General features: G+C 44.2%; 2 protein-coding genes and 1 non-coding gene across 11 annotated transcripts; all 3 read left to right on the forward strand.

Annotated features, from left to right (window-relative positions):
• The first annotated feature begins 19175 nt into the window (after positions 1-19175).
• On the forward strand, positions 19176-85430 carry Suco (SUN domain containing ossification factor). 9 transcript variants are annotated; one of them, XR_006146825.1, is made up of 25 exons: positions 19191-19315; positions 31806-31917; positions 34120-34227; positions 35970-36118; positions 37555-37692; positions 38200-38350; positions 41293-41416; positions 42027-42163; positions 43384-43451; positions 51704-51811; positions 53823-53928; positions 55740-55760; positions 55950-56005; positions 57337-57428; positions 58177-58242; positions 64121-64189; positions 64893-64983; positions 68695-69855; positions 71059-71146; positions 73361-73465; positions 74739-74893; positions 75295-75386; positions 75673-75763; positions 82576-82631; positions 83482-83563. XR_006146825.1 is itself a non-coding variant. In XM_042674311.1 (24 exons), the coding sequence occupies exons 1-24, from the start codon at positions 19254-19256 to the stop codon at positions 83923-83925; spliced, it is 3759 nt and encodes a 1252-aa protein (XP_042530245.1). In that variant the 5' UTR covers positions 19176-19253; the 3' UTR covers positions 83926-85430. The 9 variants fall into 9 exon arrangements, 8 of the variants coding, with proteins under 8 accessions (XP_042530245.1, XP_042530238.1, XP_042530239.1 ...); XM_042674311.1 differs by lacking the exon at positions 75673-75763 and having other exon boundaries at positions 19176-19315; positions 83482-85430; XM_042674304.1 differs by lacking the exon at positions 75673-75763 and having other exon boundaries at positions 82579-82631; positions 83482-85430.
• LOC122104029 lies at positions 28194-28324 on the forward strand. Its single transcript, XR_006146862.1, has one exon. It is a non-coding gene; the product is annotated as a small nucleolar RNA SNORA38 (small nucleolar RNA).
• A 16266-nt stretch (positions 85431-101696) lies between the features above and the next one.
• Faslg (Fas ligand) lies at positions 101697-109914 on the forward strand. The gene is made up of 4 exons (XM_042674468.1): positions 101697-102194; positions 102669-102714; positions 107232-107288; positions 108714-109914. The coding sequence occupies exons 1-4, from the start codon at positions 101850-101852 to the stop codon at positions 109106-109108; spliced, it is 843 nt and encodes a 280-aa protein (XP_042530402.1). The 5' UTR covers positions 101697-101849; the 3' UTR covers positions 109109-109914.
• The last annotated feature ends 34265 nt before the right edge of the window (positions 109915-144179 follow it).

Raw genomic sequence — 144179 nt, forward strand, 5'->3', positions numbered from 1 at the left:
AAAATTTAAGGAAAAATTTAAGACAGAGACTGAGATGTAGACTGAATACATCAGATACGTGCATGCATTCATTTCCCAGGAAGATGGCATCCTGAGGAGTTCAGTTGGCAGTGTTGGAATCTTAATGACTTATTCCTATATTGAAATCTATCTATCTATCTAGAAACGTGGATCGATACATGGATCTACTGGAGAGTAAAACTAAAACTCTATGGGAGAGGCAATTTAAGTGACCGGATGTGGGCCTCAGGCAGTCATGAGCATCCACAAGCGGGAACAGGACCTCTCTGCTCTGGAGTACCTTACAGCACGCTTTTCTGCTTCTGCCAGAACATTAAACATTTATCAACTGTCTATCTCATGAAGGGCAACGGGCTTCAAAGATGAAAAAGGCGTAGTTCCTGTTTATGAGGAAAATTTCAGAAGATGGACGACTACCCTCTTAGGAGATGTTTCAGAAAGAAAGAGTTCACAACTCAGATGGGAGGGGAAGAAAGAGCTCTTTGCTCATTCGTTCCATCAGGATAAAAATTAATCCAGGAGCCTGAAAGACATGTTTGAACAAAGGATGAATAATGTTTGGAGTCCCGGGCAAGATGCACGGGGCCAGGTTTCCTAAAGATAAACAACAGACCACCCAGCATCGCGGGGAACCTTGCCTGCTTTGGAGACATTTTGGATTTCATGCTCTGAATCCATGGGGTTGAGAACGTTAAAAAAAAAATAATCTAGGTTACCCTGAGATTTTTAAGAGAAATAAAGATTTAAAGAGACCTCTGGGGAAAGGGAGATGGACAGGCAGCGACAGAGCAACTTGTACTGGAAGAGCCGGGGACCATGGGAAGACAGAGTGAAATAAATATAAAATGAGCTGCGCACTCTCTGCAGCAATGTCTACCAATCACGGTGGTGAGTCTACACAGAAGACCGTAAAGTGTAGCTGTAGCTCAGTTGTGACCAGCACTACCAAACTTGAGTCTTCTTTCTAGCATCTTCCATGGCTCAAGTCTAAGCCTGATAATAGTGACTACTTGGGGTAATCATGATCGAGAGGCATTGCATAATCCAGATGAACTCAGGAAGTAGTAAAGAAATAGATATTCATACCAGCTGTGGGAAAGGGGTTCATTGTGCAAACCGCAGTTTATCTCTGTGAGTCTTTGGTTTCAGTTAATCTTTGTGCAATGTATAAATAAAATGGGTAAAACTTCTGGAAAACAAGGTGCATTGTACTCAAACTGATATGTTTGAGGAACAGAACCTGTGAACCTAGAACCGGCTGCTTTCAAGAAAATAGAGCTAGACAAGAGACAGAGAAAAATGGAGAGAATGCAGAAGAGAATCATCTAAGTCAAGGAACGAGAAGATGGTGAGTTATGAGGATGAACAATGAAGACAGGGTTGGGACCACCGAGAAGGACTGGGTTTAGTGGTTACAAATGGTGATCTGGGAAGAATGGGACGAGGAAAGGCTTGCAGAATGCTAAGCATAAATGCGGACAGTCAGGACATGGAGACGGGGTTATAATAGTGATAGCTAATATTTATCGGGGACAGGATGTGTTTCAACACTTCCCATGCATTATCTCCTTAAAGGTAGCCTGTGAAGTAGGGATATTATTTCATTTGACAGTTGAGCAAATTGCAACACAGACTGGAGAGTAATTTATGTAAGATGATTTACTGCATTGCATTACTAGCTTACAACTCAGGTCTGTTCAACTCTTAATTACTGGGCTATTTTGCCTCTAAATCTTGTAAAAGAGGTTTGAGGAAGAGGAAAGAAATGGATTTCGTTTTTATTTTAGAGGAAGTATGAGGCTAGAAGGACTTTTTTCCCCTAATAAGACAGGGCAGATAGACTATAGGTGAGCAGATGGGGAAGACAGTTGTGGAAAATGAAAGTTAAGGTTAAAGACACACACACACACACACGTACACACGCACACACGCACGCACACACACCACACACACACGCACGCACACACACCACACACGCACGCACACACACCACACACGCACGCACACGCACACACACGCACGCACGCACACACACGCACACACGCACACACACACACACCACACACACACACGCACACACACGCACACACACACGCACACGCACGCACACACACGCACACACGCACACACACGCACACACACACACAAACGCACACACACATGCACACACACACGCACACACACACACACACCACACACACGCGCACACACACACGCACACACATACGCACACGCACACACACCACACACGCACGCACGCACACACACGCACACACACGCGCGCACACACGCACACACACATACACACGCACACGCACGCATGCACACGCACGCACGCACGCACACACACACGCGCGCGCTAAGTGATGGAAACTTGCAATTCATGGGTTAAAATTTCCTAAGAAACAAAGGGCTCTGTTTAAAAATATAGTGAGGGTAAGTTAACTTGCAATATTAAAAAAAGAGAAAACAATGGGCACTGGGTTTAATGATTAGGATATAATTTTGTTTGAAATAGTCTTAAAGCAGATTTCACACAGGAAGCAGTTAACAAATATTAAGTTATTCTTCTCATGAGTTTCATGCCCTGTCAAGTAGAGTTAACAACAGCATCATTTGTCATTTCTAATTATTTTATAGAAAATGATTAAGCAATACAACAATATTTGTCTCTGTTCTGTAAAATATTTATACTGCTCCTTTCATGGGAGGAATTAGTCATCTCTGAATGGTTAGGTCACATACCCTGGAATCTTTCCATGTCAAGGATCAGAAACACAGCCAGGCCTAGGAAGGACTGGTAACGGTAGAAACCAGTAATACAGATCTACCCGTGGAAGTGTGATGGATTCTTTTGCAAACAGAGAATGTGAAACACAGAGACATGAGAAATTTTACTCGCATCAACTCACAACTAGTAATAGGAAGAGACCCTTTCACTCATTTCAGGCTGAAATGTTCTGGCTATGGTGTTAAATAGTGAACTTGTTTGAATTTGTAATTATTTCTGTTTCCTCATTTCCTTCTTGGTAAACAAATACAAGTATGTGATTAGTTTATAGTTCTGGGTATATCCTTAAGAGATCCTCTGGATATTTCTGGGTATATATTTTAAGATTACACTTGCCTCTTCCTTAAATAAAATAGGAGGAAAGCATTCCTAACAGGTTTGTTTAGGCCAGCAAGGCTCTGCTTGCTCAGGACTCGCCTTCCTGCAGAGTATTCGGGAAGAGCTCGGCGGGAGTCCCACCTGCAGCAGCTCCTGGAAGGCCGAGGAGAAGGAAACCAGAGTTCCACCTGGCCCGCTGACACAACGCTTTGCATTATCGTTTCTCCTTCCACTGCTGGTGTAAAGGAAGGCTTTGCTTCCTCTCTAGCCCGGGGAAGAATGGTGACATTTAGACTCTCCAAAAATACAGCCATCATATGTTCAACTTGCATCTCTTACTTAGTTCATGTGAGTTAAAGGGCTTCGCATACTCCCCACAACTGAAGCCCTAGCTGGAACACTTAGGGGTAGACTGTAAGAGTTATCAGCATAGGGAAGGTGTCTTGGAACCAGGGAAACATGGAATGGAAGAAATCTAGACTTAAAGAATAATACTAATGTCTAATTCATTACATGTGCAGAGCTCAGCCTGAAATGTTGAAAATAAAAAAGAGCTTTCTCTTCGCCTCCACCAATAGGTACCAGACACCAGACACAGTTCTAGAGCAGGAGAACTGCTTCTGGGACTAAAACTAGTCCTAGTAGATAGTTTTCAAGTGTTTTTGTTGTTGTTTTCCTCCCCACTAATTCTCATCTCAGCTCCAGAGAAGACGAACCATTCTCATTTTGTGGGCCTGCGGCCAGCAGGGAGCCAATGTCTGACAGTCTAGTCCACACCTTCGCTGATACCACGTTCCACCTTTCTTTCTCTGATCCTCCTGTTTTCTCTCCCTCCCCCTATCTCTCCCCCCCTCCTGTCTCCCCTCCATCCCCCACACATACTCCTCCTCCTCCTTTCTCTCCCTTTCCTCCTCCCTCCCTGCCTCTTTCTCTCCTTTCTTATTCCTCAGTCCTGGGGCTTGAACTTAGGGTCTGGGTGGTGCCCTTAGTTTTTTTTTTCTTTTCTCAAAGCTAGTGCTCTACCACTTGCACTACACCACCACTTCCAGCTTTTAGGTGGTTGATTGGAGGTCAGACTTTCTGAGTAGCTAGGATTACAGGCTTGAGCCATCCACGCCCAGCTTGATCCTCCGGCCTTGATTTCATCAAGGAGTAGCCCAACATTTTGATAGTAAATGGTAATGAATTGGGTTGAGAGTGGGAAGGAAAATATCCCTTCCTTGTTAATTTTATGAACAGAAAAAGAAAAAAACAACAACACATGCTGTGCCTAGAAACAGAATAATCAAGAATTTGAACAGTTAGGAGGCATATGTAAAAACCTGCTGTTTGTTCTGCTGTGTGTGTGTGTGTGTGTGTGTGGAAACAAGCTCACTGGTTCAGAGAAGTGCGAAATGTGAAACACAGCAGCTCTGAGCTGCAAGATCTAAGTTCAGTGTAGCTCCCTGCCCCTGGAATTGTGTTTACTCATCACCAGTGGCCTGCATCTGGAGGCAGATGTGTCTTTGAAGAAGCGTTGTCACACAGTGGTATCAAAGGGTCATGTCGCCATGTGGGGCCTGACGATGTGTGCTCCTTCTGCACTAATCAATGCTATTTGCTAGTGGCACAGGCGGTATCTTTTGGCACATATTAAGGTTCTTCAAGGGAAACATAGACTAGAAACTTCCTGCTATGTTTAACCTAAAATTAAAATAGAAATAGCGAGTGAATTATTAAAGAGCAAAAATCCATTGCCCCTAAACACATGGCTCTAAGAATAAAACTAATTTCTCTTTATGTATTCCCTTCCCAGGACCATCACTGTCTTTAGAGCACATCAGCGAGATCTCTGTGCACAACTACTTATTGATAATAATAATAATAATAATGACGACTGTGGTCCATCATGATTCCATTACTTCTCCTTTTATGCTCGCTCTGATCATGTCTATGTGGTTAAACAAACCAAGAACAGGGCAACTGTGCTAAGGAAGAATCATGTCGGCTAGCCCTGACCCTCCCCAGTCATCTCTGGTGCAAACAGAATAAGCCAGGGTCTGCTTCTTAATTATGCATTCTCAGCTTCTTAAGCAACTGCAACAGCAAGGTGTGGGACCAGGCTTTGTTTCCGCTGATGTTTTGCTTGTATCAGCTATTGCTCCTGTCACAATTCTGCTTCTAGCTTTTACATTTTATATGATTTCCTCTATTCTTTACAACAAGAAAAAAAGCCATAAAACCCATCCACCCACTGCTGCCTGTAAAAATCAATAAAACGGAACAAAGCATCTGTAGCTCTTCCGTTGGTCATAAAGCCTCCTTGTCCCCTGGGTCAATTCTTCATAGATTGCTTTTCTTAGAATATGCAAGAAGACAGAAAGATGGCTTCATGTTCCCTGATGAACCCTAGCCTTTGCCACATCCCTTGTGCACTTCCTTTCCTGTATTTCTCATCTCTCTCCATCTCTTTTCTGTTTGTCCCCCCCTCCCCCACGGCTTATTTGCATTCTCCTACTTCCGTATCTCCCACATCTTTTCACCTGGTTTCTAATGCTTCGCATCTAGCCTCTCACAGGTTTCTCATGTGGTCAGAATATTCATATTAAAGGAATAACGTCTAAGGCCTCTGAGGAGCTTGGAGTGGGGTTTCTTTGGGTTTTCTGGTTCTCTGATGACTAATTTCTTCTGCAAGGAAAACTGCTCATCTGTCAAGCAAATTAGCTCTTCTCTAGCACAGTAATCATCTGTCAGCTTCAAGAGGTGAGAGACTCATTAGATGTATTTTGCAAGATTAAACTGAGAATCCAGATTGGCTTCTTGCTGGGGCATAGAGTCACTCCAGGCCGAGGAGGAGGGTGGTAATGCTGGGGTAGAGTGGGGGAGGGGAGGGGGGAGGGGGACATTGGACAAGGGTTCTCAAGGACTTCAGGAAATGTGCCCCAGATTAATTTTTAAGCTTTGTGTACTACATCCCTCTAAAATCTGTGTAGCCATTTCTCCAGATAAATTGACTCCTTCCTTTCCCCACAGTAAATAAGGCTATCCTCTGTTTTAGATGGCATACCTTCCCTACTCTGCTGAACTCAGTATGCTACGGCTGCCAAGGGAACATGCACCTGCCTGTCAAGGCTCAGGCCCACGCCTCCTCTTCCCTGATTTCCTTTAGCAGCTCCTTTGCTTCATCCCTCCTTTGTCCTCTGAACGCGTGCGGCACTTACCCTGCGTCAAGCAACCGTTCAACCCTCATCATGAAAACACTGGGCACGGAACTGTGACCGATGGTCTTGGTAACATTTAGTGAGCTCTGAAAAGGCTGGGTGTGTCCTGGTAAAGTTGAAGCCAGATGGTCGGCATGGCTAAGAGCATCTGGAAGAGGTAAGAAATGGAGAGAATAGTAGAGGTAAGTGATAGAAGTAAGATGTCCCCTTCCCGTACTGCTTGTGCACATTAGAAAAGGCCATTTTCCTCATTTTCCTCAGATTCTCTCCCATGCTGATCATGTCTCTGAGTTTTATAAGCAACTGTTAGTCTTGCTGATGCTAGAAACTCACCAAGACCACTCAAAGTCCAATTTAGCATTATAAACACTTCCTTTTTTATTTAGAAAGACAAACCTACAGATAGAAAGAGAGACCAACAGACAAAGATGAGACAGAGAGACAGACAGAGATTGTACATCTCAAATGCCCAAATATCCAAAGTATTGGTCAGTTTTCCATTACTGTAACAAAATATCTCAGATAATTTACTCAAGCAGTGGAAAGGTTCATTCTGACTCCTGAGTTCCCAGGTTTCTGTCCAGTCGGTAGCGCCTTTGGTTTGGGGCCGGTGGCAGGCAGCCCGTCCTGGTGAGTGCGTTGGGAGTCCACTGAGCATCTCGTGGTGACTTGGAGGCAGAGAGGAGAAAGAGGAGGGTCCAGGGTTCCAAAGCCCCTTCACTGACCAGAGAGTCTCTGATTGGCCCCATCTCTGAAAGGATTTTACCGTTTTCCAACAACACTAAGGACCCAGCCTCTAATTCATGGGTCTTAGAAGGATTTTTGATCCACACAATAGCCACCCACTAGATTGCATTTAACTTCACGAGTGCTGCTACTTTTGGCTCAGTGTATAACTGAGTAGCTTGCACTCTTCCACTTTTCCCTCTCTAGCCTTTTCCTGAAAGGAGAACATTTCCTAAACTCCACCTCAATGACTGAGTCTAACTTCATACTGCAGTCTGTAATATACCAAAGCCTTCAAAAAGCAAACAAAACCCCTAGTATGTTAACTTATTTACTAGGCTTTACTTTCTTATGATGTTCATGCACGTGTTTATAGTCTCGTAATAGATTCTATTAATAAACTGTGACTACGAGAAAGATTTGGAATTTCTAATTTTGCTTCTTAATAAAGACGTATCTGTCATCATAGAAAAAAACGTAGGCTTTGCGATATCCATTCCAGACAGAAACCTTAAAAAGTACTGATAGAATCCTTGTCATTCACATGTCAAACTTAGGACAATTGATAACTTGGGAATTTGAGATGAAAGAACTCTGAGATAAACATCTCTCCCCTCTCTTCCCCCTCGCTCACCTTTCTCCTTTCCTTCCTTCTTTCCACATTTAACTATCAATTAATAATTATCATCTGCTATATATGTATTTGATGCTGTAGGCCCAATAGGCCATGCATGTTCAGATCCAGGGCTATTTTAGGCTGTATAGAAAGGCTCCTTGATTCATTGCTACCAAGTATCTGTTGTAAATTACTTTCCACTAGAGAAAGGTCCCACTTTTATTTTGCAATGGCTCCATTTATAGCTTGGAGTGCACTGTTTATTTTATTAATGTTCTGAGCAGTACCAGAACACTGCTGAGAGTTTCTGACACGCTGAAGTTTACAGTGTAGGTTATATATTATAAATACAGATACAAAACCATTACTTTAGGAATGGAAGGACAAAACAGAGTCAACAGAGGGAACCTGGAAAAAAGCCAAGAAAGAAGAAAAGTGAATACCTAAAGGAGAGAGGATTGGAGGAAAGAGATCTGGTTTTTTCCATTTACTTTGCTATGCGAAAGTCTTTCATGAAGTCAGATCTTCATAGACTGAAGAAAGAATGCTGTCCAAGCAATAGCACAGTGAAAGAACCGGGTAATACAATTATCATTAGCTTCTTGTCAAAAATATACAGCTTGATTTATCTCATCTCAAAAAATGTGTATTTAATACATAGTATGCACCTGTTTGGGTCTTCGAACATATGTATGAAATAGAAAATGAGACTCTGGCCTCAGAATTTACTTGGTAGAGGAAAGAGTCGTGGAAGAATAACTAGGAGTTATCATTGTTATGATAGAAATACAGTACAATGATGACATAACTATTTGGCATATATCCCATGATACATAGTTATTATGTCAGATGTTATAGTTCCCAGAATGATATACATGATGTATTTTGCTTAGTAAAGTAGAAATGCAAATTGTCAAACAGAACCTGAGCATTAAATGAAATTATAAACATAATGTTGAACAAGTTTCTATGCAGCCACATTTTTAAGATGGTACCATGAAAATGTTTTCTCTCTTGTAAAAATAATGGCTCAGAACTCTCTATGCATGCATGACATTATGACACTGAATTCCATTAATAAGTATGATTAAAAAACATTAATAAATATGTGAATAGTGCTTCAAAATAGTAGCTCAAGACTCTGGGAAAGAATGGTTTAGAATAGTTTCCAACCTATTCCAACCATGAAAACCACCATTAAGCGCAGATCTCAGAGCTCTTCTGGAGATGTTGGTTCTATGGTAATAGGGTAGTCCTATGAAACTGTACTTTTTCAGGAGATTCTATTTTACGGAAGATTTGGTGACATACTTCTTAGGAGAGACTGCAATTGACCAAGGAGTGAGATTGTAAAGAACTGCATTTACAAGTGAGAAAATAATAGGCAAACAGTTAATTAGATGTTTTATGTCCTTCAGACTGAATCTACATGAACAACGTTGAAGTTAAATAAAGTAATTCAAAAATATTCTACCACTTATTTCCCTCAAATACATCTGAAAAGTGCATGTAGTTACTTACAATTATATAGGAATATATATGGAAATCAAAATTTCAACCTACAAGTAGACCCTAGGAAAATTTAAACCACTTTTTTAAGCCAAAATTTTTTACTTATTTTTTCAGCGTCCATAGTCCTAGGGGTAAAGCAAACTTGAAGCTTTATCTGAATGCTTGCAGCCACTGCAGAACTCTTAAGAGTCAAACTGTTCAGCAGTTCAACCTGAGTTGCTTTGCCCAAATTCAAGCTAGTATGTGTAAGCCTGTGGTTCTCAGAAGCAGTTATTTACACGGGCGAGGGGGAGGGAAAAGAAAAGGAAATCCTAAAAGAAAAACCTTAAGCATTTAGAAGCAGGTGTTTCCAATCAACGTCAATAGTCCTATAGGGCAAAGCTAACCCGGGTCTGAAGTTTTGCAGCCAGTCGAGAGCTTGTACATTCAAATTGCTCAGCACCTCAAACTGAGGTGCTCTGCCAAAATTCAAGCGGGTAGAAGAAATCATGGAGTATTCAGCAGCAGCATCCATTCAGCAGGAGCATCCATGGGCATACAGGGTCCAAGGATCTGGAATTTTTCCTAAGCAGCATTGAAACCAATGAAATACTGTTGTGTTCCATGGCTCAGAACCTCATTCCCAGTGTGTGTGGAAGAGGTCATTTGGCTTACAACAGCTGTTCAGTATTTAGAGGCTGATATTTCCAAGCAGCATCCATAAACATGTGCGGCCACGGACACCTGCAGCCTTCTTCTCAAATCTTCAACACAGTGCGGTAAGCCCAGGTTCAACTTCCACAGCACGTCAAACCGAATGAATGTGTAAAAGCTCTGCTCACCAACCCCACGAAGCCAAAATTACTTAAAAAGCAATTTAGTACAAAATTTAAATTCTGTTTAACAGTATCAAAGGTCTCCTCTGCATCCCTATTCTTTAATAGTAAGCATTTTATTTTTCTTTCTAACTTCTTAGAATGGAATATGTCTTCCAATTTTATCTTGGAATATTGAACTCTAAATTACCAATAATCCTAATATAGGCCAAATATTTCCAAAAAGTCATTTTTTAAACGTTGTATTTCATAGGTCCTATACAGGAGATTATATTGCTTATAGTTTCTTTTTACTTTTGGTTTTAAATGAAAAACTATACCTAAAGCCCTAACTCTATATACAGAAGAAGCCTAAGAAATTAAAACATACCACTCCTTAACCATTGGCATCTGCATCCTCCTCCTCCTCCTCCTTACGTGGGCTTGATCAAATGCTCGTTGGTGCCAGGGATCATGCTAAGTGCTGGGGAGAAGGGTAGAATCACTGTATCACTATAGTGATGACCCATCCATGTGCTAACACATTTCACAAGGTGGAGGGATCTAGAAGAAAGGCTCTGCCAGAGGAAAAGACCTTACAGAGTCACTTTGGAACAGGCCTGCAGAAACTTTCTATAGAAACGCTTTATTCTGAATAGCCAAAAACCTCCAAGGAGAACACATAGTAAGACTTCTTTAATTATGTAGAATGTGAGAAGATTAGTGTTTAACGCTTGCCTCTGGAATGGACTTTCACAATGAGCTCAGTAGAATGGTTGCACGAAGGGAGGTCTTCGTATCAGTTGACCTCGGCTATCATTTCTCAGAGCTCTTCCAAGGATTTACAGATCAGTTCACTGTCATGGCACGTCATCTCCCTGCACAAAATGAAGAGGAGAAGTGACTGGAACCATGAAACCATGGCCACAACTCAGGCCTCAAGCCAGGACAGCTACTAAACTACGGAGGCAGAGAAAGATGGCCCAATCTTCCTCAATTATCCAGGGAGATGCCCAACTTGACAGACCAGTAGAAAGGGAGTTCTAAAGAGCTATATAAATATCAGGGAAGGGGCGAAGAAATACCTTTTAAACATTATACGTGAGGCTCTGAAAGAGCGCGGGGAGTCCTTAGAACACTTTTATGTTATTCATGAAGGAAACAGTCCTTAAGAAAGGATGCTCTTTTGTTTTCCCTTCTGAAATGGCAGCTAAGCTGACAACTGGACTCATTTCCTCAAGGCTGGTAGGCAGGCCCTCCGGTTGAGCAACACTTCTGGCTCCTTTTTGTGTTGCTCTTTTTCCGGGTAGGTGCTTGCTTTCTATGCTCAGGCTGGCCTCAACCATGACACATCTGTGATTGTTAGTTGGGATCACAGGTGCATGACACTATACACAACTATGTTGCTTCCCATGTGGCCAGGGTAGTAGGTGTATGTCATCATGCACAGCAATTGGTTGAGATGGAGTCTCTTGAACGATGATGCCCAGGGTGGCCTCCTCAGCCCTTTGATCCTCAGCCCTCCCTGTTCTAAGTAGTTAGGATTACAAGCTCGACACACTTCACTCAGCAAGAAAAGAATTCAGTTGTTTCATGCCTCTAATGCTCTCTCAAAGTGTTGTGCATTATCTGAACGAATTCTCTTTCAGATTCTGAGTAGTGACTGAATGGAAGAACTACAAGATAAATATACCATCACTGATGATTTCTTTTGCACCATATAAAAAAGCATAAAATGAGATGGGAAGAAAAAGCAATTGAAGATATGAATCTATTTTACCACAACTCATAAACATCTTCATAACTATGACATTTTAAACTCTCAAGCATTCAGTGTTACAGGTACACGTAAGAAGCAAATAATAGAACTGGAGATGTGGCTCAAGTAGTAGAGTGCTATGAATGGAGAGCTTGAGGTTCTGAGTTCAAGTCTCAGTACCAACACATAAAGAAGAAATAGTTCTAACAAGGTTATGAAACCTAGTAGTTTCCTGTTAGCTCATTCTCTTTTTCCCTGTTCAAAATACTCACCTCTCATACCCAGTTTTTTTGACATTTACCTCAGTGTCCTAAGTAATATTCATGATTATTTCTTTGTATTTTTTAAATTGTAGGCATTTTTTTATTTCTTACAATGCAAGCTGATTTTCTAGTTTTCTTTCTTGCTGACTGACAAGCCCCACAGGAAACCTATAAACATTTTTCATTTTCCTGATGTAGTTAGGTCAAGATTCTGCTTAAACACTTGAGTGTTTATGTTACAAGATTATGTAAACGCTACTCCCAGATGAAACTTTCCTGTTCTTTAAATTGTTTGTAAAGTCCTTTCTGCTGTAGTGTGAATGTTTCTCCCCATCCCACACCACACCAAGTATATACACTGAAATCCTACTTTCAAAATGGTATTTGGAGGTGGACCACTGGGAAGTGGTTAAGTCATGAACAGAGCCCTCTTAGCTGGAATTCATGTTTTATAAAGGAAGCCAAAGAGCAATGCCTTCCTCCACTTGTGAAGTCCCAGCAAGGAGAAGCAGGCCTTCACCACTGTGCCATGGCTGCCGGCATATTCTCTATCTGGATTAAAAGTTAATTTCCCACATCTAGTTCTCTATTTCTGCACCCTTTTAAAGATGTCTTCAAATGTTTCACCATATATTGCCACAAATTAAGGTCACTAACCACATATGGTATTATTACATCTAAGGAAATAGCAATAATGATCCGCATGTTCCCAATTGCCACACAAAAACAGCTTAGTTTGGGAGGGCATTCCTGTCTTGAACTATGCTTGGTATCCAAGTCCAGGCCTTACCTTCCATTTTCTCTGGTAATAACTCGAACGTTTTTTGGGTTCTTTGCTGGGTGAGAGACAGTCACTAGCAATGCAAAATGGAGTAAGATATCAATTTAATTTTCATTTTCATTCTCCTCATCACTAACAGCACCACACGCGTGTATGTTTAATCTCACTGCCACTTTGGAGTTGGTGCTAGAATTTCCTGAATAAGATTTCTGAGAACTTTATGTTATGCTTTGGTCAACTTTTGTCTTTGCCATTGCTAAATTGTGATTGTTTTCCATCATATCTACCATTGAGGATGGCCATATTACTTACGTACAAACCAGAATGCATGTAGAAGCAAGGCGGTACTGTTATTATTAACACTATTAATAGAGCAAACCAGGAATGCCATCCCAGACTCTGGTCATTTTGGGAAGCCATTTTCTAGATGCTTTCAAGACTTTGTTCTTATGTATCCCAATGTAATTATCTGTAACTCTGCATTGTGCTGCATTTCGGTATTGTGATGTTCATGAGTGCTTTGTTTCATGGATGGTGGCGTTTTGAGATTACTGAAGTTAGTAAATCTGGAACTAGATTTCATTATTCATTCACTAATAAAAAGCACAATTACTATATCACAATATGACATCATATTTATGGCTATATGTCAGCATATGTGGTTTCCTGTATCATCTATGCATTTTACTTAACAAAAATTCTAAGCTAGACCTCTTCAAGTTCACTAGACTACCAAAAGGATATAGCCTAGTAAAAGGTTAAACATCCCTGCTAGAATACTAAGTTTCTAGGAGGCAAATATCTGTCTCAATGTTATCAAACTCCTTATTTCTCCAGGTTGTGCAGTGGTAACTGGAACACAGAAACAATTAGTCAACTGCAAATCGAAAGAAACACTATGCAAAAATGCTAATGTGAGTAAGATACAGCTGGTTATCCAGGCTCCAGTGAATCATCTAAAACTTCCCCATCCTAAGGACTTGGCATTTTGAGGAATTTAAATTATTGACCAGATTATAATTCAGTATGATTACACAAAATCAAATACATAAAGACAAATAAATAAAGAAAAAACATTGAGTCTCTGTAAGTAAAAAATCATTTCATTAATACATGACACCCCTCAGAAGGAATTTATACACTGCTTGGAGATAGACATAACTAAATTAAAATTAAATGAAACTAGTATCTCAAGGGCACAGGGAACGCGGCACTCAGTGTATTCTGGTGAGAAGGTTGAATCATGAAAGAAATAGTGGCTTAAGCTTAAAACCTCGACTAGATTATAGAAGTCTGAGTGGAAGGCTAAGGATTCAGGATTAAAGCCTTAAGACCAATAGGAGCTTTTCGCACCAAAGCAAGGATACCATGAAGGTTTGGAAAGGTTGATCTGAGAGTATGGTTTTGAAGGCATGGAGGGCACAGCAATTAGAACCCCTAACTTCACTTGCCACTTTGGATTTTCAACCTTACACTTTTAAAGTTTTATTAGATGCTTGCTTCTACCAGAACTTGAACTCAATGTGTTTCTGGCATCAAGGTGATCTTCCTTGCAGCCTGCTCTTGTGGTTTGACCATGTTCCCAAAGTTATGTGGGGAAACTTAATCTTCAATGAAACAGTGTTGACATGTGGGACTTCAGCATAAACTGACCGAACAAAAGGGTTTCATTGTGATATTTCTGCAATAATATTTAATCATATGTACTTAAGATTTTAAGTACTGATTTTTTTGCCCGTTAATTTCTTTTCATTTCCCTCAAACATCTTTCAATGGCTTCCAGGGAATTTGTTTTTTGATTTCTTCACTCCAATGTAAAATACATCTCAAATTTTGAAGACTTAGGTAAAAGAAGCATGTAAAGTAGCTCATTTAAAAACTTTTGGATACATGTTGAAATGATAGTATTGTATGTGTGTGTGCACGCACACACTCGTGCCCACGCCAGGCCTGGGGCTTGAATTCAGCGCCTGGGTGCTAGCCCTAGGCTTTCCTGATCAAGGTTGGGCACTCTACAATGAGAGCCACAGCTACACTTTGGGCTTTTTTGGTGGTTAATTGGATAAGAGTCACAAACAAGTTCCTTCCTAGGCTAGCTTTTGTTAAATTAGACTGCCAGAAAACTGTGTAGACATCCGGGCACAAAGATCAAAGAAAAGGCTTACTGACAATAAAGGGACGGGCAAGACCCCTTGTCACAAGAGAGAAGCGGTGACAGCTGTTGTGTCTGGTGACCTTTTATAACCAAGAGGTTAGGAGGCGGAGACCCCGTGTGGATGTGAGGACCATGGCCTTCATCCACGGCAGGCTAGGATTGATGGTTGCTGTCCAAGTAGTAGATAAGGGTCCTGCAGCCGCCCAGACCTGATAGTCATTCTAAGGGGCTCTTGCTGCCTTCTATAGTAGTAGCTGCCCCAGAGGAGTGCCATTCCAAGGTAGAGGGGGTTGATTATATTTACTGCCTTTACTACATGGGCCTAGTGTTGCCTAGGAAAGGAGCATGCTAAGCTGTGGAAAGGGGAAGATGCATGCTAAGCTATGGGAAGGGAGCTCATTCCACTAACATAACCAGATTTTATTTTGGAAGCATTTAATGTCATTGAGAAACAGCTGTTCTAAGATCATTCTTAGATATCTACTGTTACGTTTTCAATATGATAGAGTATAGCAGGAGAAAGCAAGTCACTTAGGACAGGTCTGCTCTTTTGTTTTGTGGCCACCACTACATAAACTACAACGCTTTGCCACTCTGTCCATAGGGATGGACATATCTATAACTGAGTCAAAATAAATAATTCCTTCCATTAGATTGTTTCTGTTAGGCATCTGATCACAGTGACAAGAAAAAGGAATACATATACCTATCAGTATATTATAATACTGAATGGAGCAGAGTTTTTCTAATATATCAAAATATGTCAGCCAGGCGCTGGTGGCTCACTCCTGTAATCCTAGCTACTCAGGAGGCTGAGATCTGAGGACTGCGATTCAAAGCCAGCAGGGGCAGGAAAGACCGTGAAACTCTTATCTCCAGTAAACCACCACAAAACTGGAAGTGGCGCTGCAGCTCAAGTGTTAAGAGCGCTAGCCTTGAGCTGAAGAGCTGAGGGACAGTGCTCAGGCCAGCGTTCAAGGCCCATGACCGACTTAAAAAAAAAACCGTCAAATATTGCTCATCAAATACTACCTACCACATTACACCGGACAGTTTTTACCTTGTGCTTTTATTTGATCAGTTCTGGGGTTTGAATTCAAGGAATTTTGCTCCTGGCTATTGTTGCTCAAAGCTAGCATGAAACTATTATAGACATAGATCTACATCTAGTTTTTTGTTTTTGGTTGTTTTTTGTTTTTCTTCTTTTTTTTTTTTTTTTTACTGGTTGATTGGAGATAAGAGTTTCATGGATTTTATTTTATTCATAAGCTGGCTTCAAACCATGCTCCTCAGATCTCAGCCTCCAGAGTAGCTAGGCTTGTAGGCTTGGCCCATCCGTGCCGGGTTTCACCTGTTCCTTTTAAGTGTGATTTATATATGAGATAAAGGACAATGGAGATGGCCCGAAGCCCGTTGGTTGGTTTTCTAAGATCTGCTTGTTCTTTTTTTAAACCATCAGCAATCAAGAGTTCCTGATGTGTATCAGGGCAGGAACTTAAGCTGCCCACAGTTTATGTTTAATGTTCCCTACACAAAGGAATATTTGGTCATGATTATGCCAATTCTCTAAATCTGATCACTACATTACATAGTATCAGTGTAGACATTGAAATGACATACTTAGCAGGTACCAATTATGGTAGGAGAGGGAAGAGGCAAATGTCCTAGGTTTGAATTTATGTGAACTGTAACACAGGTTCTTGGGGAGTGGCCTACTGAGGATTAGCTAAAACAAACCATTAGGACTAGAATGGGTCCTGGAGTAAGGAAGGTGCCCCACAGGGTAGAGAATGCCAAATAATCTCCTTTCCCTTACTCCTTCCTTGTTTCCTTGCATGTTCCTCACTTGATACTGCCCTCGAAGTAGGTAAGTACCTGACTCGTGCTGGGGGATAGAGACGAATGGACTTTACTGCCATCTACTAGAAAAATAACTCAGTTCAGTTACTGTGGACCTGAGATTTACTTGCAGCGACCTGTCCTCACAGCGCATTCTACTTAGTTCTACGCTCAGAGCCAGGCTCAGGGGCGCCGGGCTCAGAGCCGGGCTCAGGGGCGCCGGGCTCAGGGGCGCCGGGCTCAGGGGCGCCGGGCTCAGGGGCGCCGGGCTCAGAGCTGGGCTCAGGGGCGCCGGGCTCAGAGCTGGGCTCAGGGGCGCCGGGCTCAGAGCTGGGCTCAGGGGCGCCGGGCTCAGGGGCTCCGGGCTCAGAGCTGGGCTCAGGGGCGCCGGGCTCAGAGCTGGGCTCAGGGGCGCCGGGCTCAGGGGCGCCGGGCTCAGGGGCGCCGGGCTCTCGGTGCAGAGCCTCTCCGCGTCCCAGTAAGCAGCACTCACCTTAAACGCGTTTTCCCACCAAAACGAACGCCACGGTTCAGGGCACGTCCCCCCGACAAACCCCCGACCCCCAAGGTCAAGGCACGGAGGCAGCTCCGTCTCCCAGTGGGGGTGAAAAAGGAAACGCCATCCCTGGGCTAGTCCTGCCCCGAACGCCAGCCCGGGGTCAGGTCCGAGGCGGCGCCGGGCCCCGCACGGCCCCCCGCGGCACGGAGCGGCCCCCGCACGGCCCCCCCGCGGCACGGAGCGGCCCCCGCGGCACGGAGCGGCCCCCGCACGGCCCCCGCGGCACGGAGCGGCCCCCGCACGGCCCCCCGCGGCACGGAGCGGCCCCCCGCGGCACGGAGCGGCCCCCGCGGCACGGAGCGGCCCCCGCACGGCCCCCCGCGGCACGGAGCGGCCCCCGCACGGCCCCCGCGGCACGGAGCGGCCCCCGCGGCACGGAGCGGCCCCCCGCACGGCCCCCCGCGGCACGGAGCGGCCCCCGCACGGCCCCCCGCGGCACGGAGCGGCCCCCGCACGGCCCCCCGCGGCACGGAGCGGCCCCCCGCACGGCCCCCCGCGGCACGGAGCGGCCCCCGCGGCACGGAGCGGCCCCCCGCACGGCCCCCCGCGGCACGGAGCGGCCCCCGCACGGCCCCCCGCGGCACGGAGCGGCCCCCGCACGGCCCCCCGCGGCACGGAGCGGCCCCCGCACGGCCCCCGCGGCACGGAGCGGCCCCCGCACGGCCCCCCGCGGCACGGAGCGGCCCCCGCACGGCCCCCGGCCGCACAGCTGGGCCGGACGAGGCCTCGGCCGCGTACTCGAGGCCCGAGGCCCCTGATCGGGTAGAGATTCGGGACGAGGTCCCGGGAACCTTGTGCCCGCACCCGGTGGGATTTCAGTCTGGAAGGTTCTCGGTGAGGCTCCTCCAGGAGCAACTTTGGGGGTGCTCAGCCTCTGTCCCCCCCAGCCGCCTCCGGGCTCTTGGGATTCCGCGGGAGCACGGATCCCAGCTACACGCCGAAGCTCCCCTCCGGGAGCCAATCCGGAGCTGCGGAATCCGGCGGGCGGCGCGGCCCTCGCCGCGGAGAAGCGCGAGACGCAGCGCTAGCCAATCACAGGTGAGGAAGCGTGGACACGCCCCCTCGAATCTCCCAATCAGCGCCTCGCTCCGTGGGCTGGCCCGACGGGAAAGTGCCTTTTAAATTTCACTAGTTCTCCTTTCTCCTTCTTGGCCGCCCGATTTCATTCCGTTCGCCACGGGGAGGCCCGGGCGTGACACCTCCAGAGCTAAGCCGCACTCGCAGCGGGAAGCACCACGCCACGCGCCCCGCCTGTAAATTCTAGGAATCTACGAGAAGCGGGGATTGTGAAGGGCGGGGGCGGGACTCCGAGGAGGTAAACTACAACTCCCACGGGGCTGTGCGCGGACCAGGTGCGCGCGCAGGGTGACGGGCCGGGTCTTCCGCCTTCGGAAGGCCCGAGAGTCACGGGACTTCCTGAAAGGGCTCCAGTAAGTAGGCGGGACCTGCGGGGGTGGGCGGGGCGGGGAGCGCGGCGGCCGCGGCGCGGCCCGAGCTTTGTGCGTCCGACCCCGCCCCCCACCCTCAGCTTCCCGGCCGCGGACGGCGAGGGGGCGTGGCCCGGGCGGCGGGGGGGCGTGGCGCGCGGCGCCGCGGGACGTGGGTGACGCGTCCGCTTCCAGCTGCGCGGCGTGTGTGAGGTGTCGCGGCCCCGCCGGCGATTGGCTGCGGCGCGGCGGGTACCGGGCGGCCGTTGGTGGTCCGCGGCACGGGACGGGAGCCGGGGGCCGGCGGGGCGCGATGGGGCGGCCGCGGCCGGAGGCGGTCCCCGGAGCCCGCCAGTGAGGCGCCCGCGCCCGCTCCGCCGAGCGGCGGCCCCGCGGCCCGGCCCCGACCTCGCGCGCCCGCCGCGGCTCCTCCATCTTGGCGGCCGCCGGGAGGATGAGCCGCCGTGCGGCCGGCGGAGGAAGGCGGAGACGATGAGGAGGTACCGGCGGGCCGCGGCCCTGCTCTCCTGCCTGTCGCTGTGCTCCCTGGTCTGGTGAGTGCCGCCGCGCCCCGGGCTGCGGGGGGGGACGGGAGGGGGGACGGGGCGGAGGGAGGACGGGCGGGGGGGGACGGGAGGGGGGACGGGGCGGAGGGAGGACGGGCGGGGGGGACGGGAGGGGGGGACGGGGCGGGGGGGACGGGAGGGGACGGGAGGGGGGACGGGGCGGGGTGGGGGGAGCGGGGGGGGGAGGGAGGACGGGGCGGAGGGAGGACGGGCGGGGGGGGGACGGGAGGGGACGGGAGGGGGGGACGGGAGGGGACGAGAGGGGGGGACGGGGCGGGAGGGGACGGGGAGGGGGGGACGGAGCGGGGAGGACGGGAGGGGGGGACGGGAGGGGGGACGGGGCGGGGGGGGGGATCGGAGGGGGGGACGGGAGGGGACGGGAGGGGGGACGGGGCGGAGGGGACGGGAGGGGGGACGGGGAGGGGGGGACGGGGGCGGAGGGGACGGGAGGGGGGGACGGGGCGGGGGGGACTGGAGGGGACGGGAGGGAGGACGGGGCGGAGGGGGGACGGGCGGGGGGGGGACGGGGCGGGAGGGGGACGGGCGGGGGGCGCTCGGACCCAACCCGCCCGCGCCGCGCCTCCCTTCGGCAGGGCCGCCGTTCCGGCGGGGCTCGGCGGGCCGGACGCCCCGTCGGGGATGGTGGGCTCCGACCGACGGGGGGTGAGGCCGCAGCCGCGCGAACGGCCCTCCCCCGGTCCTCCCGCCCCGCCCCCGTCCTCCCCCCGCCCTCGGCCCCCCCCCCCCCCCGTCCTCCCCCGGTCCTCCCGCCCCGTCCTCCCCCCCCCCCCCCCGTCCCCCCCCTCCCGTCCCCCCCCCGTCCTCCCGGTCCTCGCCCCCGTCCTCCACCCCCCCCCCCCGTCCTCCACCCCCCCCCCCGTCCTCCCCGGTCGTCCCCCCCCCCCCCCCCCCCCCCCCCCCCCCCCCCCCCCCCCCCCCCCCGCTGGTGGAGGTGAACATGAAGTCAAGTCCTTGGCTCTGGGGTGAGTCGTTAGCTCTCCCTTCATCTTCTGCGCACGGCATGTTGTGTGTCCGTCCAACAGTGTTTTGAGTTCTCAAGTTCCCCCTGCAGTCTTCTAGCATTCAGAATTTACCATTTCGTACTGTGGTAACTGTATGGATCTTGATTTTCTTCTGCCTTTTTCCTTCCAGCCTAGAATACTAACCTTCGGTTGCCTCCACAGAAAGTCCTTCCTCTCAGTCTCATTCATTCTGGTTGCTGTAGTGTTGTGGGGGTTTTTGGTTAAGTGATTTTTAAATAGCCCAGGGCATTCTAGATAAAATGCAGTGCAGAGGCAGATAGGAGTCAATATGTAACGTCATCTATGCAGTGTCACACATACGGTGTGTACTTTATACTTTTGAAGACCTTTAATTGTTACAGCAACTTTAGAAGATATTACGAACTTCATTTTGCATTCAACAGATGAGTAAATAGAGAAGTTAAGCAACTTGACTTCAGTTAATCAGCTATTAGTTTTGGAACTGAGATGAACACCTAGTCAGTCTGACTCATAAGACAGACTTCTGACTACAGTCATCTTTTCACTGTAGACTACAAGGCTGTATTATAGACAAGATACCATCACTAACTAGATAGGTCTCCTTATAACTCTTTGGAACTTTAGTTCTTAGGACCTTAGATTGCTAAAACTGATCTGTCTATTCTCTACAGAGTTGTTAAGGGAAGGAAGTGATAATACATGAGAGTTTTGTAAGACAGTAAGCGTACAGTATCTGTGTTTCATTGTAAAATCATCACATTTGTATCATTCTTAATTTGTTTCAGATGAGCATTGAAAACCCAGTGATGGGGCACCAGCTCATCTTCCTTTTACACTGAAACTGTCCTTTTTCAAGAAGCTCTGTGTTTTCTATGGTTGCTGTAACAAATTACTGTAAATTAAATGGTTTACAATACACTTTTATTGTATTACAAGTTTTAGGATCAGAAGTCCAAAACCAGCCTCATGGATCCAAAATTAAGATGTCAATGTGACTGATTTTCTGGAGGCCTTGCAGAGGAGAATTCCATTTCTACTTTTTCAATTTCTAAAGGTTTTCTGATCCTGTATCTCTTTCCTTACATAACTTGAGTCTCTTGCTTCAGTCCTCATTTTCATCAGTGACCGATCTTGTCTGGGTTTCCTTCCCTAAGTACTCTGGTGATTATATGGGGTTCACTCAGACAATTCAAGGTAACCTCCCTGTCTCAGCCTTAACTGAGATCCACAGTTTCTTTTACTGCGTAAAGTACAGTATTGAAATGATGGTGAGGTAGTCAGGCAGCTCTTGTTCAGCCTCCGGTGAACTCGGAAGGTTGCTCATCGCCCTAAAGAGAAAAAAGACTTGATCCATGTCTTAAACAGTGGATGTTCTGAGGGTGGCCCCTAATAAATAACAGTTTTACTCATGCACTTGATTTGCATAATTGTTGATGACTATATACATGTGCCAACACGATGTTAGTATATTAGAATATATAATAAATTATGAGTATGATGTCTAAGAAAGAGAACTTTTTTTTGTTAATAGTACCTTTTGTTTAATAATAATTTTTAGTGGGATGTGTGTGAGTTGACCTCTTAGATTATTGTGTATCATAATGTGGATGAGGACTACTTTGTACTAACAAGTAGTGGAATTTCTTTTAATTCTCCATGGGTGTCAGTTAAGTTACAGATAATTAATCCCTAAATCTATTTAACTGAGTTATTACTGCTCGGGGAGCTTCCACTTTTCTCTTTGATTTTTTTTTTTTTGGTGGTTTGTTCGTGGGTCCTGAACTCTGGGCCTGGGCGCTGTCCCTCAGCTCTTCAGTTTAAGGCTAGTGCTCTACCTCTGGAGCCACAGAGCCATTTCAGCTTTTTCTGCTTATGTGGTGCTGGGGAATCGAACCCAGGGCCTCATGCATGCAAGGCAAGCATTCTACTACTGAGCCACCTTCCCAGCCCCTTTTTCTTAGGTTTTTATCTCTATAGTTACTGCAATTCATGTGTGCACAGCTGACTTTCTAGTAAGTTATATTAATCTTTGTAAAGCTTTACTTATTTTTTAGACTAAACAAATATTTTCACTTTGCACCCCAAAGGAACATCTTGGATAATAATTAATAAATATTAATTTAGACTCATGGGAAGCATTTGACATTAACCAATTCTGACTAATTTGGCACATGTGATAAACATAAAAGAAAACCAAAGAAAGAATTTATGTTTCAGAATATTCTATCCAGTACAGTACCTATTACTCATTGCATGACCTGGGATAATTTATTCTCATCTGTAAATGGTTTTTTATCATGGATAGTTCAAGATGGGAAAATTGTATTTTTGGCAGAGTATAGAATAATGGAGAGGGAGATGATGGCTAGAGCTACAGTTTTAAGGGTTTTTCTAATCAACTGTGATTTTTATAAGCTGGATGAGAATGAACAAGAGATATAGGTTAACTAAAAGAACAAGAGAGTCCATTCAGAATGCTATGTAGAATAAAATTCCTGGAGGGGACAGACTTTGGAGACAGGGCATTGTAGGTGGTCACAGGGGGAGAGAGTTGACAGGTGTTTAAATCAAAGTGTTGGCATTTATTTTTATCTTTGAAATATCTCAGCTCAGTTTTCATTAACCAAAGAGGTTTATTTTCTCGTTTTGTCATTACATCTCTGTACTCTTTTTTTTGCCTTTTCTCTAATAATTTTTCTGGATTCTAGTGTTTTCTTAATTTGCATAAAGAGCCAGAACCTTTGTTACTTTTTTGAGGTAATGAATAGAAAAATTGAAAATTTATATTCTGTCATCCTGAAAGAAATTTTTTTGTCTGCTTAACTTGTTAAAGTCTTTAAACGTATTTTCTGAATAAAGCAGTAAGTAATCAAAGGAAGAAAAGTAATAAATTAAGCCTTGTCCAAATCACTTAACTTTTTTTTCTAATGATTTTTTTGGTGGAACTTGATATGAAAGACATTAGGAAGATGTTTTATCCTTGCAGTTCATTCCGAATGAAGCAGTGGGTCTTTCTAAAGAGTGTCAGATGAAGCCACAGTTGCCTGCCTGGGAAAAAGGGCTGTGGGATGACTGTGACATCTTTGGGTAAAGGTTGAGACCCTGTGTCCCCAAAGAGTGACAAAGAAATGCTTGGTTATCTATAATTGTTGGATGTGCTTCAACACAACCTGCTTAGGTCATTAAGCATTTGAATATATCAGAATGGAACGGGTATTTGGCAGAAAATGAGAAAGGACAAAAGAGTATCAGCACTTAACTTACCCTTGAGTGTTCTTTTTGTTTTTTTTGATTGGTCATATTTTGTAAGTTATTCTGTTACTTCTGAGTGAAGAAGTATTTCAGGTCTAATGATAATAGATTTACTTGTCATCACCCTGAAGTAATTTCAAAATGAATATTCCACATGTCACAAAGAAGTGGGAAATTGTTTATAAGAATTTTCAGTGTGTAAGTAAGCTAATCTTTTGGGATATATTTGTTACATAAATATGAAAGAGGTTTTAAAAGAAGTCTTTTTAATGGCTGATTTCTTCCTTTTCTTCCCCCCTTCCTCTCTTTCTCCCTTTTCCTTTCTTTTTTGTATTTGGAGATTGAACCCAGACCCTGCACATGCTAAGCAAGTGCTCTACAACTAATCTATGCCTTATAGTCCCAGGACCTGATTATTTTAATGAATTTCTAGTTAAAATGGTTTACATTTTACATAAAAGTAACATCTAATTTTATTAGAAAGTATACTACTGATATGGCTCATTGTACTAATTATTATACAGTATTTGTAATCTGTTGGGAAAATACATAACCTGCATAGAGTGATGTCTTGGTAGGTTTTATCATTCACAGTAATTTCTTTAGTAGTTCGTTGAATAGGAGAAGATTCCTGGTTTGTCAGAGTGTAGAAATAAGAATTTATAAATTCATTTGAAATATTGTTTGGCTACTCACATGTATTTGGTATAGTGAAAGGCATAGAAGAATTATGAGACTTAAGCATTGTATTGTTATATTATAGATGCCTGTGCTGTAGTAGTAGAAAGAGTATAAAACTTAAGTAGTCTTTTCTTTGCCCTAATAATGAACATATATTTACTTTGTATTTCTTACTTGTATTTTTAATTTTTTTTTTTTACCAGTTCTGGGGTTTGAATTCTGGGCCTGAGCGCCGTCCCTCAGCTTCTTGAAGTGAACGTTCATTGAATGCTAATCTCTCAGTTCCCCATTTTGTTCTCACTGTGTCTCTTGTGGGACAGACATAAACACTTCTGACATAAACACTTTCTTGGAGTGGTAAAGAGAGATGCGCAGAAGTTAACTAAGTTGTCCAAGTTCTCACAGCTTGTCAGGAACAGAGCCAGCACCTAAAGAAGCCTTGACTTGTGAGCTGTGGTAACCAATATTCTGCCTGTACTGTACTGCCTAGATGGCTTGTGGCTAGTGTCTTTTTCTCTTAGCATGGATTGAGCTAGAGAGAATAGATACTAAAATTATATTCATGAAGACCTTAAAAGAAGCATACATGCCTAGGATTCTTTTTTTGTTTGCCAGTCCTGAGGCTTGAACTCAGGGACTGGGCACTGTCCCTGAGCTTCTTTTTGCACAAGGCTAGCGCTCCACCACTTGAGGTACAGTGCCACTTCTGGCTTTTTCTGTGTATGTGGTACTGAGGAATTGAACCCAGGGCTTCCTGCATGCTAGGTAAGCACTCTGCCACTGGGCCACCTTCCCACTTCAGGACTCTTGACTTGAATTTACATTATGATTTAGTAAGATGGTGGGGTTTTTTTTGTTTCAATTTAAATATTACTGGATTAAATGAATCAACTTTTTATGCCTAATGTTTTATGAGGTTTGATTAGAATGCCTGGTGAGTTACAGTTTTAAAGATTAGTACAGTAAGGGGAAATGAGGGGTAGATTCGCCATGAAAGCTTTAATTTGGCTTAGGAAAATTGCCTGTATGTATGCTTCACGAGAAGAAATAAGAGTGTAGATGCGTCTAATATGAATAATGGCTGTGTGTGTGTGTGTGCGCGCGCACGCGCGCGCATGTGCAGGCATGCATGTGTGCCTACAGTGGGCAGGTGGCAGTTGTTAAAGGAAGGAGTGCCTCTGGGTAAGAGAGGCACTGTTCTTGAAGTGGGCGAATGGTAGCCAGTAGACAGGACTGGGGAAGAAGCAGGAGACATGTTTTGGAGAGCCAGCAAGAGAAGTGGCACTTTGGGAATATGTCATCATTGTGCCAGATAAATTTCACTTACAGGGACAAATATGTAAAAGAAATTGGAATAATTATGGTTTGTCATAAGACAGACTTGATCATAGAAGAGGAGGGCACATTAACAGAACAGTTTTTGTGGAAGTAAATCATCTGGTTTGGTGATAGGTGGGCAAATTGGCAATGTAGTGCAATAGCATTGGGGTAAAATTCAAGAGCTGTTTTAGTTTGCCTTGAACTAGCTCTTGTGAAATACCTGCTTTTTGCTATCCATTTCAATATCAAGAGTTTTACTGAGACTTCCATGTCCTGCATCTTTGCAGGATTCTAGCAGACAAAATAGAGATTTCTTAGCCAGGCCCTGTGGCTAGCTACTCAGGAGGCTGAGATTTGAGGATGAAGCTTCAAAGCCAGCCTGGGCAGGAAAGTCCATGAGACTCTTATCTCCAATTATCCACCAGAAAACTGTAAGTGGCGCTATGGCTCAAGTGGTAGAGAGCTCGCCTTGTGCTGAAGAGCTCAGGGATGATAGCACCCAGGCCCAGAGTTCAAACCCCACGGCTGATAGACACCCCCTACCCTCCCCAAAAATGTAGTGATTTCTTGGAGTATCCTATAGTTGAGAGAATACATTTTAAGGTTTACAATGGTCAGTTTGTGAAATAAGGTCAGAGAGAGAAGTGTGTGTGTGTGTGTGTGTGTGTGTGTGTGTGTGTGTGTGTGTATACAAGAGAGAGAGATTTGCCCAGTAAGAAGAATGATAGTATTCAAAAAAGAAATGGAAGAGTTGGCGGAGCATTGTTATGGACCTGTTAGTTGGAGAAGAATAGAATATCCAAGCCCGATGCATTGTACGGGCACTTAAGTGCAGACGTGAATGCAGACAAGATTTGGGCGAAGTTGTCATACGTGCAATCAGTTTTTAAGCAGAGTATTTGTCGTTTGAAAGGTATTGATATTCTGCAGATAAATAGAATAAAGAAAGGTACTCAGTAAAGGAAAGCTTTGAAAGAAGGAAGAAACTGGAAACAGATAGAAAGAGCATTAAGGAGGTCATTTAAGCGGTCAGTGGTGTAAATAGCTTAGATAAGGCTGAATTGAAGAGCTTGAAAACTGAGAGAAGACATTGTTTTTAAAAGAGAGGTGATTCATAAACTTTGAAAGTAGAAATAACATTTGGAGAGCTGGTAACTGAATTCTCACACATTTGTTTGATAGCTAGAAGAGATTTAAAAAAGTTTTTACTAAAGAGAGTTAATGGTTAGTGGCCTCATACTCAGTTTTTTGATACACTTCCTTTAAAAGCTTTTTTTCCCACTAAAAGATCAAAGGTTACAGTGTTGAAGTCTACCCCAAACCTACTTTTTGTAGCTTTACTTTCCATTGTTATGTATATAAACTTTTCCTTTTAGCTTGGCTAGTCTGTTAACTTGGTCCTAATTTATTTGGGGACTGTCTTTCTAGTTTTGAACTGAAAGTACATGTATCAAAAGTGTGTTACAACTTGAGTTTTTTATACTGAACACAGTTCAGACTACTTCTTAAACTAGTATTCAAGTAAGTGTAGACTGTTATTTCCAGCATCTGTTAGCGTTGTGGACTGTTCATTTCCAGCATCTGTTAAGGTCACTTGTATAGACCATATATTTCTTTAATGTCCGTTGGATTTTTATTATTTTTTAACCATAATTTTAATTGTAGGTTAAGATATAAAAACAGAACAAACATAAATTGGTCAATAAATACTTTCCCATATTGGATTATTGAAATTATATGCCAATTTAATGATTAGTATTCTAATAGAATTTGATATGTGGGATAGTTCAGCAAGGCTGAAACCAGTCCTACAGAAACTCGAAGCCAAGATCAATTTTACACCAAAGTAAATATAAAAGACCATAACTAGTAAAATGAGAGGTTTCATTGGAAGCAAGCACTAGAACATAGGGCCTTCAGCTAAGCTAACAGTTTTATGTGATTCAACTTAGAACTGAGGAGGTAACCAAATAGAATAGAAAGAGAAAGGAAAAAGGGTGGCAATGTGCAGGCTGGGAAGGTGGCTCAGTGGTAGAGTGCTTGCCTTGCATGCCTGAGTCCCTGGGTTCGATTCCTCAGCACCACATAAGCAAAAAGAAAAAAGCCGGAAGTGGTGCTGTGGCTTAAGTGGTAGAGCGCTAGTCTTGATCTGAAGAGCCCTGGGACAGTGCCAGGCCCAGAGTTAAGGCCCCACGACCGACAAAAAAAAAAAAAAAAAAGGTGGCAATGTGCTGTTGCATAGTAATAGACAGCCAAAGCAGGTAAAAAATCAACTTAAAAAATGTCAGTGATGGGCTGGGAAGATGGCTCAGTGGTAGAGCACTTGCCCTGCATGCCTGAGGCCCTGGGTTCGATTCCTCAGCACCACATAAGCAAAATGAAAAAAGCCGGAAGTGGTGCTGTGGCTCAAGTGGTAGAGCGCTAGCCTTGAGCTGAAGAGCTGAGGGACAGCGCCCAGGCCCGGAGTTCAGGCCCCACAACCAGACCCCCCCCCCAAAAAAAAAAATGTCAGTGGCTCATGATTGTAATCTTATGTACTCAAGAGGCTGGGAACCGGAGGATGGTGGTTCAGGGTCAGCCTGAGCAGAAAGTCTGTAAGTAGAGCTGGAACCCTCTACAAAGGCATGTCTTTTGTTCCCTGCCATTGGACCTGTAAGAATTAAAGGCAAAGAAATGTGAACTTGGAGAAATCTAGGGCCAGCTTGCTCTCCATGGGCTCAAGATCAACCATATTACATAGAAAAAAAAAGAGCTGGAGGTTTGGCCCAAGTGTAAACTGCCAGCTGAGCAAACATGAGCTCAGAGTTTGTATCTGCGTACTTTTTTTTTTAAAGCCCCAAACTGATCCTAGATTAAGAAAAATACCTTTCTTTAGTATAACATTATGATGCAAAAAAAAAGTAGTATACCATTGAGCAAATGTATTGGAAGTGCAATGATTATTTGGTTTCATTTGCTTGCCATTTTTGTTCAAATTGGCTTTGACATCCATATTATTCACCTGTTTCTCACAAGTCTGTCAATACTTAGTGGAACTTCTATGTGTGGTTTTTTTTTGGGGGGGGGGGGGCGTTCCAGTCGTGGGGCCTGAACTCTGGGCCTGGGCACTGCCCCTCAGCTCTTCAGCTCAAGACTAGCGCTCTACCACTTGAGCCACAGCACCACTTCCAGCTTTTTTTTTTTTGCTTATGTGGTGCTGAGGAATTGAACCCAGGGCCTCAGGCATGTAAGGCAAGCACTCTACCACTGAGCCACCTTCCCAGCCCAACTTCTGTATTTTTGTCAAATGTCTGGGCATTTAAAAAACTTGGTGGCACTATATTTCTGTAGTAGGAATAAGATCTGAGTTTAGTTTTAAGAAGCAAACTGCATTGCCCAGTTCAATTCTTTGACCACGAAGTCTTCTTTCTCACTGAGCTCTCACTTACCAAAAGCTGTTTCAGACCGTAGTCACAGGAAAAGTACTCAGTGTGTCACATGCTAGTGACAGGGCAGTTAGTTTTTTACCCTGGAGATGCTCACTGTTTTGTGAGAAACAAAAGTAAGCAGTTAATTTCAGTGTATAGTAAGTATTCAGATAGAGATTCCTAAATGGCTATGAGAATTTAGAGACAGACCACCAACCTCTAGCATGTAGAAATGAACAGAGTCTCAATTCTCAACTAGAGAAAAGAATGATAACAATTTAGGGACATTTTGGATAAAAAGAAATGGGAGCAGAAAAAGAACATTGTTGGAAGGGGGTACAAGACTACAGAGTTTGCTAAAGAACTGGGGGTAGAAATCTGTATCACTGAAGCATGAAGTGAGATAAAATGGCAAGAAATACAAAACTGAAGACTTACTAGCAGAATGTGAGTGGGTTTTAAGTATATGGAGATAAGCTTGAGTTTTGTCAAAGAAGTGAGGGTCTGTTAATTTGGTGTTAGATTTTTGGCCGTATTGTGAAGGATTGGTTTACAGAGGTAACAAGATAGGAATTAGGGAGGACTGTTGGTTGCTCACAGGTAATGGTTTTCCCTAAGTCATAGTGGGATTTCAAAAATGGGTTGAAGGAATTTTAAGTAAAATAAACACCAAATAGTGAAGGGAGGGCGAAGGCAAAGGAGTAGGCACAGATTTTTCAGGTTTCTAAGTTGAGGATTGCATAGAGAACAGTAGTACACAGTGGGGACAAGGATATAGGGGAAGAGATTTGGAAAAAGACGGTTCCGTTCTGGATTTAATTTTGGAGATGTCTTGGAAGATGAAGGAAGAGAAATCCAGCTTTTATAAGGGAAACCTCTAAATAAGATTTATTCATTGAAAACACTAACAGTTTCATTCAGGTGTATGAAGGAATGGACCAGTCAGGAGAAAACAGAACTAAAAAACAAAAACTATGAGAAATGAAGTCTCCCACTTAGATCATAAAGGCAAGACTCAGAACAGAACATGAGCACCAGGATTTAAATAGTGAGCAGAAATGAGCATGTCTTAAAGAGACTTGGAGGGGAGCCCTAGGAGGAGCCACATAATGTGCAAACCAAAGAAGGAGGCGGCCCTCAGGAGGAAGCCATGCTCAGAGGCCGCGCACTCTGTGGGAGCCAGGGGTGCTCAATGTTGGGACAGAGGTGCAATGTGTGCAGAAAGTAGATTGTAGAGGGTGAATACTAAGTAGAAAATGAGAAAGTTGAAAAGCTTTGGGCTGAGACATAGTAAGTGCATGCATTTATTCCATTTCCCCATAATTTCTTTTTCCAATGTTAGTGTTGAGGCATACAAGTTTTAAAATTTGTTCAATGGGAGAACTGTGACTAAAATGTAAGTGGTTTTCTTTTTGCTTTTTGTTATGCTTTGATTAGTGTTTCATCTTTTACCCAGATATCTTGCTTTTTGGCCTGATCATCCTATTTACACTTCATGATTACTCATAATCCTCCTTTTTACACTGTACATGTAGTTGGGGTGACTGGTACACACCATTGTCTGTCCCCAACTTTTTATTTGTTGAGATAGGGTCTCGTGAACTTTTTGCTAGGGCTTGCCCTAAACGGTGATCCTTGGGGCTGAGAAGGTGGCTCAGTGGTAGAGCGCTTGCCTTGCATGCATGAGGCCCTGGGTTCGATTCCTTAGCACCACATAAGCAAAGCCGGAAGTGGCGCTGTAGCTCAAGTGGTAGAGCGCTAGCCATGAGCTGAAGAGCTGAGGGGCAGCACCCAGGCCCAGAATTCAGGCCCCACTACTAGACCCCTGCCCCCTTCCCCCCCCCAAAAAAAAATAAAACCCTGTGATCCTCTTGATCTCAGCCTCCAGAATAGCTGATAATTGCTTACGTGGTTCGTATGTGTGCCTACTTAATTGTAGTGCTAGTGCTGGAGCTCGGGCTCGAGGCCTCTTGCTCCTCATGGCAGGCACTCTATTGCTTGAGCCAAATTATCTGTTCCACTTTTTTTTTTTTTTCTGATTAATTGGAGATAACAATGCTTGAGATTTGTCTTCCCAGGCTGGCTTTGGACTCCAGTCCTCAAATCTGAACCTTCTGAGTATCTAGGATCATAGACATGAGCCATTGGTACTTGGCTGAAATATAATTGTATGAACATCAGTTTTAACTATTACTGTACTGCAGTTGATTGGATTCTGATTCTTTTTATTGTGTACTGCTAATATAGTTCTGTTGTAATTTGTATAGATTTTGAAAGCTTTCTGTGTTCTATATTTGGTAATAATGATAATTATCAGATACTGCAGCTGTGGTTTTTCCTGTTATACTTTCTTAGAATTCATAATGTTATACTTGGAATAGTAATAAGACTTTATATTTTCTTAGAATATTACATTTCTTTTTCTTTCTTATTTTATTTTTTGTGGGTTGTGGGACTTGAACTCAGGGCCTGGATGCTATCCCTGAGCTTTTTCACTCAAGGCTAGCACTCTACCACTTGGAGCCACAATGTGACTTCTGGTTTTCTGGTGGTTAATTGGAAATAAGGGTCTTTTCTGCCTGAGCTGATTTTGAACTTCAGTCATCAGATCTCAGCCTCCTGAGTAGCTAGGATTACAGGTTTGAGCCACCAGCACCCAGTTTACATTTCTTACTATGTTTCTTATAAGTATGGTAGGATGGGAATGTATTTTTTTATGGTCTGAAGTTCTTGCTCATAATTGGGACTATGCTGACTAAACAGCTTATTCTTTTCTCTTGTTTTGTTGACATTGCTGGTGGTGTGTGTTCATAGGCTTCCCAGTTGGCACGTGTGTTGTAAAGAGAGTTCTTCAGCTTCAGCATCATATTACTCTCAAGATGATAATTGTGCATTAGAAAATGAAGATGTACAATTCCTGACAAAGGTACCTAATGTAGACATTGTAATTTGTGTGTCAGCTTTTTAAAAACTGTCTTAAAACATTTAGAATGAAAGTAATATACTATGCTACAACTTTTGGCAGATGTTTATATTTTTCCTTGCTATACTACAAGGCTTGTATAAGTAAGATAGTTTAGAAATACATACTTGTTGCTTATATGTAGAATTTTGCAAACATCTTTAGTCTGCAGCAAAGAGAAAATAATGCATGTTCAAAGAAATAAGAAATACTGCTCTTTTTAATATTCTAAATACTTAAAATATGGCTAAAAAAAAGCTCCTCTTATAAGTTAAACACTTAGAACTGATTGATTACTATAAGTAGAATTTGCAGCTGGTGGCTTTGTAGTTTGTTCTGTATAATTCAGTACAGTGAATACATAGAACCCCCCCCCCAAAACTTAATAATCTCAACATCATTATTTTACCATTTTAAATGATGAAAGGTGAAAATTGGCTAAATTTAGCTGCTGTCTGACTTCAGTGTATTTATTTTAAAACATAAAAGTAATACGTATGACTACAAAAATATTCATATTTTTATGTTATTCATCCCTAAAAGAACCTTAGTGTATTTTGGGGAAAATATTCAGATATTTTTCTGTGGAAAGATACACATTTATGTTTACAAACAATAATTTCATTTCCATTAAAATGTCACAAAACTTATGATCTCACTCTTCTAGTGATATTTCTAATATCTCCTTTTCATGTTGATATGTTCATACTGGCTTCATTTTTGTTCCATTATATAGATACACTATGATTTATTATTTCCTTATCAATGGACTTTTTTCAGTCTTTTCTATTGAAGTGTGCGTATATGTGCAGTGCACAGGTGTATAAACATTTACATGCTTGGTATGTTTTGGCATGGTATTTGGAGTGGATTTTTTTTTGGGGGGGGAGGTAGGGGGGTTGTCATAGGGCCTGAACTCTGGTCCTGGGCGCTGTCCCTCAGCTCTTCAGCTCAAGGCTAGCGCCCTACCACTTTAGCCACAGCACCACTTCTGGCTGTTTTTTTTTTTTGCTAATGTGGTGTTGAGGAATCGAACCCAGTGCCTCATGCATGCAAGACAAGTGCTCTACCACTGAGCTACCTTCCCAGCCCCCTGGACTGGATTATTATTATTATGTTTCGTCTGGTCCTGACACTTAAACTAAGGATCTTGTTTTCACACTCAGCTTTTTCTGCTCAACATTGGCATGAGCCATTCCACTACTTCTTCTTTTTTGCAGGTTGGTTGATGATAAGAATCTCGGGGAATTGTCTGTCCAGGATAGCTTTGAGCTGCAGTGCTCAGATCTCAGCTTTCTGAGTAACTAGGTGTTAGGTACTGGTGCTGGTTGGATTACATTTTTTATTTACATTGAATATAATTTGTAAAACTTTAAAGGATTGCTAAATTTTTCTCAAAAGTATTGTAATTTTTGTACAACTTAAAAATCTATTCACTTCTTTGGAAGTGTTTGAAGACAAAATGTAGAAATGAATTTAAACAAAAGTATTACATGGGGAAAACTGTCTTCAACAAACATTTGAATACCTTCTATGTGCTACATAGCTTTAGATAAATATGAACTTTACTTTCGTGAACCTTACATTCTAGAAGACATTTAAAAAGACATAAAGAAATCTAACTTAAGTGTGAATTAGTGTCAAAACAGAAATTTTGTTCATCTGTTAAATATGTATTAAAGGACTTTTTTTTTTTTTTAGTTTTAGTGATAATAGGTTTGAAGAGGCCTTGCACCTGCCAGGCAGACACTGCCACGGGAGCCAGGTGTCAATCCTTTCTTCTTTTGTTATTTTTATGCGTAGGCCAGCCTATTTGTATTTCCTGTGTAACTGGGATGACAAACATGCATTATTGTGCCCAGCTTTTATTGGTTGAGATGTGGGTTGCTGAGGTTTTTGTCCCTTTTGGAGCCTCACCTTTTGAGTAGTTAGCATTACTGGCGTGAGCCACTAAACCCAGCTGAAGTTACTCAGAAGACCCATAGTGCTCCATGGCAGGACTAACGTGCTTATTACCAATCAAATGAAGGTCTTCAACTCTCTGTATTACACATTTTAATACATATCACACGTGTTTGATTTTTACATATAGAAAGATATGGGCTTTAATATTTTTTAAGACTTTTGTAAAACAATTTCATGTTTTTTTCCTTTGTTGCAATATAGGATGAAAGTGAGGGACTTAGTAATGCTGAATTATCGGGAAAATCGGGTTCACATTTACCTACTCTTCAAGAAAATAAATTAAGAGATGACTACATTGTGGATGTACAAGTAAGCTATGTTGCTTTGCTTTTTAGTAACAGACCATTCCAAAGTCCTTCACAAGTTAATAGAATGCCCCTGGGACTTAAAAGTATTTACTTGGCAATAATATTGCTTTTGACAAAATATAAAGCTACAGATTTAGTAATAAATGAGATAATTCTCTTTGAAGTAAATTCTTAGGTATGAGGTCAAATTTATTCTTATGTTCCCTTTTGGTTCATTGTAATAGCTCTTCAGATTTTCAGATAGCTCAGGTTTGTTAACCGCATTTCATTTTGTTGGATTTTGAAAGATACTAGTCAAATATCTCATACATAGAGGTAAGAAAAAGTGATGTCTATAGCCCTTAAAATCATATAAATATCCTGAAGAGTCCTGCCATTACTCATTTTCTAGACTTGTATCTTGGTCGAGGCTTACTCAGGACTTTGAAACATTCATTGTGTCTTCTGTAGCTGTGCTGGCTCCTAGAGTAGCCAAGACCCACATGTGGATATTGAGTACTTGCCTCACAGCCCAGTCTATATTGAGACTTACTGTTGAGTATAAAATACATGCCAAATTTTGTGTACTGCACTTGATGCTGGGAATACGAAGGTCCAAAGCTCATGGTCCTTACTTAAGTATTGGTAGTATAAAGATGAGAAGACAGATACTAGTAATTGAGAAGTTACAGTGCTGTGATTAAAAGCCCGTTTGTACAGTGAGCAGTGGAAGGATAGAGCTAGGGAAATGACTGACTATATTAGAGTGGGTATAGGAAAGATCTGTTGATAGAGGCTTCCCGTGCGAATAGGTGGTCAGAGATTTCTGTTTTAGGGCAGGGCAGGCCTGGATGGACCCCAGGGTATTAAGACACTGAGGGAGCACCAAGAATTGTGTGTTTTGTTAGCATACTACTTGTATATATTTTGTATTGTTTATTGATACATGATATTTTCTAAACTTTCTTTTTTGGGAGGGGGGTCTGGTCATGGGGCCTGAACTCTGGGCCTGGGTGCTGTCCCTCAGCTCTTCAGCTCAAGTGCTCTACCACTTGAGCCACAGCACCACTTCCGGCTTTTTTTCTTTTTGCTTATTGGTGCTGAGGAATTGAACCCAGGGCCTCAGGCATGCAAGGCAAGCGCTCTACCACTGAGCCACCTTCCCAGCCCATTTTCTAAACTCTTTAGGGTTGATGACTGGGTTGTATTTTTACATTTGTATAGGATTTCTTAGTTGCTACTAATGTTTATTAATTGTAGTCACCGAAATATCTAAAGTTCTCATATAAAGTAGCAACTAGGGAAGGAGACAGGGACAAGCTCTGTTAAGTGTTGAATGAAATGTACAGAGCTTGTATTTTAATATGAAATGTATTTTAAAATTTATTTTAATTTATTTTTTTGTTGTGGGGCTTGAACTCTGGGCCTGGGTGCTGTCCCTGAGCTCTTCAGTTCAAGGCGAGCACTCTACCACCTGAGCCACAGCACCATGAAATGTATTTGTTAAGATGGTAATGCCGGAAGAAAGGATTCTTTTTAATACATGTTTTATATTGACCATTCTTTTTTTTTGTTTCCCTGTGATATTGGGGATCAAACCAAGGGCCGGTCTGTGCATGGTAGGCGAGTACTTTGTTACTGAGTTAAACCCACAGCAGTTAAACATTCTTTTTATGGTCACTTTTTAGCTTTCTAGAAACTTTTGTTCAGTTGAGATAATTGATTAATCTTAACACGTAATGTAACTGGAGTTTTTTAATACAGCATACAGAGTCAGAAAAGTTAAGCCCGTCTGTGGTTGAGACACTCCATACAGTTGATTTACATGAAGATTCTTCCAATACAGTTATGAGCAACGAAAATACTGAAAATAGCTCATCTACCTCAGAAACCACTCAGATCTCAAAGCTTGAGTAAGTTGCTGAAAAGTGTACGAGGGGGAGGGGAGAACGTTTTTACGTTTTTTTTTTTAATTAAATTTAATTGTCTCTAAGTGGCGGTGCATGGCGTTTCAGTTCAGCATGTCATGTCAGCCCTCCCATCTTTTCCTCTCCCATCTATCCCACACCATTCCCTCAAGTTACCTCGTTCTCTCTTCATGTATGTACAATATTATGACTGCATTACTACCCATTCCTCTCTGCAAAGCAGTTTAATACTCAAATTTGATTAGCCTACATAGCATAAACTAAACTAGGTAATTTAATGCCTGTATATTGTGTATATATGTGTTAGGTTTTGGATATAATTAACTTAAAATGAATTTATTTACTTGGTTGCTTAATGTAGTTGGTTAGATCTCAGCCATGAAATCTTTTTTTGTTGGTCATAGGGCTTGAACTTAGGGCCTGGGTGCTGTCCCTTAGCTCTTTGGCTCAAGGCAAGTGCTCTACCACTTGGAGCTACAGCACCACTTCCAGTTTTTGAGTGGTTAATTGGAGATCAGAATCTCACAGGGACTTTTCTGCCCAGGTTGGCTTCAATCCTCAAATCGCAGCCTCCTGAGTAGCTAGGATTACACTTTTTATATAGTATAAGCAACATGAGATTGTACTTAGGGAAACAGTCTATAGTTATCTAAAATACAAATTCCAAGTTATGTATTTCCAATAAGAATTACTGGTATTCCCTTCATAGTGTGTCTTTGTCTTCTTGAAACATACTGAGTGCTCAAAATGAAGCTTAAGTTATTTTGCTTTAGAAAATGAGTTATGTATTCTATCAGTATTCCATAAAACAAAGCAAAATGCCATGTCTTAATTTAAAGTTGAATTCTAAAAATGCGTTAGAACTTCAGTGAGATGTATTGAGATAATAGATGGTTTTTGCTGCTGTATATTGGAAGAATTAATGTATTAGCTGACAGAAATTTAATATTGGGAATGGTACATTTAGAATAGCTTTAAAGAATTCTAAAAATTTTATTATCATAAATTGTTCAAGCAGTGGTTAAAATCCCAGCGTCATCCTTCACAGAATAGAAAAATGAATCTTAAAACTCAAATAGAAACATAAAAGACACCACCTTTGAATAGCCAAAGCAATCCTCCACTAAATTTAGTTTTCTAAAAAAACAAAAACAAAAACTTAACCAAATAACATGTTTTAAAATTTTGGAAATTTTTTAGAAGACAAGTGTATAGTCTGGGCAAGGTCTTGAACTTTCAAACTTTCTTGCTCCAGCCTCATGAGTGCTAGGATTACAGACAGGGACCACCATGAAAACATTTTGTAGAACTATTTTTTCTTAGGCTTAGATTGTTTCTGAAATCATGAGTAACATCTTCAACTTACATTATGTTCTCTAAATGACCACATGGCCTTTTTTGTTTGCTTGTTTCATCTTTAGTGAAATGGAGAAATCTGGTACTCTATCACTAGATAAGCCAAGTGAATCTGAACCATCTGAAACGGCTTGTGATGTGGGTGAGGCCCTTGATGCAGATGCTTCAGTCGGGCCGCCTTCATTTGTAAGTCCACCGGAAAGGTGAGTTTTCATTGATTTATGTATGTGTGTGGGGCACTTGTTTATATTTTCAAGACAGATTTGTCTGTGTTGCCCAGGCTGACCTTCAGCTTGAAATTCTCCTGCCTTAGCTCTTCCACCATTAGAATTGCGTGTGGTGTAATTCTGTAATAACTGAAGTGCATAGAGATAAAGTGCATACTTTCTACTTTATGACTGAAAGTAATTGATCCGTTTTTTTGTACATGGTAGTTGCCATAGTTTTGAGTGTTTAAAATTTGTTATCTGTAATGTCAGCTACTTGGGAAGCAGCGATAGGAGGATGACAGTTCTAGGCCAGCCCAAGCCAAAACATAGCAAGACTCTTATCTAAAGAAAGCAAACTAGAGCAGAAAGGGTTGGGTCATGACTCAAGTGATAGAGTGAGTACTTGTCTAGCAAGCTTGAGGTCCTGAGGGGTAAAACAAAACTTGGTATCTAGCTAAAGTTGTATTTTGTATTTTAATATGTATTTTGGGTTTTGAATAGCCTTGTTGGCCAGCATATAGAGAATGTGTCATCTTCACATGGCAAAGGAAAGATAACAAAATCAGAATTTGAATCAAAAGTTTCGGCAAGTAAACAAGATGGAGATGATCCAAAATCTGCGGTGAATGCTTCAGATAATTTAAAAAATGAGGTTAGTATACAACTTGCACTATACTCTACTTCATATGTAATATACTTTTGTTATTAGTGTCTTTACTAACCATATTTGTCATAAAATTTGGAAGTTGAAGTAGTAAACAAACATTACATATACTTTTACCTACGTGCAAAATATAGGTAGATCAGCTTGTTTCGGAATGTTATTCTTGCAGTACAGACAGGATTATTACCACAGTGGATCAATTTTATTTTCTTTTTTCCTTATGAATTCTACTTAAACTTCACATAGAGGTCAGGACTTCACGTGGAGGCCAGTATAAAATTTCCCAAAGGAATGTTGAACACAGCAGTTCTTAGGGTACTCTCAGGCAAGAAGTAGAACTAAGTAGAAGAGATGAAGATCTTTTCATGAAGTTAAAAACAAATAAATGGGTTAAAGCATAGCTCAATATTCTGGGCATCACATCCATATTTGTGTATGTGTATAGTCTGTGTCTGTGCGCATGTGCTGGTCCTGGGGCTTGAATTTAGGGTGCTGTCTCTGAGTTTGCTTTGCTCAAGGCTACCACTCTACCATTTGAGCCAGAGCTCCACTTCCAGCCTTTTCTGTGATTTAATTGTTGGAGATAAGAATCTTACCTGGCCAGATGTGGTGGCTCAGGCCTGTAATCCTAGTTACTCAGGAGATCTGAGGATTGCGGTTCAAAGCCCGCCTAGGCAGGAAAGTCTGTGAGACTCACATCTCCAATAAACCACTCAGAAAGTGGTGCTGTGGCTCAAGTGGTTGTGTGCTAGCCTTCAGCTGAAGAGCTGAGAGACAGTGCCCAGAGTTCAAGCCCCACGACTGACCAAAAAAAAAGAATCTTAACTGACTCTCCTGCCAGTGCTGGCTTCTGAACTGTGATCCTCAGAAAATAAATTTTATGATTTAGATACTGAGGAATATACATTTCTCTCCCTTCCTCCCTCCCTCCCTCACTTCCTTCTTTCCTTTCTTTCTTTCTTCCTGAGGCTTGACCTCAGGGGCCTGGGCACTGTCCCTGAGCTCCTTTTGCCTCAAGTCTAGCATTCTACCACTTGAGCCACAGCACTACTTTGGCTTTTTCTGTTTATGTGGTACTGAGGAATCAAACTTGGGGCTTCATGCATGCAAGGCAGGCACTCTACCACTAAGCCACATTCTCAGCCCCCAAATGGTGCTTTTAAATAAAGTGGAACTTTTCAAAGTACTATCAATTGATTATAAAATTGTACTTAAATGGGGCTGGAAATCTGGACTACATACATAGAAAAAGCCGGAAGTGGCGCTGTGGCTCAAGTGGAGTGCTAGCCTTGAGCTGAAGGGCTCAGGGACAGCGCCCAGGCCTCAAATTCAAGCCTCATGACACACACAGACACACACATACACACACACACACACACACACACACACACACACACGCCCCAAATTCAAGACTCATCACACACACACACACACACACACACACACACACACACACACACGCCCCAAATTCAAGCCTCATCACACACACACACACACACACCAGGCCCCAAATTCAAGCCTCATGACACACACACACATACACACACCAGGCCCCAAATTCAAGCCTCATGACACACACACACACACCCCAGGCCCCAAATTCAAGCCTCATGACACACACACACACATACACACACACCAGGCCCCAAATTCAAGCCTCATGACACACACACATATACACACACCAGGCCCCAAATTCAAGCCTCATGACACACACACACACACACACACACCCCAGGCCCCAAATTCAAGCCTCATGACACACACACATACACACACACCAGGCCCCAAATTCAAGCCTCAAGACACACACACATATACACACACACCAGGCCCCAAATTCAAGCCTCATGACACACACACACACACACACACACACACACACACACACACACACACACACACACACACACCAGGCCCCAAATTCAAGCCTCATGACACACACACACACACACACACACACACACACACACACACACACACACACACACACACACACACACACACACACACACACACACACACACACACACACACACACACACACACACACACACACACACACACACACACACACACACACACACACACACACCCTCCTTAAATATTTCCAGTTGCGGGTAGCTTGTGCCCATAACAAATCCTAGCTACTCACAAGGCTGAGATCTGAGGATCACTTTTAGAAGCCAGTCTGGTCAGGAAAGTATGTGAAATTCTTTTTTGTTTTTGGGTCCGGTCGTGGGGCCTGAACTCTGGGCCTGGGCACTGTCCCTCAGCTCTTCAGCTCAAGGCTAGTGCTCTACCACTTGAGCCACAGTGCCACTTCCGGCTTTTTTCTTTTTGCTTATGTGGTGCTGAGGAATCAAACCCAGGGCCTCATGCATGCAAGGCAAGTGCTCTACCACTGAGCCACCTTCCCAGCCCCTGTGAAATTCTTATATCTAATAGACTACTTAGAACCAGAAGTGGTGCTGTGGCTCAAGTGGTAGAGCAGTAGCCTTGAGTACAAAGAGGCTCAGAGCCAGTGCCCAGGCCTTGAGTTCAAGCCCCAGGACCAGCAATAAGTATGTAAATAAATAAACAATAAAACTTTTCAAAGTAGTATCAATTGATTATGCAATTTGACTTTCATTTAACTTGGCAGTCTTGTTGTGGGGCTTGAATGCTGGGCCTGGGCGCTGTCCCTCAGCTTTTCAGCTCAAGGCTAGCACTCTCCCACTTGAGCCATTGAGCCACTTCTGGCTTTTTTTTCTTTTTGCTTATGTGGTGCTGAGGAATCAAACCGAAAGCCTAGGCATGCAAGGCAAGCACTCTACCACTGAGCCCCTTCCCAGCCCCTTGGCAGAAATATTTATATTTACTATTAATCTATATTCTTTAAAGTTTGAAGGTTTGGTTGTTTTTTTTTTTTTTTTTTGCATTTCATTCAGAGTTCTGATTATACAAAACAAGGAGAAACTGACCCTTCATCTGTAGCGGGTCCCAAAGATCCAGAAGATATCCCAACATTTGATGAGTGGAAAAAGAAGGTTATGGAAGTAGAAAAAGAAAAAAGTAAGGAGGCATTAGGAGTCTGTTTTTTTAAAAATATTTAAGGGGGTAGTTTAGATATCCGTATGTCTTTTTAATTGGTAAAATAAAAAAAAATTTGAAAGCTTTTCAAAAGAAGTTTATGAACTTGCTGCTGATTACTCATATTATCTGCTGTTGTGTCATTACGTGCAGCTTTAATTGTAGTAAAAACTATTCTTGCATATCATTAACAAGCTAAAGAAAGATGAAGCAGAGGTGATTTTTGTTAAAAATTTATAGGAAGAAAATTGAAGCATGCAGAGTTCTGAGTCAGAAAGCTTTGACTGTAGATACAGTTAGATCCAAGTATTACGTTTTCTTTTTACTTCTGTAGAATAAATCTGAATTAAGAATTCTTTGTGTTAGAAGTAGAACAGCCTGTTAGCCTGCTAGCCATGTTCTATTTCAGTCTATTTGTAGAATTTTGAAGTGCATTTATTTGTTGGGGTTACTTTTGAAGCAAACCATTTTGAATGTCTTAAGTACTTTTAAACTATTTTCTTAGGCATCTTTAGAAGGCATCTTGTTTTGAGATCATTGTATTACTGGGGGTATTTTCAATCATAATCATCATCTGTATGTTTATAATAAGGTTTGTCTGCAGGTCAGTCATTGCACCCTTCTTCTAATGGAGGTCCACATGCCACCAAAAAGGTCCAGAAAAATCGGAATAATTACGCCTCAGTAGAATGTGGTGCCAAAATATTGGCCGCTAATCCAGAAGCCAAGGTACTTAAATATAAAATACTTAAATTTAGAAGACATATATGTATATCTGTGTATAATATACATATAATAAGCATACATGTAATATATAATATAATAATACATGCCTAAAATGCTATATATAATATATATGTAGGTTTTGTACTATAGACGTTAATTTACCTAGGAATTATACTTTAATATTATTATTCTAATTCACTAATAAATGCTGGAGTATGCCTTTCCATACATTTTATTGTATGACGTTTTAGTTGATACTTGATATTTTGTATTCTAGTTAGCTTTTAAAACCCGTATGAAATTTTAAAAATAATTATTAATGAAAAATTATTTTTCCTTTATGGTTATAGACATTTAAACAGTGAGTTTTGTTTTTTTTGTTCATTTTTGGGATTGAACCTACCTCATATTTGCTGCTTTACTCTTTGAGCTATGTCTCAGCCCTTTGTGTTTTGTGATAGGTCTTTGCTAACTTTTCCCAGGCTGGTCTTGAACTTGTGATCGTTCTGCCTCTGTCTCTTGAGTAGTTAGAATTATAGGTGCCCAGCTTCAGACATTGAAGTTTGAGGGTTTTTTGTCTTTTTTCTTTTTCTGGATCTCACTGTAGGGCTTTGAGTCTGATAAGCTGGCCCTGTGTCATTTGAGCCATGTCTCTGACACAGCTCTCTGGCTGTGATTATTTTTTAAAGCAGGTCTTGTTTTTTTACCAAGGCTGGCCTAGACCAGCCTATCTGCGCATTACACCGTAAGTCATATACCTAGCTTTTTTTTATTTTCTAATTTTTTTTCCTGTTGAAAGGGTCTTGTGTAGGTTTTGTCCAGGCTGGTCTGGAACTTTGATCCTCCTCATCTCAGCCTCCTGTGGAGCTGGGTTGTTAGTTCTATTATACTCAACTCTTGAGTCCAGGGGTCTTGGGAAGTTTTTGCCCAAACTAGCTTCCCAATTTATATATACTGAGAAGCTAGGATTATAGGCATGAGCCACAGCACCTGTCCAAGCTTTGAGTTTTAAATGGGTTATTATAAGGATAGTGGAAAGCTGTAGGCTTACTAGCAAATTTAGCCACTTATATACTCCCCTCCACCCCAAACGGGTATTCATTCAGTCCTTGATATATTCTAAGATCTAAAACTAGAAATCCCAGAAGACATTAGGGTTTAAATAAGTATTTTCTCATTATTTTTCCTTCAGTAATAAACTCCTTTTGCCTTTTAAAAAATAGAGTACATCTGCTATTCTTATAGAAAATATGGACCTTTATATGTTGAATCCTTGCAGCACTAAAATTTGGTAAGTAATATAAAATTTTGCAAAAGTACATTCTATATATGTACATAGGGTTAGATTGATTTGTTCCTGTGGTCATTTAAGAAGCATTTATGATTAGTGTTGTTACTGCACAAAACTGAGGACAAAAAAATGCCTTTCCTTTAAGAAGGTGTCAGAAACACTAACCTAAACAATTATGTAATGGAATTAAAAAGTACTGCTGAAAGTGTTTTATAGACAGAAGATGCATAATTGTAAGAGGACTTCTGGAAGAGGTAATTCTTGAGTGGATGGGATCTTAAAAGATCATAGGAAATGGCAGACGAGGGAAGCACAGCATTTTAAAAGGAACATGTTTCTTCTCTATGACTATCAACAGAAGCAGCCTAAAAAGGTTCTTTGAGGTGTGATGAGGATAAAGAAACACTTAAGAGTAGTGGCAGATGATGTAGTCAGAGCATTTAGCTATAAACTGACCACCCATTCAGTACTACGTACATCCAGTTTAATTATGTTAGATCTTGATCTGAAACACGCGTAGGATAGCATTTGTTTTAATTTGTGACATCAACCTGCTGTTTAAAGCTTTGTCATCATTGTGGACTACTTGAAACTAGTCTGGAGACTGTTGTCACAGCCTAGGTGAGAAGTCGGGACTTACGAGTCCACAGGCTCAGGCCTGGAAGAGAAGAATGTGTATGAAAGACACGTAGAAACTCAGCGTTTCATTACTTGATTTCATTGTTCAGAAGCAGCTCTCTCAAAGGTATTTGGGGAGAATCACCACTATCACGTTAATTTGCTGTAATGATTGTATACACACACATGCACACACACATTTAAGAAAACCCTCCTTCACCTTAGAGATAATATTTTTTTTCCACTATCAGTTTTACTTCTTTTGAAAGTATGCACTGTAGGTTCAACTTGAAAATGAACTCAACTATTGAAGGGTACTATAGTCATTAGTCAGTTTATTATCAGTTAAACCACACTTTAAAAACTTCAATTTTTCTGTAGGCCCTTGGTTCTGTAAGTGAATTTTAAGGAAGTAGTTACCTGAGATAAATTTCTAATTTATAAAAGCCTTTGTAGTCAGTGACAGTGTAAATTTTTATGTTAGCGTGTGTGTGTGTGTGTGTGTGTGTGTGTGTGTGTGTGTGTGTGTGTGTGTGTGTGTGTGTGTGTGTGTGTGTGTGTGTGTGTGTGTGTGTGTGTGTGTGTGTGTGTGTATGCTAGTAGTCGGCTTGAATTTAGGGCCTTGTGGTCTTACTTAGATTTTTGGCTTATGATTGAGGCTCTACCTCTTTGAATCATAACTCCAGTGTTTGTTTTTTTTTTTATTTACTAGTCGTGGGGCCTGAACTTTGGGCCTGGGCGCTGTGCCTCAGCTCTTCAGCTCAAGGCTAGCGCTCTACCACTTGAGCCAGAGCGCCACTTCGGCTTTTTTCTTTTTTTGCTTATGTGGTGCTGAGGAATCGAACCCAGGGCTTCGAGCATGCAAGGCATAGTGTTCTACCACTGAGCCACCTTCCCAGCCCTTGTTGTCTTTTTTCTACCTATATGTTTATTTGGATTTTTTCTGTGGTTTCATAGATGTTTAACTTCTACACGACAACTTGAGTCTGTATTTTAGAAGACATTTTAAGTTATATGTATTGTACCTAATTTTGCCGTTCTATAGGTTATCCTTTCAATATCCTTATAGTGACTTTTGATGAAGGAACTTTAAAAAATATAGTTGAATTTATCTCTTATAATATTAATTTTTTTTAATATCATCTCTCTCCCTTGCTTTGAAGTTAAGTTTTGCACTTTATATTTAACATTTAAATATATATTTAACATTTTGCACTTTATATTTAGGTTTTTATCTCATCTAGAATTGTTTCTTATATTGTGTATAGGAGGGATTCATTCTCCCTCCTGAGTTTTCCATATAGATAATTATTTATTCAGTAATTCACACTTTTCCCTATCACTTATAATGTCATAAAATTCCCTTATGTGCACAAGTTTCTCTGTTCTGTCCTCTTGGTCAATTTATCATTACCTGCCTTAACCCCCACAGTTTGGTTTGCCTTTATAAATCTTAATATCTAGTAGTGTGATTTTTTTTTTTTTTTTTCGGTCATGGGGCTTGAACTCTGGGCCTGGGCACTGTCCCTCAGCTCTTCAGCTCAAGGTGAGTGCTCTACCACTTGAGCTACAGCGCCACTTTGGTTTATTGAAGATAGGAGTCTCACGGTCTTTCCTGCCCAGGCTGGCTTTGAACCGCGATTCTCAGATCTGAGCCACCGGCGCCCGGCTTTTGTGATTTTTTTTGTACTCAGGACTGACTTTGCTATTTTTCTGCCTCTGCTCTTATACACTTATACTTTTCCTTAATTTTTCAAATTTTATATGAGGATTTTGTTTGAAATTATATTGAGTCTTCAAATGACTTTTGGACATTTTCATTTCTTTTTCAGTGTTTTCATCTTTCTGTAAATTGTTATTATAAAGGTGATGTACAGAGGGTTACAGTTACATAAGTCAGGTAATAAGTGTATTTCTTTTTGGACAGTGCCACCCCTTCTCTCGCTCTTCCTGTTTTTCCCTCCTATTCCACTCCACAAGTTGTATAGTTCATTTTCAACATAGTGTCTAGCGAGTACCACTTACGCATTTGTTTACGCTTTGACAGAGTTTTCTTATCCATAAGTAAGGATATATTTTTCTTTTTTGCCTTCATGAAAGACCTATACAAATGTAGTCTTTTGTTAAATTATTCCATAGCAGCCTATTTTTTGTTAGTATTATAAAAACACTATTTTGTGTAGAGATGTAATTGATTTTTATATATGTATAGCTACCTTCTTTTGTTCTCGAATCATTTCTCATAATTTATTTTTTTATTTATTTATTTTTTTAAATTTTCATTTCTCATAATTTATAAGCAGGCTTTTTATCTAGGGAATTACAGTTTTTTTTCTATCAGTTTATTTTGTCTTTAAATTTTTTCCAGTTCTTGCTGGACAGGAAAGTCCATGAGACTCTTATCTCTAAGAAACTAGTAAAAAAGCCAGAAGTGGAGCTATGACTCAAGTACTAGTAGAGCTCTAGCCTTAAGCAAACAAAGCTCAGGGACAGCACCTAGGCCCCAGGTCCAAAATTTGCAATTCTTGCCAAATTAGCAAGCACACATACTTTTAATCCCAGCTAGTCAGTAGATTGATACTGAAACAAGATTGTGGTTTCAGGCCAGGTGAGGCAAAGCATTTATGAAACCCTCATCCTCCCCCCACCCCCACCTCATTTAAAAACGAAATGTTGGTGTGGTGGCATATGCCTGTCATTCTAGGCAGTTAGGAGGCATTCAGTGTAAGACTGTATTAAAAATAATGAAAGTAAAAGGCTGAGGGCTGGGCTCAGGCGCTGAAGAGTTTTACTTGGTAAGCCCGAGGCAAGACCCTGAATTCAGACCCAGAAACACTCCCAAGAATATTCCCATTGTTACACATTGTGCTTTTTGGAATAGCATGCTGTGGAGACCTTGAAGATTATGAATGGAAGCCAGGCACCAGTGGCTCACGCCTGTCATCCTAACTACTCAGGAGGCTGAGATCTGAGGATCGCGGTTCAAAGCCAGCCTGGGTAGGAAAGTCTGTGAAACTCTTATCTCTAATAAACCACCAGAAAACCCAAAGTGGCGCTGTAGCTCAAGTAGTAGAGTGCTAGCCTTGAGCTGAAGAGTGGTAGAGCGCTAGCCTTGAGCTGAAGAGCTGAGGGGCAATGCTCAGGCCAAGTTCAAGCCCCACGACCGCAAAAAAAATAAAAATAAAAAATAATAAAAAAATTATGAATGGAAAGTGTCAGCAGACAGTCTTATCTCATTACGTGTTTTGAAGACAATCCTTTTAACCTTGCACCATTAAATTTTAAAGTTTGGTACTCCTGTTAAACAGTGTGGGCCTATGAAGTATTAACTTTAAATTAGGTGTATAACTTTTAATAAGTAATAATTTCACATACTTCAGATTTCTTAATGGTTCCAAAGAGCAGAATTTCAGTGAGAAATCTCTTTAAAGTCTCTGTCTTTTATCTTTCTATTCATTGTTAAGATTGAGCAGTGTTTGATGTAAATTAATGTATTAAGCTTGCTATTTTCATGGTGAATTAACTTGTGTTTTAGAAGGGTCTTGACACTCTTTGTAGTAGAGGGTTTCTTCATTCTTTGTGACCAGTGCATTCCTTCACAGTTTTGTCTTGATGGGTATTTGGGTTGTTTATGGTCTTTTGCCATGGCAAACATAACTGTTAGTAACCTTTTGCATGTACCACCTTGCCATCTAAGTGTCTAATTGGGGAGATTTTAAAACTACTTCTAAAGAAATAGTTATCACTAGATTTTGTATTTATTGAGTTAGTTTTTTTGTGGTAGTTTTCCATTGTGACAAGATATCTGTAAAAAACTAGGGTAAGTAATTTTTGTTTCCACAGTTTTCAGACATTCAAACCACACTGACCTGGATCCCTTGCTTTGGACCTGGGGAAATGCAAACATGGTGGTTGGGGCAGGTGACAAGATGTTTACCTTATGGTAGACAAGAGGCAGAGATAGAGAGTCTGGTGACATCATATACCCTTTAAAGGCGCACCTCCAATGGCCTACTTCTTTAGCTAGACCCAGTCTCTTAACTAGTCCTTTATATAAATTCTCTGGACTGAGTCACTAGTGAAGTTAGCACCCTCATGCCTAATGGCCTCTTAAAACCTCATCAGCTGACAGCCAGGCCTATTAGACACATGAATCTTGGGGTATGTTTTTTTTTGGTGGGGGGAGGGTCCGGTTGTGTGCCTGAACTTTGGGCCGGGCACTGTCCCTCAGCTCTTCAGCTCAAGGCTAGCGCTCTACCACTTGAGCCACAGCACCACTTCCAGCTCTTTTCTTTTTGCTTATGTGGTGTTGAGGAATCGAACCCAGGGCCTCATGCATGCAAGGCAAGCACTCTACCACTGAGCCACCTTCCCAGCTCAATCTTGGGGTATTTTAAAATGCTGTTCCTGCTGATTAAAATCTTCACTGCTTCAGAGATATTTTCCTGTAAAAACTGATTTTTTTCGGTACTGTATCTCTCATCTTTTGTTACCCTTGTAAATTTGTCTATTTTGGCTTTGTTGATTTTTACTGCCATAGCTTTGCTTTCTCTTTCTGAAATTTCTATGTAAATTTTGACTTTTCTGTTTTCTTTTTAAGTTTATTCTGTTGAACTTTAGGTTTTAAAATTTTTCTAACCGAAGGTGAAGATGGAGACATACACCTGTTGTAAACCTAGTTATTCTGTAGGTGGAGATTGGTAGGATCCTGATTCTAAACCAGTCTAGGCAAAAAGTTCTGAGACCCTATCTCAACCAATAAAAGGTGGGCTGTGTTGGTATGTACCTGTCATTCCAGTTGCATGGCGTACATGAATAGGAGATTCTAGGTCCAGCGTGGCCTGACATAAACTTGAGACACTATCTCAATCAATGAAGCAAAAATGGTTACCTCTGCCTAGAAAATGCAAAGCCATGAATTTAAACCACAATACACCATATGTTCCAACATATAGGTAGAAGGTTGTACATTACCCTTAGGTGGTTGTTACTGTGATTTTTATTTTTGTTTTGCCAGTCCTGAGGCTTGAACTCAGGGCCTGGGCGCTGTTCCTGAGCTCCCAAGGCTAGCACTTTACCACTTGAGCAACAGTACTGGCCTTTTCTGTGTATGTAGTACTGAGGAATTGAACCCAGGGCTTCATGCATGCAAGACAAGCACTCTACCACTGAGCCACCTTCCCAGCCCCAGTACAGTTCCTTCTTAATTTAACTTTATCTTCTAATTTTTGGCTAATGGTACAGAAGATAAATGATTGAGAAGTTTTTTGAAATTGGATTTAGCTTACTATTACACAAAGTTCTCTCTCTCTCTCTCTCTCTCTCTCTTTTTTTTTTTTTTTTTGGTCAGTTGTGGGTACTGAACTCTAGGCCTGGGTGGGTGCTGTCCCTCAGCTCTTCAGCTCAAGGCTAGCACTCTATCACTTGAGCCACAGTGCCACTTCTGGTTTTCTGGTAGTTTATTGGAGATTAGAATCTCACGGACTTTCCTTCCCCAGGCTGGCTTTTCAGCCTCAATACTCAGATCTCAGCCTCCTGAGTAGCTAGGATTATAGGCGTGAACCTTGGGCACCCGGCTTCTCCTAATTTTTTATAGTGTTCTTTATTTCTGAGAAAATGAGAGTTAACTGATAAAAGAAAATTACCAGGCATGCTAATATTTTATAAGTTATGAGGTTTATCAGATATATACATCATTTACAATTATTTGGTTATAATGAATGCAAACATATCATGTTTCTTTGCCATTCACTAAGGTGTCTTCCCTACCTGCATTGTCCGAATGGTTTATTCTCACCACCTCCTCATTCTAGCCTGGTGATAGCTGACAGCTAATAGCTCTACCTGGTTTACTGCATCCTCATTCTAGCCTGGTGATAGCTGACAGCTAATAGCTCTACCTGGTTTACTGCATCCTCATTCTAGCCTGGTGATAGGTGAAGCCTAATGCAGAGCTCTGCCAGGGTTAAAAAAATGCCATGACCGAAAGCCTCCCTTAGTACTTTTGTCACACCCCATCACTCAATCAGGAAGTCCTTGATGGGTGACCGTATGCTTAACTCGGTCTTAGGGATGGGTTGGGGTTCTTTTATTAAGTTAGAAGCTGTGTGTCTATTCAGGAGGTTTAAGTACAGAGCATTGCAGTTTGAAGCTTTCCTAGGCAGAAAAGTCTGCAAAAGTCCATCTTCAGAATCAGAAAAACAAAAACAGAGCTGAGGGTGTGGCTTAAGTGGTAGAGCACTAGCTGAGCAATAAGCCAAGCAAGTTTGAGGACCTGAGTTCAAACTTCAGTATTGCCAAAAAACCCCCGCAAAAAAACAGAAATCAGAATTGGCTATGTTTATTTATGACCATGTTCCTTTTGTTATATAAAATTGAAAGTGAAAATAATATCCCTTGAAATTTTGTTGTAAAGGTTGAAGGATGGATGGAAATTATCTAAGATAGTATTGTCCAGAGAGAAACACTGAACAAATGGTAGCTTGGTTCCCTTCGAGAACCTTTCTCAGAAACCTAATCAGTCATTCCTACCATCTCCTGAACTTAGTTCTGTTATTCTCCATCATTAAACAGTCTGTTAATTTTAATGCTTTTGGTTTATTTAGTATTTGTTAATGTAAAATCTCATTTGATATAATAGTTTATTAAAACATGATACTAGGTGTCATGAGTATTTCTGTCCCTCAGATGTCATGTTAGGTATGCAGTTTTATTTTGGGCACATGGAACCAATCTTTCCATTTTTCCTAAGAAATATTTCTGGTGTCTTTCCCAAATCAAATATAATTTCATAGCATCTTGTTTTTTAAAATTATGTTTGTTTTGTCAGTGCTGAGGATTGAACCAAGGCCCTTACACATGCTAAGCATGAACTCGGTTGTGGTACTTCCAATCCCTCTAATGTCTTTTTATAAACAGCTTAATTGGAGTATAGTTGTCATACAATGTGGTTTCAAAAATTTTATAGATTTGAGAAAACCTCACCACAGTATGGATAAGGAACACACCTACCATTCCCTGAGGGTTTCCTTCTACTTTGTGTGAATTCTTGTTCTCAAATCATCTTTCGATGTTAGCACACAGGCTTGTCCCTTAAATTAGTTTGATTTTCTAGATCTTTATGTAAATGAAGTATAGGTACAATTCTAGTACTAGTTTTAGTGGGCACTAGATATTTGGTTGTCTCTGTCAACCATAATTTTTTTTTTTTTACTAAACGTCTATGCTAAATATTTTAACTTTTTTGACTCTTCTCTTGCAAACTGTGCTTTGATACAGAAAGGTACCAACTATAAGAGTATGTATTTGGAACTCTATAATTTTAAGGTAAATGTTAAAACAATGTATTGCTAAATGGAAGGCTTAATATCAGACTTTGGTCAGTTTACAGCATCACTGGCTTTTCTTTATAAAGACATTCTCCTTCCAAGAGTATACTTTGTTATTTTAAAAGCTAGATGCTTAGTAATTTTTTAAGGCATTTCCTTATTGATAACTTGGCTTAGAAAGCCTCTGTCTTTACGTTTTAGTAACACTTAATATGGGTATCAAGTTTATGCAAACTTACGTCATGTTTAATGTGAAGTCTTATTGTGGTTGGTTTATGTAAATAATTGTTTGTGTTCTTTTTGAAGGTTTGTTATTGAACTGTGTGAACCAATTCAAGTAAAGCAGCTTGATATTGCAAATTATGAATTATTTTCTTCTACTCCTAAAGACTTTCTGGTTTCTATCAGTGACAGGTAAATTCTAAAACTGCTTTCTGTCAAAGCTAGACTAAAAATTAGTGAATCACTTTTGCCTTCTGTCATTTTTTTGTGTTTTTAAAAAAAGTTTTATTGTAAGGGTGATGTACGGAGGGGTAAGTCAGGTAATGAGTATATTTTCCTTTTGAAGTGTCACCTCTCCCTCATTCTCTCCTGGTTTTTCCCTTACTGACATCTCTCCCCCCAAAGTTGTGTAGTTCATTTCCAACATAGTGTGTAGTGGGTTTCACTGCTGCATTGGTTCACCCATTGTCCCACAGTTCCTGTGCGTCTCCTCCCCTTCCACAAACCAAACAAACTTATATACAAAAAAACGGTGTACAGAAATCAAACACAGACAGAAGGGAATAGACCAAAGTAAAAAGGAAAGAAGAAAAACAAGAACTGAAAACAGTATAATAAAAAACTGCTTATCCTAGATACTCAGGAGGCTGAGATCTGAGGATCACGGTTCAAAGCCAGTCTGGGCAGGAAAGACCATGAGACTCTTATCTCCAATAAAGCACCAGAAAACTTGAAGTGGTGCTGTGGCTCAAGTGGTATTGCTAACCTTGAAGTTGAAGAGCTGAGGGACAGCGCCCAGGCCCGGAGTTCAAGCCCCATGACCGACAAAAAAAAAACAAACCCCGAAACCTCTTACTTCCATTTCTTCGAATTCATGTCTAGAATCATTTTATATGACTTTAATGCATACAGCTATTGAGCCCTTGCAGTCCTCTCCTAAGAATATTGTTCTCACTGTGTGAATATTTAGCTACCATTTTATTTTTTATTTCCAGTTTGTAAACAGTTGCATTGCAGGCCCCTTTTAAATCTATTTTCTTTCATTAGTTTTTAACAAATGCTCCCTTGTAAGATGAGGAAGCAGACAAAGGGAGGGAGGCTAGGTAGCTTGATTGGGCCCCATGGCCTATTAGAGAACTAAGACTTAGATCTAGCACTATGTTCATTAAGACCTTTTAATTATGCTGTATTGCTTTCCAAACATTTCTTTAAAATGTATTAAGATTATACATGTATAGTTCTTTATTTTCTTATGTATATTTTTAGTAATATATTTTAAAAAATCTTTTGTATTTGTATGATTACAAAAGAAATGAATATTTTATGAGGAATTTGGAAAAGAACTATCTTCTTGAAAACCAAAGATAATCATTCTTAGCATTTTATTCCTTTATCTTTCTTATGCACGTATTTATCCCATTAAAATATGTAATTGCTTTTTACTTCTTCCACACCAACAGTGTCTTTTGCTTTAAACATACTCTTTTGACTAGGTGCGTAATACTCCTGCTTGGCGTTGTTTATTCACTTCACAGTGCACACCTATGCGCAGCAGTGGCGGATGGCTGTGTGGTGTGTTACTTCGCTGTGCTCCTGCCACCAGCCACCAAGGGTTCTCTGGTGTTTCTTCCTCTGTCTGACTGTCATTACATGTGTACAGTTTAAAAATCAGTTCTTAAAACCTTTGGAGACTCCTCCTGTTCTGCTATTAACCTTAGATATTTCTTTTAAGCTGGAATTGCTAATATGTCAAATTGACATATGCAGCTCTGACAATGAAGTATTAATTATATATTGCAAATAAAAATAGTTTTGGATTTTCTACATGAAATTTCTTTTTAAAGGGATCAGCTATTTAGATATGTTGAATTCAGATGTGCTACATTTTCTTTTTCCTATTGCACTTCCTGCCAGTATTTATGTTCACAGTTCATATCATCACATATACTTGGCAGTATGTGAATGGTGTACCTCCTTTCCTCAGGGTAGCCTCTTGATAACTGTCTGTTTGAAAACCTCCAGAGAGCACTCTCAATTCCCTACAAGTTGTTCTAGTCCTACTTTTGTCTTCCTTGTCTTCTATTTGTTCATAGTGTAATTTTGCAAGTTACATATAACTTGTTAATTGGAAAAAAGTATATTTAACTCAAGGCCTGCTTTATATAAACATATATAGGATATATTTATTTTTTATATTTTCTAGATATCCCACAAGTAAATGGATTAAACTGGGTACTTTCCATGGTAGAGATGAGCGAAATGTCCAGAGTTTCCCTTTAGATGAACAGATGTATGCAAAATATGTGAAGGTAATGCTTACATGTATAGCACTGTTGTATAAAGAAACGTTTTTTATTTACACTACCCAATTAGAAATTCCCACTTGGAAATTTATATCATACCATTTACTGCAATAGTTACTAGTTGAATTTATTATTATTATTAGTAGTAGTAGTAGTAGTAGTAGTCCTGATCCTGTGGCTTGAACTCAGAGCCTGGGAGCTGTCCCTGAGCCTCTCTGTGTTCAAGGCTCGTGCTCTACCACCTAATAAGCCACAGCACCACTTTCAGCTTTTTCTGTATTGGAGATAAGAGTCTCATGGACTTTTCTGCCCATGCTGGCTTTGAACTGCAATTCTCAGATCTCAGCCTCCTTAAGTGAAAATTATAGGCATAAGCCACTGGTGCCTGGCTGAATATATTGTTTTATGAGACAAATATTTCATCATTCCTTTTGTGTTGCTGGTCACCTGGTCCAAATTTTCATTTGTGGTTCTGATAAAATTCCAAATTTGAACTCTTGTTTTTGAGTCAATGTAAAATGTATTATATAAAATGTATATTTTCTTTCTGTGGTTATTACGGTCATTGAGATCTTTTGATTTTTTTTTTTTTAGTAGAATCTTATTTTTTTATTATTTCAGTTTTAATATCCATTTATTTGGCATTGTTAAATCTTTTGCCTTTTGTTTTATGTATTCAAACTTAACATTCTATTTCGTTACCTATTTTACCCTAATTTTTTTTTAAACACTCAATATTTCCCATTTCTTTTACCAATTAATTAAATTGTCACTCATCAGTTGGATTTAAACAAATAGAAATGTTTCTAGTCTTCTCCTTTCTATCTTTAAAAAAAAAAATTAAAACAATAGCCACACATTAAAGTATGTTAATTGACCTTTTGGAATGGCAGCAGTTCTAATTTCTATCCTTTCTTCTTTAAATGAAAGAACTTCTAGCTAATTAATTTTGTTTTCTGTGATTTTGCTGTCTCTTTAAAGCATGTATTACGTTGACTTCTATAAATGGGTAAACTTGTAATACTCTTAGTTTCACTCTGAAAGTGCTAACTTGTATTTTAAAATTACAGTTTATATTTTCAGTTAATGATTCAAGAAATGAGTCTAAATTGAAGAACTGTTTACTTCTGGTTCTCATTTTATAGTGATAAATGTTATACATTTGCTTGGGTTTATTTTATCCAGGAGTAACTAAACCCAAATCTATGAATTGCTTTCTGATAGCTTGCATTTTAAAAGCAAATTGACATGCATTTTCATTTTCAAGTTATACTTGAAATAGCAGAATAAGTATTCTGCTATTTCATACAATATTATAGAACAATAGATAACATTTCATAATATATATATCAGCCTATATCAGTGTGTAAATGTGGCCAGTGTGTATCTCTGTATGTGCATAGTAATAATGTGTGCCTCTAAGGTATACATAAGTACTAATACATAAATTCATCTGTAGATATACACATAATGTATATTGTAATGTTTACAGTAATGCAAGACTGAAGGTTTCTAAAGACTATTAATTGGTTTTAGAATGCTTTAATAGCTAACATAAAATAACAACAATAGTTTTTAGCTACTTAAACTTTGTAAGCTTAAAGCTGATTTCTTTAGATATTTAGATTCTACCTTCTAGTTTGATAAAAATTTCACATCATTGCTTTGGCTTCTGCAAAAAATTAAGAGTACTACAGTATTATCCATCATAATACATTGCTTTCTCTATACAGTATGATTTTAAATACTTGTTGCTTATGGCATGTTATCCAGACTTTGGAACTGATTTCTTTTTCTTTTCCTTTTTCTTGCTTCAGATGTTCATCAAGTACATAAAGGTTAGCAACCATCTCTTTTGCAATATTGAATAACAAGGCATGACATATTAATTCATTATAAAAAAAGCGCAAAACTACAAGTATTGATTTGGGGGGAAATGAGGACTTTATTATTAGAATTGTTATAATGAAAAAACTGAATACAGTGATGTTCTGCTGGCTTTTTATTTCATGTCTTTTATTATTCAGGTGGAGTTGGTATCACATTTTGGATCGGAGCACTTTTGTCCATTAAGCCTTATAAGGTAATATGGAACACAGAGTACATTTACTGTTTTTTATTGTTTGTTTCTCTCCTCTTTTTGGTGGTACTAATAGTTTCAGCTCGGCCTCATACTTTGTATGCAAGTGTTCTTCCACTTGAAGCAGACCCACAACATTTTTTGCTTTAGTTATTTTTCAGGTAGGATCTTGTTTTTGGTCTGAGCTAGCTTTGGGCCTTGGCTTCTATCTTCAGCTACCCACTGACCCCAAGTCATAGACACATGCCACCACTTTCAGCTTGTGGGTTGAGATGGGATCACACACACTTTTTCCTTGGGCTGGTGGCAGAACCTTGGTCCCCTGATTTCTGCCCCTTGCATACCTAGGATTACAGGAATGAGCCTTTGTGCTCAGTGGACACTTTCAGTTGTTAGTACCTAGGATTACAGGAATGAGCCTTTGTGCTCAGTGGACACTTTTAGTTGTTAGTTTTTGTTTTACTGTTTTTTAAAAAATTGAAAGTGAAGAAATAATTTTCTTACAGGAAGTTAATATTACAGAAATGATTGCTTGATGTCAGTGGCTAACCTCGGTAATTCCAGCTGCTAAAGAGGCAGTGATCAAAGGATCGGGACTGAGAGCCAGTCCCGGCAGCTTAAAGGACTTAACGACAGTCCGTGAGACTGTCTCTCCAGTTACCTGGAAAAAATGCCAGGCTTAGCCAGTCAGCCGCCAGCCGTGAGCAAGGAAACCAAGCAAGAGCGTAGCACAGTTCCTTGGTTCAACCATAACATTAGCAGAACGTTTTAAAAAATAAATTACTAAGCTTTTTTGTCTACTGAATGTGTTTGGGGAAATACCAAGATAATCTGTTAAGGAATGAGCTTTAATCTGGGCATTCGTGGCTCACACCTGTAATCCTAGCAACTCAGGGTGCTGAGATCTAAGGATCATGGTTCAAAGTCAGCCAGGGCAGAAAAGTGCATGAGACTCTTATTTGAAAAAGTAGAGTATAGGTGTGGCTCAGATGAGGTAGAGTGCTTGCCTTGAGTGAAAAGCTCAGGGAGAGAGCCCAGACAGACCCTGAGTTCAAGACCCAGGACCAGCACAAAAATAAACAAATAACTTATGTATTTGATTTTACTTGTTGTTTTGCTGTGCTGATAATATCTAAAACCACTGATAGAAAATTTTGGTAGCTATATTTCAAAATGCCTCAGTAGCTTAGTTTTTCATTTTAATGGAAGCTAAAGTTTAAGAAATAGCTATTATTTTGGAGTCTAGAAACATTACCAGAGTTAATATTCATCATACATTATGAGGAGATTAATTTTGTTTTAATGCAAATCTTTAATGGAATTGCTATGATTAGGGTATTTGGCACAAGCATGGTGGAAGAATATGAAGAAATTGCTGATTCCCAGTATCAGTCAGAACGTCAAGAACTGTTTGATGAAGATTATGGTAAGTGGGTTTTAAATAGAGCTCTTGGGAATATTTTTAAATAATCTATTAGTAATCTGTTGAATACAGGCTACTTAAATCAATGACTTGTCATTTTTGTTTTGTTATAATAGCCACATGGTTCTTAAACCTAATGTGATCACTTTGCAAATTAATATTATATTCCACATTTATCAGTCAGTTATTTGTAATTAGAGCTCCTCTTATAACATTAATGTTACAATTTGTGAATGTATCTCTGTTGTAGACCCAAGAACCTGTTGAATTCATCAGATGAGTTGAATCAGTAGAAATGAGCATTCATTACTTTGTGTTTCCTGGGTGTAGGATTGAGCAGGTTAAGGCCTGAGCCTTTGGAGGAACTCCTGTGAGCCAAGAGGCATAGAGAGAAAGTCGGACCCCTTCTGTTTCTGCTTTGTCAAGTCTTTACTTTAAAATACCTTACAGTGTAGCTTGAACAGTCTAAATTTTCTCGTGTCATTTTCCTAGAAAACAAGCGAAGGCGTTCACTAAGGTTTGATAAAGTATATTGAAATTTTAAACAAAAGTCCTGTAAACTTTGGTATTGTAATTTTTTTCTTGGTTTACATCTGTTAAATGGCTTTGAAATCTCATTTTCTTCTTGTGAACATGGTTTAGATGTGTGATCAATATTTATGTTTTAAATGTCAATTGACAGAATGTAGTATGAGCTTTTATATATGTTATTAGAACTAGCTCCTTACATAATTACTTCATTTTTAAACAGATTATCCACTGGATTATAATACTGTGGAAGATAAATCTTCAAAAAATATTCTTGGTTCTGCTACAAGTGAGTATTTTGGGATTTCCTATTTCTACTACTCAAATATTTCTCAATAATTCCACTCTTAAATAGATTGTTTTGTTTTGGTATAGTTTAAGATTCTTCTACTACTCCCAGTGTTGAACCTAGGATAATGGCTTTTGAAGTATTTCTATAGATAAAGGCTTTGAAATATTTCTGTAGATGATGGTTTTTGAAATATTTCTGTGGAAATTACATAGGAAGTATAGATGTAAAGGAAGACGAGAGAAAAAAACACTAGTGTAATAAAAATACTTCAGCTCTTAAGTATGCAGATCATTGAGAACGTTACTTGTAGTGTAGAAGAATTTGGGAAAACAATTTTTAAAAAGGTACAGCATCAGTGATTTTCACTGATTTGAACAGTAATATAGTGATGTTAGTTTCCTGTTTAATGACAAGATATAAACTATTCCTATCTATACCAAAAACTATCACTGTAGTAATAAAGACAGTATACACCCTTTGTAAACTAAAGAAATGATTTGTGATCCCTAATAGCTCAGTTTATTGTCCTTACAAAGAAGCATGTGAACCCAGCAGTGATCTGGCTGTTAGAGACAGCTGGAGGACCTTCGCTCACTGGCACATTGCTTTTTCATAGAATGCGGGTAGTTATATTTTAAAACTATTTTTAGTTATTCTTGCAGATAAAACTTATCTCGTAAAGCTTTTCTTTTTTTATTTGGAGGTTAACAACTTGACAATAAATCATAATAAATAGATGACAAGCTGCTTGTATTTTTTACTTGTTATTGAACTTGAATTGCCGAACCAATCTGAGTATGGACACTGGCGTTATAAGCTTTTTAGAACATAGTTAGGTAGATTTTTTTTTTTAAAGGCCATGTATATGGACCTTTGAGTCATTTCTCTTTCTTTTCCCTCTCTTTTCCTCTCCCCTCTGTTCCCCTTCCCTTCTTCTCCTCTCCCATAGAAGATTGTAAACTTAAGTGGAGTTTTTCTGGGATAGAAAGAAGGTTTAAATATTATATATATATTTTTTTTTTTGCGTCCGGTCATGGAGCCTGAACTCTGGGCCTGGGCGCTGTCCCTCAGCTCTTCAGCTCAAGGCTAGTACTCTACCACTTGAGCTTTTTTTCTTTTTGCTTATGTGGTGCTGGGGAATCAAACCCAGGGCTCGTGGCATGCAAGGCAAGTGCTCTACCACTGAGCCTCCTTCCCAGCCCCTAAATATTCTTGAAGAAGGAAAATCTTTAACTTCCATATCAGTTCAATATACTTCGTTTTACTTTATTACTAACCTTCTTACTTTAGATCTTAGCCACTACTTTTAAATAAGACTCTTTATCATCTACTTGATGATATAAAAAATTAAATGTATTTACTACCATGTTACGTGGTTTATTTAGGAGTGGACGACATAAGTCTGGATATTTTTTTAAATCCATAGATTTGTTTTCTATTTGTCACTATTCTGCTACTTATGTAGCTTAATGCTGCCAAACTCCTGACAAATCACTATTTTTATGGAGTTAGAAAATAGCCCCACTCTAAAAGATCTCTGGCTTCAGAAAGGAGAGAGCACCTAACAAAGGAAATTAGTATCTTACTTACCATAATGTCAGATAAAGGGAAAAACCCTTTTGATATTGTAGGTCTAACTTTTCTTCTTGAAACAGGATTAAGTCCTGGAAACCACTAAAACCTAAACATGTGTTAGTGAAGAAATTTCCTTAATTGTATTATTTACATAGAATCTTGGTTCAATCCTGCATTTTGGATCTTTCTCTTTGAATGTGTGTGTATCTTGGTAAACTGGTCTTTTTAAACTAGTCTCCACTTAACCTACCAGTATTACAGGTGCGGTAAGAATTTGTATTCTAAGACTGTTTGAATGGGAGGATTTTGGTTGAGCTGAAGTGTGGAAACTGGGATTTAATAAGATTTCCATTTCTTGGGATTTCTGAACAATAGGCAATATAAGCTGAGTTTTCAGATTTTACTGTCTCAGAATGTACAGACATGGCCTGACACTACTCCTTGCATACTCGTGTCCTAATAGTCTTCTCTGATGAGTCTGAGACTGTTCTTAAGCCTAACATTAGCCACAGCTTCCAAAGAGGAATAATTTTAAGGAGCAAGTAATAAAATAGAATTGGGTCAAAGAGCTAGTCTCTGTCATGAGAATATTCAGGTTTGGCATTTCTAAATCAGCTTGAAATTGGCTTATTCAGAACCTGATTTTTTTTTCCTTGTGAATGCTAGGCAAGCACTTGGCAGCCAAGTTCTACATCCCCAACTCTTGTTTGAGACAGGATAGCCCCAAAACTCTGTGTAGCTCAGATAGCCTCAAACACACCTTCTACCGCCACCTCCTAAGCATTGGAATCACATGTGGGCACCATGACACCTAGCTTTTATTATTAATGTTCAGAATAAAATTTATTATTTTAATCTAATAGAAATCATTTTTCCTTACTGTTGAGCACAGGTTTAGTACCCCTTACTTGAAGTACTTGGAGCCAGAAATATTTCACAACTTGTATTTTGTTGTGCATATACATAATTAGATATCTTGAGGATGAGACTTGAGTGTAAACACAATTCACTTGTTTCAAAAATAAAATATACTTATAACCCAAAGATAATTTTATAGGGTTTTTTTTAATGGCCTGTGGTTTGAGTATTAGTCACTGTGGTGAAATTTTCTACTTGTGAAATGAGGTTTGAGCATTTTGGATTTCACATTTTTGGATTAGAGATGTTCAATCTGTAGTTAGTACTGTAGTTAGTACTGTAGTTAGTAGAGGAAATTTATGTTTTCAGAATGCATTGCTTCTGATGAGACTTGATGGTCAAAAAGCATACATGCTACTTAGACATTCTTGATATTGCATCATTAATTTAAAAAGTATAAAGTATTGTCTTTTTTGTGTATATTTTTTATTGTAAAGATACTGTACAGAGGGGTTACAGTTACTAAACTATTGTCTTAAGAGAGTAGTCTTCTTAACTTGTGTACATGCTAATCTGGCAACAGCTCTACCTGATTCTCTTGCTTACATTCTTTTATACCATATTCACTCAGCTTTTTTTGTGCTTTGTCATGTGGCTTTGCCAGATGAGTATCTGCTATGATACTTCCACGTAGCTGCCTTCTCCCTAGTTTGATAAAATCTTCCTGTCTGCTAAAGTTAGCTGTGTACATATACATTTAAGTCCAGATATTTTATGAAATTGTATATGTACATACATACATACTTGTGAACATATTTATGTGTACATGGGTTCTAAAAGGAAAGAAACTGCACGTGGTTATCCTTCAGAGAAAACTAACTAGACATAAGAAGAAACAGTGTTTTGACTGGTTTCTTTTGCTATGTTGTAGCATATGTATAACCCTTCAGCCTTAGCACCGTGGACAAGTTTGTTTTTGTGTTATAAGAGCCCAAAATGACTATATGGAAATTTTGTCCATAGAAGTATTTCATTTCTAGGGGCTGGGAAGGTGGCTCAGTGGTAGAGCGCTTGCCTTGCATGCATGAGGCCCTGGGTTAGATTCCTCAGCACCACATAAGCAAAAAGAACAAAAGCTGGAAGTGGTGCTGTGGCTCAAGTGGTAGAGCGCTAGTCTTGAGCTGAAGAGCTGAGGGACAGCGCCCAGGCCCAGAGTTCAGGCCCCACGACTGGACCCCTCCCCCCCCAAAAAAAAGAAGTATTTCATTTCTAAAGGAGTGATGTCAGATGATTAACTTACCCAACTCAGAGGAATTGACTATTCCAAGAGAAGTTAATAAATTAACATAGTTTGTGACTATGTTTGAAGCCTTAAGTGGCTAACATCGTGTCAAGCTGTTACACATTTGACTAAGAGTTGAGAGTGGTCAGCCTAAATGTCTACAACGCAGCTTTGTCTCAGAAGATAAAACAAAACGAAAAGACTAGGTTACTATAACCAGTGTGTGTGAGCATGCACATGGGAAACTGTTTACGTAGGCTACTGGGCTGATAAGGGAAATGTGCCACATTTTGCTGTGTCGCTTCCCAGCCTAGCACTCCCCTTAGATGAGATGATGGCGTACAGCATTGCCAGCCTTCCTTCCTGTGTTATGTTCATACTAACTCCCCAAATCAGCTCTTACCGATTAACATGTGTTCTTGTATTCAGTTCTAAATTCCTGACTTTATATCTGTGAAGATACAGGAATTTCCATTTCTTTTCTTTTTCTTTTTTTTTTGGGGGGGGGGGGGGGTCCGGGTCGTGGGGCCTGAACTCTGGGCCTGGGCGCTGTCCCTCAGCTATTCAGCTCAAGGCTAGCTAGCACTCTACCACTTGAGCCACAGCGCCACTTCTGGCTTTTTTCTTTTTGCTTATGTGGTGCTGAGGAATCGAACCCAGGGCCTCATGCGTGCAAGGCAAGCGCTCTACCACTGAGCCACCTTCCCAGCCCCATTTCTTTTATTTCATGCTAAAATGTCTTATTTGCCTAAGTAGGAACCGGAGCTACTTCTCCATTCAGCATACCGTGTTTAAGGGCACGATAGTTAAAAGTGGCAGCTATGGATTGGGGGTGCTGCTCAAGTGATAGCTAGCCCTGCGTCCACTCCCCAGTCAGAGCTCAAGATTGGCCCCGCCCGCTGAACAGAAGGCTCTCAGTCCAGTCCCCAGTAGTGCCAAATTATTCTAATGGCAGTGTATCACTCTATTATTGTGTTTCAGATCGTTGGGCACAATTGTGAGGGATCAAAGTTATGTAACTATCTACTAGTCATCACCTTTAAAAGAATACATTTCCTGCTACTTTCTCCTTCCGTACAGCACATATTGACAGGTCAGGGTCACCTGACAGTGTTTAGTTTACTTCCAACTTTTATCTTCGGTTAGATTTTCTTCCCTTCAATCTTTTTCTCCTTTCCATGCCTCTGGTTTTCATTGTGAAAGTCTGATGAAAACTCTGTGAGTCTCTTTCAAGAAGGGAGACTAGAAGAAACACATAATTCTGAAGAACATTAGAGTGGAATTTCAAAGATGAATTGGTTTAGAAGCTAATTTTCTCTGAAATTACATCATATTACCAGTCAGTCACCAGTTTTATATGGAGTGCCACTCTTTTTTGGTCCTCATGTACAACTACATGTGTTCATCTGGATATGGAGGTTTTTGCCACTTTTACCCATTATCCAGATACTCTTTCTGGAAAAAGAGAGGGCAGAATTACCAAATAAGCATATTGTCCTACTACAACACTATTTTATGTCTATGGCTTACAATTAACCTTCCCAATCCCATCTCCATCACCACCCAAAATACACAAGAAATGATATACTTTATCATCCATAAAACATTTGTTTTCTTGGCCCACAAGTTTGTAAAAGTCATTCAAGAATTTGATTCTATGCAGTATTGCTTTGGAATTTGACTTGCCAATGATTATTATGTATTAGTAGTTGAAAATAATAAAAAATTATTCTCATTTTCTTTGGATAATCTCCCATTTTATATTTACCTGTCAATCACAAAAAAACCCAACTTTAGCTTTTTAAACAATTTTTGGTTTTAGTTAAACTGTAGAACCTTTCTGAAGAAAAACAAGTTTTGGGATATGAATTTTGGTCACATTTCCTCTCTGTCATAGTACATTGAAAGGGCAGTGTTTGGTAAAATGTGTACAACAAAATACATTTATATTAAAAATTTAACTTCCTTCTGAACATAAGTTCAAATGTATGCTTTACCCTTTGGCTAAAATTAATTTGTGTCCTATATTGGACTTAACTAATAAGGTAAATAAAGGTAATTACTTAATAAAAAACCCATTAAGTTATTTTTTGACTGATAATAATTACAAGAGAATATTTAGGTATATTGGTATTTTTTTCTGATTGAATTTTGTTTTAGATGCCATTCTAAATATGGTGAATATTGCTGCTAATATACTGGGAGCAAAAACTGAAGACTTAACAGAAGGTACTTAATCATTTTATGGCTCTTTTAAAATAGCTAGTACTCCATGATTCCTTCTAGCTAAAAAAAGCAAGGAAGGAGTAAACCAAAAAAATTGAGTTTTCACTTACAAATTGAGAAAAGATTCAGAAAAACTTCGCGATTTTGTATCAGTCACTGTTTATTTGGATCTTACAAGCTCTTTTGTATGAAAGGGCACAGGGTGTGCATAAAGTTCATGGATTGATTTTTTTGATGGATCTCTTACTGAGATTTTGATACCCTAATAGCACTTCAGATTGCTTTCTTTTTATGTACCAAATAGCTACTCTATGTAGAAAGCCCTATTTTTTTCTTTACAGAACAGCAAAACGATACTAGCAGAAAAACAATTATTGTTTTTAAAAAAAGTTCCAAATGCAAACTTAATAAAAATGACTCTTCTTGTTTCCTGATATTCTTTACTCTTCCAGGTCTAGTAGGCATGTAAGATTACATAAAATGTGTAGTCATCCTTATATATTTTAATTATCTCAGAAATTAAGAAATAGGCATTACTTATAGTTGCGATCTGTGAGATCATTTCTTCTAAAAGATCACTTCTCTCTAGTAGCATACCGATTTGATTTTTCTTCTCCCCAGGAGCTAAAGTTCTTTATGATAGTAAAGTATTTTCATGGTACAGCTTTTAAAAATTGAATTCAATATGGCATCTTTCTTAAACTAGGAAATAAAAGTATATCTGAGAATGCCACTGCCACAGCTGCGTCTAAAATGCCCGGGTCAGCTCCTGTTTCAGCTCCTGCTCCATCGCCTGAGTAAGTGACATGTGATACTAGAGTTCTCTTTCAGTGCAGAGTAGCTGTCCTATCACAAGAAAAAGGAACCTCTGTTTTATATGTGAAAAGATGATGGACAGGGAGCTTGACACTCTGAAGTCACCTAACACACCTCTGGGTTGCTTCTCATGAGTGAGTATGTGTGTCAGGTGTGTGAGGAGCACACTTCATTCCAAATGAAACATTGGTGGTTTTGATATTATATATTACTTTCATCATTTACAATACTGAGTTTTTTTCCTCATTTAAATTATTTTTTTTCTGGAAGTAATTATGCCAATATAGACTTGAGAACGAATTTTGAAGGCCTGTTTGCTTTTTTTAAGTTCGTTTATAAATATAGATTACCTATATGTGACATCTCTAGAAAGCCACAGTGAATATACCGAAATATTTATAACAGTGGTGCTTACATTATGTTTTTGTTACATAGTCAACTTATCATAGCTGTTTTCTTTCTTAATTGACTTGTGCAGATCTTTTGTGGGGTGGCATTTGGTCAGACAGAGAGAGAGAGACACACACACACACACACACACACACACACACACACACACACGCCTATGTAACTGATAAAGTACCCTGGTTATCTGTTGTTTTCTTACACACACACACACACATGCCTATGTAACTGATAAAGTATCCTGGTTGTTGTTTTCTTACACACACACACACACACACACACACACACACACACACACGCCTATGTAACAGATAAAGTACCCTGGTTATTTGTTGTTTTCTTACACACACACACACACACACACACGCCTATGTAACTGATAAAGTATCCTGGTTATCTGTTGTTTTCTTACACACACACACACATGCCTATGTAACTGATAAAGTATCCTGGTTGTTGTTTTCTTACACACACACACACACACACACACACACACACACACACACACACACGCCTATGTAACAGATAAAGTACCCTGGTTATTTGTTGTTTTCTTACACACACACACACACACACACCTATGTAACTGATAAAGTACCCTGGTTATTTGTTGTTTTCTTACACACACACACACACACACACACACACACACACACCTGTGTAACTGATAAAGTACCCTGGTTATTTGTTGTTTTCTTCCAGAGATGATTTTTTTTTTTTTTTTGATCAGGTTGTGGGGCCTGAACTCTGGGCCTGAGCGCTGTCCCTCAGCTCTTCAGCTCAAGGCTAGCGCTCTACCACTTGAGCCACAGCACCACCTCCGGCATTTTTCTTTTTGCTTATATGGTACTGAGGAATCACACCCAGGGCCTTAGGCATGCAAGGCAAGTGCTCTACCACTGAGCCACCTTCCCAGCCCCAGCGATGATTTTTGATTACATTTTTAGTTTTATCTAATGAGCTCATAATGATTTGAGAATTGTAGATTGGACTGTTGTAGGTAATTACAGTTTTAGGAACTGCTTAAGAAGATAAAATAATGAGAACTATAGTACACGTGCTTTGAACTGTAATTCCTAAGTATCATGAGATTTTTGTGCTTTGAAAAGCATAGTAAAATATTTGTGTTCTCTGTTAACCCTGAAAATGTGATGGAAGATGTTTATTAGGTGATGAAAAAGAAAATACAGCGTACATGTAACTGATTCTTGTAAGGGTCTAAGAAATCTATTGGGCATAGAGAGCTTCTTGGTGTTTCTGTTTCTGTGGGATTATATAATTGCTGTACCTGATTTTGTAGCCGGCCTCTTCAGATAATAGAATATCTTATTTTTCAAAACCAAGTAAGAATAATTAATTATATATATGCATACACACATCCACACATAATACAAGTATTTGTTGAAAGATAGAATCTTAGCAACCTAATAGAGCAAGCAACTTTTCTCCATGTTAGAAAATTTTTAACTAGCTATCTTCCATATTTTTCACTTACTACTTTGTGTTTGTTTCAAATATTTTTCCTGATAATGGTGTAATCCTTTGATGAACATAAATAAAAATGAAAGCATTCCCAACAGATTTATTGTTAAAAGTTAATAGGAAAAGCTGATTTGATTTACTATCTTAGATTTAAGTAAGTTTGGGGTGTGTGTGTGTGTATGTATGTGTGCACGCTGATTAAAATGTAGACAGTGGCATATAAGTTAATATTTACCCCAGGGCTAGTTTAATTTTTTCCTTCCTCTTCACACATAGTTCCTTTTTTTACCATCACCGTTTATTTTGTTGATGATAGGCAGTTTGCCACTGGACTGTATCTGAAATGTCAATAGTCATTACATAAATATCTGTTTGGCTACAAATACCTTTCTGTCTAGAAAAGTATTCCCTAATTATGATTTAATTTTATCTTCTTATTTTGCTGTGATACTACTTACTCTTTTTTGAGGGGGGGGAGTACTACGGTTGTGGGGCCTGAACTCTGGGCCTGGGCACTGTCCCTCAGCTCAAGGCTAGTGCTCTACCACTTGAGCCACAGCGCCACTTCTGGCTTTTTTCATTTTGCTTATGTGGTGCTGAGGAATTGAACCCAGAGCCTCATGTATGCAAGGCAAGAGTTCTACCACTGAGCCACCTTCCCAGCCCATTACTATTTCTTTCTCCTCCTTTTGCCATTGTAACATTAATTTTCATTTGGAGACATTTTCTCTTTAATTTTTAAAAGCAGGCCAATTTGTTTATGAAGACAGTTTGTTTTGTTTTTTTGGTTGGTTATGGGTCTTGAACTCTGGGCCTGGGTGCGTTCCCTCAGCTATTCACCTAAGGCGAGCACTCTACCACTTGAGCCACAACGCCACTTCCGGTTTTCTGGTGTTTTATTGGAGGAGTCTCATGGACTTTCCTGCCTGGGCTGGCTTTGAGCTGCCATCCTCAGATCTTGGCCTCCTCGGTAGCTAGGATTACAGGCATGAGCCACCAGCACCCAGCAGATAATTAGTTTTGATATTCATATTACCTTATTTGTCAGATGGTAGCATTTCTACTATAAGGCTTCACTCAGAAAATACCTTTATCTTGAAAGGAAACACGTATTACAATTTATAATCCTGTTCCCATTGATTCTGCCTCTGTCTACCCCATGTTCTAAAGTACACTCTGGAGCTAATGATGGGATATGGTTACACTGGTACTATTAGTTTACGATATGCCAGGATTTTGATTAACATTGTTATATGGCTTTTTTAAAAAAATTATATGAGATCATTGAGAAGGATGTATTTCTTCTTAAAGCTGACAATCTTGTGTGTTTGTTTGTGTTGGAATCCCTCACATTGTCTACAGAAACATTATGTTTGAGAAATATAGCTACCTTTTCAGGATAGCAATTCAAGTACAAAATGCATTCATAAGCATTAAGAATCCTGGATTTTAGTTTAGTACCTAGAATCTGTTACAATTGTGAAGCTTATGAAAATTTGGTGAATGTGTTTGGGAAGAGAGGTACACTTACAGTCAGGGAGTGGAAATACAAATAGTGCTTAGACAGATTAAAGAAAGCAAATTTGATATGGTAAACATGGTAGATTGTGTCGATTAGATTGAGTGTTACCAATTTTAAGTGATTTTTCTTTTATAAGGAAAATGTTTTACAGGGAGAAATTCATCTAACATATTTGAATTTCTTCTGTAATCCTAGTCTTTAAAGTCTATACTTATTTCCTTAGACATTTTAACTTTAAACTTCTAATTAAAGTTATCTATAATTATGATACGTATTTTTCTAGGATCGTAATCACTGAACCACATGTACATGACACAGAGCCGTCAATACCAGATACTCCAAAAGAGAGTCCCATTGTACAACTGGTGCAAGAGGAAGAAGAGGAGACAAGTCCATCCACAGTGACTCTCCTGGGGACTGGTGAACAGGAGGATGAATCTTCACCCTGGTTTGAGTCCGAGTCACAAATACTTTGCAGTGAACTCACCACAATTTGTTGCATTTCTAGTTTTTCAGAATACATTTATAAATGGTGTTCAGTTAGAATTACCCTTCATCGACAGCGGAGCAGAACTGCTGTTAATAAAGGCAAAGATGCTTTTCTGTCAGTTCAACCACCATTACTACATCCTGCAGAATCTGTAGACCTTTCAGTAGTGCAGCCTCCAAGTGCAGACTTGGACAATAAGAATTTGGAAAGGGAAGCTGAACCTGTTGGTGGTGGTGACTTAAATAGTATGCATCAAGGTGATCTGATGAATCACACTGTGGATGCAATTGAACTTGAACCAAGTCATCCTCAAACTCTTTCTCAGTCTCTTCTCTTAGCTGTTACTCCTGAAATGAATTCATTGTCTAAAATAGAAGGATCTGAGTCTGTTAAACACGAAGTGGGGCTTGCACCGTCTCAAGTAATTCCCCAAGAGAGTTCTATTGTGGTTGATGATGAGACAGAAAAAAAGACTGAGAGTCTTAGTACAATAGAGAAGCTGTCTGTTACGGCTGAAACAAATAAAGTTAATGAGGTAATAGATAATATTGTAAAAGAAGACATGACCTCCACGCAAATGATCGCGAAACCTTCAGAAACAATAGTGCCACCGACAAACACAGCCACTCTACCACAGAGCGAAGATCGGGAGGCCAGAACACACGTAGCCGACACCCCAAAGCAAATGTTGAATTCTGCTGTGGACTCATCATTACCTGAAGCAAAAGAGGAAGAGCAGTCTCCAGAAGATGCTCTTTTGAGAGGGCTGCAGAGGACAGCCACAGATTTTTATGCTGAGTTGCAAAATTCTACAGATCTGGGATATGCTAATGGAAATCTTATTCATGGATCAAACCAAAAGGAGTCTGTGTTTATGAGACTTAATAATCGTATTAAAGCCTTAGAAGTTAATATGTCTCTTAGTGGTCGGTATCTGGAGGAACTTAGCCAAAGGTAAGCTTTATTATGACTTAGTATAACCTGTCTCACCTGTTAAATTTAGCAATGGACTAGGAGATCTGTGACTACTGAAAAAGAGGAGTTAATTATCTCATAATAGTAGTAAGCAGTTTTCAAGCTAGAGAAAGAAAGCTACTTCATTGCTGTTTATTTGCTTAATGAATTTATTTTTCACAAAAGTTTTAGAAGTACTTAGTACTCAAAGGCACACAGGACCTTTATTGTTAGTATGATAACAAGCTTGAACTATGAATTTTCTGTTTTTTCAATTTTTTTTTCCCTTACATTGTTGCTCAGACTTGTCTTGACTGTCTGGGCTCAACGATCATTCCACTTGAGCCACTTAAGTAACTGGGAGCATAGATTGTACCATTCTACCTGGCTTTCCATTTTCTTTCAGTTGGTTTTTAGCCATTTATACTCTGATTCCACAGCATATATGGGGAAAAGTATAGATACCTTAAGACTTGTAGTAGAATTTAAACCCAGGAATCATTTAAGAGCCATGATAAGGCCACCAAGAGTAGACTAAACAAAATGATTAAGTAACATTGCATTCTGTTAATATAGATCATAGACTGTCCGTTCTAATTGTAATTGATGTCCTGTGATTCTAAATACTAGAGGCAGTGCTTAGTGCACACAGTAGTTTTAGGACTCCAGACAGTCTCCCTGCTTTGAAACTTGGGTACCTATGTGCTGCTGGGTTTTTGTTGTTGTTGTTTTGTTTTTTAGTTCCTGTAAGTGTCCAGTTTCTGTCAGGGCTTTTGAAACCATTTGCATACACCAAGGCACTAAACATCCAGAGTTTTTAAAACACCACCATTTCTTATTCTCTTAAACTAAAATGCTACTGATGCATGAATGTCAGTAAGATAGTCATTATGTTCCACGGGGGATTTCCAAGTTTATAATTTTTCAGTGAATTATGTCCATGTGTGCTTGCCCATCTAGCTACTTCATACCTTATCTTGCCTTTCCTTAGTCTGATATGTACCCCCTGGGAACCACAGGAATTATTTCAGTGAGTGTTCAGGTTGCTAATACGTCAACGACCAACTCTATATGTTCTTTTATTTGCACGGGCCTGGATAGAGTCATTTTAAGAAAGATTGACTTTTATATAGCAATATCAGAAGGATATTTCTGGAACTAAGTGAATGTATAATTAAAGTTAATTTAATTCTTACTCTGTAGGTACCGAAAACAAATGGAAGAAATGCAAAAAGCTTTCAATAAAACGATAGTAAAACTTCAGAATACCTCACGATTAGCAGAGGAGCAGGTTGGTTTCTTTATCCTATATTTACTCTTTTCCTGTTGAAACATAGTATTGTACATCTTTATGGGGTATCTTATTCAATATATGTAGTAATTAAATCAGTAATAATCTTTCTTCAACCCTTAATCACGTTACAGACTATGAATTTAGCATTCTTGTAATTTTGAATATACACGTAACAGTTTGCCACTATGCTAAAGAAGGACTCCAAGTGATCCCTCTACTGTGTTTTTGGCATCCCTCCTTAAACTTCTTTTGATGTCCCTGTGTACTTCTCTGCCTCTGCTAGTGATCACCGCCCCTCTTCTACGGGACTGACTTGCTCATTTCCAGTCCCTTGCTCATTTCCGTAGTGAGTGAGAACACATGATTTATGTCTTTTTTCTGTGTCTGGTTTCTTTAACTTGACATTATGACCTCCAGTCCATCCATGTTGCTACAAGATTTCTTTATTTAACTTGACATTATGACCTCCAGTCCATCCATGTTGCTACAAGATTTCTTTCTTTTTTATGGCTAAATAGGATTCCATTGTGGAAATATGCCACATTTTCTTTAAATATACCACATTTTCTTTATCCATTCATCATTGAACGGCCGTTAATTGCTTATTTTAATGGTTGTGAATAGGGCTACAATAAACATGGGATTAGTAGTATCTTTTTGGTATAATGGTTTCATGTCCTTTGGCTGTCTGTAAATACCCCGTAGTTACAATTGTTGGACCATATGGTATTTCTGTGTTTAAGGGTTTTTTAAAATTATCTCTACATAGTTGCCATTTAACAGAGCAGTTTATGAATGTACATGTCTATGTCCTGGGGCTTGTGAAGGGGAGGTCACGGGAAGGTCATTTGTTCTAGTGTCATTTCTTGAAAAGAAACCTCTCACTGAATTTTCATTGCATTAAAAAAAAGTTCATTGTACGTATATGAGTCTGTTTCAAGCTTCTTATTTATTCTTTTTTGGGGGGGGGGGCAGTCCGGTCCTGGGGCCTGAACTCTGGGCCTGGGCGCTGTCCCTCAGCTCTTCAGCTCAAGGCTAGCACTCTACCACTTGAGCCATAGCACCACTTCCGGCTTTTTTTTTCTTCTGCTTATGTGGTGCTGAGGAATTGAACCCAGGGCCTCATGCATGCAAGGCAAGGGCTCTACCACTGAGCCACCTTCCCAGCCCTTATTTATTCTTTTGATTAGTTCATCTGTCTGCATTCTTACACCCAGTGTTGATTGCTGTACTAATGGTAACTGAGGTCAAGTACTGTTAACTTTGCTGTTCCAAGCATGTTTTTTGTTTTGTTTTGTTAATCATCTCTATATGGATTTTAAAATTAACATGTTGGTTTTCTACCTAATATTGTTTCATAACTAAGTCTGATATGTAATTGCTTAAAATATGCATAATATTTGTATTCTAAATAAACATGTGTTTGTTCATTATACAAATTCCAAACATAATCTATTAAATCCATAACAAGTAAATTTAATTTTGTTGAATTTCTTTCATTAGTAACAGTTTAGCATTAGTTAGATGACTTTAGGTATTTGTGCTACGCCCTAAGATCTGTTGTTAATTTTTACTGCGAAAGAGAAAATTTTAAATCTTGGTATTGCTTCCACTTTTTTTTTTTTTTTTGGGGGGGGGGGGGTCCGGTCGTGGGGCCTGAACTCTGGGCCTGGGCGCTGACCCTCAGCTCTTCAGCTCAAGGCTAGCGCTCTACCACTTGAGCCACAGCGCCACTTCTGGCTTTTTTCTTTTTTCTTATATGGTGCTGAGGAATCGAACCCAGGGCCTCATGCATGCAAGGCAAGTGCTCTACCACTGAGCCACCTTCCCAGCCCTGCTTCCACTTTGTATCCAGAAACATTCTTAAAAATCTTTCAACAAGTCTACGCTTTGCTATAGGAACATATTCAGTAGACAGGTAATTTTTATGTATTACTAGTTATATACTAGTTCACACATATGGAACTAATCTACAGGCTTTTACATAATATTATATATTAAAGAAATGCGTGATTAAAAATGTTTTTGAGGGAAAAAATTGGCCACAAATCCAAATTCTTTAAAGTATTTTGTGTTTTTAATTTTTCTGGTAAAAATTAATAATATCTATTTTGTAAGGACTTGGTGTTTTTTCAGATTACTTACTTAAATTTAAAATGTATAGATGGAGCACAAAGGTAAGTAATAATACTTAATCTTTTCTCACAACAGGACCAGAGGCAAACTGAAGCTATCCAGTTACTACAGGCACAATTGACCAACATGACACAGCTTGTTTCAAACTTATCGACAACTGTAGCAGAATTAAAACGAGAGGTAATTGTTACTGCTGCTCTATTGTAAGACACAGTGCACCTATGAAAGCAGTCGTAAACACAGGCCTGTAAATATGGACTAATCATACAAAGTCCTTTATAGAGCACTTTTTCAAAAACAGCAAAATGTAACACTTTAAAGTTTTGTAAATAAAATCTTCTGTAAAGCTGACTTTCATAATTAATACTCTCCAGTAATACTTACATAATGGCTCTTCTGACAGTCCTTTTAGAAAATGTTTCATATATTTCATTTTTTTACTTAGAAGGCTTATAAAATTGCTTATCTGCAAGGCACAATTTTCAGAGATTTCGAAGTGTATACTCAGCAGCCAGTGTTACACACTGTGGGGCGTGAGCTGTCATCCATTGGTGCATATTACACTCAGCAGTCCCAGGCCATGATCACACGGTTATGTTCTAGAGGAAGGGTGGAATCCACATAGACAATGTGTAATGAGTACATAAAGAGATGATAATTGCTCTCATAGTTTGTGTTGTGAAGAGAATGAAATGTAGGTGTGTAGGTCAGTAGAAGTAGGAAGAGATGCCATTGTATCTAGTGATCTTGGAAGAACTATGGGAGGAAGTGACCTTGGAACTGAGTACTCAAGGGTACCTAGTATAGGTGCACAATTCCTGTAGGAGAACAAACATGTAACTAGCAGAATTAGACTCAAGATTAGAAACAGTGGGGCTGGGAAGGTGGCTCAGTGGTAGAGCGCTTGCCTTACATGCATGAAGCCCTGGGTTTGATTACTCAGCACCACATAAACAAAAAGAAAAAAGCCGGAAGTGGTGTTGTGGCTCAAGTGGTAGAGTACTAGCCTTGAGCTGAAGAGCTGAGGAACAGCGCCCAGGCCCAGAGTTCAGGCCCCATGACCGGACCCCCTCCCCCCCCCCCCAAAAAAAAAAAAAGATTAGAAACCGTGTGTTAAGTTTGAGGGCAGAAAGGAAGCTGGTATAGCTGTAGCAAAGTGAAATGGGTTCAAGACTGGCAAAGACCAGTAGTCCTGGACCCATGTACACAATTTAGAGTTTGAATTTTATTCTGAGCATTGAAAGTTATTGAAACATTAAAGAAATGATGTGGATCACCTTATTAATGCTTAACATGTTGAGTATTGTCTGCCTGTTTCACTGTAGACAATTGCCTATTGAAGGACAATAAAAACAATTTGTTCTTTGAATTTTAGGTCCCACTATCTGTTTCCTAACATGATTCATCACTATGACTACTCTAACCTGATTACTAAACTATCTTCTGATCTCAGGTTTCAGATCGACAGAGCTATCTTGTCATATCTTTGGTTCTCTGTGTTGTCTTGGGACTGATGCTTTGTATGCAGCGTTGCAGGAGCAATTCTCAATTTGATGGCGATTACATTTCAAAACTTCCTAAAAGTAATCAATATCCAAGTCCTAAAAGGTAATGTTTGCATTTTGTTTCACAATTTTTCCTTTCTTTCACTGTGCTTTTTACATTTTTTGTGAATTTTGGAGCAAAGGGTCACTGAAGTAATTACTTTTCCTAGCCATCTTTCCCCATAATTTTGAAACCAAAATTCATCATTAGACTAGTGAGATTGTTCTGTACCTGGATGGTGTGAACTTAGAATAGAAACACTGATAGAAAATTCTTGAAATGTTTTGATAGAGAAAACTATTCAAATGTGTATATTCAAAGGAGGAGAATTGCCATTTTATTATAGTATCTATACCTATAATAGCAATAGTACTAATAGATACGTTGGTTAAATTTAGTACCACGTACTAAATTATTTGCAGTAAAATTATTGTGCCCAGTAATGATTTTTCTTGATGTATTAGGTGTTTTTCTTCCTATGATGATATGAATTTGAAAAGAAGAACGTCATTTCCACTCATCAGATCCAAGTCTCTACAGTTAACTGGCAAAGAAGGTAGATTTTTATGTAAATATAACCTGTATACCCATATATACATGAAACTAGCTTACTTCTGGCATACGTTTAATGGCAGTGTTGTGTATGTGACTTTCTGCAACAAAAAAATGAATGCAAGTAACCTTTGTGTTTATGCTATGTCAAAGCCACTTATATCATTTCCACATTTTAAATCTCTTGTTTCTTTAAAAACCCAAAGGTTGGGGAGGGGGACCTAGTTTATTTAAATAGCAATGGGTAGTTTTGTTTGCACATGCTCCTGTTTAGAAGTATTTCTTTTTAGAAAGGGATGGTTGAAAAAGTTCAGCAGATATGGAAAACCTGAATGTGCTCCCATAGCATCCTGTGCTTTTCTGCCTCCTCTTCCTGTACAGGTAGGACCTTTTTTGTCTCTAGTTTAGGACTGTGAGGCACTTTCTAGACAAAAATCTTATCTCTTTTATAACCCAGTCTATAATTGGGTTCCATAGTCTAGCAGTCAATAAATACTTAACATTTAAGTGGATAGATATATGCTGGGTTGCTATTTTCCTATTTCAACGCCTTTGAAATTTCAGTGCTTTTGTAATTAATGCTAATTAAGAAACTTAGAAATTTATCTTAATAGTAATATTAGAATAATCAATTAATCCTGTTTCAGTTAGGATTGCTTTCTTAATAATCACTGGCTGTGCTCCATTTTAGAACAGTATAACTAAGCAGCATGTGTCAGTTGATTAAATCATTCAGATAATCTTTCCTGAGCTTCACTCATTTATTATAATCAAAGCTTTCAGATTTATTTTATTACATATGTGTTTATTTACTTAGGGTAGTAAATCTCTTCCTCCTTTCTGCTGTTTTGTTCCTGTTTTCCTTGTGGTTGTTGCATCTTTATAAGTGAAATTTTTCATTGAGGTACTTTATATATAAGAAAGTATAATTATAAATGTAAAGGTAAATAAATCTTTAAAACTCAGTGGGCCTCTACATACATCCAGATTAAATAGAGCATTATCCAACTTTGAAAACTTCTCGTCTTTTAATTTTATTGCCCGTCCCCTCCTAGTACAGTCAATATTTTGATTTCTAACTACTGTAAGATTTCTGTACCCTTTTGAATATAGTTGTTTGTTCTGATTTCTTACAGTATTTCATTATACAAATATGCCGCATTTTATTCATGATTACATTTGGACTATTTTCATTGTGGTCACATAACTTTGAGAACCACATACTTATGCATTTCTGTTGAATATTCTCCCAGAAATCAAGCAGTACTTGGGTCACAGGGTGTGGGTGTGTTCAGCCTTGTAGTTTTCCAGAACACTAGATGAATTGGCCCTTCCCTTAGCTGTCTTATTTGTTCCACATCCTAGTAAACATTTAGTATTTCAGGTCTTATAGCTATTCTGTTGGAAGTATATGAATTGCTAATTTGAGCTACATTCTTGAAGTTTAGAAATACGTTGATATTATGGTTTTTTCCTTTTTTCATTTCTAGTTGGTGAAATTATGGCTATTATTTCTCTTATAACTCTTTAAGCCTTTGCTCCTAATAATAGAATTTACTTCTGTTTTAAACAATGGTGTCATCATAGCTTATCTTTATAGTGAGAGATTTGATTTTAATTATGATTCAGCCATTCATTTCTTCGTATGTTTAAATACCTTGTAGCATTTATCACAGTCTAGTTGATTTTACCTGTTTTGTACTAATTTTTACGTCTTAGCTCTGTGAGAAGGACCCAGGCCAATTAATTGTAGTCTAAAGAAGTTGTTATTATCTTAATCGCTTTTAAGTGGTCTCTGCAAGAATGAATCTCTGTAATATGTTCATCTTGCAAACCTGAAACCGTATGTCTGTTAAATAAGGACTTTTCGTGTCATTTAACCTCTTGTAACTTCTATTGTATTTTCTGTTTCTGTGAATTTGACTACTTTAGATACCCCATGTGTGTAGAGAATTTGTCTGTGATTGGCTTACTTCATGTAACTTGTCCTTCAGGTATAGCTATGCTGTAACATGTGCTTGGACTTCTTTTGTTTAAATATTTGGTTGTATGTATGCACTGCATTCATCTTTGGATGGACATTTAAATCACTTTCCCTCTTGGCTATTGTGAGTAGTGCTTTGAAGAGGTCCCTGCTTTCAGGATATAAACCCAGAAGTGGGAGATCCTATCTGGTTTTATCTGTTTTTGAGAAACCTCCACATGCCACTTTACAGTCCTACCATCAGCATAACTAGTTTTAACACATCATCATGAGTACTTACATTTTCTGTTTTTCCTTTTCTTTTTAAATAGTACCCCTCCTAATGGATGTGTGATACCTTATTTTGCCTTTGATTTACATTTCTCTTGATTAGTGATGGTCAAGTAGATCTTTTCAGTATGATTGTTGGCATTCATACATTATTTTTTTAATGTGTATTCAAGTCCTTTATGAATTTTTTATTTTTTTTTTTATTTTATTTTTTGGTCGGTCATGGGTCTTGAACTCTGGGCCTGGATGCTGTCCCTCAGCTCTTCAGCTCAGGGCTAGCATTCTGCCACTTGAGCCACAGTGCCACTTCCAGTTTTCTGGTGATTTAGAGTTTAATGGACTTTCCTGCCTATGCTGGCTTTGAACTGCAGTCCTCAGATCCCAGCCTCCTGAGTAGCTAGGATTATAAGCTTGAGACACCAGCACTCTTATTTTTTATTACAGATATTTATATGTTAGTAGCTACATGATTTACAAGTATTACAGATATTTATAAGTTAGTAGATACATGGTTTACAAGTATTATCATCTCTAATGCTCTATTACTTTTTCATTTGTTCTTTGGCTATAGAAAATTATTTGTTTTTGCTTTTTTGGTGCTGATACTAGGGCTTGAACTCAATGCTTGGGCGTTGTGCCTTAGTTTTTTTACTCAAGGCTGGTACTCTTCCACCTGAATCAGAGTTCCCCTTTTGGCTTTTTGGTGAATAATTGGAGATGAGAGTTTCATGGACTGGCTGGCTTTGAACCAAGATCCTCAGATCTCAGCCTCCTGGCCTGGGAATGTGGCTTAGTGCTAGAGTGCTTGCCTAGCATGTATAAAGCCCCAGGACAGACAGACACACACACACACACTCACACACACACACATTATATATCAGCCTCCTGAGTAGCTAGGATTACAGATATGAGCTCTAGCACCCAAATATACGTTTTTAATATTGACACAGCTCCATTTGCTAGTTTTGCCTTTGTTATCTACACTTCCAAGAAATCATCGTCAAGTTGAGAGTCAGGTAAATTTTCTCTATATTTTTTCTTATACAAATATTTAGCATATCAAACAATTACTAAGTAAAAATTAGCAGCTGTCAGGAAATTTCACTTAACAAGTACCAGTGTTATTCCTCTCCCAGAGGTACTGTTCATGTTGACTCTTTGAAATAATCATTTTCTTGATTTTTCTCAATAATGCTATACCATCAATATTTAGATTCCTCAACTATATAACTTGATCTTTGCCTGTCTTTGAGGTTTTGGTAAATGGAATTAAACCCTATGCACTCTATTTGTCTCATTTATGCCACATTATACTTGTAATCTGTTTACATGATTGCATTCATTTTTAGTATTACGTCTTCAAACACTTACAGTAACTGATTAAATCACAGTGTATTTATTCTACCACTGGTTTAGGCTGTTGGAATGAAGGCTGCTGTTTGTATACTAGAACATAGATGTGTGATTTTTCTTAGGAATGTTACCTGGTCTGTAACAGTGCTAGGTTGTGTGACCTGTTGTATATTGTAGTTGATGTTTCCATCAGTACTGTGAGAGTTTTCATTGTTCTGTCTTCTTGCCAACACTTGCAGTTGTTAACTCCATTGCAGTTACAATTTGTCCTGTACTGTCCTAATTACTGAAGAGGTTGAGTGTTTTTACTTACACCTTTATTGTTTGTGCTGAAGTCAGACCCAAGTCCAGAGGCAGTTAGATGTTCTCCTGTGGAGCCGTAGCCCATATCTACTACTTAGGCCTCATTTGGTTTTCCTGACCTTTTAAAATTATTGTCTCTTCTTTTATAGGGTTCTTTTTTCTTGTTTTTTGACTTAATATGTGTTGGTCATTTAAATATGTTATAGGTATCTTATTTCACTTTTTTTACTCTAAGTGAGACAGAATGGTCTTCAACTTTCATATAATCAGTTTGATGAATTTTTCTTTTATTATGGAAATGTTTTTCTCTTGTTTAGAATTTTTTACTCCTTACTTGTGGATAATACTCTTGTATTTTTTTCTAAATGTTTACTTCTTCTCTTTTGAGTTTTCAATCTTTACACCTGTCATTGATGGTGAAGAAAGATTTAGTTAGACTTAATGGCTTTAGCAGTTTTAATGCTTCGTTTTGGGGGGTCCGTGGTGAGACAGGCCCTGCTGCTGAGGGAAACATAGTAGAGGAAAATTGCTCAGCACATGGCAGACAGGGAGCAGAAACAGAAAGGAGCCAAAATTCAGCTTCCCATTCAAGAGTGCGCCTTCAGTGACCTCCTCCTCCTCCCAGTGAGCCCCACCTGCTGTGCTTGCCACCTCCAAACGGTGCCACCATCTTCACATCCACCCTTCAGCACTGAGCTTATGCTGGACATTTAAGATCCGGGCTTAACAGTATGATTGCCAGTATAGAATGTTATGGGTCCAGCCTTCAGCACTGAGCTTTGCTGGACATTTAAGATCCAGGCTTAACAGTATGATTGCCAGTATAGAATGCTATGGATCCAGCCTTCAGCACTGAGCTTTGCTGGACATTTAAGATCCAGGCTTAACAGTATGATTGCCAGTATAGAATGCTATGGTGAAGTGGAGGTAGAAGAACGGTCTGTAGTCTACTCTGAAGAAGTTACGGTGTTCTGGATAGCCTGTATTCCAGGACAGACAGCGAGCACCACAGGTGCTTTTCTGTCTTGTTTTCACCTGAAAAAGTCCTCCTAAGAGCTCTCACTTAAATCTCTGAAATGAACTGTTACTGTCCTTTGAAGTTTGTTAGGGTCTTTGATCTGTGGTGTGGTTACCTTTTTATCAGGACCTCAGTTGTTACTAGTGCCCTATTCTGGTTTAAATCCCCAAATTTAACAGAATTTATTAGCCCATCTCTTTGTTTTATACACCTGCCAAATCTTTGCCTCTTTATGCTGTATTTTGGATTACTATTTTATTTAATCTGTCTTTCAGGCCACATAGTCTGAGCTGTATCTAGTGTGTTATATTCGCTCTTGGAGGCTGGGAGCTGGGTTAAGTGGCAGAGAGCCTTCGCAGAGTTATTCTGTATTTTGTTATTTAAAAAATATGTCTTTTAAAATTTTTTTGTGGATGTTCTCAAGCCTTTTAAAATTTAAGTAGTTATACCAAGGAATTGATTCAACAAAGCAATGTATGAATACAGTGCATCTCGATTAATGTCACCCCTCAACTGCTGTCAGCTGCTCCTTCCAGCTCACCCCCTTTCTCACTTTTCTTAACTTTGTAGGATACACATTGAAGTTTTGAATGCATTCTGCCCCTTCTTCATTTGCCTTCTCCCCTTGACCCAACCGTACCAATTTCAAGTACCCATTTCTTGGTGTTCATTTTATTGACTTTGATTTTACCTTTCCCAGGAACTACACTGTGTGAGTTCTCCCTTGAATTTTAGTTACTACATTTGTATACACTTGTATTTTATTTAAACATAGTAAGCATAATTGTTGTTACAGTCTCTGATAATCCTAATATTGATTCTTACTGAATCTGTTCATATAATTGTCATACTATGCATACTTAGTGTGTTGTGTTGGCTATCTTTGGTATTTTCACTTTGAAAAATAATTTTTGTAGGGATATTTACTCTTACAATATCACACACACTTATTAACATTAATAATGAATGAAATCGTATATGTATAGTTGATATTCTTTGTGTCTACACAGCAGAGTACTCCTGTATTTTTGTCAGGATGTCTTACTGATATTTGAGAGTTTCTGGTTTATCTTGGCAGATTGTGTTTGTTGTATAGTTATGTAACACTTTACATTCGAATCTTGTTAGGCACTAGCTGTTGGTAATTTGAAATGCAAGTTTGTTCTTTACCTAAGAAGATGGAGTGCTTTGGGTTTCCCCATAGCACAGCTACTTGAGTGAGCCTTCTACAATACAGTCACAATCTATTCTGCCCTCCTCCTCTAGTCCTGCATTTACATGATGTTTATCTTGTTACAGGAGAATGGGTTAGGAATATTAAATTTGAGTAATGAAATTTTAGATGGAGCTATAACTATGATATAGATCTAATTTATTCTACATGCTAGAAGTATTTATTATTGCTTGGTCATATATGTACTGTATGTTCAAACAGTTTTTAGATTTAGAGTTTGTAATTTTAGTCATAGTAAACAATTAGAAAAAAATTACCAGATCTCTTTCTCTGTGTGTTCCTGGATCTGGCTTGTTGCATACTTTAACCACCTGTATTACACTGTGTGGAATTTAGTCTTTTAGAGAAATACTTTAATTATCTCTAGGTTTGGTTATTGAGTGTGTCATTTTTCTCATCAGATAAGAGGATAAGGCTGACCTCAAAGAAGGATCCTTCTTAGGTTGATAACCGTTTGTTAAAGTCATAACAGAACTATATATTGTTTATGTATTTAAATAGACATGAAGACTATTCACTTTCAAGGTTGACAACCAGTCTTCAAATAACCTGGATCAAATTCAGAATAAGAGCAGTACTGTGGGCCTGGGAAGGTGGCTCAGTGGTAGAGTGCTTGCCTAGCATGCATGAAGCCCTGGGTTCGATTCCTCAGTACCACATACACAGAAAAAGCCAGTAGTGGCTCTGTAGCTCAAGTGGTAGAGCACTAGCCTTGAGCACAAGAAGTTCAGGGACAGCGCCCAGGCTCTGAGTTCAAGTCCCAAGACTGACCAAAACAAAACAAAACAAAGAGTAGTACTACCTCTCCCTGCCTCTGTGCCAGCTTACTAGTTTAAAATGAATAAATATATGGTTATTTATATTACCAGTATCTATATTTATATTAAAAATAAATGCACAGGTTATATACAATATCAATTTATTAGTTCTATATCTATTAATGGACTAATCACTATAAGGTGATCTTTCCTAGTATTTTTTAAATCATACCATAATCTGCTTTTCACTTTAAACCTTTTTTTTTCTTATAGTAGATCCAAATGACTTGTACATCGTAGAACCCCTCAAGTTCTCGCCAGAAAAAAAGGTAAGAGTCTCTTGTTTATGGTAGATTGAAAAGTGTAACACTTTTAGGGAGTCCTGCTGTTTATTTTCAGTGGTGGTAATGTTGCAGGTAATGCTTACAGAGGACAGCAAACTGACCCACAGTTCACCGTAGCTCATTTTCTGTGATCTGGGTACCACGGAATATTAGTTTTAAAGGATGAGACCTTTCTATGCATCCTTTCAAGGGCTTCCCTGGGTGAGAGTCACACTGTGCTTGTCAGGCACAGTGCTTGCTTGCATCCTGACTGCGCCCCTCGCAGCAGCCAGCAGGTGGCAAGGCTCCACTTTTTACGTGAGGAAACGGAAACACTCTTTGTTTGTGTCTCCCTTAAATGACCCGGTTTAGGGTGCAAGGTTCAGTATGTACTTAGGGTGTTCGCCTGCCTTTAGTGGTGTTCTCTCTATGACATAGAACTAAGACTCACTCTCACCTTGGACATTTTCTACTTTGTAAGTCGGGTAAGGAGTCAAATAACAGAAGCTTGGTTTTTCATTTGGGAATCAAGGACAGACCTTTCAGGATTAAAAACACTTAAGATGTGTGTAATGTAACCACTGTAACACTGGGTACCTACATAACAGCTACTCAGATGTTGGCTGCCATTCTAACTGTGTATTCATAGGTGGCAGGTAATCAATTAAGAGTTTCACTTGAGTAGAATTTCCCAAATGAGTAGGTAATAACATCCAGTGTGCCTGTGTGTCCTGTACATAACACTGCTTTACTTCCCCGGATGTTGGCGCTTTGCTGGCCTTAGCTCAGCTCTCACAGCTGTTTAATAAGGTCGTGTGGAGGTCTAACGCTGTCCTTTCTTTTGTTTATATTAAAGAAGAAACGCTGCAAGTATAAAACTGAAAAAATTGAGACCATTAAGCCTGCAGATCCATTGCACCCCATAGCCAATGGAGACATAAAAGGAAGAAAACCTTTTACGAACCAGAGAGATTTTTCTAATATAGGAGAAGTTTACCATTCTTCTTACAAGGGCCCTCCGTCTGAGGGAAGCTCAGAGACTTCATCACAGTCAGAGGAGTCCTATTTTTGTGGCATTTCAGCTTGTACAAGTTTGTGCAACGGACAGTCCCAAAAGACAAAGACTGAGAAGAGGGCTTTAAAACGAAGGCGGTCTAAAGTCCAAGACCAAGGAAAATTGATAAAAACTCTAATACAGACTAAGTCAGGATCATTGCCAAGCCTGCATGACATAATCAAAGGAAACAAAGAGATCACCGTGGGAACATTTGGTGTTACCGCAGTCTCGGGACATATCTAAAAGTAACTGAACTTTTCATACTGGCAACATTTCGTCGTTGTTCTTTGAAGAACACTCTGTGGTATTTGAAGGGTTTGGGGGAGGGAGAAACTATTGGGAAAAGTATTCAGAAATTATGATTTCTGCCTTTTTAAAAAGTAGACATGATCATGTCAATCTTGGTTAATGAGCTACAGTTTTACAAGGCTGATCACTTCCTACAAGGATAATGATAGATATTTTATAAAGATTTTTTTTTCACAGATTAATTACTGGGACAGATAATTTGGGACCGCAGTTCCTTGGGTGGGATAGGAATGAAAGCCTAACCTCTTCCTTTAGCTTTGTTCCTGTTTCTTGCACCTTCCCATATTTATGTGCCTTTTGTCTATTTATAATGCCACTGGAAGAGGAGGAGGGGGAACCTTTCTGTCATTTGATTTCTTTTGTAACTTTGTTAGGGTTTTGAAGCTGCAAACACTACAAGGCTTTAAGATGGTCTGTGCCTGGAGCTCACTCAGTAGTGTGGGTCAGACAGTGTAAATCCTAAAGGCTTGCCAAACTAGATCTTTGCTTAGCAAACTCGCTGGAGAGAAACACTAGCTGGAACTTCCTAAAGTCCATTCTATTAGGTAAATGATGAGGTTCTTAATTTTATTTTCACTTATTTGGACTACATTGCTTTTTTCTTAGTTACTAACAATGAGGGGGGAAAACAAGAAGATCTTTTCTTGCCAATGACTGGTATTTGCAAACACACAGTTTAAACATTTGCAAAGTTTTCTTTAACTGTATTACAGTGTAAACATTTACAGTAAATATTCCCTCAACCTTTGTATCAACGTGAGACCAGGTCTCATGACAGAATCACTGCCTGTGTGCAGATGCACAGACCGGTGGCGAGTTTGTCAAGCCTCATCTATTTGGCAGTCCAAAGGCGTTATTATTCCTTGATGTTTGCTTTGTATTGGCTACAGTGTGCAGAGATACACGTGTGTGCTGTCAGTATGTCTGTCTGTCTTTGCGTTTTTTCCTTTAAAAAATAGTGGATAGTGACTTTGTTTGAGCAAAATGATTTCTTGATGTGTGATTGTGCAGTGAGGGAAAAATGCTTCTTTGTGAGAGAGAGAGAATTGAGCATTTTGTGATGTGAGATTTAAGTTATAACTTATTGAGCACTTTTAGCAATAACTTTTTTTAACTTGTCTAATACCATTCTCAAGGTATTGTTTGTAATGTGACTTATTTAAAGCCTTTTTTTGTTTGTGTGAAGTTGCTGCTTTAGGGGAACAGTATGTTTTAGAAGATTAATTTTTTTTCTTTCCAGTCTGCACAGTTAGCCATTCAGAGCAAAAGGGCCCGACTATATAGAAGGCCCTTGAAAAGAGGTCCAGATACAAACAGAGGGAGAGGGGGAAGAGACACCATCTGTGTGTTGGGGGGGACTTCCAATGTGTAACTACAGAGCTGTAGTGCCATTAGAAACTGTGAATTTCCAAATAAATCTGAACACTTGTCTTTATTAATTACTGGCTTTTCTGTCCTTTGAAAAAATGACATTTTAAGCTGATTTCTAAATAGAAATGTGGTAAATTTTTGCCACTTTCAAAGCAAACTATAGCAACATCCTTGTAAATATTGATCTCATTTCAGTCAGCTGTAAGCTATACTTACACGTAAAGATGTGGCTCCCTCTGCAGTCACGATTTCACCTTTCAAAACTAAGATGGCAGCTTGGATATTTAGTAGAGTGTATACTTGTGCTTTTCTCTTCCTAGATACCATCTTCAAGACTACTGGTTTTAACTTTTCTATTCCTAAAATACAGCCTCTTTCAAATATTTTTTGATTCAGGGGATTGTTGCTTCTTAGTATAACTAAGAAAAACAGCAACAAAACTTAAGGCTACTTATTTTCCTGTTTGCTCTCCACCTCTCACCGTGGCACTGGGAAATCAAATCCTTACTGAGCATCACATTTGTCACCTTCAGAGGGTTCTGAGGACCAAGTGTGCTAGTTAAGTATCACCCCCTCCCTCCCCTCCCGTCTGTATGCTCAAGGATATAGTCCCTGCCAGCAGAGATGTGTGCATGGTGTGAAGGTCTGTCTACCCCAGCGGTGACAGGTCCTCAGGGAGCTGTGTGCAAATGTGCTCCCAGTGTCCCCGTCACCAGGATCCTGTGGACACCTAGAAACACTGTCTCCTTTCTCCAGTGGAAAGCCTTGTCATAGCTCATGCTTCAAAACCATTAAGTTAGCATCATATATCTAATTTCTGTTGGTTGTTTATTTGGGGATTCTGATGATTGAACCCAAGACCTAGCACGTGCTGGGTGAGTCCTCAATCACTGAGCTATACTTGGTTCCTGTGCTTTTTTTTGGGGGGGGGAGGGGGGTAGCCATGGGGCTTGAACACTGGGCCTGGACACTGTCCCTCAGCTCTTCAGTTCAAGTCTAGCACTCTACCACTTGAGCCACAGTGCCACTTCTGGTTTTCTACTGGTTTATTGGAGATAAGAGTCTTACGGACTTTCTTGCCTGGGCTGGCTTTGAACCGTGATCCTCAGATCTCAGCCTGCTGAGTAGGTAGGATTGCAGGCGTGAGCCACCTGCGCCTGACTCCTGTGCATTTTTTAAGACTAATATTCCTTTCTTATATTTCCTTCATTACTTCCACTCTGCCTTCTGGAACCAAAAATTTATTATCAGTAGAATTTCCTACCATTTGTCATTTTCTCTCTGTTTGAAACTACTTCTGTTGCCGGGCGCTGGTGGCTCACGCCTGTAATCCTAGCTACTCAGGAGGCTGAGATCTGAGGATCGCGGTTCAAAGCCAGCCCGGGCAGGAGAGACTGTGAGACTCTTATCTCCAATAAACCACCAGAAAACCGGAAGTGGCGCTGTAGCTCAAGTGGTAGAGCGCTCGCCTTGAGCTGAAGAGCTGAGGGACAGCGCCCAGGCCCAGAGTTCAAGCCCCACGACCGACAAAAAAAAAAAAGAAACTACTTCTGTTAATAAGTTTTCAGGAGTTTCAGCCTAGAGAGAGGCTATGTGTTATCTTTAATTAATCCTTACAGCCACTATAAATAACTATCCCCTTCCTCCGAGATTCTCATTTTGAATCTTGTATCAGCATATTATCTACTGTCTTTATTTACATATTCTCTTTAATCCTTACAGCCACTATAAGACAACTATCCCTTTCTCTAAAATTTCTCTAAAATTTCTTTGAATCTTGTATCAACAAATTATATTATCTACTGTCTCTTCTTATTTTCAAATAAACCACAGGGCTGGGAAGGTGGCTCAGTGGTAGAGTGCTTGCCTTGCATGCATAAGGCCCTGAGTTCGATTCCTCAGTACCACATAAGCAGAAAAAGCCTGAAGTGGGCTGTGGCTCAAGTGGTAGAGTACTAGCCTTGAGCTGAAGAGCTGAGGGACAGCACCCAGGCCCAGAGTTCAGGCTCTACGACAGACTCCCCCTCCCCCCCCCAAAAAAAAAAGAAAGAAAATCAAATAAACCTATTTTCTCTCATTCTTAGGATCATTCATTTCAATGCTGAAGTTATTCTTGGTGATTTCAACACAACTTAAAATTTTCTAGTTTATTTTCTTTCTCCAATGATTATGATCTCTACTGCAACTGACTGTTTACACTAATGATCAAGCATTGTTGTTTGTAGTATTCATGATCCTTAATACCAATTTCAAGCATCCAGCTCTGACCTTGGCTTTTATTTTTTAACTCAGGCTTCTTACATGCTGACCCAGCAATTCCTTCATCCCATCCAGGCTTATCCGTCTGTTAGTTACACCACTTCAGCCTCTTATTCCCTTGAAATCCTTTGTCCCCTTGCTTATCCAGCCTGAATTCCATAGTCGTGAAAATTGTTCCTTTTTTCTGGGTGTGGCACATGTGTGCTTGGAAGCGGAAGGAGGAGGATGAGAAGTTCAAGGCCAGCCTTTCTGACATAACATGAGCGAGCCTATTTCATAAAAGAACACAATTGTTCCCTTTCAGATACCATCAAACTTCCTTGCCTGTCTCTTGCCTTGATACACGTGCTCAGAAGAGCTAAACTCTAACTAACTCAAACTTGCTGCTGCTGCACACCTGTGTCCGCAAAGCTGAGGCAGGCCCGGTGGAGTCCATGTTGGATCTCAGGTCATTTCATGACTTGATCAGAAGTGTGCCCTGAATGCAGCTCCTGCTTCTCCGCAAAGACGATGTTCTACTTACAGACTGTCTTCTCAACCTGAGGACCATTGCTTCAGTTTTTCTCTTACATTATCACTTCCCTTCTTTTAAATGGATCCTTCTTGTTAGCATACTAATATGTTATTACTTCCATTATCAACCATGTTGGCCCACTTTTCCCCTCATTCAAAAGGATGCCTACCCTCACTACTGTCACCATTCTGCTAATACTACTTGTTACTCTAAGACATTTTGGAGCTGGGCACCAGTGGCTCACACCTATAATCCTAACTGCTCAGGAGGCCAAGATCTGAGGATCGTGGTTCTAAGCCAGCCTTGGCCAAAGTCTCTGTGAGACTCTTATTTCCAGTTAAACACTCAAAAAACAGAGTGGCACAGTGGCTCAAAAGTGGTAGAGCACTAGCTTTGAGCACAAAGAGGCTCAGGGACTGCATCCACGCCCTGAGTTCAAGCCCCACAACCCTCCAATAACAACGACAAGACATTTCAGTGTGTGGGCCAGCCTGGCTTTGAACTGCTGATGGAATGAATGATCCTCCTGCCTCAGCCTCGAAGGGTCTGAGACTGCAGGTGTGCCCTACCTCCTGTCCTAACAACTCTACACCAGTAATTTCATGTTGCATAATAAATTAGTGAGTGGTTCTCAGTTGTCAACTTGGCCCACCTGCCGCATCTCCTTCAGTTGGTAAGTCTCTCGTGGCAGTACAGTTGACCTTTGAACAAGGCTGAGGTTAAGACTGTTAACACCACTCAGAGTGGGAAATCCACCTGTAATGTTGATTCCCTCAAACCTAACAGCCAGTAAGTGGCCTTTGACTGGAAGCCTTTCTACTAGCCAACAGCCGTTTAACGCATTTTGCATGTTATATGGGTCATACATGCTAAACATGTGACACGTGGGAGAGATGACTTTATTTTTTGAAAGAAATGACGTCTATGGAACAAATGCTTGGTAAGAAAAGACTAAAGCTGTACTATTGAATTAGAACGAGTAGATTAAGCACAGGATCACCAGAGAGTGTACAGCAAGCTGGAGGACTCTGAAAGGATGTGAGCAGCAACTTCTACTCCCTGGCCCTGACAGGTTGGTAGCGCCCTTACATCCGGGAAACATATCATCTTTGTCCCCCTCCCCATGTTTCCAGAGGTTCCCAGACCCTCCTTTGAAGCCTGACTGGAGCACCTCACGGCTTGGTAACTCTGCGTTCTCAGCAGAGCTCATGAGCCTCCGCGGACCCCAGGTGCAGACACAGAGCAAGAGAGTATTCACTGTCCTGCTGGCCTTGCCGCCGTCTGATCCTTTCTTGCTAGGCTCCTGTCCTCCCATCTGGAATGTGTAGTAAGTGCCATTGTATCCGGGAATATGTCATGTTCCTTTTGATTTTTAGACCAACTCACAGCTAAGTTCCCTGAGACTCAGAGGAGACTGTGACCTTGGGCTTTTGAACAGTATTGGAATTTGGGGACTCTCGAGGATGGACTGAATGCATTTTGCATTGTGTGATGGTCTTGAACCTTTTGAGGCACGGCGTGGAACGTCATGCTTTAAGGGTGTGTTTCAGTGTCCAGTTTATAACTGGCCTATATATTATGGCCAGTCTTGACTGAACTTCTTTTGATTGGCAGGAGCCTGAGGAATTAATGAAGCGCACCTCTGGTGTGTCCCTTTGGGGCATTTCCAGGGAGGATTGAGTGGGGAAGGCCCGTATAGACTGGGAGCAGAGGTGAGATAAAGCGGGGGAGGAGGCGGCCAGCCACCCGCTGCCAGCTGCTGTTGTCATCGTCACGGCCCAGTCTCCCAACAAAAACAGGTTATTGCTCCTTTAGATGCGTGTATGTCCTAGTCATGGAAAACCCGACTAACACACCATCATTTACAGGAAAATGGGTGGAATTGGAGAACGTAAGTTACACAGAGAAAAGCAAGTATTGCATGCTTTGTCTCCTATGTGGACACTAGAAAAGATGACCTGAAAGCAGGACTGTGGGAAGGGAGAAGGAGAAGGGAGGGGAAGGGAAAGGAAGAAGGGTAGGTGGGCAGGGTCAGTACAGTAAATAGGCATACCTGAAAATGTCACAGTCAATGCCATTAATTTATGCATTTAAAATACGTTAATTGTTTTAAAAGCATATGCTTCGATGACACTCCACTGATGACGGAGAGAAGGAAGGAGAACCCTTTTCTATCTAGGCTTGAGAAGGGGTAGGATAATAGCTTTGAACTAACTTGATGGACTAAATATCTGCACCGTTTTATCAGCAGGAAAGATGATGATAGGTAGTCATGATTTCTGATTCAAGTCCATGGAGCCAAATGTACTTACTTTCATGTAAAAGGACAAATCCTGATTAAAAGCCACAGCAAACAGCTTTTCACAGCTGGAGTTGGGGTCATGAGAGGACTGACGATTCACACCTCCAGCTGTTGCCTGGCTCTCGAATGACCTGAATTTACCTTGCCAGAAGCTCAAGACACATACTGAGACCTACCGAGACCTACCGAGAAGCTCAAGACACATACCGAGACCTACCAAGACCTACCGAGAAGCTCAAGACACCTACCGAGACCTACCGAGAAGCTCAAGACACCTACCGAGACCTACCGAGACTTACCGAGAAGCTCAAGACACATACCGGTCAGACCTTTCACAGCATTCCCAACGCCTTATCTTCTGTCTAATAAAATAAGGAAATGTTATTATCCAGTAACAAGGAGAGACGACGATTTGCACACCAGCGCCCCTTGTCTTTTGCCCTTTGCCCTGCCGAGGTGACTGGCGGCGTCCTAAGATCCCATGAAGCCCACTTATTTTTTTAACAAAAATACCCTCTTGGCTGTGTTAAGCTGATTAGATTTTGGCCTGATGAATATGCTGTCTTGCCTTGTTTCAAAAGTAACTCAAAGTAGCTTAAGGAAAAATACGGTTCAATAAGATAAAAACCTGATTGAGTTAAGGCTAATAGATAATTACAGTTGCCCTAAAATGTTACTGTCTAAAAATAGCACTTGCTTTATAGAGTCACGGGGAGGGGACAGCCGTGAGTGTGCCAGGCACTGGAGGTCACCCTTATCCCCATTGTAGCCTTCTCTAGCTTCCTACCACACGTTACTCCTTAACTTCTTTGATGCTTATTCTCCAACATTAGATTGGAAGTTTCAGGAAAACGGAGATCTTGTTCACTGCTGTGTCTCCAGTACCCAGAACAATGCCTGCTGTAGACTCTGTGCTCCATCCTTACTTTTGAATCCATTGTAAATTAATGAATTGATAAAAGGCTTCCAGGATCCTAATTACCGAATGCCCCGAGGAGGAAATTGCCTGTCAGCCTGAGGTTTAGCTTTTCAAAAGCCCACACTGAGTACTGTTGTCTATCCATCAGACCCTGAATCTTTCTTCCTTTTCTGCATGGGGAGGGGGGAGGGATGCCCACCCATTAGACAAACTTTGACTGCAAGAATTAGAATAAGAAAGAATAATAAGGAATTACTGGGCACTGAAGATTTATTGATAATACTTATTCTAGCTTCAAGGCTGAGTACATCTCTGTGGTCAGTGTTACTATTATCCTTATTTGAAATATGGGGAAGTTGAGGCTTAAAGGTGCTAAGTAATATACCTAGGAGTCATATAGTTAGTAGGTAATGCAGTATATATGTATTTGGTTTACCTACTGCTATGTAACAAACCACCCGAAATGCAATGGTTTAAAACAATCCATTGTTACTTATCTTGGTTTAGTGAGTGGAAGGGACTCGGCTGAGAGTTCTCTCTTCTGGACCTCTCATATGGTTATACATAGGTGCAGTGAGATAGAACTGATCTGAGAGTCCCAGATGGCTCCCAAGCCAGGATTTCAACTGATGACTTTGCTCTTTTCTCTCTGTCTCCATGTGACCTTTGCACGTAGTTACCGTGACCTCAGGACAGAGCTGTGCGTCGGCAGACGTGTCTGTGTGACCGGCTGTGTGGGTGCTCGCTCTGTCAGTCCCCCTGGAAGTCTGCTGGGTACAGGGAACCACTCAGATTCTATGGGAGAACATAAATACATGTGAAGAGCAGGCTCACCAGAAATCCCGTTTTCAAGCCAGACATCATGAACCCTGGCTGAGCTGGCAGGTGATGTATGCGCAAGGCATCCTGATGGGGAGAGACTGGTGACCCGCAGAGCCCTGGCCCTATTCAAGGGTTACTTGCCACTCAATGCCAGCTGACTTTGCCTTCCAAGACTACAGGCCCCAGGGCTGAGAAGGTAGCTCAGTGGTAGAGCGCTTGCCTTGCATGCATGAGGCCCTGGGTTCGATTCCTCTGCACCACATAGCAGGAAAAAAAAGCCGGAAGTGGTGCTGTGGCTCAAGTGGTAGAGCACTAGCCTTGAACTGAAGAGCTGAGGGACAGTGCCCAGGCCCAGAGTTTAGGCCCCACGACCGGATCCTCCCCCCCCCCCAAAAAAAAAAAACACTACAGGCCCCCTGTGCTGTATCCTCTGAACTTTCGAGGGAATCTAGTTCCCTTATTTTTGGAAAAAAGAAAAAACCCAAAAATAAAAACCCCTGAATTGGAAGATGATGGTAGTGGTCTAGCTCTCGGGCTGCAGCTGGGGCCGCTGCTCCAGAGCCTGGGGGTCATAGCCACACGCCTTGGCACAAAGTGCCAGGTCTTCCTGGCCTGGGGGGGGCCTGACCACATGTCCTGTCCCCCCGCACACACTCACGGCTGGAAATAGAATAAAACCAAGTCCTTGCTCTCTGGGAAGAGTCAGCAAATGAGTGAACATACAAAATGTCAGATGATGACAGGGATGGCTGGATCGAGACTCACTGTGTTCATACACTACTTGGTTGAATGGTGGCTCCTTTGCACAGCTACTTAAAGAGGAAAAAGCATTATCAGATATAAAAATCATTAAAAATTCCCGACAGCACCAGATACCTTAAACAACAGTGAGAGCAGGCCCAATAGCAGCAGATAGTGAGGGCAGGCCCGACAGCACCAGATAGCATGAACAACAGTGAGGGCAGGCCCAATAGCACCAGATACCTTAAACAACAGTGAGGGAAGGCCTAATAGCAGCAGATAGCATGAACAACAGTGAGGGCAGGCCCAATAGCAGCAGATAGCATGAACAACAGTGAGGGCAGGCCCGACAGCACCAGATAGCATGAACAACAGTGAGAGCAGGCCCGACAGCACCAGATAGCATGAACAACAGTGAGGGCAGGCCCAGTAGCACCAGATAGCATGAACAACAGTGAGGGCAGGCCCGACAGCACCAGATAGCATGAACAACAGTGAGAGCAGGCCCGACAGCACCAGATAGCATGAACAACAGTGAGAGCAGGCCCGACAGCAGCAGATAGCATGAACAACAGTGAGAGCAGGCCTAATAGCAGCAGATAGCATGAACAACAGTGAGAGCAGGCCCAATAGCAGCAGATAGCATGAACAACAGTGAGAGCAGGCCTAATAGCAGCAGATAGCATGAACAACAGTGAGGGCAGGCCCAATAGCAGCAGATAGTGAGGGCAGGCCCGACAGCACCAGATAGCATGAACAACAGTGAGAGCAGGCCTAATAGCAGCAGATAGCATGAACAACAGTGAGAGCAGGCCTAATAGCAGCAGATAGCATGAACAACAGTGAGAGCAGGCCTAATAGCAGCAGATAGCATGAACAACAGTGAGAGCAGGCCTAATAGCAGCAGATAGCATGAACAACAGTGAGGGCAGGCCCGACAGCACCAGATAGCATGAACAACAGGGAGAGCAGGCCCGACAGCACCAGATAGCATGAACAACAGTGAGAGCAGGCCCGACAGCAGCAGATAGTGAGGGCAGGCCCGACAGCACCAGATAGCATGAACAACAGTGAGAGCAGGCCCAATAGCAGCAGATAGCATGAACAACAGTGAGAGCAGGCCCAATAGCAGCAGATAGCATGAACAACAGTGAGAGCAGGCCCAATAGCAGCAGATAGTGAGGGCAGGCCCGACAGCACCAGATAGCATGAACAACAGTGAGAGCAGGCCCAATAGCAGCAGATAGCATGAACAACAGTGAGAGCAGGCCCAATAGCAGCAGATAGCATGAACAACAGTGAGAGCAGGCCTAATAGCAGCAGATAGCATGAACAACAGTGAGGGAAGGCCCAATAGCAGCAGATAGCATGAACAACAGTGAGGGCAGGCCCGACAGCACCAGATAGCATGAACAACAGTGAGAGCAGGCCTAATAGCAGCAGATAGCATGAACAACAGGGAGAGCAGGCCTAATAGCAGCAGATAGCATGAACAACAGGGAGGGCAGGTAAGCCCCAGGGATGCAGGCAACGGCTTCCCTGCGGTCCTGTCATGTCAAGGCCCCCCCACTCGGCTGACTGGTCACTTGGGATTCATCTTGAGTATCGCAACCACCACTGTGCTTGTCCTATGGTCCCCTGCCCTCCCCATCCTGCTGGGGGCAGGGGGGTGGTGACCTCCTTGCTTCCCAGGCGCTGGGCCTACCCTTAGTACCACCTCCTTGTTTGACTGTTTTGTAAGTTTACTTAGCAGTAAACCAAGTAAGGTGGCATACATAAATGCATGTGCTTCATTTTAGGGGGAGTTCTTCATAGGAGTGTAATACTGCCTTACGTTTCTAGGGCACTGCAGAAATCTGGTTGTGAGGCATCTCATTCCAGAAGCATATTCCCCATCATGCACATACACACATGAGGCATTGTCCCCTGCATCTGCACATAGGGCTTTGTGCGCTTACCCCCAGCAACTTACATAAAGAGGGTGCATATTTATCATCGGCAGGCACCAAACATACAAGTTCCCCTACCACAGCTCTATCTCTAATATCTGCCTTTCTGTGTGCTGCGGTTCTGTCTGGCTCACTTTTCTGCCTAACTTCCCAGCGGTTGAAATCTCCTTGTCTAGTCAGTCTTCTGAGATGCGTGGAACAAGATGAGGCCATCTTTCTTTCTGCCGCTCGGGAGCACACACATGTTCCACTGCATGCTGGAAATGCCTGAGCTCTAGACCAAACCACAGGATGCTGTGGGCAGATCAGCCTCTGATCTGTCTCACCTCTGGAAACCTTGACTTTCAAGCTGTGTCAGAGCCCTCCCCCAACCACAGCAACCAGGACTGACCCCTACGCAGGGAGAATAGTCGCCTCTGGTCACAGGTGACTGCCCCGTGGCTTGTGTCCTGGAAGAATGATTGACTACCTGAACAGGTGTCACTGTCTAGCCTTGTCAGAGGAGGGACGGGGAGAGGGGCTGTTAACTCAGCAGGCTGGCAGGAGTGGCCAGAGGTTCTGAGCAAATTGAGCAATTTACAAGATCTGCTCTTTATCTTCAACTGGTTATTGGCTGCCTATGATTATTTGGATGGACGGGGCAAGGCTTTTGTTTGGACGTGAAGTTAAATGGATATGACTCTTTAAGCCCTCTTTCAAATGCAACCACCATTAAATTTTTCCACAGTTTCCGATGCTTGCTTTTTTTCCACATAGAGGAAGTTTCCCATTTGATCGGTCCAGTCCATCATTGTTTTTCATTTGATGGATTCTGCTTTTGCTGTTAAGTCTAAGAACTTTGATTGTAGTTACTGATGTGGGTCTTGAACATGTTTTTCAAGTGTTTGAGCTATTCTAGTACTTTTGCCTTTCCAAATCAAGTTTAGCTGAATCTTGTCTCTGCAGAAATCAGCTTGTTGATTGCTGGGTTTGGGGGCTCATGCCTGTAATCCTAGCTACTCAGAGGCTGAGATCTGAGGATTGAGGTATGAAGCCAGCTCCGATGGACAAATCTGAGAGACTTAGCTGCTATGAACCACCAAAAAGCTGGAAGTGGAGGTGTGGCTCAAGTGATAGAGTACTAGCCTTGAACAAACAAACAAAAAACTTAAGCAAGAGCTTGGGCCCCTGAGTTCCAGAAAAAGAAAAGAATTCTGTCCATTCCTCAGCCTCAGTGCGCGTGTGCTTTGTGTCCTCTAATTTAGCACACATCTGGAGGCTTTTCAGAGTTTTTCACAATCAGCGCCTCTCAGCATCCATGCTTACTTTCCAACTGTGGGCGACCAGAGTTCACGGACCCAGTCCACTTTATCTCCCGCAGATGGTGCTGCGGAGCTTTTCTCAGAGGAGGTGAGTGATCTATGGTAGAATCAGAACACTCTTTGCCTACGATCCTCTTCTCACCCCCACCTGGTAACTGGTATCCTGTATTGGTCCTATCCAGAATGAGCATTCTCAGGCCGATGGGATCACTTCAGACACCTCGGGGCAGGTTGATGGGGCCTACGGTGTGGTGTAACCTTCCGTATCCCTTCTTCGCTGCTCACCATCCTCATAGCAGGGTGGTTATCTGAGAGCTACCTGAGGTTCCCCATGGTGATAGGCTGTGCAGATTCCTTCAATATGGGGACATCTTGATTCCATTGTCTTCCCACAACCCACCCTGGGCCTGGTGAGCAGGTGTAGTTGGGATGAGCAGCTAGGCCTCCTGATTTGTCTCAGCAGTCTACGATTTGTGTCGCCCATCAGCTGCAGTTGGGGAGAAAGGGCTAATGGCAAGAAGTCACTCAGGAGAGGACCAAGAAATGAAGGCCCCCTACCCAGAAAAGAAGACGAGTTGGGGTGCGTCAGGAAGGTCTAGGACTGCAGCCGCCCATCCTGCCTGTGAGTGGGGAACACGGGAGGGAGGCGGCGAGGGGGCAGGGGGTTTGGGACGGGATGTCTGTCACAAACGGAGGGGGCAGGGGGTTTGGGACGGGATGTCTGTCACAAACGGAGGGGGCAGGGGGTTTGGGACAGGATGTCTGTCACAAATGGAGGGGGCAGGGGGTTTGGGACGGGATGTCTGTCACAAACGGAGGGGGCAGGGGGTTTGGGACGGGGATGTCTGTCTGTCACAAACGGAGGGGGCAGGGGGTTTGGGACGGGGATGTCTGTCTGTCACAAACGGAGGGGGCAGGGGGTTTGGGACGGGGATGTCCGTCACAAACCGAGGGTTTAGCAGTCTGGAAAATGTAGCTGGTGATCAACTACAACTTGAGGCACTTGGGGACATACCTAAATGAAAAGCTGTGTTCTGGGGCTGGGAAGCACTGTAGGAGTAGAGAGGTGGTTCACTGTCCACACTGAAGCTCGGGGGAGTGTCCGGTGGGGGGGGCTAGATGGTAGGCTGGGATGAGCCCTCATGCCGGGAGCCAGGACCCCCACTTAGGCAAAGTTGAACTTTCCTCTTCTCGGGGCCAGCAGGACAGTTTTGTCAGTGGAGCTCAGGGCAGGGAGCATCGTGGTGACCAGCTCTGCCTCTCACAGTCCCCATGAGGTGCGTGAACTCAGGTTTCCTGGGGATTGGCTTTCTTGTTTTCAGCATGAAGTTGTGGGCTCAATGCGTCTCTCTCGCTTGATTTTAAGCTGACATTCCAACCCATAATAATCTGGCTAAAATCCTACTCCCCTCCCCTGTGTTCACAGATGAGAGCACTTGGAAGCTGTTAAGAATTAAGTAAAAAAAAAAAATTCAAAAGGAAAAGCATTGTTGATTGAAGAAGATGAGTGACAAAGCATTCAGCCCTTCTGCAGAACAGGAGGTGTGAACAGAACACGCTGGAGATCTCCACATCTCTATTAACTATTGGTATTTACCGTTGGTAGGAACTAATTAACCATTGGTGTTTTTTTGACCTCTCCTGGGAATTGGTGGTAACCAATCTCCAACCATGATCCAGTGCTATATACATTAGGGAAGCACGGAGAACAGGAAGTAGGGCCGGAGAGAGAGGCACACACAGACCCCCTGACCTAAATCTACTGTATTTGACATTGAGTCTGTTCCCATGTCCTCTGACACAGCTGGTGCTTGGACCTGACAGGCTGCCATTCCTGATGCTTCCTGCAGTTTGAGAAGGCCCTACCTCACATCTCCACTCAGAATGTCCGTGACATGCGTGTAAGCCAGCAGGTTAGTGCTCATTCAGCGACTGAACGCGGAGATTCCTTCCAGTGCTCCCTGCCCTGGCTGAACAAAGATGGAGAAGAGTGTGCGCAGGTAGAAGGTGGTAACAGAAACGGGTGACTGTGAACTAGCGAAGGACTCTGCGGCGTAGGAGAGGAGAGGTCAGGACACTTCCTAGCTTCTGCCTTCCTGTTACAGGAAGTGCCTCCCACCCCTCCAGCCACTTCCTCACCCCACCGCCTCTGCTTCACTCTGGAACCCAGTGTTCGGGAAGCAAGCTGGCTCTTCCTCTGTGTGTCTGCTCTTCTCCGGGTCCTTCCACCGTGCTGCCTGATGCTGCTGAACAGCTCAGGGAGGCGAGGGGTCTGGGCTGGACACTCCCGCCCTGACACAGGTCAGCACGCAGCTGGAGAAGGGCACTTGCTGGCACAGATAGGGATGGTGCAGAGCTGTGCTGGATGTTAACTGGGAGCTGTGCTGGATGGCTGACTGACTGGGAGCTGTGCTGGATGGCTGACTGGGAGCTGTGCTGGATGGCTGACTGGGAGCTGTGCTGCATGACTGACTGACTGGGAGCTGTGCTGGATGACTGACTGACTGGGAGCTGTGCTGGATGGCTGACTGGGAGCTGTGCTGCATGGCTGACTGACTGGGAGCTGTGCTGGATGGCTGACTGGGAGCTGTGCTGGATGGCTGGCTGACTGGGAGCTGTGCTGGATGGCTGGCTGACTGGGAGCTGTGCTGGATGGCTGACTGACTGGGAGCTGTGCTGCATGGCTGACTGACTGGGAGCTGTGCTGGATGACTGACTGGGAGCTGACTCTTTTTTTGGGGGGGGGGGTGTCAGGTAGTGGGGCCTGAACTCTGGGCCTGGGCACTGTCCCTCAGCTCTTCAGCTCAAGGCTAGTGCTCTACCACTTGAGCCACAGCGCCACCTCCGGCTTTTTTCTTTTTGCTGATGTGGTGCTGAGGAATCGAACCCAGGGCTTCAGGCATGCAAGGCAAGCACTCTACCACTGAGCCACCTTCCCAGCCCATGGGAGCTGACTCTTATCTCCAGTTAACCACCAGAACACTGGAAGTGGCACCATGGCTCAAGCAGTAGAGTGCTAGCCTCGAGGTGACGAGCTGAGGGACAGCGCTCAGGCCCAGAGTTCAAGCCCCACAAACAACCAAAAAAAAAACCAAAGATCTGTGGCTGTCTACCCCGGCTGAGCCTGCCCTTCTGTTATTGTCCCCAGGGCCTTGACAGACTGCAAACCACAGCCCAGTCTCTGAGACAGATTGCTTGACAGTGACTTCTCATGACCGCCATCCTCCCCGCACCCCCAGGCCCCAACAAGATAGGAAAGCTCTGCAGGCCTCCAGCTGCCTGCCCTGCCACCCTCGGCCTGTCACTCAAATCAGTGGGTGACAAAAGCAACGACTTTGACATTGAAGTCGGCCTTTGGTGTATTTGATTTCCCACAAACCCACCATGACCTGCGATTGTGCAGTGAACAGTTCAGACTTCAAAAGGGGCCTCGTAAAAAAGCCCACAGGACCAGGCGCCTCCCGTCTGAGGAGATGCTGTTCCAGCTCCTCACGCCCTCTGACACTCCGCTCCCGATGGCTGCTCTCTAGCAGTGTCTCCTCATGGCTCTCTTTTGGGGCCCTCTTGGGGTTAGAACGTTGGCCTCCCCCCCCCCCCCCAGAAGAATCTGCATTCTCAACCAGAAGTCCTGCCTCTGGCCTGAGACCTTCTGCGCTCATCAGTCTGAATTTATGAGTTTTTCATCCCATGGTGGCAAAAGATTAGACACAAAGATGATTTCTTAGTACTCAGTACCATCTTGTCCTTCTACCTAGGAGCCTAGAAATCGTCATAATTTTCCCAGGTAGGTAATTCCCCAGTTTGATTCCACCTTCAAGAGGCAACTTTCTGAGATTGAGAGGGTGGAGGAGAGAGAGAGACATTGATCCTCCGTGGAAGGCAGGAGGGCCGAGCTGCAGCTTGTCTATAGTCGAGAGTCCTCCCATGCCGTTTGCTTGCCCAGAGTAAGCCTCCTTCTGCTCTGTACATTTAGGATGGCATTGTTTTCATGACCAGCGCCAGCGCAGCGTTAGGAAAGAATAGTCGTCACCAGACTCCGGTGTAGTAGTGATGTGTGAGACGTCAGGACTGGAGCATGCCGGCCTCCCTGCGGCCGCCCTTCCAGCCTCCCCACCACTTCCGCTGGGCGCGACGAGAGGCAAGAGTCCCACTCCTCCAACGTGTCCTTTCGCAGTAGAAGAACATGCGGAAGCTTCCTTTCTCTTGGAGACTGGACTTAACCAAACTGAAGATAGAAGCAGGTTGTGGACCTCTGTCTGCTAACGTGCACAGAAAGTGCAACAAACAGCTTTCAGTGTCTCACAAGCTTTCTTGAGCCAATTGGGACTGAGAGAGAGAGAGAGAGAGAGAGAGGAGAGAGAGAGATACTCAGAAGAGCCCAGCCTGTTGAGGTGATGCACTGGGCGTGCATAAGTCCTAACCCTGTCCATTACCAGGGTTACTCCCTCTCCTCTGTTATAGCCAGGGTTATTCCCTCCCCCCCCCCCCATCCGATTACTCATTCACAAAGATATCAGCTCATTTCCACGGGATCATTATACTTATTACTACTAATGATGATGACACTAAAGATGACACCTCCCCTGCATTACTATAATTACAGTCCAGTAGAACATTTTAGGAATATGATTAAATGTTTTCTGTCCGCAGAAGCTCATGTTGGAAGGCGTGGTCCCCGTGTAGCAGCACTCAGGGATGGAGACTGGTCCGTGATGGGATCTGGAGGGCTGTGTCCCTGTGAATACATTGATCCACTTCCATGGAGGGAGGCCTCTCTTCCTGCTGGCTGATCACCGTGGTGAGTGGCTGTTGCTTGCTCCACATGCCCGGCTGCGATGTTCTGTCTCGCTACAGGCCCAAGGTGACAGGACAGCACTGAGCAAATTCACCGAAACAAAGCCTGTGAATCCACGTGCCAAAGGCAGCCCTTCCTACTCTAGATTGATTTCTCTCGGGTATTTTGTCACAGGGACACCAAGAGGACTAACCAAAACATGGGGGGGGGGGGGGCGGGAATAGACAGGCTTGTATCTCAAATGAGAAGCATGATGGAACTCCAGGTAAATGAAAGCCTCGTATGAACCCCACTCTGGAGTAGATGATACTTGCCGTGTCTGAGAGCAGCCCTGTGGTATGAGGCTCAAGGATCTCCAACAAATCGGGATAGAGGAGATCAGAAGCCCAGCAAAAGGATGGGCATCGTATCTGTAAATGAGCAAGAAGGGGGGTGATGTCCTCACCCGGAGGGAGGAGCTGACCAGGAGTAGCTGGGGCTGCAGGACCCTTGCACGAGCCCTGCGGGCCCTGTCCTCACAGGCGGGCAGCAGCCGCTGGCCCCAGGCCGCCCTGGGGCGGAGGGCAGGAAGGGAGGCTGACCTAGGCCACGGCAGTGGGAGCTTTGAAGGCATGCATCAGAAAGTTGTGGGTGGAAACCTGGGGTTCACGCTTTGCTTCTTGAGGCTTCTCAGCTTCAGCGGGGGTGGGGCATCTCTCTCGAGAAGCCGAGAGAGGCTCAGCTTAGGGTGGTGTTTCCCGTGACTGTGGAAACGCTATAAAGAGAAAGTCGGCTTCCCTTCTCCCCAGCAGTCAGCAGCCCGGGTCCCATCCCCAGCACTCGGGCCTCCGTGGCCTAGCAAAGAGGGCGCGCGTTGGTGCTGGGGCTGTCCCTGCTGCCGGAGCCATGCAGCAGCCCTTGAATTACCCACACCCCCAAATCTATTGGGTGGACAGCGCTGCAAGCTCTCCCTGGGGCCCGCCGGGGGCCGTTTTCCCTTCTCCGTCTTCTGTGGCTTCAAGGACTGGCCAGAGGAGACCACTCCCGCCGCCACCGCGGCTACTGCCACCGCCACCGCTGCCGCCGCCACCGCTGCCGCCACCACCGCCACCGCTGCAGCAGAGGAGAGACAGCAACTCCGGCCTCTGGCTCCTGATGATGTTTTTCATGATCCTGGTGGCCCTGGTTGGATTGGGGATGGGCTTGTACCAGCTCTTCTATCTCCAGAAGGAGCTGGCAGAACTGCGTGAGGTAAGCGGGCAGCCGGCTGGCGCTCTGGCATCGGACGGCTTCGCTGCAGTGGGAGTTGGGCAGGACTGCTGCAGAGAGGTTTCAGCTCCCCCCCCACACACCTGCTGTATTAGGAATGGATTGTTCTGGTCACTCTGTTTTATAGGTGGAGAAATGGTCCTGAGTAGTGAGGTGCTTTCTGAGCAACATCTCTTCCTTCTGCAGTTGTCAGGTCTCCCTGCTCAGCATTCCATCTAGAGGCAGGAAGGAAAGGCGTGTGGAGGACTGCTTAGCAGTCAGTTTGCTCGTGACCGTATTGGATCTCCTTGAAAAGCCGCAAAAGCCGGCGCTGCTCCAGTCACAGCACTGAGGGTCAGCAAGGAAAAGGTCCATGGAGGCGAGAATTTGGGACATTTGAATTGCTGGGGCTGGGTTATTCGGCATTTCTGCTTGAGTATCTTCAAATTTGTGACACAACTTTTTCTCTTTTGCTAGTCTGTCAGCCAAAGGCACACAGAATCACCTTTGGAGAAGCAAATAGGTGAGTCCTTTTCTGCGTGAGCATTGAGCTCCCAGTCAGATCTCAGCACTGAGCCATGGAACATTTTGAGTGCGTTCCCAGGGTTGGGCCCAGGCTTACTTGGAAAGGGTGCGAAGTGTGACCGCTGGCTCAGTTCCTGAAACTGCTTTAACATTTCCGTGAACTTGGTGTCACCAAGTGCTGCACATACATTCAGAGACGCTCCTGTGGCTTGCGTGAGGGTCACACTACAACTGGATGTGGCCTACCTGCCACCAGCCCGGCCTTCCTAGGGCATCTGAGTGCCGGAACCCGTGGCGATGGCTGTAACTGGTAGGGAGTTTCTGAGAAATGCTTCTCTGTTTTGAAACCAATGATTAACCTTTATTTAGAAACATTTTATCTGATAGGACTAAGTTACTTTTTTTAAAGCAAGCCATCAGTTGCCCACCTTAGTATCGGACTTCTGCAAGGAGAGCGGGGCTGAGGCGTCCTCGCTGTCCTCTGGCGCTCTGCCCGGCTTCTCTTGCAGAGGCTCAGGCTTTCTTGGGTGATAATGGAGATGCCGGCCGCAGATGCAGACAGCTGACTTTACAGACTTTTAGGGTGTCTGTGGGAAGCCATGGGCAGATATATTTTAGTGTATACCTCATTGCTTTTAACTCAGATTCGCTGAACTTATGGGTTTGGTTTGAGATGGGAGCTTAAAGTACATCTGGTCTAACCATCTCATTTGTCGATGAGGCAAATTTGGGGATAGCCTGAGATCTGGTTATCACAGTGGGGTTAGAATACAGTCCCCGATCCTTTGTTACCTGTGGGGCTTGCCCACACACAGGCCGCTCGCTGCCTCTTGAACGAGAAGACTTCCTGCTTCTCTACAACAGCTGTGCAAAGAGAAATAGATGCAAGATCCCTCTACAGGGGAAATAGGTCTTATGCTTGTAAACCCGCAAGGCATCAAAAGACCATGGACACCATTGGCTGTCTATCAGTAGAGCGGGTTCTAGGCTCAGAAAGGCCTGCTGCCGTTCCCTGTCCGCTCCTGCCCAGGAGTGTGGGCGCCTAGAAGAGGTGCCACGGGGCTCCCTGAGCCTAGTGCTGGCTCCAAGCCAGGTAGACCGCATGAGCCCGGGGAGAGTGGAACTATTTGCTAGAAAAGGAAGTCTGTGGAGGAGGGAGGTGGGTGAAGCCAGTGCCTAATTACTCACCCTTCACCCACTCTGAGCAGGCATCTGGTGGTAAGAGGCGGCGAGCGGATGAGTCAGGTCTCCCCAGCCGCCCTGGACGGACCTCAGTCCGATGAGTTACCCCACCCAAGCCAAGACAGTGGCTTTTCAAATTCGTACATTCACAAACAACAGAAAAAAACCATCAGATTTACAACAAGAAAAGACTGCCAGGGACGTCAGAGGAAAAGGAAAAGTCCTCCTCAAACTGTGTACAGCCAGTAGGTGTGAAGAGGGCTATTACTTTTCCAAAGACCAGTTTGAAAACACAGATCAAGGGGATGCTATTTCATTTTTTTCACCTTTTTTCCACACTAGTTGATCACTTATTATTTTTTCCAATCCTGGAGCTTGAACTCTGGGCCTGGACACTGTCCTTGAGCTTTTGGTGCTCAAGGCAAGTGCTCTACCACTTGAGCCACAGCTTGCTTGCTTGCTTGCTTGCTTGTTTGCTTTCTCTCTCTCTCTCTCCCTTCCTTCCTTTCTTCTCTTCTTTCTTTCCTTCCTTCCTCCCTCTCTCCCTCTTTCTCTTTTTCTTTTCCTTCCTTCCCCTCTCTCTTTCTTTCTCTTTCTTTCCTTCCTTCTTTCTTTCTTTCTCTCTCTCTCTCTCCCTTCCTTCCTTTCTTCTCTTCTTTCTTTCCTTCCTTCCTCCCTCCCTCTTTCTCTTTTTCTTTTCCTTCCTTCCCCCTCTCTCTCTTTCTTTCTCTCTTTTTCTTTCCTTCTTTCTTTCTTTCTTCCTTTCTTTCTTCCTTTCTTCCTTTCTTTCTTTCTTCCTTTCTTCCTTTCTTTCTTTCTGCAGTTTAGTGGAGATAAGACTCTTAAGGACTTTCCTGCCCTGGCTGGCTTCAAGCTGCAATCCTCAGATCTCAGCCTCCCGAGGAGCTGGGATGACAGGCAGGAGCCTCCGGCCACCCTCCCAGTTCACTTACTAATTTTTTAAAAGAATGTTAGAGGTTATCTTTAAGTAGTTGTACAAAGGGGGTTTTAATTCAACATGTCAATTTGTGAGTGCACTTCTTAGAAGGAAGGCTGTTGGGCTGGGTGGCTGGAGTACAGGGTAATGTGTTTGCAGATGTAACAATGCAGTTCCCTCCCCAACAGCTAATATAGCCACTAAAGAAAGAAAGAAAGAAAAAGAAAAAGCATGTACTAAAGGCTTGAAACTGTTGGTTTATTTTATAACCCTATCACCATAAGTTTACCTTGTAAAAGAAGGAGAGACAATGGCCATGGATTGAATATAAGTATTTCCATCGGTCCTTCATAATAATTCAGAAGAATCCCCACGGTCTGAGAACAGGAGCTCATTAAATAGATGAGGGTGTGTTCAGACAAACACAGCTTTCGCAGCTGAAACCCACACAGCAGATGGACACGGAACGCCACGAGGGCTGTGCCTTTTCCCGAAGGCTCTGCTTGGCCCAGAATTGACTGTGTGTTCTATCCTATGTTCTTAGACAAGAACTATCACAGTTTACACAGTGAATTTATCTTGGAAAATGCTGTGATGGGTGGTTGACTTTTTTCATTTCTTTTTTTCCACAGTTAGTTAACTGAATGTTTCTTACGTGTTCTTAGAATGCTTTCCATCGTCAGGCTAGGTGTTGAGAGTGACAGGAAGAGGAGGAGACCTCTGACCTCTTCTCGTGAACCTTGAACCTTTCAGGGGAGTGGAGAAATGAAAGTGAAGCAAGCCAATAGAATTTCAAATTATCCTAGCAGGGGGCGGCAAAGCAGAATAGTCCAGAAATTCTCCTCCCAGGGATGGGAGTCTCCCCAAATGAAAGCTTTGTGTGTGCTGTGAAATGGAGAGAGAAACACTGGGGTAATGTTGGGTCAGGAAACCAAAGTCTAGAGTACGTTTCTGCTGTATATGCTGCCGATATTGATAAGGGTGTCTTTTATCTGAACCGTGTTACCGTGGGCTCTGTGTGGGCTGTGAAGGTACCCTCGGGGCTGAGTTCCATCTCCTGCTTGTGTGTGGCTGACGGGCCGATGGGCAGCTGTGGTTTGCAGTATGGGAATCTGAAGGAGACTCAGCGTGCCATCCTTGTCCAGAAGAAAGCTTAGGGACCGTGCCTGGGAATAGATGCCGGTTCCGTGGCTCAAGAGTCCAGCATGGCTCTGCTTGGGGTGATGTTGGCGGGAGACCAGACAGCTTGCAGACCTGCTGTGAGTTGATAAGTCCAACCACAGTCCTGAGAGCGACAGGCACCTTCCTGGGATCAGTCTAGAAAGTCTTCGTTGAATTCATGGCTAAGTCGTAAGTTTTCTACCTGGGATGAAATATTGGAAGTCAGAGAAATAGTGTCTATTTTGAAGGAAGAAAAGCCCTGTGGACATTCACTCTTTCTGCTTCATTTGATAAGCGCCTTTACTAAAGGCATGCTCTGTGCACAACCTAGGGCCAAATACTCTAGAAAATTCTACACATGGTAAGGAACATACATGTCATTTGGGAGAGCAGGAATCTGACCATTTTTTACAAAAAGGGAGTTAGGGGTGACATAATGGACGGTCGCAGAGGAGCGTTAGGTTTATAAGAAAGATAATATTAGGCTAAAAAATGAAGGGATTTTAGATGGTCCTCACTGATTGAAGTTTGACACAGGATCTCTCTGTGAGAGACTTCTCCCAGGCAAAAGCCAGAGCATGAGCCAAGGCCAAGAGGCACGGGGGAAGGGGTGTATTCAGGTCCTAGGATTCCTGGAGTGTACGAGTGTACAGTGGGAGTGTGGGAGACAAAATAAGCCGGGTCACGTGATGGGGTCAATTGGCATGCTCAGTGAGGCGCCCTGCCGGTGTCTCCGGTCTCAGTGAGATGAGGGGATCTTCCACGGGGCGAATTGTAGAGCGTCAGGGGAAGACGCGTGTGGCTCTGAGCCGAGTTCACAGTCACCATCAGACCCTGCAGAGTCCTGCGCTGGCCGTCCAGAGCGGAGCCCTGGATCTAAGGCTGGGAGGTGGATGTCCGCCATCTCTGCCACTAGCCACCCACCTCCCAAGATCAGCTTGGAGCCCAAAGGTGCCAGCAGTTCCTACCCCAAAGGGACATAGCAGGTCCCACCCAGAGTCGCGGATAAGACAGCTCTGCAGGCATCCGTGCTTGCATTCATTGCGTTGTCTTGTGACATTATAATGTGTGCAACGATCAACCTCACTTTGGCTTATTTTTTTAAACCCTCTGCTCCTGAAGTACAGCTGCCTCCGAGTACTAAAGTTGGCGTGTAGATTAACACATGCGTATGCTTTAAAAATAAACTTTCAAGAAAACGAGCACCTCATTTTTCCATGTGTTCTTTCTCCCAGGCCACCCCAGCCCACCTTCCGAGAAGAAGGAACCAAGGAAAGCTGCCCATTTAACAGGTCTGTGTCTAGAAGGTACGGGGGGAGTTGGGAAAACCTCGGGCAGAAGGCGAAGGGCTGCTTGGTTTCTTCCCATTACGGCTGGGGGAAGTCGCTGCTTTCTGAGGGGACAGCCCTCAGAACCCAAGACCAGCGACACGTGCTAGTCAGGTGGACGTCGGCCCCTCGTGTGGGCAAGTGCGCAAGCGGAGCCGTGGAGCTGTGTCTCCACGCTGAGCTCCCCGTCTGCCATTACAAAGGCGCTCGGGGGACTTTGATTCAGGCCCAAGAGGAGTGGGGAGAAGGTGAATGATAAGCTGACCTAGAGGAGGAGACATGCAGCTCCCGCTCTTGTCTTTCAACCTGTGAGGATGAAGAGAAATGGTATGGTGGGACTTGAGTATGGCTCTCCTACTGTCTACCACAAAAACCTGAAAAGTAGATAACTATTACAAAAATTGGTATATCATGACTTCTGCTCCTGTAATAATTACCTGGGCAGAGACGAGAGAAAAATCCAGTCAAGCCTGGTCTGTGGTAATGCCTGTATTCACGGCTACTCCGGAGATGAAGCAGGAGGTTCATGGTCCACGACTCTCCCAGGCAGAATCATAAGACCCTATCTGAAACATAAACTAAGAGCAGAAGGACTTGCTGACATACCCGCCCTGAGTTCAAGCTCTAATCCTTCCAAAGAGGAGGAAAGGGGAGGGGATGGAAGGAGGGAAAATGGAAGGAAAGAAGGAAGGAAGGAAGGAAGGAAGGAAGGAAGGAAGGAAGGAAGGAAGGAAGGAAGGAAGGGAGGGAGGGAAAGAGGGAGGCAGGCAGGCAGGCAGAAAGGAAAAGAGGGAAGGAAGTGAAAATCCAGTTTAGTCAGTCAACACTAATTGGGCATCTGCTGTTTGTGAGGTTTTGTATAATACATGGTCCCTGCCTCTCAGAACCTTGCAATCTAGTAGATCGAGAGAGGTCCATGGCAACAGTTTCTGTAACGGGGATAATTCTTGAAGTTCTGCATATCAAGCCACAGAGGAAAGGGATGTGGGTTTTCTTTTAAGTTGAGGAGCCAAAGACTCACTTCTGTGAGAGGCTGAAGCCAGTGGCCTGTGATATCCCTTCCAACCTTGTACGTCCTTGGATTTCCCTTTCCCTTTGTAAAGGGATTTCAAAGCCTAGCAATCTGGGCACTGGTCCTGAAGATCATCAAATCTTTGTTCCAGAGAGCTGAAATGATCATATTAATTTTCACTGTGATTTACTTGTTTCCCTTGTGAAGATGATAAAGTTGATGCCGGCAATTTGACAAAGATATTGAACTCAATGATAGATACAGTTCCAAGCCCTCAAACTGTACTTTGCTGTCTGTGTTACTCTGGATCAAAAGGGCGCTCAGCCAGCTAGGTACTGAGGCACTCCTGGTGAGCACTCTCTGTTGATTTGTTTCAGGCAATCCCAACTCCAAATCCACCCCCCTGGAATGGGAAGATACCTACGGCGTTTCCTTGGTTTCTGGAGTGAAGTACGTGCAGGGCAGCCTTGTAATCAATGATACCGGGCTGTACTTTGTCTACTCCAAGGTATACTTCCGGGGCCAATCCTGTACTAATCAGCCACTGAGCCACAAGGTCTACACAAGGAACTCTAACTACCTCCAGGATCTGGTACTGATGGAGGGGAAGATGATGAACTACTGCACCAGTGGCCAGATGTGGGCGCGCAGCAGTTACCTGGGGGCCGTGTTCAGCCTCACCACCGCAGACCACTTATACGTCAACGTGTCGGAACTCTCCCTGGTCAACTTTGAGGAATCTAAGACATACTTTGGCTTATATAAGCTCTAAGGAAAGCCCTTTAGGATGGTCTCCATGTGACTCCTTGTTATAGGTACTGGGAATAGTGTCGTGAGGGTCTTCTTGAACCTGATTGAGGTCAGGTGAGAAGAATACGAACCACAGAGACCTTGAGACCACAAGACCCAGCAGGTCTGGGGCGCACCAGGCCGCCCGAGGTTGACTCCCCAGGAACGGGAGCTCTGAGCAGCCGGTGACGATGCGGAGGCCTCCTCCGGCGGTGTAGACACAGCACAAATGCCCCAGAGCACTGGCACACGCCGCAGGAGTCTTAACCTGCCGGCCAGGGTGGGTGTCCTTGCTACCTCAGGGGGCTGGCCTTCAGAGGCATGGGTGACGCGCGGAAGTCTTAAGTAGGGAAAAGGAAGGCGAGGCTTCAGTGATAAGCTAAAGAGACACAAAGAGGTGGCTGACTTTGGCAGCTCTTTGCTTCTAAGTAGACTATCCCGGGCTGCTAGTGATAGTGAGCAGCGGAAGGACCTTTGGGGGAATTCAAGCCCATTTTCCACCTAGAGTGTGTACTGCCAGAGCAATTTGTGTGTGCGAGAGAGAAGCAAAGAGGGAGACAGAGATCCTGGGTAACAGAAGTGGAGAGAACGTGGATTATTTTTGTGAAGCACACAGTAGGACTACATGCTGGAGTAGGGTAGATTTTGAATTCTTCTTTATCATCAGCTCTGCTAGTCCTCAGACCTCTTTGACTGGTCAGTGACCATAGCTTTAGAGATATTTATATCAATTTTGTGCATTTTAAGGAAGACAAGACATGTAATAAAAGCTATAATTTTCAGAATATGAATATATTCTGAATGTAATCTTTAGATTTGATTTGTTTTGCTCATTGTTTCTTCTGTCCGGGTTTTCATTCATAATGACTTCAGGCCACGTTAGCATGAGCTGAGGTCTAGGTCGTCAGTTGTTCCGTCTGTCCTGGGCTCTTTTCTTATTCCTCTGCCATGTGGCCACCAACCCAGCTCCCCTGTATTTGACGGCAGCTGTCTCCTCCCCGGGGCAGATGCTGTCATGTAAGAGAACAGCACAGGTTTGGGACTGAAGCACCTGAATCAGAATCTCTGTTCCTCCACTTACTAACTTTGCAGTTTCTAGGAAGATACTTGCACTTTCTTGGGCAAAAAGAACTGACATGACCAGGAGCTGGTTGTTCACGCTTGTATTCCCAGCTAGTCAGGAGGCTGAGATCTGAGGATCGGGCTTTGAAGCCAGTCCAGACAAGAAAGCCTGTGAGACATTTATCTCCAATGAACTACTAAAAGAGCTAGAAATGGAACTGTGGCTCAAAATGGTTGAGTGTTAGCCTTGAGCAGAAGCAGCTCAATGACAGCACCCAGGCCCGGACTTCAAGCCCCAGGACTGGCACAAAAAATAAAAATAAAAAAAGAGAACTGACATATGCGTAGGCTTCAGACTCATATTAGCCAGCACTTCATTCTGCAGAGCAAGCTGTGGCATGTGGAACCCTCCAACCCCAGCCCCAGACAGCCTCCTTACCCTGCACTCACCATGACCTCCTCTTGTTCTCTTCAACTACTTGCTTCACGGCCAGCTCCCGGGAGTTCGATATCACCCGAGGCTGCAGCATGACATTTGACATTTGAGACTGCATTTCCACACCCAGGTGTGGCTGGAGGAAAATTACAGAAAGATCTGTCTGTCTCGCATGTGTGGAATTCAGCGAGTCAATGATTGATGATTGGTAGGCTACTTCTATCTTTTCGTTGATGTGGATGGGTAAGATACATACAAATTTAACACACAAGAACGGAAACAAGTCCTCTCCCCTCCTGTCCCGTGCCCCCCAGTCTAGTTTCAAGGAACCACTGCCTTCTTAGCCTTCAGAGATGTTCTTACACACACATACGCCGTTATCTGACATCTGGATTTCTCCACTGTCATTACTCAGATATGCTCCCATTTCCAGTTTTTCCTTGCAAACTAGGGGGCTTCTCGATGACGCTTCTTTAGCATGCTGAGCATGCATAAATGATGGAATGATTTCATCTTTTTGTCTGATCATGCTAGCAATTTTTTAAATTTTTTTATTGTTATAAAGCTGATGATGTGCAAAGGGGTTACTTTATTCTTTTTTTTGGTCAGTTGTGGGCCTTGAACTCTGGGCTTGGGCCCTGTCCCTGTGCTCTTCAGCTCAAGGTGAGCGCTCCACTGCTTGAGCCACAGCGCCACTTCCGGTTTTCTAGTGGTTTAATGGAGATAAGAGTCTCACAGACTTTCCTGCCCGGGCTGGCTTTGAACTGCGATCCTCAGATCTCAGCCTCCTGAGTAGCTAGGATGACAGGCGTGAGCCACCAGTGCCCGGCTCAAAAGGGGTTACTGTTGTCCTTATTCTGAGCCAGGTACCTCTGCCCTAAGGGCTGTCCTGTGTGTGATCTCGTAGTTCAAAGTATTTCTGCCCTCTAGACACCAGTAGTATCTCCCCCTCTCCCCAGACACACCTGACAACCAAACATTAGCTTCAGGCGCAGTCACTCAGATCTCCCTGGGGGCAGGGGAAAGACAAAGCTACGGCTTCCACTAATAATCACAGATCCCAAACGGCACCCAACACTGCCGCCTCTCGCCTCAGCTCCCGAGTCAGCATGCTTGTCCCTCCTAGCCGCATATATCATAGTTTTTCCCTTTTGAAAACAAGTCACATTCTTCCTTCTACCACGTAACCTTCCTTCCACAGAGAAAGACAGTACCGGCTCTTCCTTCAGTGCGGCTCAGTGGAGGAAGAGCAGTCCCGCCCGTCCTAGGGACTCACGCCCCGTCTTAGCAACGTTTTCCTTATGAACATCTTCACTCCCCTGTTCTATCGGCAAACTATTCTCATCTATAAACTTGTTTCCAACCATATGCTCAAGGACCCCTTTCAAGAAAAAAACCCAACCCAACCCACGCCACACCAACCCTTCCCCCACACAAGACTTTCCTTCCCTTCATCTTCTTCCGGCTGCAGTGCTCACTTCCCAGAGAGAGGCAAAGCCTGAGCCTCTCCCCACAAGGCTCCTAGGAGTCTCCTCCCATAGTCAGCATGCGGAGTTCACGTGCCATCTCTTCATACTAGCCTACCAAAAGCTTCCTCTTTTCTCATAATTGCATTTCTATTTCTTTCAGTCCAACTCTGAGCTGCACTCGGATTTTCTGAAGACTGAGTGATAGCTTATTTGTGCTTTAATTCCTGGTTCCAGAGAAGAGAGATTCACGATTCCTCTAAAACTCATGAGTTATTTTTCCTTTAGAACAAAAGGAATATCAAAAACCCAAAATGTGAAAATGGGCTCTTCCATTGTTCCTTTGTGGAAAGCAGAACACAGACCCACATAAAAGATTGCTTCTAGTTCAGTCATTTGAGGTTTACCTTCTTTCCTTTCAAATGCCTAAAAGCACACCACACTCATATATATTTTTTGAGCCCCTTGGGGTGGTAACTCTGTATTCACTGAAGTTGGTTTGACTTATCACAGCTTAACCGGAAAGACGCTACTGTGGCTACCATTGGGAAACAGAGAGCAAACTGTGCACGAAACCTAGCCCCTAAAGCCAGGGTCTAAATTCTCCTTCGTGGACTGAGCTCCAGGCACCCCCCAGGTCTTGTCTAAGGACATGGGGCATGGGTTAAGTGACGGTTTTCAGGAGGTTTGGGGATGATCTATTAGCATAGATGGAGATCCAGTTCCTCCCTCTCTGGCACACTATGCTGGGTCATCCAGAGGCAGTCTAGAGAAAAGCAGGCCAGGACTTGGGTCCTCCGGGTCTCAGAAGTGAACCTTACCCAGAAATGATACAGGCCCCGCTCATGCCAGGGAGCCTTTGGGGTCCGCTTGTAAACCAACGGCCTGGGCGCACTAGGGAGCTAGGTGGGTGTTTTTCTCCATCAAGATGGGGAGGACCCTCCGTGCTGGGCAGCCGGCTCGGCTCCTGGGAGACGTTACTGCAGCACAGGCTGTGCTGCTGCAGCACAGCAGCCGAGCAGAGCTGTGCACCGCCATGGGCGCCTCCTCCAGCCTTTCTGCGCCCGCCTCCCCCTGCCTTCCCCTGCCTTCCCCTGTGAGTCACTCCTTTCCCTGAGGGTTTTTTGGGAGGGGGTTCGAGGGCGCGCGCTCTTGGGAAGTCTCATGCTCGCAGGCTTGCTGACACTCATGCGGCTCAGGCCTCGCGCGAGGAGCCGCGCGGCAGAGGGAGTCCAGGCGCCCTTCCTGACACACGCCAAATTAAACGCAGGTTATTCACTGAACCCGGGTGCGGAGGAAGTCCCCCTCCTCCAGCCCTGCAGCCCTGACGGGTGGAACTTGTGTGCTCTCAGGAGTCAGCTTTCTGTGGGTGAACCACTTCAAACACAGGGCGTTCAGGGAGGAGACACCCCGATGCTCTCGACTCTTAAAGGTGACCGCACACGTGAGAAGACATCAGAGGCAAGGCAGGGAGATGGGGAGGGAGAAGGGCATCGCTTGGTATCGCTCAAGTTCTATCTGTTCTATCCTAACACCGGTGCTGAGCCACTTCCAGTCTGTGCAAAGGAACCTGAAGGGAGAATTCCAGAAGTTGCTTCTGATTGGAAAGAAGATAGATGAAAGGTTCTGACCTTAAAAGAAATGAATTGGGAGGGTGGGCAAGGTGGCTCATGCCTGTCATCCTAGCTGCTCAGGAGGCAGAGATCTTAGGATTGAGGTTCAAAGCCAGCCCGGGCAGGAGAGTCAATGAGACCAATGAACCACCAGAAAGAAGAGAGCTTGCCTTGAGGGCAAAACTCAGAGACAGAGCCCTGGCCCTGAGTTCAAGCTCCATGACTGACAAAAAAAAAAATTCTAAATACTCACAAAAAAGAATAAAGTCTATATTGAAGAGGCTGGAGATGTTGGTAGCAAGCAGTGTGTTTACCCCTTCCCCTCAGCTTCATTGACTCAACGGTGGGAAAGAGACGCAAGGTGTCAAACAGCCCTCTGAAGTGTGAGCTGCTGGAAGGTCTACCACAACCTCAGCATCCTTCCACGGTGTTTGGGCGAATTGTGCTCTGGTTTCTAAGAAACGGTGCCAGCCTCGCTGGGGGTCTGGGAGGGAAGGAGAAGAAAGGAAGCCAGCAGAAGCTGCAGACAGTTCCGACCTCCTTCAGTGCTGGTTTTGGGGTCCGCGATGTTGGTGACTAAGCTTCCTCCCTGGCTTTCCAAAAGAACAGACTCTTGGTTCTGTTGTGGGGTGCTGCGGCGCTGTGCGGTGGGCCCTGCTGTTTAGTAGCGTGTGCCTTTTCTGCCCTGCTGCAAGCTTGCATGGTGGCTCACTAGGTGGGCAAACACTCCTGAGCGTTTGGCAATAAGGAGCAGTCCATATTTCCTGTTCCCGGCCCAGTTATCAGGCATGTATTAGCAATAGGAGTCAACTGATTGATTCATTTTGTTGGGTAGACATTTATGTCTACTAATTTTCTCATCCCCTAAGCGACCTGTTATAGACTCTTACTTCATCCGTGAAAAGGATGATAGGGATTTAGAGGGGTTAAAGGAACTTTCTCAGGGCCCCAGTATAGCAGAGCGAATTTAGACTAGGCTTATCTGATCTGAGGAGTGTTAGCTATCACTCCGTGATGCAGACCATAATAACACTAGCATTCAATAAACATTTATTAATCACATACCAGGAGCCACACATTGTTTAAATGGTGAACAAACCAGGTAGTGTCCATGAGTCCTTTTGAATTTAATCCTAGTTGAGGATGGGGAGATGGGCGGGACAAAGAAACAATTAGGAAATTATGAGATAGTGATGAATATGCTTTTTAGAGAGTTGAAACAAGGTTAAAGGGAGAGGTTAGAGGGAGGCCTCTCTGAGAACTTCTCGTTTGAATTAACAGCATACTCTGGTTTTTCCTCAGATCATATCCATCTTTTGCCTTTTAAACTAATAGGAAGGCATGGGCTTGAATACAGAAACGAATAAAATATTCTCTAAATAAAAATACAATAAAATAAATAGTCAGGAACGGAGGCTGTAGCTTGGTGGTAGATCACGTAAACAAGAGAATCAAGAAGCCCTGGGTTCCATCCCCAGTACAATTAATCAACCAACCAGCAATGGTGATTAAGTAAATAAAAAATAGTGATGTAATTCTTAGGCAAAAGAACATTCTAGACAGAAGAAACAGCTGCTTTGGGCTACTGTGTTACTATAGAGGACTCTGGGCAGTACGCTGAGCCTTCGGAAGGCCTGAATGATCCCAGCTTCTCCCCATTCATTTCCAGGCTCTCCTCCAGAGAGAGCGTGTCTTCCCTTTTGGTTGAACACCAAGAGCAGGAATGAGCTTGGTACAGGGCAGGATTAGAACAAGGAGGTATGTGGCTGGTCTGGGGAGGAGAGACAATGCTGGAAAGCAAGCTGGGTCCCACTGGTGGGACTCGGGAAGCTGGGGTGCGTTTAGGTCTTAGCGCTACTATTCAGGGAAGCCACTGGAATGCATCATAGAAGGGAAATTGAAGGGAGGTGGAAAAATGTGATACACATTTTGGTAGAAGAGTTTTCAGGGTTGCTGATTGGATTTTGGTTACGTGAGAAAGAGATGAATCAAGAATTACGCCCACTATCTCTCTGTTTCCTTTACAGCACGTACCATAATTATTTCCTAGACTTCTTTTTAAAAAAATTGTTTTTCCAGGTAGATCCATCTCTACTTTTAGTGCTCACATTAAATATATTGAATGGATAATCGTACAGAACACAGTGGGTATCTCTTGCTTTGTACATGGAAAAACACCTCATTCTCTTTGAGAGTGAAGTTTTAATAAGGATGTATTTTAGCATCATCGAATAAAGTACGGAAGGATGAGAAAAAGGAGGAACACTTTCTGCCTCCCATTCAGTAAATGGGAGTGAGAGCTCTGAGCCTATTCTTTTCAACGGCTCTGGGGCCAGATAGGCATTTCTCTTCTAAAAGATACTACTGTCATTCTTAAACTTTTGCCCTCAGAATGCTTCAGTGATTGTTTATATACATGTCTGATCAGCTCTGCCAGTATTTCTCTAGGATCAAAAAGTATAATTGGGGGCTGGGAAGGTGGCTCAGTGGTAGAGCGCTTACCTTGCACGCATGAGGCCCTGGGTTCGATTCCTCAGCACCACATAAGCAGAAAAACCCGGAAGTGGCGCTGTGGCTCAAGTGGTAGAGCGCTAGCCTTGAGCTGAGGAGCTGAGGGACAGCGCCCAGGCCTAGAGTTCAGGCCCCACAACTGACCCCTTCCTCCCAAAAAAAGTATAATTGGAAGACAAGCCATGAGCAGTTCATTATGGCTGTTCTTGTGTTTTGTCTAATGGCTTCCTGAAAGCCTGGGGACCAGTTTACCCCCCACACCATGTGAGAGTATATTTTTCTAAACTGTAAACACTATTCAGTACTATCAGTTATAAAGTTTTTCTTATAACCCCAGCAGGCCAGAATAGTTCCTTCCTCCCTCTCTTATTGCACTTTAAAATAGTGGAGAAGTTTAAATGTTCATTTAATATTAATTTTATTTTTTCCACTGGCCATTCTTCTGTGAATGTCTGAGAGAATGTGTTCTTTCTAAAAATGAAGCTATTTTCCTTTTTCGTGGTTTATGGGAGCTCTTTATATGGTATTAATGTAATTCTTTGTTAGTTACATGCATGGCAAATGTTTCCTTCTAGTGTGTCAACTTTTTCCATTCAGACAAGCTGAATTTTTTTTCTTTTTTTTTTTAAATATTTTTTTGTCGGTCATAAGGCATGAACTCTGGGCCTGGGCGCTGTCCCTCAGCTCTTCAGCTCAAGGCGAGCGCTCTACCACTTGAGCCACAGCGCCACTTCCAAGCTTAATTTTTTTAAAAAGATCTATTCTTTCCTTATACTCTCTTCTCATTCTGAGATTCGTTTCATTCTCTACGTGCTTTCTGTTTGTATATAATTTTTCCTGTTTTAACTCCACAATGTCTTTAGAAATCTATAACAATGAGAGATAAGTTGTAACCTTAAATATTTTCAAAACACATAACAAAACAACACTGTCTTTTTATTTGTCATTGATTTGACATGACAGCACTTTCTTAAGTTAGGCTTCCCTTAATGCTTGGATCTGAATCTTCTCTTTTGCTCTTTTATGATTGGGCTGACTCTTTCTTCAGTTTTTTTTTTATTTTTTTTTGGGTCCGGTTGTGGGGCTGAACTCTGGGCCTGGGAGCTGTCCCTCAGCTCTTCGGCTCAAGGCTAGCGCTCTACCACCTGAGCCACAGCGCCACTTCCGGCTTTTTTTTCCCTTTTTTGCTTATGTGGTGCTGAGGAATCGAACCCAGGGCCTCGAGCATGCAAGGCAAGCGCTCTACCACTGAGCCACCTTCCCAGCCCCTCTTTCTTCAGTTTTTTAGGCAGCTGTAGGAAGGAGCTACCATTCACAAATCAGTTAAAGAGTACAGTACCTCTTCCTTCTCCCCATTTCCTATCCCTTCCCTTCAATTTTCCTACTTGAGTAGGGTGTACATTGGATATTATGATTCTTCCCCCTCCTTCCTGCCTTCTTTCATATACCATCTTTGTTTAACCACCCTATACTTTTCAAGTGTCCGCTCACTGGTATCCATCTGATTGGACTGTGAGTTTTTCAAAGGAATTAGAGCATTTGAATTCTCCCTTGCAAACACCATACTTTGGTTAATACACTCGTGTACACTTCCATCCAAACCAGTACGCCTTTTTATTTGTATACTTATGTCATTGCTAGCTCTGCATATGAGAAAATGCCCCCTTTGTCTGCCTCTGACTGACTTCCCTTTAACGTAGTTGTTTCCAGGTCCACCCATTTCTTTGCAAATGATGTAATACCATTCTTCCTAAGAGATGGGAAAAATCATGCTGTTTGTCCATACTTTTTTTTTTTCTTAGTTTTTGTTTATTTAGCCCAGGCTAGCCCCCAATGCATGATCTTCCTACCTCATTTCTAACAGATGAGATTACAGAGATGTGTCACCACGCCCAGCTCCACAGCTGTAGAGGTCTCTTCTTTCCTTCTCTTCCTTCTTTCCCTCCCTACTCTCCTTCCTCCCTCCTCTTCTTTCCTTCCTTCCCTCCCACCATTCCCTCCCTCCTTCCCTCCCTCCCTCCTTCCTCCTTTCCTTTCTTAGTAACAAAACAGTCATCGTCCTTTTAAATGCTAGTTCTCCGTATCCAGCGATCTGGGTGGGGCCTAGAGCCCCGGCTCCAAGTCCAGATGGAGACCGATGCTGCTGAAGTTAAAGAAGCCTCACCCGGTGGCTTGCCCGCGCTCTTTCCCCTCAGCCCTTCAGAGATACTTCCTGCTCTCAAAAGAACAGCCCCCAAAGAATGAATTTCTGCCAAGCAGACAAACAGATGGAGCGTGGCGTCGCTGCCTAGGCTGAGATCATTACTTAGACCAAGCCTTGCGCAGAAGAGAGGCAAGTCATGGTGGACAGCCAGTTACGGAGGAAGGTGAAAGACTTAATGTTGGTTCTATTGAGTCTGTTAACTCGTGAGGTTGGCGGTGTGAGAATTCATGCGACGTGTCTGGTTTTGAGGGTGCTGAGGTCGAGGTCCTGGGGGTCGAGGGGGCTTTCATGTAGGCAGGACAGACGGCGGGACTGCACACGGGACAGACAGCAGGACCAGTTGCCACACCTTTAGGAGCCTCCGATGTTTGAAGCTTTGAGAGGCAGAGCGTCCGCGATCCCGTGGCAGGGGCAGGCGGCTGAGGCCGGAGCCGTGGCTTTTCCTCGGTCTGGCGAGGGAGGGAGTGAAACTGAGGACAGTGAGGCCTGGAGACATGGCGACGGCCGCGTGGCCGGGTGACTAGAAGTTTGCGAAACGTGTGGTTCCGAGCGAGCGTCTGTGGCTTCACCAGCGCTCGGGGCCTGAGCACCGAGCAAAGGTCGCCGCATCTGGTGCTGGGGACATTTGGCCGAGGGCGGCGTGGCCGGAGCTACGCGCTGGCCGCCCCGGTGAGGCTGCGTGACGGAGCAGCCCGGGCAGCGTGTTCAGCCTTCGGAGAGCCAGGGCCGGGACGGGAGGAAGAAAAGAACTCCGAAACACGGCCAGTGAGAGCTCGGCCAGGCGGGCTCCTCTGCGTGGTGACCATCCGCTGTCTAAACTTAACGTGGAATTTGTCTCACTTCTCGGTTTAGATAAGAGGCTCGCTTTCAGATCGGATTTCCTGTTTGCCATCTGGTTTTGGCGGGGTTGTGTTTGGGGTACAGAATTCCACCCCGATTATCGAAGGTCTCACCACCCAGAATTCCACCCAGATTATCGAAGGTCTCACCGCCCAGGCCTGGGAGAGGCGTGGCGGCGCTGGCTGCAGGGCAGACTCGAGAACCAGGGGCTTCTCCTCCCGAGAGAGGACTTAGCTCCTCCACGACCAGGCCAGGGCCGGTCGGGACTGAGCACGTGTGACAGCTAGCTCCCCTGGGCCTTGGAGGACACTCCCTACGCCCTTTCCAGCGAGGATCCTCCCCCAGCACACAGTCACCCCTTGGGTTTGCTCTGGCAGTCTGGGGTTACTTTAATCGATTGGGTTCTTTGCCAACTTGAGCTTACCTGTGTTCAAAGAACGGGACTTGAAGGGCATCTGGGATGGGGCGGGCAGGAGGCGGTAGTGGGAGAGAGGAGTAGTTCTGAGGGAAGAGAAGGGGGGAGCTGGGAGGGGGGTTTGTCCAGAGTGGGGGGCATTGAGTTTGTCAGGGCTGGTCCAGAGCACAGGCTTAGCCATCAGGAGGAGGGAAGGAGGGAAGGAGAGAGGGAGGGAGGGAGAGAGGGAGGGAGGCAGGGAGGGAGGCAGGCATGGAGGACGCACAGAGGGCAGTGTGTCGGGGATGTCCTGGCTGCCCCTCGGACGTCTGTCTGACCGCTGACCCGGGTGTGGCCTGCCCGCCCTCCCTGGCTTTCGTTTCCCCTCCGTTAGATGAGAAATACCACGGAGGCTACGGCGACAGCCCCTCACCCCCTAAAAACCCAACAGAACAAAAAGAGTCAAGCGAAATGGGCCCCAAATTCCCCACCAGGGAATTATCCCTGAAAGCAATCGTTTCCTGGAGAAGGCCCGTGGCTGCGGGTGTGAGAGGGCTGAGTGCCTGTCCCCAGCCAGCGGAGCAATGGCGCGCGAGCGCGCAAGCCTCCCTGCGTTCAAAGTGACATCAGTGAAAACAGACGGCACGGTTACCAAGCTGGAAGCCAGACACCGCCCAGAAGCCTGGCAGCGGGGGAAGGAGCCGCCTGAGGCGGGCTCCCTCCATCCCGGGCCGAGGCCCGGGCCCTGCAAGGTGAACGATCGAAGCCCACACAAGACACCGGCCTGTGAGCCAGGAACGGGGAGGTGTCCATGACTGAGGAACGCTGAGCCCGGCACCGGCGGCTCACGCCTGTCATCCCACCCACTCAGGAGGCTGAGATCTGAGGATCATGGTTCAAAGCCAGCCCGGGCAGGAAAACCCGTGAGACTCCTATCTCCAATAAACAACTCAGGAAATGAAGTGGCGCTGTGGCTCAACGTGGTAGAGCGCTGGCCTTGACAAAAAAAAAAAGCTGAGGGACAGCGCCAGGCCCTGAGAGCTGAAGCCCCACAGCCACCAAAAAATAAAAAAGAATGGCCAAGGCCAGAGAAAGAATTTTGAAAGAAAGAGGAAGGGCGAAGGCCAGGAGAGAATGTTGCTGCTTTGGGACAGAGCCGTTGAGTACAATTTCTTAGAAACCGACGCCATGGTAGCTTCTCCTGTATCTCAGGAATTTTTGCCACTGTCCCCGTCCCTTGTCACGTGACTGGCTGCCCCCGGCACGCCATGCCAATGTCCTCTCTCCAGGGAAGTCTGGACTCTCTAAAATTACACTTTTATTATCTTTAGGAAAGTTCAGCGTGCCATGGTGGCTGGAATCACCCCCTTCCTCATGCCCTCTCCCTCTGGGAGTCTTGTCCAGGTGGCGGTCCGTGTGCCCTGCCGACTCTCTGTCGCGGTAACATTTTACTAAAATACCTGTTGGATACATTACATGTTCACTGAAATAACGACAGCATTTATTAAGTACCTACTGTATACCTGGCACTGTGCTCATTTCTTTAAAATATCACCTTGTTTTGTCCTCATGAAGTAAGTTCTGTTATTCTTCTCATTGCACAGAAGAGGAAAATGAAATTTAAGAGAGGCCACACAAATTGGCACAGGAAATGACTAGTCATACCACAACAAGTTTAGAAATCAGAACTGAGAATCTGTCTTCTTAGTGTGTTTAACTAATTTTACATACTGCCTTTGGAATGTTCTTGACTACAGTGGCAAGCAAATAATTCTGATACATTTCTTTCAAACCAGTCTTGTGGTTTTGAATTTATAAGTGCCTGGTAACAATCTAGAATTTTAAAATCACATTTCCTATGATCCTCTCAGACAGCAAATGATATTCTTTGTTCATTAGTGTCAAGGGAGTTAATTCTCTCCTACTGATCAAACTTTCCGGGTCCACATTTATATGTTAGCGATGCATTTGTACTCCATGGGGAGTTCCAAGGCCGCGCAAGACCTGCACGGAGCAGCCTTCTCTGATCAGGAATCTAGGATGGGCCTGAGATTCTGCACATCTAAGTAATCTTCTGGATGGAGTTGATGCTTCTAGCTAGGGAGCACACTTTGATCAGCAAAGGTTAAAGGAACAATGCAATATAGAATCTGAGTTTCCCTTCTAATCTCAAGAGGAAAAAATGAAACCCTAGTAACTGGCCGTCTGGGGTGGTACAGATCTTGGTGAAGACGGAGAATTAGCATATAGAATTACCTTGGCATTTAATCTCAGGAAAACTCTGCTTTCTAATCAGGAGATCTCTCTTCCTCCTCCTCCTCCTCCTCCTCCTCCTTCTCCTCCCCCTCTTTCCCCTCCTCCTCCTCCTCCTCCTCCCCCTCCCCCTCCCCCTCCTCCCCCTATTCCCCCTCCTCCTCCTCCTCCTCCTTCTTCTTCTTCCTTCCTGGCACAGAGTTAGATCATAGGAGAGAACAAAAGCTGTTGAATCAGTTGAGAGACTCAGCCCGGCGCTGGTGGCTCACTCTTGCACTCCTACCCACTCAGGAGGCTGAGATCCAAGGATCACAGTTCAAAGCCAGCAGGGACAGGAAAGTCCCCATGAGTCTCTTATCTCCAATTAATCACTCAAAATCCAGACGTGGCTCAATGTGGTAGAGCAGTAGCCCTAAGTGGAGGAGTTTAGGGACAGAGTCTAGGCCCTGAGTTCAAGCACCACGACTGAAAAAACAAAACAAAACATATTCAGGTGACATGTTTCAGTTATTTGCAAGAAGAGGGTGACAGGCAAGGTTTATGGGGGCACATGAGACAGAAAATGAGACCAGGATTTGAACGTTAATTACCAGTCCTTGGATTAGCTGTTTCTGGCTTAGACCACAGGGAATAGACATTTCCCTGTTGCTTTGGAAATTAAACAAGTTTCTGAACCCATTTGCTCATTCCTCCGGGATCTATGCCAAATACACTGGTGAAGAAAGTCCTCGCCTCACCGAGTCTTCATTGCAACAAGTCTAGGTCGGTGCGGGGACAGGCCTGAGGTGAAGCCCTGGCTCACGCAGTGCCCTCGGGCGGCCCACATGGCTTTAGGAACCAAGGCACTCTTGTTTTGCTAAGCACCAAATAAAAGCTCAGGGCCGTTCCCTGCCCTGAATTCTAGGGGGGAAAATCCTGGGCAGCGGAGAGGCAGTGTAGAGGAGGTGGGGGCACGCGCGGCGTCCGCATCCCTGGAAGGTGGATAAACGTGGACCCACAGCGAGCCCTGCGGACAGGCGGGCAGGGCTGCTCCGGGCGTGAAGGCCAGTGTGCGGCGTCTCCGTCACCAAGGCTGAAAGGTGTCTCGCAGGTGGAGAAAGGTTAGGAAGTGGGTTACAAATGAGGGCTGAAAACCCGTGGAAGGTCTCGTGTTGTGAAGTTACTATCCTCACCCAAGTGAGCCTTCGATGTTGAGTCACGGAAAAGAAATAGGATCAAGACACGTTTCATCTTCTTAGAGCTCTTTGATGCTGTGGCCCAGGTGAGGGGGCATACCCAGAGACAGACAGACAGACAAGATGTTGCCTATCTGCCCAGGACTAGTAAGAGAATTCTCCTTGTTTTCAGACTGAGTCTTGTTTGTTTAACCCATGTCCAGAAGAAAATTGGTTTATAAGTGCGTCCATGTATAAATGCGCTGCGAGTGGAGGCATGCGTGGCAGGTGCAAACACGCCTCCCTTCGGCTTCTTGTTTTTTTGTTTTCTTTTTGTTGGTTGTGGGCTTGAACTCTGGGCCTAGGCACTGTCCCTCAGCTCTTCAGCTCAAGGCCAGTGCTCTACCACTTGAGCCACAGCACCACTTCTGGCTTTTTCTGCTTATGTAGTGCTGAGGAATGGAACCCAGGGCCTCAGGCATGCAAGGCAAGCGCTCTACCACTGAGCCACCTTCCCAGCCCCGCCTCCCTTCGGCTTCTGTAGCTTCTGACTGTGTAAAGCGGGGGAACGCAAGCAGGCCATGCTGGTGTTGCAGCCAGGGTCGACCGGGAAATTCGCAGCTTGTTCTCGGAGGACGAGTGTGTGTGTGAGCTGCAGGAAAGGCACGATGAACGGTGTGTGTAATTAAAAAAGTGCAAACCCAGGTGTTGCTTTTGTTCCCTTCCTTTCTAGCGTCTTTTCCCAGCCCCCAGGACACTCTGCTGGGATCGTTTTGTGTCCCTGATGCTGGCCCTTCTCACGCACCTGCTCAGCTACCCGCCAGCCCTCCACGTGGGACACGCGGCCTCTGCTCACCAGGGAAGAGGGGCCGGCTGTCAAAACCAGTCCTCGGGGCCCTGCGCTGTCACGCAGCCTCCGCTGCCCTGTGAGCCCTCAGCAAATGCCCCTTGCTCCTAGAACCAAAGAAGAGGAGGCACGTTCCTGTGCGGCCCCTCCGGAGAAGATGCAGGTCCTGGCACCCTGCGGTGGTCTTGTCTGAGGTAAGCTTTGGTTGAGGTGGGAAGAATTGTTGTAAGGAACACAGGCTACAGGTAGCTCAGGCTTAGACAGAACTAGTTCTGGTAGATAGATACGGGGTGGTGGGGGCAGAGGATTCATTTGAACAGGCTTCACGGATGTTTTACAATAATTGCAGACAATAGGGCTGGGAAGGTGGCTCAGTGGTAGAGCGCTTGCCTTGCATGCCTGAGGCCCTGGGTTCGATTCCTCAGCACCACATAAGCAAAAAGAAAAAAGCCGGAAGTGGCGCTGTGGCTCAAGTGGTAGAGCGCTAGCCTTGAGCTGAAGAGCTGAGGGACAGCGCCCAGGCCCAGAGTTCAGGCCCCACGACCGGACCCCCCAAAAATAATAATAATAATTGCAGACAATGATGCAAAAAGAGGGGAAACGGCGAGGTTTGTTGGAGAAGCAAACAGACCAGACTTCCCAAATTAGAATGCCAAGACAGAGCCACGGCCCAGAAGGAGCGGCTTCGCCTCCACCATTCGACAGTGGTGAGTCGAGGCTCATTGTTACAGAAGGTTCTTGGGCTGGCTGTCACCCAGTGTACCTCACCCAGCCCAGAAATGGAGCACAACACCACGTCAAAAACGCAACGGGATTCCTAGCAATGTGTGTGTTCCCTGCGAGCTGGTCATAGCTTATTACGCCTGTTGGTGTTAAGTCTTCTTTCTGAGGTCAGTTGCCTGTGCCACATGTGCAGTGAGGACAGATGCATTGCGTTTTCCCTGAGAGCGCAAGCGTGCACTTCCTCACACCAGGGAACACACCAGAGCACAAGCGTGCACTTCCCCACACCAGGGAACACTCCAGAGCACAAGCGTGCACTTCCCCACACCAGGGAACACACCAGAGCACAAGCGTGCACTTCCCCACACCAGGGAACGCACCAGAGCACAAGCGTGCACTTCCCCACACCAGGGAACGCACCAGAGCACAAGCGTGCACTTCCCCACACCAGGGAACACACCAGAGCACAAGCATGAAGGACCCAGTGCTTTCTTTGGCTGCTCGGCTCCCTTCTGTGAAATGGTAAACTCTAGGCTAGGTGCTAAGGTCATGGCTTTTTGGAACAAAGAAACGACTGTCTAGACTGTGTGACCTTCTCCGGGAAGAGACAGCCTGACTCGGCACGGGACGCTCAGGCGGTGGGACTGAGCCTAGGTTAAGTCCCATCGGATTTTCAGAGCTGGCGGAAGATCACCTCTCATGATCTCAGGGGTCCAGGGTCCCTGCGGCCTGTCACCCCAATCCTCAGGAAAGAGGGGGGCAGCAGCCATGGATCCCGAGGCCGCTCCCCAAACGAACCCCCAGGCCCACAGGCCCATGGTGTGTGGAGGGGGGGGAGACTCATTGTACGCGTAACAATTACAGACACCCCAAATCCACGTTGAAATAAAGTCCCCGGGTTTATTTCAGTTTTCTTCTTTGTATCTGGTGGTGTTGGGGTTTGAACTTGGGGCCTTGAACTTGCTAATCAAGCACTCTACCTCTTAAGCTGTGTTCCCAGCTCTCTGAATTTCAGAGCCTGTTTAAATTCATTGGGAAACAGAGAAAGAAAGAGACAGACACAGAGACAGAGACAGACACAGAGACAGCTCCATAAAGGTGGCCAATATTGTGGCTTAGGGCTTAATTCACATTGACTAAAAAACTTTTAGACAAGGACAGCTTCAACCAAAGGAGGCCCTGGGCTGGGGGCTTCTGAGAGAAAAACAAGCAAACCAAACTCAAACGCGCTTCTGTCTGGGTGAGGGGTGAGGGGTGAGGGGTGAGGGGTGAGGGGTGAGGCCGCGGCGCCGCTCTGCGGCCCAGCCGTTCCGACAGGCCTGTATCTCAGTTCCTACCTGAACTCTCAGCACCTGTGCTTCTTCCCTAGCTTTGTTGATTATTGCTCTCAAAACAGTCCGGTGTTCTAGAGAGGGAAACATCTTCTCAACCCTGCCCCCGGTGGGTGTGGGGACCCCGCTGCCCCCGGTGGGTGTGGGGACCCCGCTGCCCCCCCTCCCACAAGCCAAGCAGCGGAGCCCGATCGTTTGATGTGTTCCCCGCTCACACGGCTGAGCAGCGATTTCCAGGGCAGATAGCAGCGGCTCTGAGCGCCTGTGTTTCCCTCTTGTCATCAGCTTTTACTTTTGTTTACCCAGGCGGGGGTGGGGAGATCTCCTCACTGCGCCCAGGAGTGCGCCCAGGAGTGCGCCCAAGAATGTGCCCAGGTGCGTCCCCAAGGGATGCCTAAGAAAGCAATCTGACCATGTTGTCCCAGTCAGTACCCAGCCCTCTGACAGTGTCTCAGTCAGTACCCAGCCCTCTGACAGTGTCTCAGTCAGTACCCAGCCCTCTGATGGTCTCAGTCAGTACCCAGCCCTCTGATGGTCTCAGTCAGTACCCAGCCCTCTGATGGTCTGTCAGTACCCAGCCCTCTGATGGTCTCCGTCAGTACCCAGCCCTCTGACAGTGTCTCAGTCAGTACCCAACCTTCTGATGGTCTCCGTCAGTACCCAGCCCTCTGATGGTCTCCGTCAGTACCCAGCCCTCTGACAGTGTCTCAGTCAGTACCCAGCCCTCTGATGGTGTCAGTCAGTACCCAGCCCTCTGACAGTGTCTCAGTCAGTACCCAGCCCTCTGACAGTGTCATCCCAGTCAGTACCCAGCCCTCTGATGGTCTCCGTCAGTACCCAGCCCTCTGATGGTCTCCGTCAGTACCCAGCCCTCTGATGGTGTCAGTCAATACCCAGCCCTCTGACAGTGTCTCAGTCAGTACCCAGCCCTCTGATGATCTCAGTCAGTACCCAGCCCTCTGACAGTGTCTCAGTCAGTACCCAGTGGTCTGATGGTGTCATCTCAGTCAGTACCCAGCCATCTGATGGTCTCAGTCTGTACCCAGCCATCTGATGGTCTCAGTCTGTACCCAGCAATCTGATGGTGTCAGTCAGTACCCAGGCATCTGATGGTCTCAGTCAATACCCAGGCATCTGATGGTGTCAGTCAGTACCCAGGCATCTGATGGTCTCAGTCAATACCCAGCCCTCTGATGGTCTCAGTCAGTACCCAGCCATCTGATGGTCTCAGTCAGTACCCAGCCCTCTGATGGTGTCTCAGTCAGTACCCAGCAGTCTGATGGTGTCATCTTAGTCAGTACCCAGCCATCTGACGGTGTCCCAGTCAGTACCCAACCCTCTGACGGTCCCAGTCAGTACCCAGCCCTGGCCCCAGCCACACGTCCACTGATCCCAGACCCCGCAAGTGAGGTGGGCTGGCTGTGGTGACTTAGTTCCCGTCCTTGTTCAGGGAATGCTCCTCGATAGTCTTTAACCCTGAGTTTTATTAATGCCCAAGTTCCATTCTGAGGTTTAGAGTACCTGAGCAATTTTCCTTCAGGCTAAAATAAAATGACCGGTCAAAGGCCAAACCATTTCCCCATGAGTAAAACAATGTCCTTTCGTAATCCCCATTCATGCCTTTAAGATTGAAACGGAGGAGTAAAACTGCCATGTGTGACTGACAAATGCAACTTAGCCTCCAATAGGTCAATAGCTTTCATGGGAGAAACAGGTTCACTAAGCACCATCTTACTCCAGCAGCCAGAGGGATCGTTAGAAAACGTGAGCCGGCTCCTATGTGACCCAGCGCCACGCCCTTACTATCTTTCCCTGACTCTAAGCTGAGCCCCTCACTCTGGACCATGGTCTCCCCGGGCTGTCTCTAGACGTGGCCCTGCCCTCCTCCCAGCCCTCTCCGACCAGCTTCCCTTTTCCTATCTGAACTCCAGCCGCAGTGACCCTCCTCAGTTCCTGGAACCCTCATGCTCTAACCTCAGGACCTTTGCAGATGCCCTTTCTGCTTGGAATTCTTCTTTTTATTTGTGTGCTTCTTACCCTTTTGCTCTTAGGCCGTCTTCTCAGAAATATCCTCTAAAACACTAGCAAGCACTCCCATCCTTCTCCAGTGCTTTACCTGCTCTTCTACATCGTGAACTTAACAACAGCTTTTGATTGTCATTTTGCTTGTTTGTGTATTGTAGGTCTCTTCCTTTCCTCTCTCCCCTCCCCTCCTCCCCTCTCCTCTCTCCTCCCCTCCCCTCCTCCCCTCTCCCCTTTCCTCTCTCCCCTCCTCCCCTCTCCTCCCCTCTCCTCTCCTCTCTTTTCTTGTCCCTTCCCCTCTCCTCCCCTCTCCTCTCTTCCCTTCTCCTCTCCTCCCCTCTCTTCTCTTCCCCTCTCCTCCCCTCCACTCCCTTCCCCTCTCTTCCCCTCCCCTTTCCTCCTTTCCCCTCTCCTCCCCTCTTCTCTCCTCTCCTCTTTTCTTGTCCCCTCCTCTCCCCTCTCCTCTCCTCCCCTCCCCTCCTCCCCTCTCCTCCCCTCTCCTCTCCTCCCCTCTCCTCTCCTCCCCTCTCCTCTCCTCCCCTCTCCTCTCCTCCCCTCTCCTCTCCTCCACTCTCTTCTCCTCTCTTCCCCTCCCCTCCCTTCTCCTCTCTTCTCCTCCCCCTCCTCCCCTCCCCTCCCCTCTCCTCCCCTCCCCTCCCCTCCCCTCTCCTCCCCTCTCCTCCCCTCCCCTCCCCTCTCCTCCCCTCTCCTCCCCTCTCCTCCCCTCTCCTCCCCTCTCCTCCCCTCCCCTCCCCTCCCCTCCCCTCCCCTCCCCTCTCCTCCCCTCTCCTCCCCTCTCCTCCCCTCTCCTCCCCACTCATCTCCCTCTCCCGTCTCCACTCTGTTCTGTTCTTTCCTTTCCATTCTTGAAGTGTTGAGCTGGCGTCAGAGCCCTGTAGTTTTAATCCCCAAGACCAAGAGCTAGTGATTCGGAGCCCACTGGGGAAGTGAGCAGGTGAAGCGTGCCTTCCGTCCTGCAGAAGGTCAAGGGCAGGGCTGAGCCACGGCCCTCAGCCTCCTCGTTCTTTAACAGGAACTGTGAGCTGGACCATTTCCTCTCCATGCTGGTCAGTCTGGCCCAAGCCGGCCCTTGGTGAGTGGAGACGCCATGGACTTGGAGGGTGAAAACCCGGGAGCCTCGTCCTGAAGTGAGCCGCCCCCGCGGCTTCCGGATGCCTCTCCAGGGCTGATACTGGGGCTTCTCCTTGGGGCTTCTCTTCCCTGAGCTTTTTCACTCAAGGCTGGCATTCTACCGCGTGAGCCACCGCTCTACTTCCAGCATTTCAGCATTCATTGGAGATAAGAGTCTCAGGGACTTTCCTGCCTGGGCTGGCTTTGAACCTGGATCCTCAGATCTGAGTAGCTGGGATCATGGGCGTGAGCCTCCAGGCTTGATTCCTTTGATTCTGTTGGGACATCTTCAGGAAGAAACACACAGAAAGAAGAAACGCTCTGTGGGTTCCATGGCTCCCAGAAGGTAAGAGAACTGGGTTGTGTGGACGGGGAGGAGGGCAGGGGGGAGGAGGGCAGGGGGGAGGAGGGCAGGGGGGAGGAGGGCAGGGGGGAGGAGGGCAGGGGGGAGGAGGGCAGGGGGGAGGAGGGCAGGGGGGAGGAGGAGGAGGCCAGTGCCCGGCCATTGCATTAGTTTTACAAACCAGCCGCTGGTGGTAGGAGTAGCTCTTTAAAAGGTGAAGTTCTTATGGCTCATGAATATTTGCAGAACTGCTAATTAATTCTTGGGAGAGCCGAATCCTCGGCCCTCCTGGGGGCTGGCTATTTCTGTTAAGTTGGTGGAACCTTGCATTCGCCTCCGCTTCTATAACAAAACAGCTGGTAACATCCGGGCCGAAGCCCCTTCGCTTCTAGCTGTTGATTAAGGTTGCTGTGCTCATGAACGCTGGGGACCCCGGGAGTCAGATGGGGGGAGCCCCCTCTGCCTCTCCTTTCCCGGATGGCAGAGAACGCGGACAGTAGCCGAGCAGAAGCACTGACCGCGCTGTAAAGCAATGGAAGCACTTCGTTCGTGATTCTCCCATTTCCTCTTTCAAACTGTTTTCTGTAAAGCTGTAGTTTTCAAGGATGCATAATGCAATGTAGAACACAGTACTGTCCCGGAGACTGGTCTGCGGGGAACGGAGGTGGTTTTCCACCCAAACTGGAGTGATTCAATCAAGCAAGGAGACGCAGCCCCATCTTCCTGGTGGCCTTTACAAAATGACAAACCACTGAAAACAGAGGCCGCTCTTGTTAGTTAGTAAAAGGAACCATGCAATCCACTTGGAGTACATTTTCTTGGAATTAAATTTCTAAGAGAAATTAGCCTACTGAGTTTCCTTATAAGGGCCAGAAATAAAAAAAAAAAAATAGACCATGTCTGAAGATTATCCTGAGAGGTTTCTTTATTTTAATTCTTTTTTTTTTTTAATGTGCAGGCTAACTTGTGAGTTTGTAAATGCACTGAAATCTAGACTCTTCCTGTTTGTTTGTTTTTTTTTTATCATAAGGGTGATGTACAGAGGGGTTACAGTTACATAAGCAAGGTAATGAGTGCATTTCTTGACAAATTTGTTACCCCTCCCTTGTTTTCTTCCACTTTCCCTTCCCCCAATTCTGCCAGCGCCATTTGTTGAAGAGGCTGTCTTTCTTCCATCTGATATTTTTTGGCTCCTTTATCCAAGATTAGGCGGCCGTAGGTCTGTGGGTGTATTTCTGGGTCTTCAGTTCTAGTCCACTGGTCCTCAGGCCTGTTCCTGTGCCACTACCACGCTGCTTTTATAACTACAGCTTTATAATAGAGTTTGAAGTTTGGTATTGAAGTTCCTCCAGCACCATTCTTCCTGCTAAGGTCTGTTTTAGCTCTCCAGGGTTTTCCATTACTCCATATGAATTCTATTTCATTAAAGAATGTTGTTGGGATATTGATAGGTGTCACACTGAATTTGTAGATAGCTTTTGGCAGTATTGCCATTTTCACAATGTGAATCCTCCCAATCCAGGAGCACGGGAGGTTTTTCCACTTCCTTAGTTCTGCTTTAATTTCCTTTTTCAGGTTTTTTGGGTTTTCATCCTAGAGGTCCTTTGCTTCTTTGGTTAATTCCTAGGTATTTTTTGAGGCTATTATGAAGGAGTTGCTTTCTGATTTCAGCTGCGCTCTTCTCATTGTTGGCATACAGAAGAAACACTACTGATTTTTGTACATTAACTTTATACCCTGCTACTTTGCCAAAGCTTTGGATCAGCTCAAGTAACTTGGGAGAGGAGTCCAGGGGTTCTTTAAGGATCATGTCATCTGCTAAGAGGGAGAGTTTTACTTCATCTTTCCTTATTTGGATCCCCTTTATGTTTGTCTCTTTCCTTATTATTATGGCTAGGAATTCCAACAGTATATTGAGGAGGAGTGGAAAGAGTGGATATCCTTGTCTCACTCCTGATCTTAGAGGAGATGATTTTAACTTCACCATTGAGTATAATGCTGGCTGTAGGTTTGTCATATACAGCCTTTATTATATTGAGGAATGTTCTATTATCCTGGGAGATTTTCTATGGGCAGAGGTCTCTTGTACTTACGTGTGAGCACTTGAAATCCAAGGCATATAGTACTAAGTTGTTCTCACTGGAAGAATTCACACGGTGGGCGAAGCTAGTAGGCTAGGCTGGAAAGATCTGTGCTGTGAATCTCTTTAAAACAACATCTTCCACACTTGCAAAGAGAAGAAGTATGCCTGTTCATTAGAACTAGTGAAGCTAAAAGAGCCGGTTGGTCATTCGAAGTTCATGGTCTTCCTGCGGTCTGCCCACAGGCTGCTACCATCATAGGTAAGACAAAGCCTCTTCCTTTGTTTTTGTCAGGACTTTGGTAAGACACTGCAGACCCTTCTCAACGCCCAGGGGTCATGCCCTTGAGGAACAATTACAAGTTGGAAACATGGAGAGTGAAAACTGTATTGAATTTACCCTGCGAGCCATACATGATAACTTAGCAAACCTGTGCCCGGCTCACAGGGGTGATAACTCAACAAACCTGTGCCCAGCTCACAGGGCTCACAGGGGTGATAACTTAGCAAACCTGTGCCCAGCTCACAGGGGTGATAACTTAGCAAACCTGTGCCCAGCTCACAGGGCTCACAGAGGTGATAACTTAGCAAACCCGTGCCCGGCTCACAGCGGGGGATAACTTAGCAAACCTGTGCCCAGCTCACAGGGCTCACAGAGGTGATAACTTAGCAAACCTGCTCACAGGGCTCACAGAGGTGATAACTTAGCAAACCCGTGCCCGGCTCACAGGGCTCACAGCGGGGGGATAACTTAGCAAACCCGTGCCCGGCTCACAGGGCTCACAGAGGTGATAACTTAGCAAACCCATGCCCGGCTCACAGGGGTGATAACTTAGCAAACCTGTGCCCAGCTCACAGGGCTCACAGAGGTGATAACTTAGCAAACCTGTGCCCGGCTCACAGGGCTCACAGAGGTGATAACTTAGCAAACCCGTGCCCGGCTCACAGCGGGGGGGATAACTTAGCAAACCCGTGCCCGGCTCACAGGGCTCACAGAGGTGATAACTTAGCAAACCCGTGCCCGGCTCACAGGGGTGATAACTTAGCAAACCTGTGCCCAGCTCACAGGGCTCACAGAAGTGATAACTTAGCAAACCTGTGCCTGGCTCACAGGGCTCACAGAGGTGATAACTTAGCAAACCCGTGCCCGGCTCACAGCGGGGGATAATTTAGCAAACCCGTGCCCGGCTCACAGCGGGTGCTGTCACCCAGCCGCCCCGCAGTTCTTACTGTAGGAATGTTGAGTCTGTGGACCCGAGCGGGGGCCACGCCCCGTGGAGGTCTGCACAGGAGGGGCGCCGTACCGCAGACCGCTATCCTGGGAAAGATGCAACTTCAAAACACAAAGAACAGCCTCCATCGAATGCATATTGTTACCCGTTCATTCCTTGACTTAGTTATCTGTATATTTATCGGTATCTACTTATTTATTGGGCTCCCTTTTAAGATCGATCACCTTGAAGAAAAGGAAAACCTTGATTGACTCCGTCTAAAGTAGAGTACATCCGCTTTCTACTCATGTCATTTTGCCAAGAAAGAAAACAAATCCCTCTCACCCACAGATACCAACACTGCGCTGTAATTCAGGGATTTGGGTATCTGGCTGAGCACCAGGCTAAGTGTTCCTGATTCCAGCCAAGTTTAGCCATATCGTATACTTGAGACAACTCACGGCTCTTCTGCTGACCTTGAGGAAGTGAGCAGAGTAGCGTGCGCCAGTTGTACAGGGCTTCATGTGGACACGTCGGTGCACTTCTAGGATCACACTGCGTAGAAGACCCACCCATTCCACCTCTTCCTTCTCCTTCTCCTCACTCCCAAGCTAATTTTTAACAAGCTTTGTTGTTCCATATCACAGCATTTCTTTAAGGCCTAGAAAATACCTAGCAACGAGAAAAGGATCTTTTCTTATCCAGTTACCTGTGTACTTGTATTCCAAATCTCAAGATCAGAAGCAAGTCTTCCTCAAATGGAAGATAAAAGCAAAACAGAGCTATCTAGGAATGGCACCATCTAAACGTGGAAAAATGAGGCAAGTACATCATCATGCTCCTTCGAATACCACACAGAATAGCATTTTAAGGGATAACACTGGTCTTTGAAATGTTTTTGTCATCTTTTTGAAGCCAAAGTAAGTCCCATCTGGAGAGGTTCTCTTTCCCCTATGAGGTGAGCATCGAGAAGCCACGCAGTGCTGAATTTTCCATCTGCGTTCCATTTGCCATATTATTAGACGTGGTGGCCTGACTGTCACCCGGAAAACATGTTCAGAGACGGCGACGCAAAGCTGGCCTAGGGCAGCGAGCTCAGAGCTGTGCTGGCTCCCTCAGGACCATTGGGCTGCAAAGGAAAGGGCCCTCATGACAAAATGATGACGATGTCTTTCATCTGCCATCTGGATGGTCTGCTTTCACGCTTTCTGAGGATGGGCCCTTTGTGCCAGGGATTCATCAGTCTGCATCACCTTGCCAACCTTCTGCTATTTTTTTTTGGTGGATTTCATAGTACGGCATCGCGTAAAGCATGGAGTATCCCGGACCTCAGGCTGCCAGAGACATTTCGAAGTCCATCGTCTCTCTCGCCATTCAAGTGATTCTGCAAGGTGGGTATTCGCTCATGCTTTAATAGTCCCCCAGAGCTGTCTAACTTGTGCCTCCTTGGCTTTCCTGTTTATACACTTGCGTTTTCTTGGGGAAGTTAACTCATTGGCTTCCCGGTGGAGCCAGGTTGGCCCCGCAGCGTTGATGTGAGCCCTTTGTTCCTGGCTCCTGCCTGGCTGCGTCTTTCTACGCGCTCTGCCGCTCATCTCCGATGCGCTGGCTTCAGTCGGGCAGGAACTGGACAATTGCAAGCACAGTGGACAGCGAGGCTTACAAAGGCTTCTTGGGGAGAGGGAAGGTGCATTGCCGACCTAAACGAGGCCAGAACGAGGAGGAGGCTCTCCCTTTCCTTTGACTGCACTCGGAGCTCTGTGCCCCCGAGGCGTGTCGTGGATAAAGCATGGCGGGTGCAGTGTGGCCGGTCAAGACGCAGGAAACACAGGAAGGTGTTGCAAGCCTCTGTGTAGGTGCAGTGTTTAAGGAACTGGGGAAGGTCACAGTCCTGGGACACCGACACCATCTTTCCGTGATGAGGAGAAGGTGAGAAGAGAATCTTGTTTTGCCCCCGATGTGATCCCAGAAGCGAAGTCAGGCCGACGTGGCAGACGGTGAGATCTGTCGTACCTGTAAGGAAAGAAATTAACCAACTAGAGTTTTCTGTGCGTAAGGAGTTCGGCGCGTCTGGGAGGTGACTTCAGCATGCCTGGGACGGCACTGTGGAGCTGTGTTCCGCACACCGCCTCCGCCAGGCCCGTCGGATTAGCGAAGGCCTGAGTGTCAGTTCTGAGCTGGAGGCGCTGTGGAAGATTACACAACTGGATTGTGTAATCTGCCTGACTGAAGTGAGCTCACACTGAGCACCGGAAGCAAAGGTGGTGCACGTTCTTTGCGTGAGGACTCTGGCCTTCCGGGGTCAGCTCAACCTCCGCGGCCTTTACCTCTTTAACAACCACCACAAGAGGGGCACTGGCGGCTGAACCAAGTGACTCACAAGGCTGTACCTGGGTTACTGTGCCCTGAAGAAGGTGTCCATGTCCGTCTGCTTCTTTTCCTTTCTTTCTTCACATTCGTGCTGCCCACGTAGCAGCCATGCTGACGGTAGCCCCCTCTGCCTCCAGGGAGAAGCAATGTAGCAAGTCCGAACGTGGCCCAGGGTGTAGCCAGCAGAGGGCTCTGGAGGGAGACGGGGTAGAGCTGGAGCTGCTGTGCAGGTCGCCGCCTTGCGCACAGTGCAGGAATTAGCTTCGCAATGTGCTGCGGGGCTCATTCTCCGGCGAGTACCCCGGCCCATCTGCGCGGTTAAGGGAGTAGACCCCAGACGTCACCCAGATGTCACCCTCGGAGCGACTCCAAAGCCCAGGTTCCCTCTCGGCATAAGCCGGGGGACACCAGTTTGCACTTTGGGCCTTTTTTCCCCTTCAGCACTGGGGGAGGAGGGGGGAGGGGCAGCGTGCAGGTGCCAGGCAGCCGTTCCTCCTCCTCCCCTCCTCCTCCCCCTCCCCCTCCCCCTCCTCCTTCCCCTCCCCCTCCTCCTCCTCCCCCCTCCTCCTCCTCCTCCCTCTCCTCCTCCCCCTCCTCCTCCCCCTCCCCCTCCTCGTCTTCCTCCCCCTCCTCATTTCCCTCCTCCCCCTCCTCCTCCCCTTCCCCCTCCTCCTCCTCCCCCTCCTCCTCCCCCTCCTCCTCCTCCCCCTCCTCATCTTCCTCCCCCTCCTCATCTTCCTCCTCCTCTCCCTCCTCCCCCCCTCCCCCTTCTCCTCCTCAGTCTCCTGACAGGGCTTCTGCTCCTGGCCACCTCTCCCTGCTGAGACTCTGTCACACAGTGGAAAAAGGCAGAGGAGACTTGGCTTGTTCCGTCTCTCTCTGGGGGACACCTGAAGTGCAACCCGAACACCACACCCAATAGTGAAAAACAGAAGTGCATTCGTCAATAAGAAAGCCCTGGGTTTTTCAAACCCACATCAGAAGCCCAGCTGTTGGGGTACACCTCTCAGATCCCACTAACCGCAGCGCGCGCTCAGGGGAGGGGGCTGGCGGGGGTTCACAGGGGGGAAGGGCAGGGTGCGGGTGAAGGTTTGCTGAATAGTAGGATGTTTCTGTGGTGGAGATCGCGTCTCTGGGAACATGGAACCAGCTTCCAAGAGCCCCAGTCCCCCCAGGGCAGCGTCTGGGGCAGACTCCCGAGCTGGTGCTCTGTTTGTTTTAGACAATGGAACACATTTTCCTTTCACTGGAAAATACTTTGGTGAGAGTTTCCCCTTCCTCCCCCCTCCTTCTTTATTCCTTTCTCCTTTCCAACCCTCCCTCCCTCCCTCTCTCTTCCTCTTCTCCCTTTTCCACCTCTTCTACCCTCCTCCCCTCTTCTTCCTCCCTCCCCCCTCTTTTTCCTTCCCTCCCCCCTTCCTTTCCTCTCCCTCAGCTCGGGGTCAATCTCATCCTCACAAGTGGTTTGGCCCTGGACAATTTCCTGAATGCTAGTTTTCTTGTCCATAAAATAAGAACGAGTGCTGGGAGGTAGAAGTACTAACACGGAGGTGTCACGTTTGAGAGCCCTTGGCTGCTGAGTGACAGAAACTATCACTTAGTTAAACACATGCGTGTGGAAAGTCCCGGGTGGCCTCAGGTGCGCCTTGGCCTAGAAGCCACAATATGGCGCGTCTGGCTTCATGGGTTTGCTGTTCCTTGGCTGTTTTCCTTCTTTCTTCTCTGTGTGCTGGTCCTGGGCTCACACTCAGGAGCACTGGTCCTGAGCACTTTTGCTCAGTGCTAGCACTCTGCCACCCAGGCCACAGCTCTTGTTCAGTTTCGTGGAGGTTCTTTGAAGATAAGCATCTCATGCCTTCCCTGCCCGGGGCTGGCTTCAAACCTCGATCCTCCGATCTCAGCCTCCTGAGTACCTCCGGTTACAGCAGCCGAGGGCCCGGCGGCCAGATCCAGACAGCAGCAGTGATTCCTGAACTTATGTCCTTACCTCACACCATTGGAAGAGGCTCTCCCAGGTCAGCCGGCTTCACTACCAGTAAAGCCAGGCTCTGTGGTTCACACCTGCAATATGGGCTGAAATATGGGGATTGCAATTCCAACCCAGTCTTGGGAGAAACAGCTATGAGACTGTCTCTCATTAACCAGAAAAATGATGGACTACAGATATGGCTCAAGTGGTAGAGCATCAGCTGTGAGCAGGAAAGCCAAGTGAGAAGGTGAGGCCCTCCCTTTCTGGCAATTTCTGTGAGAGAAAGAAGAAAATTCTAGAAAGCCTTCTGCAAATACCTTCATGCCTGAGCACTGTTTTGTCTCATGAACATGACTCTGAGCAATCATTGCGTTAAAGACATGGGAATTAGGCTTAAGCTCCGGTATTGGTATAGAGCGTGGAGTCGAATCCGTACCCCTTGGCAAATGGTGTAGGAGGGGCAATTCCTCCACGGGGCAAATACACATGTTCCAGGAAAAGGGTGCCACCAAGCAACCAGCACCAGCAAAGGCTTAGCCCAGGGCCTGACCGTGCCAAGGCCTCGGTGAACATGATCAATTATTATTATCTTGTGCTTTCTGGACTCAGAACTCTGTCTAGCACCTCTTACCAGCTTTTCTCCAGATTTCTCCTGCATTTCTGCTCTCTCTCCCTTAGCAAGGCAGGAAAAGTGAATTCTACAGAGCCAGTGTCCGGGCCCAGCCTCCTCTCCCTAGCTGCTCTTTTGACGTGCAGACTTGTCATGTAGGCTTCTCCCCAGGATTTCCTCTCTGTCATTGTCACATCCAATAACGGTTACGGATCTGTCCTCTTTTGCTGCATCTTTTCATTGTCCTCTTCTTTCATTCCACCTGTTGAATCAGACATTACCCTCCTCAGTGCTAGGATTCCCACTTGGTTCTCTCTCTCTCTCTCTCTCTCTCTCTCTCTCTCTCTCTCTCTCTCTCTCTCTCTCTCCCTCTCTCTCTCTCTCTCCCCTCTCTCTCTCTCTCTCTCTCTCCCCTCCCACTCTCTTTGTAGCTCTCCTTTCCTGACTAAGAAATTCTTCTCTTTACATTCACATCAAGAGTGGTTACTTCTGAAGTATGGAGATCAGAGAGCGGCTGCTCTAAAGTCTCTGTCTAATTCCAGTGTCTAGGCTGTCACAGGATTAATGTGTCGATCAGATCTTTCCGTGGTGTGGTATACGTTTCCTGATTCCTTGCCAAATAATTTCAGAGTTTCCAGGCATTTTGAGTATCACATTGCCCAAATCCTCTGAAGAATGTTGACTTTGTACATTGCTGTGGTTATGTTTGTAGGTAAGAAATCCTGTTAGGCTCAGATTCCAAGATTGAATTCACTTTCTCTGGATGAGCATTCCAACAATGTTTTCCAGGCTTGGCTGTCTCACGCAGGGGCGAGCCTGTATAGGGCCACTCAGATGACCCCAGTGCCGGTCACTTTAGCTACAGAATTAAAAGAGCTCCTTCTCCTGCGTGTTATGCCATTTTCCTTATGCTTTTTAGCTTCCAGGGGCCCCTTCTCCTAGTGGCAGGACCAGAAAGAGAAGGTTTGACGTAAGGAGTCTTCTGGCGGCCCGATGATCAGTAATTCCCCACAAGTGGGGTTGCCTGAGGGAGACGCAAAGGGGTTTCCCCACACCTTATTACCACAGGGTTCTCGTTACCTGCTCTCTCTGGCCAGAAATTTCGGGGTTCTCTCAGGGTGGAGAGAATGGGTGCTGGACCCATTGTGGCCGCCATATTGTGGGTTTGTGACGGGGGCTGCCATTGGCATAGACTTGAAAGAAAACAAGTAGGAAGAAGAATCGGTGGAAATCCCACGGCCCTCCTGTTTTTCTCAGTTTCGTTTCTATGGCAACCTCCTTCGCAGCCGAGGGCCTGCAGAGGCGCCGTCTGTGCTGCTCAGTTCCACCGTGGAACCACCGTTAGGTCAAAAGAGGAAAATCAAAGCCACCAAGGAAGCACCTGTGCGTGGACTTCTCCTGCGTCCCGTTTCCCCTGAACTTTAAGAATGCGCTCACAGTCTGAACCGCTGGGAGTTCTTGGTGCTTTTGGCGATCTGCCCGTGACCTTTGGCTGTGCGTCACGGGAAGTGTACACCCGCTGTGGATTGCTGCACCGCGGCCAGCCCTGAGGGCCTTGACTTCCACCTCGCGCGTGGTAATTCTTCACTGCTTACAGTGTCTGTCATCCAGAAAATGACCATGAGATCTAGCCGAGGAACGGGGCGACTGGGTAGGCAAAGGACAGGGAGAGGAGCAAGGGAAAATACTAGAAGACAGGAGTCAAGAAATAAAAACCCGATGGCAGTCTCTAAGCGTAATTCTTCTTTTTGATCAGTAGGTGGCAGTACAAGGCATCTACTGTCTCAGAAAGTAGGCTTGTCCAATCTCCACTCTTCCTGCTCCCGTGAGCCAGATGCCTTTGGGCGCCTGGTTCAGCCGTCGGTGCCTGGGTTTCCTGTCTGTGAAGTGGAGATGTAAAGTGTCAGTGATCTTTTGCACTGCAAAACAGCTACAGTTAATAATGATAAGACAATTGCTAAAAGAATATATTTTTGTAAAGTTCATGGGGAGCTGTGTTGGGGGGGATGGGAAGGGATGGGAAGGGGAAACAAAGGAGGAGGCAACGATGCTTGATAAGAAATGTACTCATTACCTTGCCCATGTAATTGTAACCCCTCTGTGCAGTATTTTCACAATAAAAAAAGAAGAGTAATATAAAAAAGAATACATTTAATGCTCTCGTCATAAAAAGAAATAAATACGTTGATGAGGTATGCTAGTTTGATTGGCTTGGCCCGCCATGTATACATAGGTCAAAGCATCCCATTATACCCCAAAGTGTACACAATTATATATGCATACAAGATAGGTGCACATCTGCTCATACATGCATATGTATTTAATAGAGCTGTCTTGAAGATTATATAAAATGTCTGCCTTTTAGAAGCAGAAGATAAACAGCCAAGCATTGTGCTTGATCTTCGATAGGAATGTTGACAGTTGCTGTTGTATTTTAGAGAAGGCCTGCTATGTAGCCTCAGGCTGACTTTGAACTCACGATCCTCCTGTCTCAGCCTACAATGTGCAGGGATTATCGGCATAGACAACCATCTCAGTTTTACATTCATTTCTCAAGACCGGCTGTGGACAAAATCATGGTAACAGCAAGCCATCCTCAAGAATTCCATCTTCATCACCCGGTCCATGTACCTTGGAGGTCGATTTCCTGTTCGCTCTGATTTTGTTTCTAGACGCTGTAAGGTTCTTCTCACTCAGCTGTCTCAGGGGAGGCAAGAGAGGGAGGAGGGTTTGGGGCCACCTGCCAGTCCTCGCTGCCGGCATCTTCCCGGAGAGACTGGCGTCTGGACCTCCTCCTTGGTGAGGGTGTGGGGGGCCGATTCCCAGGCATCTCCAGAGGTCTGTTGGGTGGTGACTTGTCACTAGGGGGCAGCAGAGTGCTGTCACTCACGGTGGGGAAGTGGAAGGATCAGAGGAGGTGTTCTGACCGCTGGCAAGCCCAGCCCAGTGTGCATTCAACAGTGACCCCTCAGCTCCTGTCCCCAGCTGAGACCAGCAGGGGGAGAGGGGGCCAGCGGGCCATGAGCCCCTCATGCCCGGGATGATAAGCCAGCCCCGTCGGGAGAACCACAGGGGTAAAGGACAGGGTGTCCTGGAAGTTCAGCCAGGAGTACAAGGGTCAGGCAGCTCTCTCTGTGGGCTTCATAGCTTCATTGTGGAAATCCTGAACGTCTAATCTCTCACAGTTTGTTGGGGGGGGGGGGGCGCGGCTGACTCTGAGACTCGAATTCAGGGCTTGGCACCGTTCCTGAGATTTTGCATCCCAGGTGGTGGTCTACCACTGGAGCCACAGCTCCACTTGTACTTTTTTGATTGTTAATTGGAGATAAACGTCTCATGTACTTCCTTGCTGGCCCTGGCTTCACATCATGACCTTCAGACCTCAGCCTTCTGAGTAGCTAGGATTAGGCATGGGCCCGACCGTCTGGGGCTATTATTTATTTACTTACTGATTTTCAATTGATGCACTTTTATCGTAAGGGTGATGTACAGAGGGGTTAAGTTGGTTACATAAGTGAGGTAATAAGTGTGTTTCTTGTTGATATTGTAGCCCCTTGCCTTGTCCCCCCCCCCCCCCCCCGCCATTCTCCTCCCCAACAGGTTGTAAAGATCATTCCCAACATGGTGTCTTGTGCGTATCGCTGTGGCACTGGCTCACCCTTGGTCCTTGGTCCCACCATTGTGACTCCCCTTGCCTTCCCCAAACCAGATCAACGTTTATGCAAGACGCAGGGCACTGAAATAAAACAGTGACGATGGCGGGCTACTCTGTATCTCTGAGCTCTCCATTGCAATCTGGGTACATAGTTCAGACAGACTATTAACTCTTGTTAGCGGATTCTGTCCGTTTGCGCTCTGTGAGGACGCGGATTGTCCCAAGGGACACAGAGCCCTGCTGAGTGACGGCGGGAGCGCGGGCAGGCTGGACGGGCCGCAGCTCCTCTCAGCGCGGGGCCGCGGTGCTTTCCTCTTGAATGGAAACACTTTCCCCGAGGACCGCCGTCTGTCGGGCCACTTTCTGCCTCTGGAGAAGGGAGACAGGACAGAGCCCGTCTGGAAAACCATCTCTGAACAACAAACAAAGGACAATGAACAAAGGCAACGCTCTTGCCTCGCCTGAGAAGTCAGGACAAAGCGACCAAGCAGGTCATTTTCCTGTGGACGTCGGAGAATGTCCGCATCCCCAGCCTCCTCTGGGTGGAAGGGCGATCCGGATTCCCTGTCAGCGTCCTGACAGCGTCCAGTCAGAGCCAAGGCCACTCTGAATCCCAGATCCCCGCAGAGTCCCCAGGAGAGCGAGGGATGACGGGACCAAGGCCAGAGCCAGGGAAGGGAGAGGCAGCAGGGGAAAAGGCCAGTGATACAAAACCTTCCTGCTGACCCCGGGACCCGCCAGGGCACTGGTTTCCATTCGTTTGGGAAGCAGAGGCCGTGGCCCCTGCCTGCGCTGGGCCTTTGGCCTGTCACCGGAGTCTCTGCTTCGGAGAGTGGCCAGTGGCCCTGGTGCTGCCGGCGGAGCTGGGGCTGCCTCTCCTTCCCCAGCGCTCACTGGGCTGTGTGGTTTTGTGGTCTGGCCGGGCTTTCGGTGTCTGCGAGTGAGTCTCAACGGCTCTCCTCCGGGAGCAGCCGCGACCCTGGCTCAAAGGGCCCACGAGCCTGGGGAGAAAAAACCGCACCGCCCCGGCCATCAGCGCCGGGATGCAGCGCCGGGATGCCTGTCTGTCTGCAGCGCAGCGGATGCCTGTCTGTCTGCAGCGCCGGGATGCCGGTCTGCAGTGTGGTGGATTGCCTGTCTGTCTGTCTGCAGCGCGGCCAGGCGCACGCTGCAGCTTCCAGAAGCGCCCACCGCCTCTCACACGCAGCAAGCGAGCAAGAAGCATTTGGTTAAAGTCTTTGAAGCTTGGCGGGAGGGTGGCAGACTTGCTCGGGAGCTAGACATGGACGCCCATCCATGTTTGCTTTGGTCTCCTGGTGCACGACGGGGACGTTTCCAAGGAGACCGTTCACTATCTCGGTCTCCTGATCCTCACGGCCGTTTAAGCGCTGGTGACATTGCCGTCCGTACTGTCCCCGTCGGGAATAGCAACGGAGGTGGAAGAGTCAGCCAGCAGCCGGGAAGGGTTTCGGGGAAGCACGGGCGGTCGGGTTGGACTCCTCTTCCTCGTGGCCTGGACAGGCACCGTTAGTTCACTGTGGCCGCCTGCATGCTGAGCAGGCACCACCACAACGCCTTGCAAAGGGCCACAGCGGCCTGCGAGAGGAGGCCCATCTGATGCACGTGCTGTAGACCCCAGTGTACCTTTGCTCTAGGGGCCAGTCATGCAGTGGTCACCACAGAGAGACTGCCACCTTCCCTCAGTACCACTCCGGATCTGAGAAAGAACAAATGGAACTCTTCCTCCTTCCCCTCCTTCCCCTCCTCCTCCCCATCCTCCTTCTCCCCCTCCTCCTCCTCCTTCTTCCCTTCTTCCTCCTTCCCCTCCTCTTCCCCCTCCTCCTCCCCCTCCTCTTCCTCTTCCCCCTCCCCTTCCTCCCCCCCTCCTTCTCTTCTTTTGTGCCAGTACTAGAGCTTGAATTCAGGGCCTGGATTCTGTCCTTGAGATGTTTTGCTCAAGGCTGGTGCTCTACCACTTGAGCCACAATTCCACGGTGGGCTTTAAAAAAACTTTTGATGGTTAATTGGAGATAAGACTCTCATTAGCCAGCTGTAATCCTTAGATCTCAGCCTCCTGAGTAGCAAATCTGGGCCACCAGCAGCTGGCTAAGTGGAATTTTTCTTAAATTCTATATCCCTGATGCAATATGGATATCTGCTGTCTTGCCAGTCACATATGTCAGGGAGAAAATGAGGACAAGAGCTCATGAGGGCAGAAATTCGCATCGGGTCATCACAGAGCCACCAAGTTACTCTGAACCTTATGAGCATCTCGAGATCGCCGCTGTTTCATGTGGCTGAAGCTCCAAAGCGAGTTCCCGTTCGGCTGTTTTCAGTTCCTCTCCTGTCAGTTGAAGTCGCGTACAGTAGGTGGTAGCAGCTATGTGGGCACAGTAGATTCCGTAGGGAAAGTTAAACTGCTCGTATGTGTGAGGTGACTAAATCTAATGTGATGCCTTTTCTTTCTAGCGTTGAAATCATTGCATCTTAGCATCTGTTAAATATTTATCCAGCTGGGAGTCTGGTGTTGATGAATAAGCGTGAATTCTGTCTAGGTTCCATAGGCTTCAAGAAGCAACTGAAAAACTCTCCAGGCTGCCCTCAGAAGAGCGTTACCACACCAGATCAGGCTGCCCGGGGCATCGTGGGCCGAGTCTTCTTGAGCTGCTTGGTTGTGGGGGAGGCCCGTGACCCTCCCCAGAATGCTATTTTAACGTTGATTAAAGTGCATATGGTGACAAGCAAACAATTATACTAAATATATTTATTAAAACATCCCCAAAGTATCTCAGATGGATGCCGTAGCACGAGCTCTGCCTCTTCATGAAAG

This window comes from Dipodomys spectabilis, unplaced genomic scaffold (genome assembly GCF_019054845.1).
Source record: "Dipodomys spectabilis isolate Male_0828 unplaced genomic scaffold, ASM1905484v1 ptg000019l, whole genome shotgun sequence".
Classification (NCBI taxonomy): domain Eukaryota; kingdom Metazoa; phylum Chordata; class Mammalia; order Rodentia; family Heteromyidae; genus Dipodomys; species Dipodomys spectabilis.

Excerpts from the sequence above, each read along its gene's own strand:
- Suco (XM_042674311.1), top strand. The coding sequence starts at position 19,254 with ATGAGGAGGTACCGGCGGGCCGCGGCCCTGCTCTCCTGCCTGTCGCTG. Across the intron at positions 64,984-68,694 it reads GCTCCTGCTCCATCGCCTGA|GATCGTAATCACTGAACCAC; the intron begins GTAAGTGACATG and ends GTATTTTTCTAG. Across the intron at positions 74,894-75,294 it reads CAATATCCAAGTCCTAAAAG|GTGTTTTTCTTCCTATGATG; the intron begins GTAATGTTTGCA and ends TTGATGTATTAG.
- Faslg (XM_042674468.1), top strand. The coding sequence starts at position 101,850 with ATGCAGCAGCCCTTGAATTACCCACACCCCCAAATCTATTGGGTGGAC. Across the intron at positions 102,195-102,668 it reads AGCTGGCAGAACTGCGTGAG|TCTGTCAGCCAAAGGCACAC; the intron begins GTAAGCGGGCAG and ends CTCTTTTGCTAG. Across the intron at positions 107,289-108,713 it reads GAAAGCTGCCCATTTAACAG|GCAATCCCAACTCCAAATCC; the intron begins GTCTGTGTCTAG and ends GATTTGTTTCAG.